Source organism: Populus trichocarpa, chromosome 4, assembly GCF_000002775.5.
Source record: "Populus trichocarpa isolate Nisqually-1 chromosome 4, P.trichocarpa_v4.1, whole genome shotgun sequence".
NCBI classification, from domain to species: domain Eukaryota; kingdom Viridiplantae; phylum Streptophyta; class Magnoliopsida; order Malpighiales; family Salicaceae; genus Populus; species Populus trichocarpa.
This window is the reverse complement of record NC_037288.2, coordinates 17,242,460-17,376,350: the sequence shown is the minus strand read 5'-3', so window position 1 is coordinate 17,376,350 and position 133,891 is coordinate 17,242,460. Positions and strand designations below refer to the sequence as shown.

Below are 133,891 nucleotides of genomic sequence, written 5' to 3'. Positions count from 1 at the left end.
CAGCTTCGATGTGGACTATCAATGATTTACCAGCTTATGGAATGGTTTCTGGTTATAGCATGTATGGAAAAATAACATGTCTATACTGTATGGAAAATAATAAGGCATTCACGCTAATAAATAACGGTAAAATGTCTTTTTTTTTACTGCCACTAGTAGTTCTTGCCAACGGATCACAAGTTCAGAAAGAACAGAAAGGACTTCTTTATTGGTAGAGAAACTTGAACTAATCATAACCTTACCCTTTTTACCAAAGGTAAATACAATTAAAGTGGATATGGTTGATGAATTTACATGGTGGAACTATATATATATCGTGGTTTCTTTTTATTGTTATCTCTTATTTATGCGGTTTTGCAGAGATTGTTAAAGAAAATCACAAATAAAAACAATAAAGTAATCCATCTTGCATCATGAACTATGCTAGTTGAATCGTAAATGTATTTGCACAATATTCCCAAGTTCCAATAATCACGCAAAATATATAATGGACTCTAGATCTTGGGTGCTAAATAACATAGCTGTAAAAGTTATCTAATATTAAATCAAACAACTCAAACTAATCTACTCTTGTAATGGACTTTTGAGTGCTAAATAACATAGCTTATAAGTTATCTAGTATCCTATCAAACAAACAAACTCCGATTAATCTACTCACATCATTAACAAGAGGGAGTAACCTTGTGTAGTCTAATATTTGATATGCATCATGATTGAATAAATTCGAGTTCTATCATTTTCCATTTCTAATCTCGAAAAAAAAAGAGAACTCTAGATACCACATCCACTTCTACAATCCTTAAAGAAAGCACAATCTTAGTCCCGTGTAGTCAGATGATGCTCTACGATTTATCTATCACAACAGAGATTTATATGTTTATCATTATACCGGGTGCCTATAAACTTCTCATAAACTTCATCAACCTTGTATAAAAAAAGATGGTATGAAACACAAACAAATCTCAACAAAGTCCATCTAGCCTCAAATTATGATGTATATTATGTCATGATCTTGTAATTTGTAACAACTCTAAATAGATCCAAGCCAGTGATTGCCAACAAGAAGAGGAAGATTAATTTGTTGTTTTTGCTTCTGGGGCAAATGTTAGGATGCTGTACTCTTGATCAGTTGAAGTATTTTTGTAAGCACACAAAGAATCATCGAACTGGGGCTAAGGATCGTGTTCTTTTTCTTGCTTATCTTGGATTGTGTAAACAACTTGATCCCAATGGCCCTTTTGATCGTTGAAAGTGGAAAGGGGATCATTGATTCTTATCAAATTGAGGTGATATCTATAAATCAGGACTATAACACTATGCATATATAGGTCAACTAGTTTAGGTGGTTCATGGATTTTCTTTTAATTTTTCAGCGTTTAATAATATTATCTAGCTAGGAAAGATCATTTGCCATATTGCGAAGCCTTATACCACCATACCATATATGGGTCTTGACTTTAAGATTTGTTCAACTGTTTGATTGTTGCTATATATTATGATATGGTATTAACATCAATTTACTTCATGTTCAATGAATCGATATGGTATTAACTTCACGAGCCAACGATCCTAATTCCAATTATGTCCTCTTCTTTAGATCAAAGCCTAAACCCCAACCTTAACACACAACCCTTTTTAGATTCTGATAAGCCTCTCATTGCCCTAAAAATTATTGTCCAAGTCAATGAAAAACTAACTTCATCCACCTTTCCTCAATGGCGTGCTCAGTTAAAAACCTTTTCATTAGTTATGATTTACTTGATTATTTTAATGGTGATATCCTATGTTCCTCACTTGATGGTACCTCCATTTTCAATCTGAACAAAACCTACTGGCTTTGATAGGACAAACTCATCCTCAGTGCAATCCTAGCCTCTAAATCACCCATAATCACTCCCCAAATAGCCATAACAAAAACCTCTCATTAGGTTTGGAAAAAACTCAACAACGAATATACTAGTCGTTCCAGAACTCAAGTCATACAATTAAAAAAAAAACTTACCTTAGCTGCCATGGGACAATATTGGGGCTACACATCTCAGTTTCAATCTAGTTAATCACTCTCGTATGAAACATATTCAAATTAATCTTCATTTTGTACGAGTCTTAGTTGGTCAAAATTGCATACATGTTTGTCATGTTCATACCCAAGATAAACTAGCTGATTTGCTAAACAAGCTTATATCTAGACAACATACAAAACTTCTGTGCAACAAGATTGGTCTTGTTGATGGTGTAAATTATGATGTATACTTTGTTATGATCTTGTAATTTGTAATAGTTCTATAGTGTAGATTTAGCCTAAAGAAATATATCCTAGATTTAACTTAAACAAATGATTCCTACCTAAACTAGAATTCTAAAAGTTGTGTGTGTGTCTCTATATATATGTGTGTGTGTAAGTGTGACTTCATATTAATAACATATAATGGTGAGATATTCATTGAAACTTAGCAGTATCAATTATCTTATACCTTGTTGGGTCATGACTATAACAATTATTAGGTCGTCTCCTAGATAGAAATCTATGTTTTTTTTTGTTGGACTTCAATCTTTATCCAATGACGGAGAGGAATTGCTAGACTTTTCTTTTTTCCAAAATACATCATTTTGTTATTAGCATTTTTTTCTTTTCTAAGCTCTAACTTTTTTTTTGTTATAATTAACTTCTTCAAAATATATTATATTGATGTAAAAGTGTTTACTTAAAATATAAATTTGATTAACAAGTTTTCCTGACAATATTAATTCAAGAAATAAATAAATATATTCAGGTATAAATTATCTTCTCTATAATTTGATGCATAATATTTTTATTCTTATATATATGAAAGCTGCTTGAAAAAAAAATATACCACAACCAAAGAATTTTATTTTTCTTAAAAAGGGTAAAAAGTATCTAAAGTTTGGATAATTTGTAAAATTAGCACATTTATTTTTAAAATTTGGTAGAATAACACACTTTGAATTTTTTTGGGTAAAATAGCACTTTTTTGCAAGTCGATGTTGAAAACCAGAACATTTAAATGATGTCGTATTTCACAACCGTGATATTTAAACTGATATCGTTATTAAGAACCACGATAAAATTTTAATTGATGTCCCAGTTTACAACCATGACATCAATTATATCTATGTGCTCAAGATGGTGCTGATTAGACCAAGAAGGGAATCCAGGGGATGATCGTGAGCTGACTTAAAGTACGAATCTTCAGCTAGTTTTTTGTTTTTCTTAATTTTTTCTACAAGATGCACTTCCTCTTCAATGTTTAGTACTATGATTTTCTCACCATGTGGACTCCTAGACTTTAGTATGCTTATCGAACTCTAAGATCTCAATTTTCTAAACTATTTTCTTCTTCTTCTTCTTCTTAATAAAGCAGTAGAGATCCAGTGGGAGGAATGCAAGAAAGAATAGATCATCAAGTGTGACAAAACACAACAATTATAACAATCGAATGATGTCCTGGTATTGGCGGTGGAGGTGGAATAACATGAAGGGATGGAGGATGCCATGGAGGATGACATGGATGGTTAGGTGGTGCTGCTAGAATTATGAATGGGATGGTGATGATGGTGTCATTGGATAATGTGGTGGAGGAGATTGAAGGATTATTTACATATAAGGTTTAATCGGCCTACCAATTGTATATCACAAAATATAATTAATATTGTAGTTACTGACTGTAATATCAATTAAAATTTATTATGTTTCATAATTATAGTATTAATTTAAATATCGTGATTATAAAACATAATATTATTTAAATATCACGATTCTTACATGTAAAAATATACTATTTCATTAAAAAAAAATTGTCACTGTATTAATTCTCTGTTTATTTTAATTTTATGTGTTAATTGTGAAATTCCCCCCTAAAGTTTGCTGACCCCCGAGTCAAAAAGTTTGGCCACTCGTGCAAATATAGCACGAGGAACATGATTAGTTTAAAGAGAACGATGTAGTTTCGAAAGCCAGTGTTTATGAAATGATTATCAAATTAAATTAATATAAAAAGGTGATATATTGCAACTTGTTATCATTGGTTTTTCTTGGCTGTGTCCGGGTGGGTAGTTGTCGGTTAGTGAATGCCTTCCATTTCAATACACAACGATTTTCATTCATAACCATAACCTTTCATGTTTTTTTAATTTATTAAAACTCTCCAGCACACGCAACTCCAAAACGCCAGGTTTTATTCGAGTTTGTCCGGTTATAGATCAATTCATCGGGTCAATTGAGTTTTATTGGGTTATTGTACTGGCTGGTTTTTTGACAAATCAGGACCAGTCTTGCCACCAGATCAGCCGGTTTTCGGATCGATTAGAACGATTAAAAATAAAAAAAAATTAATTTAAAAAAAATTCAAAAATATACGAGACTCCTGTGGGCCCAAACACCCCTAAATATAAATTATTTTGCTTTTTCTTTTTTCTCACAAAAAAGGTTGACATGTTGCAGTTTTCTTGTTGTTATCGTAAAAAAAAACTGGTTTTGCTTTCGTGTCTCTGTAAAGGGGAATTAACAAAAGGAAAGTTATTCAAGCCAGACGGACTGCTTGACGGGAAAAAGGAGAGGGTGGAAGTCGAAAATAGGATCCAAAGACGCCTCGCAACTATATATAAAAAAAGCCTGAAACAGAAACAGCGAGAAAAAGGAAAATCTATATTCGGACTCTACAGCTATCAAATATATTTCAGTTCCGTCCCTCGTTTATCACGATTGATTCAATATCATCCCTTCATTTAACAGTCATCTATTTTCGCACCAAACTCTTCATTATAGTCACATGCATAACATTTTCCCTCCACTTCGAGGCTTATATGCCGTTTCGAATTCAGTTCTAAATGGTGTTTCAAGAAAATTTTAAAAAAATTTATTTAAATTTTTTTTATGTTTTTAAATTATTTTAATGTGCTTATATTAAAAATAATTTTTTTAAAAATTTAAAAATATTATTTTGATATATTTCCAAACGAAAAATACTTTAAAAAACAACCGCTATAATATTCTTAAATATTTTCTTAAACTCCATAAAAATCAATAAATTCTTGTTTTGTGAGATATGCACAACATGTAAGTGTACTTGACAAATACTTGCAAACATAAGTCCATTTAATTTATAGGAAAAACAAATCATTTCAAAAATAAATTATTACATGATGTTTGGTTATTTCATCACAAATAAAGTTATTCATGTTTGGTGTAAAATAAAATTGGCTTTATTTTCTATTATTTTTTCTTATAATATAATTCATATGATTTCGTATAAATGTTTTGCCGGTGAAGTGAATTTTAGAGTCCAACCAAGGTAAAATGTAGAATGTCTTATGCAAAAGCAAGATAAAATAAAACTAGACCAAAACAATCTCCTTTGTAAAATAGTCTAAACGTTTATATCATATAACTTGCTTAAATAAATAAATTAAATATGATATAAATCTTATAAAATAATTTAGATATTTATAGTGCAAGACGTAACTTTTATATCTTAAAGATTTATATTATTTGATCAAAATCGCTTCCACAAATTTAGATTTTAATAAATGAAAAATAATTCTAAAAAAAATATTTTTGTACAAATAAACAAGGCTGAATAACCTATTTTTCCTACAATTTTAACAATAAAAATATTATATATTGATTTTTTGCATATAAAAATCAGATTTCTTAGTCGAGTTTCGGTGTCCAAAGTGGTGCATTCGTTGAATAATTTCTTATACCCTCTTTTGCATAATTAGAAGACGTAGAAAATAAACTCATTTACCACGTGCACAACAAAGCTAACATCAACTATATGAAAAGCTAATACATTTTCCATCAGAATAAACGAGGAGCAGGAATGAAAGATCTTGTAGATCGAGACTAAATGGAAACCTTTGGGATACTTAGAGGATATGAAAGTAAGTTTATCTTAAAAAAAACGGACATCCACACTCCGAGGGAGCGAAGATCAAAGAGAAAACAATGGCAGAAGCAACAATAAGAGAAACAAAACCAACAGCAGCCTTACCTCTCCATCACTTCCCTTCTCTTTCACCTATCACCCCGCCACCTTCCTCCCAATAAACCCTAAAGACAAGATCATGCCTTAAAAGCACGCGCATTCCCTCTATCTGGCATAATCACATCAAGTATGTTTCTGTAAATCATACAAAAATCAATCAATTTAATTCTCCGTTTCTCTCACAATGGAGTCGTTGATCGAGCTATGCGACCTAATTTCACAGAACCCTGCACAATTCGCTGACAAATTGACTTGGCTATGCAATCGCTGTCCTCAACCGGAGGCTCTCTTAGCCGGATCGCCTAGGGTTTCTCACTCACAGATCAATGCAATCCTTGCGATTTCTCGATTCCTCTCCAAAACCCTCGACCACACCGATAACCGTCCAAAATCACTAATCCTCACCTTCTTTCGCTCAATTCCGACCTCGTTTCACCCTTCCTTCTGGCCACAATCATTCCCCAACGACTCGATCGCGTCCTTTTTTACCGATTTCCTGGCGTACGTCTCAAAGTCGGCCGAATTGGATCCGGATTTCGCTGTCGATGTTGCCGGACTTGTTGGAGAAGTTGTCGTGGCTGCGATCGGGAACAATGCCGGTGAGAATTGGGAGAGTTCGGCGATTTCTAGGGTTTTCTTGATTGCGTTAACGAAGAATTTTGTTCCAATTTTGCCGGAGGATGGAGAGAAGTTGATTACGTGTCTTTTAGATCAGTTTAACCTGCCCGTACAGGTGCCGTCGTCACCTAGTGAGCGAATTGGGATGAATTCTGGAACATCTTCGTCACAGAGTTCGCCATTGAGCAATAATGTGAATAGTCATAATAGTAGTTACAGTGCCCATAATGAGATTTCGAGTATGGTGAATGATTTGAGTCAAATGTCAGTATCTTCGTCGAGTGCATCGACGACAGTTGTGGTGAATGGGAGTGGAGTCACGTGGAAGAGTGGATTGGAGACAATGGGGGTGGGACTTGATGGAGGTGGGGTATTGAGTAGGCAACAAGTGGCTTCATTCGAGGAAGAGAGTGTGGAGGGATTGGAGAAGCAGGAGATCGCATACAAGTTGATTGGACTTGTTTTGGATTGTGCTAGGATAGACAACAAGCTTTTGGATCAAGTTAGGTTAATTGCTAAGAAGCAGCTTCAATCTCTCTCTGCATTTTTGAAGGTAAATACTGCCGCTATCATTATCATATTATTGTTGTTTTTGTGTGTGTGGGAATGGTTCTTAAAGTGTATGAAGGTGCTTTTAGTGCATTCCACTGGAAAAATTTAATCATTGATATTTTTGGGTATTTATTGGCTGCGTTTGAAGCTAAGCATGCTTATATGATGAATTGATTTTGGATTCACTGTTACATTTTAACATAAGAGGTTTCTCTCAGGAGAAACCATGGATTGGGAACTTGTCACAGTAAAAGCTTGAAATAGGAAATCGGTTATGGGCTCTCTCTATTCATATATGCATGTATTTGGGGATATAAATGTCCGGGCTAGTTTTACTTGCGTGTATGCATGCGTGTAAGCACATGTGTGTGTGTGTGTGTGTGTGATAAATGAGTGTGCTTGTGACCTCGTACTGTTGCAGGGCATATAAATAGCAAAACTGTTGAATTTAAGGGTTGATATGGGAAAATTGGTTATGTTGGCAGATACGGAAACGGGACTGGAATGAACAGGGACAACTTTTAAAAGCAAGAGTCAGTGCAAAACTTTCTGTCTATCAAGCTGCAGCCAGGATGAAAGTTCAGAGTCTTGCATCTCTTGATGTGGATGGCAAGACATCCAAGAGGTTGGTGCTTGAGACTCTGGCATTGTTGATGGATGCTGCAGAAGCCTGTTTGTTCTCAGTGTGGCGGAAGCTGAGAGTTTGTGAAGAGCTGTTCAGCTCATTGCTTGGTGGGATTGCACAAATTGCGGTAACCAGGGGAGGTCAGCCAATGCGAGTCCTGCTTATTCGCCTTAAGCCGCTTGTGCTGGCTGCATGTGCACAGGTATTTGTTATGGATAGTTTCCAATTTTGCTTGTACAAGCATGCAACATGGTCTGTAATGTTGTTCATTCCAATTGTAACAGGCTGATACCTGGGGTGGCAGTCAGGGAGTAATGTTTGAGATTGTCATGAAGACAAGTTGTCAGATAATTGAATCTGGCTGGACAAAGGACCGGGCTCCTGTAGACACTTTCATCTCTGGTTTGGCCTCCAGCATACGTGAACGAAATGATTATGATGAACAGGTTGGTTAATATTACAAGCAACAGGCTCCAATGCATCCATAACTTTGATATACAGATCACGGACACTTTCTCTCTTGGTGTGCCTGTCTGCTTGTCCAAGTTAATTTGGGAGGGCACATCTTGTTTCTTTTTCTTAATTATTCTTATATTCACTATGAATGAGAACATCAAAATGTTCTCATCCTTTTTTTTGGGGGTGAGATTATAATGACAGTAACAGAAGTTGTTTGCTCGCTAGGATTATAACCTTTTAATCATGGAAACCTTCACGCCCTAGTTCATAGTTTCCAATTTTTTAGCGATCCCTTTTTCAAATTCATTCTCTGTTTACTAGTTGTGCTGATTTTCAGGTTGAGAAGAAGCAGGGAGTTCCTGCTGTGCAGCTTAATGTTATTCGCTTGCTTGCTGATTTGACTGTTTCCGTTAACAAGTCTGAAGTGGTAGACATGATTTTGCCACTTTTTATTGAAAGCTTGGAAGAGGGCGAAGCTTCAACTCCTGGTTTATTGCGACTTCGAGTATGGAATCTGTCTTCGGAGCAATTTATTATCTGATATAGATTTGATTTGCTTGTATCTACTCGTTCATTTTTATTGGTGGCCATTTCAATTGGTAATTTACTATTTTGCATCTTAATTTGGAGGCATGTTATCTAACTTCTTTCTCTCCTGAACTTCTTGCAGCTTCTTGATGCTGTTTCTCGAATTGCAAGTTTAGGTTTTGAGAAGTCATATCGTGAGACAGTTGTTCTTATGACAAGAAGTTACTTAAGTAAACTATCAAGTGTAGGGTCTGCTGAAAGCAAAATATTGGCAGCAGAAGCCACCACAGAACGTGTTGAGGTATGCATTGTTTATAATGATCAGTCATGTATAATGTCTTTAAGATGGTTGATGGTTTATCTTATCATACGGCGGCTCACTTGTTCCATCACATTCTAGACTCTTCCTGCAGGATTTCTTCTGATTGCTAGCAGGCTTGAAAATAAGAAATTGCGTTCAGACTATCGTCATCGATTGCTATCTCTGTGTTCAGATGTAGGCCTGGCTGCTGAATCTAAAAGTGGAAGGTAGATATCTTTATCTTTATGTGGAATCTCTTGTTTTATTTGCTTACCACACAAATTATTTTCCCTCATTGCATTGTGTTTCTGGTGTTGTTCTGCCTGGTACTCCAATTGTTGCAGGAGTGGAGCAGATTTTCTAGGACCTCTGCTTCTTGCTGTTGCTGAAATATGCTCTGATTTCAATCCCGCTGTGGATGTGGAACCATCACTCTTGAAATTGTTCCGCAACCTGTGGTTCTATGTTGCTCTTTTTGGTCTAGCACCTCCAATTCAGAAAATTCAACAACCAACAAAGTCAGTTTCAACTACACTGAACAGTGTGGGAAGCATGGGCACAATTGCTCTTCAAGCAGTGGGTGGACCATACATGTGGAATGCACAGTGGTCGTCTGCTGTTCAGCGAATTGCTCAAGGGACTCCTCCCCTAGTAAGTTGATTGCAAAAGGTTACTAAATGATTTCTTATTTACTAATAATATTTTTCCTGTTTGCTTTGAAATCGTGCCAAATGCCATCAACTTGTTTTTTCTTAGTTTAATTTTATAAGTTGCTGCAACAAATTGCTGTTCTGAAATGCATATGTTACACGCTCTACTAATCAGTTTTATTTTTTAATTTTTGCCCCTGACATGACTTTAACTGAACCTATGAAAAGTTAACACAAGATTGCATGTAAAGTAACGTTGCTAGAACATGGCTCTACATCACCCCTGGTGGAACAATTAAATAGGGAAAAAAAATACGTTATTTTTGCAATTTTATAATGGGGCCACTTACAGTGACCTCAGTTTGCAAATGAATTGATCGTTTTCTGAATAAATTGTAAATTATAGTGAAATGTATCTGAATTGGAACAACATTGTCTGATATTGGTAGATACACAACTCTAATGTCTTCTGAAAAGAATTTTAATGATTGCAATGTGTTTAAGTTCTGCTTATATTGGTTTTCCATTTATTCATATATTTATGTTTCTGTTTTTTCCTTTTTTCTTTTTTTTCTTCCTTTTTTTCTTTTCTCTCTCTCTCTCTCTCTTTTTTTTTTTTTTTTTTTTTGGGGGGGGGGGTATCAGGAGAGCCCCTGATGAATGGGTTTACTATTTGTTCAAATTAGGGAGGTTGTTAGTCTGTCAGTATTTCTCTCTTCTTTCATGCATATGTTTCTTCTTTATCACCATGCCAGCTTTAATAATAGGACTTTTGTCCTGCAGGATGACCCATGTTTAATATTAACTGTACAAGAAGATCAATTTTTTGTTTGTCTTGTAGATTGTAGTAATCTGAGACTCGTAAGAAATTGGGTTAAGATCATCATTTTGATGGTAAGGTGTTTAGTGTGTCAATTACTATATACTGGGCATTTATGGATTAAATATAAAACCGATAACTTGAAGTGGTTTCCTTTTCACTATCAAACTAGAATCTTTTTGCTATATATGCTTTTGCACTCTAAAGTATTGCCTTCCTTAATATCTTAATTGATTTTGGATTACTTAAGAAGTTCTGCCTTTTGAATTGGCCTGCTTTACATTCGTTCTTAATTATATCACTCCAACTCTAACTATTTTAGAGAGCATTTCTATGGATTTTACACTTACTTGAGTTTGACATAATTGTGTATCTCTCCAGGTTGTTAGCTCAGTAAAATGGCTTGAAGATGAATTGGAACTCAATGCCCTTCACAATCCTGGAAGTCGTCGGGCCAGTGGCAATGAGAAAGCAGCTTCAACCCAAAGATCTGCTCTTTCAGCTGCTCTAGGTGGCAGAGTTGATATTGCAGCTATGAGCACAATTTCAGGTTCTATAGATTTCTTAGCATGTTGTTGCACTTTAAAATTGTGATTCTGGTGGTGTTTAATTGTTTTCATCTTTATGCATCTTTCTTTAGTCACTTTGAAAATTTGGTTGTTTAAGGACCTTATTTGGTGGAATCTTCCTTGTTAATGTTAATGAAATATAAATTTTCAAGTCAGCTTTAATTTTGGTGTCCCAATCATGTGTGTTGTTTGCACATTGGTTTTACAGGTGTGAAGGCAACCTATCTTCTTGCTGTAGCATTTTTGGAGATAATACGCTTCAGCAGCAATGGCGGCATCCTTAATGGTGTTGCTAGTTTGAGTGCTTCTAGAAGTTCCTTCAGCTGTGTCTTTGAGTATCTAAAAACTCCAAACCTCATACCGGCTGTGTTCCAATGTTTAACAGCTATTGTTCATAGGGCGTTTGAAGCAGCAGTATTCTGGCTGGTATTTTTCAATTCATTCCATTTAAAGCCTTTCTCTGGCAATGCCCTTCCATTTGTATTTCTACTCATGCAGGGAAAGTTGATTCTTCCCTATAGTGCTTATTTCTTGCATGGAAGGTGTAAATTTTGTAATAATGCACCCGTGTATCTTCTCTGTAAAGTGCCAATTATAATCCCTATAATTCTTCCTCCCAGGACTTCACTTCAGTGAGACAACTAGTGATATCATATTTGTTCTCATACTTTGTTTAAAATGAAACAAATTTGCTACTATAGCCGTGGATGATTTTCACGTGTGACACTAAGTGACTTTTGATTTCTTGTTTCACTGAGACTGTTCTTTGTAGTAGATATAGAAATGGTACCTTTACCTTGTAATATGATTTTTGCTTACTGCTTTCTTCCCCTCTTATCACATTGTGAACATCATTAATGCTTTGATATGGTTTCAGGAAGATCGAATAACTGAAACAGGCAATGAAGCCAATGTTAGAGAATCAACTCTTTTCTCCCATGCCTGTTTTCTTATAAAAAGCATGTCTCAGAGGGAGGAACACATTCGAGATATTTCTGTAAGCTTGCTGACTCAGCTTAGAGATAAGTTTCCTCAGGTATGTTGTTCAGTAATGCTGTTTGCATTAGATTGTCTTTTTTTCCTTTTTTCCTGTGATCCACAACTTCCCTCATCTTATATGGAAGAAATGGAACTACATATATGCAGGTTTTGTGGAATTCATCTTGTTTAGACTCCCTGCTATTTTCAGTTCACAACGACTCACCTTCTACAGTTATTAATGATCCTGCTTTGATAGCGTCTATTCGTTCTTTGTACCAAAGGATTGTGAGGGAATGGATCAGCATATCACTTTCATATGCTCCATGCACTAGCCAAGGTCTGCTTCAGGTTGGTTTTACAATATTTCCACAATCAGATGAAGTTGATTTTGATTTCTTTAATTGCTATGTGAATGTCTGTGACATAGCTGTTGTGCTCGAGTTTTTTCTGATATTTCTTGCAATTTAGTCAGAATCATGCATGCTCTCTTGTATGCTTGTGTCATGCTTCATTTAAACAAGGTCTTATACTAGTCAAATGGTTATGCGGTTATGCGAAACAGAAGTTTCCCTTCTATAGTATTGACAGTTGGCAATGATCAATTATTAATCTGTTTTCTCAATGGTTATATATTTTGATGATAAACATTTGGTATCTCAATAATTATCAAAGATTTGCTTGGAGTAAAGTGTGAATTTCAGATGTAGTCACAATTTTTTTTAAGATGCACTCAGTTTGGATGGTCCCCTCCCTATTTTGGGTGACCTACTGGTTTTTTATATAAGCTGCCTATGAATTACAAGTACATCTTTCTTTGACTTACTGGAATTTTGTTTAGTTCTGCATTTCATTGTAAATCCTTTTGAATATTTTTATGGAAATTAAGCTTCTTGATGTTGGACCAGGATGATCTTGTTTATTTTATAGAGTTTCCACTTTTCATTAAAATTACTTGTGTTTATTTCGTTTTCTGATGGGTTTTTGTTCCTTTGTTTGTGGTTCCAAACACTAGGAAAAGCTTTGCAAGGCAAATACGTGGCAGAGAACGCAACATACAACTGATGTTGTTTCTCTTTTAACTGAGATACAGATTGGGAATGGTAAAAATGATTGGACTGGCATACGAACAGCTAACATTCCTGCAGTCATGGCTGCTGCAGCAGCTGCTTCAGGAGCAAACTTCAAATCGACGGAAGCTTTCAACTTGGAGGTGCTCAGTATTGGTATCGTCAGTGCAACAGTTAAGTGCAACCATACTGGAGAAATTGCAGGCATGAGAAGGTTGTATAATAGCATTGGTGGATTTCAATCTGGTGGCACACCAACAGGTTTTGGTGGTGGTCTTCAAAGGTTGATATCTGGAGCATTTTCTCAACAACCACCAGCCGAGGATGATGCATTTAATGAGATGCTACTTAATAAGTTTGTGCATCTTCTTCAGCAATTTGTCAGTATTGCAGAAAAAGGTGGGGAAGTGGACAAGTCACAGTTTCGTGATACATGTTCTCAGGCCACTGCATTTCTTCTCTCAAATCTGGTAAAATGATGCTCCCCATCTTGTCATTGATTTCCTTGCTGTTAAGCTCAACTACTTTTGGGTCTTACCTTTTCTTTTTCATCTGTTTGATTTATTCCTTGGTGCTAGGCTTCTGAGTCAAAATCAAACGTAGAAGGCTTTGCTCAACTTCTACGTCTTCTTTGCTGGTGTCCAGCGTATATTTCTACACCTGATTCGATGGAAACTGGTGTTTTCATTTGGACTTGGTTGGTTTCTGCAGCTCCGCAACTCGGTTCTCTTGTGCTTGCAGAGCTAGTGGATGCCTGGTTATGGACAATTGATACGAAACGAGGAGTTTTTGCTCATGAAGTGAAGTATTCTGGACCAGCTGCAAAACTGAGACCTCAGCTAGCCCCCGGGGAACCTGAATCGCAGCCTGAAATTGATCCTGTCGAACAAATAATGGCGCATAGAATATGGGTTGGATTCTTCATTGACCGTTTTGAGGTTAGGAATTATTTATAATTGGCAGTTACATATTCTGCTATCAGTTTTCATTCTTTTGTATTTATTGGAATGCATTCTAGGTGGGATAATGTGTTTTTTAGTGGTATTCAGTATTCACATGCAGGAGTTTGCACATTAGAGTTAGATACTAACATTAAATTTAGATATTAGTTGTATTTGTTTTGCAGCAATAAGCAAATAGTTTTCTTATTCCATTAAAATATTGTGTGGTTTGGTGTTGTACAGGTAGTTCGACACAATAGTGTTGAGCAACTCTTGCTTCTTGGCCGGTTGTTGCAGGGGACAACCAAGTCTCCCTGGAACTTTTCATGCCATCCCGCAGCTACTGGCACTTTTTTCACCATCATGCTTCTTGGTCTCAAGTTCTGTTCATGTCATTCCCAAGGCAATTTGCAGAATTTCAAAACAGGGCTTCAACTGCTGGAAGATCGTATTTATAGGTCACTTCCATTGACTACACTTCAAATTTGCTGCATATTCTCTTTATGCTTCAATGACTGTTTACTCAGCCCCCAAGTAACTGAAAGAAGAAAGTTGTATCATATATTTGAAATAATCTGCTAATAAAAAAATTAAAAAAAGGAAAAAAGAAAAAGTACTGAAAAGTGAAAAGAATGAAATAATCTGAAAATGGAATCTTTTGGTGACTGAGGATTGGGGTCTCTATGATTGTTTTATTTTTTTGTGTGCCTGTGTGTTGGTCGGGGTAGGGGATTTGGAAAACTATTGAAGTAGGTCAATGTGCTGGTTATTTTCCTGCAAAAGGAAATGTCGATGAGGATGGTATTCTCAGTTACTTTGTTAGTGGCCTTATCTGTTGCATTGCTGCTTAGCCAATATTTTTGTGGTTCTGCTAGACACCTCCAATGCCTGAGTTAACTAGGTGGCTTGGGAGCACTATTGGTTTGGTTTCAAAGTTCTTTATTGATGATGATTAAATGCTTTAAGTGTTGCGTCATTTGAGGATTGAAAATCATGTTTGGTGCATGTTTCAGGGCCTGTTTGGGTTGGTTTGCTTTTGAGCCTGAATGGTTTGATGCAAACAATGTGAATTTTGCCCATAGTGAGGCTCAATCTGTCTCCCTATTTGTTCACTATATTTCTAATGATGGTCAGTCTGATGCAAGAGGAAGGGGGCATGAGAATGGGACTTATTCGGTTGATATGGTAAGATTATTGCATTTGTTGCATGTGGAATCAATCGCCATGCATAGATCTAAGACATACTTCTTCCACATTTTAATACTTGTATAGATCCTCATCCAATTTTTTTATCACTATCCTATGGTCCTAAATGTATGTGCTTTTTTCACATCCATCTACTGAAGTGGAAGTTCCAGGCACTTCAAAAACACTTTATTCCATTTTTCAAATAATCTAGTAAACTCATGTAATCCTAAATGTAAACCATTTTGGATAACCTTTTGTGGATTTCCTAATACAGAAAGGTGGAGATACAATATATGACCTTTTTTTTGTGTGTTGGGGGCAGCTTCAATAGTTGTTTGAATCTCGGAGCTTGCCTTTGTATTGTATTAGTGGATTAATAAAAAGAAGTGATTACAGAATGATCAGTATCACCCTGTATGGGGCCAGATGGAGAACTATGCTGCAGGTAGAGAAAAACGGAGGCAGCTTCTTTTAATGCTATGCCAGAATGAAGCTGATAGGCTTGAAGTTTGGGCACAACCTACTAACTCTAAGTAAACCTTCACAATTCTATGCAATAAATTCATATTCTGTTGCCTAGTTTTTGAAGATGTTCTTATACTGACTTTCATGGAGTTTTTTTCATCATAAGGCATGCCATTAGTTTCTTAAGATCTTGACTCCTTTTGTGTTTCCATTTAAGGGAAAATACATCTTGGCCAAAAATCAGCTCAGAGAAATGGATTGAATATGCTAGGACTGCCTTCTCTGTGGATCCAAGGATTGCCTTATGCTTGGTCTCGAGGTTCCCAACAAATACTAATCTGAAAGCTGAAGTAACTCAACTAGTTCAGGTATGTATTGCCATATCTTTATTAGCAGGGGTGTAAAATTGCAAGGAACTGATGATATGAAACACCTGAATAAGAATTAACATTTGTAATTTAATTGTTGGTTAGAAGATTATATCATTTAGGAAAATCATCTTTTGAATGGTTGTTATGGAGTGTGGAAGTATAAAAGCTTATTGGGAACTAGTTAAAAATCAATTTGAACCATTGGAAAGCGGAAAGTAAGAGACTTCATGTTTAATTCTGTGCCACTAAATGATCTGCTATCATTTTCATAGACTATGAAGTGGAGATATTATATAAATACCGGAAACAAGAATATTTAAATTTTTTAAGCTGTGCTTGCAGAAGGGGATTTCTGTTCTGCTGCACTTGCTTTATTTACATTTTTGCTAAAGTGATCTTCGGTATTTTTATGGTATCTTGTTTTTAGTTTTACATTTTTCCTAATGTTCTAGTTATTGTTGAATTTCTTTCATTTTGAAGTATCATTGATGTTTTTTAGATCCTTTTTTTTTTTTTATAGCATCTTGTTTTTGTCTTGTTTGGCCATAATTTGTTTGTTCTTTCTTATTCTTTTGTTCTTTTTTCTTCTTGTTCATTTTTGGTTAGAACCTGATTCATTTTTTCCCTCCTGAATCTCTTCTATTCTTCTACTGTCCATGGGTATTTGATTTTCTTTAGGATTTTTGCCCATAAAAACATCATGATTTCCTTTGATATATAAATTTGAAGTCTAGATCCTAAAACATGACTCAAACAACAATGTTTTTTTTTTGCTTAAAGTATCCTTTAATTATCAGTGATGAGTTGAACCTTTTATCATTTAATAACCATACAAATTTAACAAACCCAAGACCAGGGGCAAGTTCAGCAATTGATAGTAGAATTAGTTTGCATCTCTTGTTTATTAGGTGCTCTAGTGTAAGGTTGATATCATCGCATTCATTTTTTTGTAGCATTTCATTGTCATGCATCCTTTTTGATACCTTGGTGTAAAAGTGTTTTGCCTCTTTGGATTGGAGCATGCTAAGCTTGTATCAGCTAAGTTGGGTTGAAATGGTCCAGTGTTGTCAAAGGCAAAAGGAGTGAAAAGGCGCCAGGCCTGTAAAATGCTCGAGGCACTAGGCGCACGCCTAAGCGCTTGCCTGAATGAACCAAGGCGATATGCTATAGATTAAAAAATATAATATGTATAATATTATATTATATAAATCTAAAATATATATCTTCCCAATTAAGATTAGATCATTAGAAAATCAAAAGGAAATATAAAATAGCTTAACATAGTCATATAAAGTTATATTTTTCACCCTTAAAACAAAATAAGATAATTTAAAGTAGTCAAATAAATTAAAAAGCAAACTTTTATATCATCATCGTTATTCATTAATCTTTAAAAACATCTTCATCCATGCTTTCTTGTTCTGTACTTGTGTTGTTGTTCTTTGACTCTGTTCAACATAAAGTGTGGTTGGTGTTTCTCTTCAAGTGTCCTTATCTCCCACATTAATGATTTTTTATTATTTTTTTACCCTAATCTTTGTTTTTTATAAAAATACCCCTAATTTGTTTCTTGTGGTAAATTAAAAAATGGACAAATAGGTCAAAACATAAATCAATTAAAAAGAAAAAAGAAAAAAAGAAAAATCCAACAGAAAAAGAAGTATTTCAACTAGGCACTCTCTTTAATGCCTAACGCCCACTCACGAGGCGCTCGCTTAGGCAATGCTTCATTGAAATTCATCGTTCAAGGCTAATAAAGGTGTTGTGGCCTTGCTGGAGCGCCTAGGCAAGCGCCTCAACACCTCTTGACACCACTGAAATGGCCTTATTTGTTGTTTTAATTTGAAGTTAAAACTCAGTGCCCCTGGCTAATTCAAAACCATTGATTTGATAAAGAGTGATGAAGAAATGTGATCTTTTATCTTTTTTTTGATAAAAAAAATTTGGCGATTATCCTTGCCTAACTCTAAATTACTCTAATAATTTTGTTTGTAAATATCATCTATAAGCAAGGATATTCTTCTTTAGTTTTGTGGAAAGTTGGAATGGGAATGATTTATGTTGCCCTTTGGTGATGCCAGCCGTCTTTAATTTTTCTGGTGTTTCCATTGCAGTCACATATTTTGGACCTCCGCTGCATACCTGAAGCATTGCCATATTTTGTCACCCCAAAGGCTGTTGATGAAGATTCAGTGCTTTTGCAACAACTGCCTCACTGGGCTGCTTGTTCAATCACACAAGCACTCGAGTTCCTGACTCCTGCATACAAGGGTCATCCACGTGTGATGGCATATGTTCTTAGAGTTTTGGAGTCTTATCCTCCAGAACGAGTGACCTTCTTTATGCCTCAGCTAGTGCAGTCTTTGCGATATGATGACGGGGTGGGTTATCTGATGAATCTTGCCATTTGGGTTTATTTTAATTTTTCAGTTCAGGCTTGATTGGGGAAGCCCTAACCTTATACTAAAAGAGGGGTTCTGGTGAGGTGGAGGATGGCATATCAAATCAATTCGAACCTGTATAGTTCTTATCGATTTATGTTGCATGAGACAAGCAAACCAAGGGAAAATTTTATTTTTATTTTTTTAAAAGGGGAAAAACTTCTTTTGTAAACATCTTTTATCCACACCGACCTTTAGCCTCTTACTCATTGTAACCTCTCATCTATACTAGTGGAATTGTGGACAATCAGGTTGATGGGGAGTTGGATCAGTAGGGTCTAGTTTGTCTATTTAACCTTATAAAGCTCCAGAATTGAGACAGGGATTACATACTAGTCCTTTCTTGAGAATGAGATTTTAATACTGCCACCGCAAATCTGCAAGCATCTTCATATTCACTGGATCTGTGCTTATATTATTTTTGCAGAGGTTAGTAGAAGGATATTTACTCAGAGCAGCTCATAGAAGTGATGTATTTGCCCATATTCTGATATGGAATTTGCAGGTGTGGAAAGATTCATAGATTTGTGTGGCTAAAATGTCTGCTAGTTACTAACATATAATAGTCTTATATTCTCTTCTCTGGGTTTCTATAAGTCGTGAGTTTCTTATGCATGGCAGGGTGAAACGTTTACATCAGAATCAAAGGAAGCTTCTTCTGGAAAGGTATATATAGGTTTTACTTTTAGTCAACCAGAACTCTTCCCTTTAGACATAATCTAAGCATTACTCTTGACACCACAGAAACTGTGAATAGTAATGGCCCCTTTATGCATGGATACTTTATATGGAAGGTTAGGCATGTGTCCCAAGTGGGATATAAGTTTATTAGTTCGCATTTTGTTCATTTGACCCAGTAGAATACAAGAGTTCCACAATATATGAAAGGGATCAGAGGAAAGGCTTGAGAGATACCACCTTACACCGCTCCCTTACTGTATGTGTGTATTTGTCATATTTGGTTTATGAGGAGCCTGGTCTTAATGGTGCAGTGTGTCAAGAGGTTTTTGGCATTAGGAAAATGTATATACATATGCTAAAACACAGTACACTACAGGTGGTTGGTGAATATTAATAGCAAGTTTTGCAATCACAACCTGCTATGTAAACAATTCCATGTCACATTGGATTACTTGAGATAAGTGTCACCTTTTGTGGATGTATGTACAATCTAGGGTGTTTTCATATCTAGGATATATGGGCTGTTCCTGAGATGCTACATGTGCATGTGCATCATGCTTAACTACTAGATTTATATATGCTTTTATTTCAGAATGTTTCCTTTCAAGCAATGTTGCCAGTTGTTCGTCAGCATATTATTGATGGTTTCACTCCCAAGGCCCTGGACTTGTTTCGAAGGGAATTTGATTTCTTTGATAAAGTTACATCTATATCTGGTGTTCTTTATCCACTTCCTAAAGAAGAACGCCGGGCTGGTATTCAGAGGTATACCCCTAATCTCTTAGGTAGCATTTGGATGCTGTCTCGAGACGTTAGAGATGAAGATAGTGGGGACATAGGGGACATGTCTCCCTTTGTTGAAAGTAAAAACCAAAATTGTTCCAGAGACCAATTTATTTTGTCTCTATCTGTGTCTTTATCCAAACAAGTTTTTGTCCCCATTGTCTCCGTCTTTTTTGTCTTGTGACAGTAATCCAAAGCTACCTTAATGCCTAAGCTCACTCTGTTTATGGCTTGTATCTTGCTGTTGATGTTGCCCTTTGGCTTGCAACAATAGGGAGTTGGAGAAAATTGAATTGGAGGGGGAAGACCTTTACCTACCAACTGCTCCTAACAAGCTTGTGAGGGGTATCCGGGTGGATAGTGGAATACCTTTACAATCTGCAGCAAAAGTTCCCATCATGGTGACATTTAATGTGGTTGATAGGTGTGGGGACCGGAATGATGTAAAACCCCAAGCTTGCATTTTCAAGGTATGATTGTGAATAGATCACTGCAACTAAAATTCTTATTGGACCCAAAAAAACTCTAGTTATAAAATCCCCTATAGAATGTACCACCAATGACACTGATATTAATAAATTCATATACATGATGAACCATATGCACATGTATTATTTATCTAAAGGGGTTTCCCATTTTCAGGCCATGTTATGTTTCTGATCACATAATTTAATGAGGCTTGCAGAAATTCTTTTGGATTTGAATGGAATAAATGGCATGGATGATAGTAAAATGCGTCTTCCTTTGTGAACTAAATTTTGTCAGTTTTATGTTTTGGTTCTCATTCAAGCTGCGTGATATTAGATGGCTTAATTGACACTTTCCATTTTTCAAGGTAGGAGATGATTGTCGACAGGATGTTCTTGCCCTTCAAGTGATAGCACTCCTTAGAGATATATTTGAAGCAGTTGGAGTTAATCTCTACTTGTTTCCTTATGATGTCCTCCCAACTGGCCCGGAGAGAGGTATAGTTGAGGTGAGTGTTTGTCTGTAGCCTTTATTTTAGCTGTGCTTGTCTGGTGCAATGTTACCTGGAAAACAACTCAATACAATATGCAGAATGAGAGCAAGAGTACAGTTTGCCATTTAGAGTGGAATGCGGTCCCAACAAGACATGTTCATATAGAGTTAGGAATGCCATTCCAGAAATGGTAATTTTGTAATTCAAGACTAATAGCCAATCTCTAAACATCAGACTTCCCAAAATATTAGTCCTCCTTCCATTCCCTTTTGATGTGGCAAGGCTCAACCTACCATCCTAAATTATCTACGCTGTTTTAAAAGAATCTTCTGTAATGTTGTATGTGTATTGCTTATATGTTACTAACCATGTTTAATCACACAGGTTGTGCCTAAAACACGAAGCAGAAGTCAGATGGGTGAAACAACAGATGGCGGTTTGTATGAGATCTTTCAACAGGATTATGGGCCCGTCGGCTCTCCTAGTTTTGAAGCTGCACGCAAGAATTTTATCATTAGCAGTGCTGGTTATGCAGTTGCCAGTCTTCTACTTCAGCCGAAGGATAGACACAATGGGAATCTTCTTTTTGACAAGTACACATCTTTTTATTCTTCTATTTTTATGGAAAGTAATTGTTGATTGTAATGGGTGGGGAGTCATGTTAGTTCATTCATGCATAAACATGCAATCCTAGTCAATATGGAAAGGAAAGGGGGGGAAGTGAAAAAAATAAACATAATTCCAAACACAAATCAACGAAGTCATTAATTTTATTTTATCTCGTCTATTCATTTATTATCTCGACTGATAGCTCATTTTACCTTGTAGTTTGAGCTAGTACAACCAGTTCTTGAAAACCTAGGATTTAATATTAGGTTTAGGATTTTGAGAGAAGATTGACAACTTAACACTGCCATTCATGTCAATGCAGCGTGGGGAGGCTTGTCCACATTGATTTTGGTTTTATCTTGGAAACATCACCTGGTGGAAACATGCGCTTTGAGAGTGCGCACTTCAAGCTGAGCCATGAGATGACTCAATTACTAGATCCCTCTGGTGTTATGAAGAGCGAAACTTGGTTGCAATTTGTAAGGTAAGATTGGTGCTTGTTTTTGGATATTCTCTCTTGTTATCTGCTTTCATGGACAAGGATTCTGAGAGGGTGACTGTTTGGTTTCCCACCATTTGTCAACAGCTTGTGTGTGAAGGGGTACCTGGCGGCCCGCCGCTACATGGATGGGATAATCAACACTGTGATGTTGATGCTTGACAGTGGATTACCTTGCTTCAGTAGGGGTGACCCAATTGGAAATCTTCGCAGGAGATTTCACCCTGAGATGAGCGAGCGTGAAGCTGCCAATTTCATGATCCGTGTGTGCACAGATGCCTACAATAAGTGGACCACTGCTGGCTATGACTTGATACAATATATTCAACAGGGCATTGAGAAGTAAATAGAAACGTAAAGAGTTAATTGTAAATGTACATGATTGCTTGTAGTTTTGTAATTGTTGTGTAGGTTTACAGCTGTGATTTTTTCAAGGGGTTTGCACTTCAGAGAGATGAGGTAAATATTGGGAAAACGGCAAAATTCTAAAAATTGAGTCCTTGTAACCTGGTGGTGGATTACTTGTGCGGTTTGTAAGAATACTGTTTGTGGATCCTATACATAATGAAATTCATGGTTCTCTCGTTGCCAGTACAAGAAACAAGCCATGAAACCCCGCACCTCTCGCTCTTGAAACAATTCCTTTCCTTTCAAGTAATCTTCAATATTTTTCTTATCCTTGCCAGCTTTGTGTTGTTGACTGTTTAATTGGCATGCTATAGAGTACGGGCAGTTTTTGCTTCCTTTTATATATATATATAATGCGGCTGGACACATGAAGAAATTGTTATACGGGGCTATCCTTTCTACATTATGAAGGAGGGGATTAGATAAACTCACCTCTATCTCTCTCATTCCAAGTATAAGCAGCTGCTTAGTTTACCCTATTCTTTACGCGCAACATCCACGGTGATCCATGACATGCAGCCCAATAAAGCCCACGTGCTTCTAGCTCATAGCACCACCTTAATCGTGTATTTTCTTTTATCTCATTTCGTTTTGATAATTGCGTTAGCAAGTCTTTCTGATTTTTATATTATAGTGTGTTGTATTTTTTAAAAGTTTTTTTATTTAAAAATATATTAAAATGATTTATTATTATTATTTTTTATATTACAACATCAAAATTATTAAAAATACTAAAAACAAATATTAATTTGATGCTTGTATAATTAAAATGCATTCAAAAACAGTAACTACCACACTTTCTTACATTCAAAAAATTCTTTGTAGTCCATATAATAGAAATTGTCCACACTCTCATGCATTTAGAAAATTCTTGGTAGTCCATATAATAGAAATACAATTTGCTAAACAGAATTATATTAAGAATTATATTATGCAGTTCCAAATCCTATTATTTTATTATTATTATTTTTGATATTCCAAATCCTATTTTTTGGAAAGTGATTTTTTTAAGTGATTTCAATGAAAAGCTGATTCTTGCAAAATTGATTATTTTTCTATGTTTTGCTGTGTGACATCCTAATTTAGAATTATTACAAATGGAGAAATTGAAATTATCCTGATTTAATAATAAAAAAAATTAGGTTACATAAATCATCATCGCTGATAAGTTGACTTTTTAGTTGATATTTTTATAAATAAAAATAATTTTAAATAAAATGAATCTGGTAAGCATGTCAAATCCAAATTAGTTGGGTCTGGTTGTGAACTAAGTTTAAGATAACATGAGTTTAATGAATATGTCAAATCTAAAAAATTTGGACATTACTAAATTTTAAGGCTATATGTTTGATCGTGGACGACTCTCTACAATAAAAGTATTAAAGACATGATAAACTATAATGTCTAACTTATAGGTGTATACAAGGTCTTTTAAGAGATCTATCATATTTACTATCTCAATAATGATATGTAAGATATATTTGTCTTTCATTAATGTCGTTGAAAGCATAAGACTTTTTAGTCCTTCTCTTCTCCGAAAACGACAAGGTTTAGGGGGTATAAATACCCTGTGAACCATTCAAGTAAAATATTAGAACTTTTTATCTCTTAAGATAAATATATATAGATTTCAGAGTATTAACCAACTTAAAACTCAATAACAAATATATTTACAATGCTCTATTAAATAATTTATTAATTTAAGTTATTTAATACATTTCTTATAAATATACTGATTTTATCATCGGAGAGTCAAGTCCTCCCGATTAGGACTGTTTTTACAGGTATTCAAGCTTATATTCATAAGTCTAAAGTTCCTTAAATTAAAAAGAAGAAATCCAAGCACTTGAACGTATTGATTAACCACCATCTCAAATACTAAATAACATTTTATTTATATATTTTAGATTTTAGTTAATTATCATTTACAGCTGGACCACCTCTTCTAAGTCTTCGTTTTCGCTGCATTTCAGCCTAAATAAAAAAGATTATGTAATCAATAAAATCAAAACAGCAGGAAAAAAGGAGAATAAAGAAAAGGAAAGATCCCTTTAGCCATGGTTGCAAGTAATTCAAGTTCATGCAATCCATCCAAGAGAAGGAACCACTTATTCAAATACGTGAGCCGACCACTCAAATATCCAGTTTTCTTCGTCATGTTGGAAAGGGAAATGTGTAGAAAAGTAAAACAGAAGAAGACAGCGCGTACCAATGAATAAAAGGGAACCCAATTATATGGCAGGAATCAACCAATCCAAGGCTACTACACGAAGCTCATTTCTTACATGTTCATTTCAATCTCCGATAATTGACAGGTATCCATCTTTTTACACACAAGCCGGTGAATTCTGTTTTCCGAACACATTACTGTTCCCATAATTAGCTAATTGCGAGAAGTATTTAAGATAAAAAGAAGAAGGGATATTCACTATATTATCTTTTTGATTCATTAGATATCTGATTTTTGTTCTTCTTCTTTTCCATGAACGTCCACAAGCTTCTCATCTTCACACCATCTCAAGCGTTATTTTGCTCCAGTCTCCCATCCTTGCTAAAAAAAGAAGGAAAGAAAAAACTAATCTAACATCTTGAGAAAAGAAGAAGAAGAAGAAGAAGAAGAGATACATTTATCACACTATTCTTAAGCTTTAGTTCCCATCTGGATTTGACCATCATTTCCACCGTGAACTTCCTCCTCCTTTTTCCCATCCTTTAAAACAGACCTCCAGCTGATAAAATTACCAAAAAGCACTTCCATGTCCTCCAAGGTTCTTCCTCGTGTCTCAGGAAAACATGCAAAAAAGAATACCCAAGCCACTGTTGCAAAACCTGCGAACAGGAAAAAGGCCCCACCAATAGATATAGCCTTGTATAGCATAATAAAAGTTGTAGATATTACCCCACTTGTCACTCTATTCATGGCCACCCCCATACCTGTCCCCTGAGCGCGTAATCTCAACGGGAAAATCTCTGAACTATAAACCCAAGGTATCGGTCCCATTCCTATGGAGAAGAATGCAACAAAAGCTAACACCATAGCGATTGATAATGCAACTGCCCATGGTAGTTTCTCAGGTGAATGATCAATTATTGTCAGCCCGAATCCGAGGGTTGCTAGGGATAGTACCATACCACCAACACTACTTAAGAGCAGCGGCCGTCGCCCGATCCTATCTAGTAGGAATGTGGCCACTAAGATAAAAACGGTCTTGGTGAATCCAACCGCTACAGTTGCCAGTAATTTATCATTGGATGATGTGATTCCGGCCTTTTCGAAGATGTTGGTACTGTACAAAACGACCGCGTCTATTCCTGAAGCTTGTTGGAAGAAATGAATACCGATCCCACAAAGCAGGATGTGACGAACAGGACGTGTGGGATGAACGAATAATTCTTTCCAAACACCTTCGCCGTGACTCTTTTTCTGCACACGGACAACGTCATCGTTGCAATCTTGAGGGATTCCGGCGGCTTCTTTTATGTCTGACAATCTCTGTTGAGATTCTTCTTTAGTGTCGGAGGTTTTGTCAAGAACTTTCCTAGCATCACCGAGTCGACCTTGCATGACTAGCCAACGTGGAGACTCGGGCATGCCTATAACAACCAAAGCTAAGAAAACTGAAGGAATTGCTCCAACTCCAAGCATGATTCGCCAACCTAAGTTAGTTGGGAGCTTAGAGAAAGCATAATTGGATACATATCCTAGTAAGATCCCAACATTGATGAATACCTACACCAGAAACAGAGTCACAGAAGTTATGTTAATATCAATTATTCCCCATATATTTTTAAAGGGTTTTTTGACATTAAAATTGCTAGAAGTGGGATTCTTGTGAGTGTATTGAGATTTAATTAGTATTTCAAACTAAACATTTTAGGGATATTATCGAGTCTTACATCCATTTTTGGTATATAACTACGAATTAAATACTCTTAAGAAACTGGAAATTAAATTAGTAAAAATAGCATTCTATTTGCACTTCTTCTTTAGTCTCTCTCTTGCCTAGTGAAGAAATTGCAAAGCAATGGCCTTAAAAAACAACAATTTCTTTTGCAAAATTAAAGAAAACGTATATGAATACTTACTTCTGGGAATGAGGTGAGAAATCCACGAGAAGAAGCTGGCGAAACTTCAGTGGTGTAAACAGGGGCAATCATGAGGGCAAAACCGACACCAATACCAGCAACAAAGCGAGCAACCATGAGAAATGCATAATTTGTGGAAAATCCCATGAGCAGAGCTCCAGCAAAGAAAACGGCTCCTGCCACCACAATAGTGTATCGACGACCAATCCAGTCAGAGGTCACCCCAGCAGCGGCTGAGCCAACAAGAGAGTACCAGTTGAGAGTTCCCACAAGTAATCCTACTTGCACGTCACTGAGTTTAAGGTCAGTTTGGATGTAGTCCTTGGCTCCACTCATTACTCCGATATCTATCACCAAATATACATGTTGTGAAACAAGTTGTTAGGATAATGTAAAAAATGAAGGCAAGATCAAAGTTCTATGTAAAGAAGTATTTTCTTGGAAAAAAAGAAAATCTTTTTTGCTGCAAGTCTCACTCTTCGTTGAGGGTTAACAGAGCTAGTTTTTTGGAATCTTCACTAGCAGTATTCCAAGTGATGAAAAGAATGGTTTGAGAGAAAATTGAGTCCTCACCATAACCAAGTAAGATTGAAGCCACGGAAGCTGTGATTGCGCAAGCAAAAGCAAATTTGTTTCTTTTTGGTTTCTTTACAGGATCAAAATCTGCTAGTGTTTTCTCTGTTGTGGGTTGGCTAGGATTGACATCCCTTTCTGAGTTTAGACCTGCAGACATGATCTATTCGCCTAAACAAAGAGAGGGAGAGACAAAGAGTTGGTTTAAGCTAAGCAGTGCTAGTGTTGTACCCTTATTTTGGATAAACTCATGCAGCCATGCGAACTTGAAGTTGGGGATGCAGCCATAAGTGGGAGGCTGGAGTCGCTTAAATAGAGACCAGCAGGTTGACATCATCATTTTGGTAACCTGGTGACCAGTCTAGCTGGTTATAAAGCAAACAACACTAATCTTGATTGTACCTTGAATGGTTGGTCTTAGTGGTGGTGAGTAAAAAAACCGAAAAATCGATTAAATCGAGAAAACTAGAAAAAAAACGAACCGTGAAAAAAAACCGATTAGAATTTTTAAAAAACCGACCGGTTCGGTTTTATAAGCCTGAAACCAAAAAAACTGAACCGAGCCAAACCGGAAAAAACCGAGCCAAACCAGAACCGGTCAGTTTGAACATGTTTCATTCTGGTTTTTTTTTTTAAAAAAAACCGATTTGATTATTTTTTTTTATAAAAACCAAATCGAATCGAAAACGATCACTCTTAATTAGTCTAATAGCTAAACACTAATTAGGGTTGTATGTTGAAGTGGGTGGTCTAATAGGCATTTTTAGTTAATTAAAAAAAATACAATGTTAAAATCCTATTTCTAAACAATTTGGTTTTTGGCTTTTTTTTTAAATTATTTATTTTTATCTAACTAGGTTTTTTATTGGATCAATCAGGTTTAATTGAATCGATAAATATGCTAGTCAATTCAATTATAAATAAATCAACTTGTTGAATTGGTTAGGTTATACAACTAGGCATGCTCTTTAAAGAAAGAAAGTAATTAACAAGAGGGGAAAAGGGAAAGAAGTTGAAAGGTGCTCGCTCTCCACTTTAAAACTTTTTGAGTTATAAGTTAAAATCCCTTCAGAGCTTGCTTTTATGTTAATATATTTATTTTTTAATCAATAATATCTTGATATCCATTAAAAAAAAATAAACATACATTAGATCCATCTTGCCACGTATATAGATTGAAAAAAATTAAAATATTGATACAACATTAAAAAAAAACTTTAAAAAATTAAAACAACACTATTTCGAATAAATAAAAAAATTATTAGAGTTTACACGTCAGGTCATGAGTTAACTCTCGGTCACCCGAGTTTAAATAGTAAATTGCCAACACAGTTCAAAGCAAAACTAGCTTGGACTAACCATCTAGGTGGTGGCCCAGTAGTAAGAATTTGAGATCAAGAGGTTTGCTCCCTCTGTGGTCTCAGGTTCGAGCCCTGTGGTTGCTCATATGATGGCCACTAGAGGCTTATATGGTCGTTAACTTCAGGGTCCGTGGGCTTAGTCGAGGTGCACGTAAACTGGCTCAAACACCCATATTAAACAAAAAAAAAAAAAAAAACTAGCTTGGACTAGTATCATGATCGAATCACCTGGCTCTTTGAAGCGACCTTCAAAAAAATATGAAATCATTAACTGGAACATGCACAGTACAGATGCATGGCAAGATCTTGGGTTTATACCTGGGACTCTAGTTGATGACTAGATTATGCTTATATTATGCTGCTAGTCATATTAATTTTTTTAATATAAAGAAAATATTTAGTTGTTGTTTTTTCTAGTAAAAAAAATTAAGTTGTGTGGGGATTGATCCAATGTGACTCGGTCTTTCTGACAGGTTCGGTCTTTTTGACAGGTTTAAAGATGACCCGAATAACCGGTAAAAATATAGTTTGACTCAAAATAAATATCTAAATGAAACTTTTTATAAATATTGAGACGACAACATATTAAATTAATTTTGCTCAACACGAGTTAACTTGTCAATTCACATGCCGAATCATGAAATCATACAAATTATAAAGCTCACTTTCTAATAAATTCAATGTTAAAAGATGAAATTGAAAAAAAATCAATTAAAAAAAAATAACCCGAGTCATCTATGGTTAACATGTTAAACCCGTGACCTGGATTATGAGACCAATATAACCCAATAGAAAGCAAATTGGAATAAATTATGAACCTTAATTCTAATCAACTCAATAATGAAAGATGAGATTGAAAAAGAAATCAATTAAAAAAAAAGATAAAAAATAATTCGAGTGAACCTGGATTAAACCACCAAACTTATGACCCAAGTCATGAGATGAAGATAATGTCATAGAAAACAAATCGAAACAAATCAAAAAGTTTAATTCTAAATTAACCCAATATTAAAGAATTAAACTGGAGAAAAAATTCAATAAAAAAAAATAAAAAGATTTGAATCAATCAAGTTAACCTGTTAAAACTACAGTTTGAGTTATAAAAATAAGATAATTTTATAAAAGATAAATAAATAAAAAATTTAAAGTACAATTTCTAGTTTTTATTTTTTTATTTCTATTATTAATGTTTATAATTACAATTATATAATAACGTTGACGGGAAAAAGTGCTTGCCCAAAGTCTCTGCCGTCTTCGCATCATTCATCTCTACTCTGTTTAAGATAACGACTTGGTCTATAAACAAAACTTTAGGACCAATTCGGCAGGAAATTAATGTTAACAAGTTCTGGCATTCATGCCTCCTGTAGAAAGGTATTCGCCGTTAAACTAATTCGTGCCTAGATTTTCCATTTTCCGACGAGATGCACACTTCTTTTCGTTTCCATTCTCCCTTCTTTATATTTTGCCTAAAGCAGGAGGTGATCAGTACCAATCTTCCAGAGGAAATTGGGTTCTCCTTTTTTTTTTTTTTTTTTTTAATGAGGATATATGTATTCATTTCCAATTTTGCATTTTGTTCGTAGAATCCTGTGTCCGATTATATTAATACGTACGGCAAAGCAGAGATAAGATGGGATTTTAATAATAAAACACTATCCAGAAATAAAAAGAATTTATCACACCATTGATTTAAAGATGCTCTAGTCATTTCACCCAGAAATAAAAAGAAATTGAGGCTAAATATCTCGGGTCGAGCTTAAGCCTTAAGGATGGTAGTAAAATTGGGTCAGTGACCTGTTTTCTCTCCAGATTAGCTCAATGGTCATAAAAGGAGATTCGAGGAGATCCCTCCATCTGATATTATTCGGAAAAGCCAATACCTCAAACACAGTTGCTCCCGAAAAAAAGAAATTGTGAAGAGTTTTCTCTCCAGATTAGCACGATCCCTTTTCAATTAATAATAATAATAATAATAATAAACTTTGTTCAGCCTTGTCAAAGAATTATCTCCACCTAATAAGAAGGTCTCAAGATATGATTTATATTATTCTCTAACACACCCCCTCAAGTAAAAGCCTTTTAAACTTGAAACTTGCACATGTCCACATTACGTTGTGCTTAATTTTTATCAAATAAATGAGGATGGTGAGATTCGAACTCGTGACCGCTTGGCCATAAATACTCCGATACCATGTCAAAGAACCATCTCAACCCAATAGATTAAACTGTTAAGTAAAATTTCAAAATATAATTTATATTATTCTCTAACAAGTCTGGCATGAACGGAAAAGCATAGAGAAGACAAGACAAGGGTCATTTTAAGAAGAGAAACTTAATAAATCTTGCAATAAAAATTTCAAGTGATATATATTTTTCCTGCACTCTGTTCATGTTTCGCATTCAACGGATGCATGCACCTTTTATTTTGTTAACTCTGTGTTTAAACTTTCAACGTCTTACTTATGCCATCGCACCTCTGCAATTCTATTTCGAATCGACACTAGCAGATGTCACTGTTGTACTGAAAGTGAACTTGGACAAATAATTGAACAGAGAGACCTTCGGCTCTAGAGATGGGTCCCCGTCTGCCTTTGGAAACACTAAACAGCTCGATATACGTCACTTCGAATTTTCTCATTGGCCTCGTGACAGAACAGAACACTACTACCATTCCTCTGCTGATTTCTCTGAACCACTACCAATCTGTGACAACAGCGAGCAGCTACCACAAAAAATATATTAAATCTGACAGAAGTAATGGTAATTAGTGATAGTTTAACTAAAGATTCAAGCATTCAGGCAACTCATTAATTTTCGTGCATTTTCCCCCCTTGATTAATTAGCATAATTCGAATATTGCACTGCCGATTTTGGCAGCATGAGAGTCACAGTTGGATTCAAAGTTCTGGTAAATCTGGACTCAGTCGAGTTCATTAATGACGAAATTTATTTTTCCTTTTATTTTTTTTCTACTAAACACAAATATCATATTTTTGCATTACTATATTTTTATACTCGAAAATATATTAAAATAATATTTTATTATTATTTTTAAAAAATTATTTTTAACATTAACACATCAAAACGATCCAAAAAACATAAAAATAATTAATTCTAAACAGTGTTTTAGCAATTCAGAACTGCATCTTAGATTTATCTCACATGAACCTCACTTTTCAAAGAGTTGCAAATGCATTTCCACCCCATCCACAAAATCCACAGCATCAATCCAAGCTTCTTTGACAATAAGTAGTTTTAAGGAAAAATTGTTTCATTTCTTGGAATTACTCTGCTTCTTTGACAATAAAGTGCATTCTCGCTTTATAATTTCAAGTTTGATACTGTAACATGCATCATCTCCATGTGCCGTGGTGTAGGACTTGGAATTTGGAGAGGGATGTCTCTCGATAGAAAACTTTACCACAAGAAAGAAGGCTATATGATTTTAGTCACTTTCTGTCTTCCATAAACCCAAGGATTTTTCTAGAAATGAAACACAAAATCCCACAACCTCACAATGCTCCATCATCACTTTCCTTCTCCAATCCGATACAGATCTCTGCCCTGCTAAATTCCAAAAGAGGAGGGGGCTCTGCTGTAATCATCTCTATCCAATCACTCCAAAAAAGAGCTTCGTCATGGTTAGAAACTGAGCTTGGACTGTCCTCGGAGGGGACCATGAATCATCAAAAGACACACGTGATGTAGAAATTGACTTCAAAGTAAACACACTGACTGCTTGGTCTTGGTTTTCTTTTAAATAATAATTAAGGTGTTAAAATGTCCAAAGGCGAAAGCTGGTAGTCCTACAAGGCAACTAGTGCTGGTTTCATGGAAAGAACGGGTTGTTGTTCAACTTCAATCCTATAATTTGAGCAAGGGGCGGTGTTATTTCTCAATCAATCTTATCACTTCATAGAACCAAAGTCACACCACCCGTTTCTTGCATCAACTTGGCTGTGTTTGATTTCTTTTGAATATTTTTGAAATTAAATATCTTCTTAATTGTGTCTAATTAAGACTCCTTTTCAATTCCGAATCTCATTCTGCTTTCTAATCTTGCACTCTATCATTAACTAGTTAAAATCTCTAAAAGGTGGCCGTTGAACAGCTGGTGGGGGAGTTGAATCCGTGGACAATTTATCAGCCAGCCAACCTTTACCAGTTTACGTTAACTTATTCATATCCAAGTGAAGGTTTTGTGGATAAACATAATCGCATTGCTAAATCCTATATATAAAATATCAAAAACAAAGATTTTGTAGAGAATATCTCTAATTATTTTTATTGATATTACAAGTAAGTGTGTGTGTGTATCTTTCTATTTCCACTTGCTTTGTTCAATCATGTTGAATGGCTTATTGTCACAAAATAGATTCATTGCCTCTTTTGGTTTAAATCCCAAGTGATTCCACAGATTTCTCAACCACAATAGCTCATATATCCTAAAAGCCATACCTCTATATTGTGTTTTTACTCCTCCAGGTTACGAGATTCCCACCGATAAAGGTGAAATATCTTGAATTAGATCATCTCTTATTAGTTGAGTCTGTCCAATCAGCATCATATACCCTTCTATCTTTGAATGACCATGTTTTGTGATCAATACTATTTTATTAGGAGCACTCTTTAATATCTCAATATATGTTTTACAACATCTATATGAGGCTTTCGTGGATCATGCATGAAGTGACTCACTGTATATATAATGTCTAGCCTAGTATAAGATAGATAAATTAGTTTTTCCACAAGTTATTGATATCTCCTTTTATTTGCTGAGTTTGAGCTTGAACACTGAAACAACTTATGATTCTACTCAATACAAGTTTCAACCGGCCGGTTTACATCGAAGCATTATTGTCTCAGATAATTAATAAATCAAGGATGTTTTTTCATTGTGACAAGAAAACACCATGATTTGATCAAGCTACCTCAATCCCAATGAAATATTTAAGGTCTCCAAATTGTTTCATCTCAAACTCGGAAGCTAAATACTGATGTTGCTTAGAAATCCCATCATAATCATCATCTGTCACCACCATATTATCAATATAGATAATTAAAATAATAATTTTACCATGTCTATGTTTCAAAAAGTGTGATCTAAATTACTTTATAAACTTGGTAAATCTACCAAACCAAGCTCCTAGAGATTGCTTTAATCCATATAGTGTCTTTTTCAGTTTACATATTATTGTTGAACCTGAATATGTTGACAAACAGAAGGAGGATCCATATATACATTTTCAGTTAAGTCACAATATAAAAAAGTATTTTTTACATCAAACTAAAGAAGTGGCCAATCTTGGTTGGCTTCTAATGATAAAAGTACTCTTACAATATTGAATTTAGCAATTGAAACAAAAGTTTCTTGATAATCTACACCATATGATTGTTTATAACCTTTCATGTTCAGCTAATCCTTATATCTCTCTACAATTCTATATGCTGTGTTTAATAGTAAACATCCATCTACACCCCCACAGTTTTATTCCTTGTATGCAAAGAAACAAGTTCCCAAGTGCCATTTTTCTCTAGTATATCCATCTCTTTTGTCATAGCATGAATCCACATAGAATCCTTTAAAGTATATTGTGTTTTACTAGGAATGGAGATAGAGGATAATTGGAATGTACATGATGTATATAACTTGGACAATTTTGCAGTTGACACATGATTACTTGTAGGATATTTCACTTTAGCTTTAGGGTCGGGTTCATATTTAGCTGGTGGTTAACCATGGTTAGATTGAGGCAGAAGATGGTATTAGAGTACTAAATTAGAATTACGATCATTATCATGAATATTAGAACCAACAAGAATGAGATTAGAAGGAATGGAATCAGAAAATGAAAATTCCTCTAGTGAGTTTCCCATAGAGGATTGGGTTAGAAAATAGCTAGGAGTATTGTACTATAATGGACTTGTTCTTGCTCTTCACATCTTTCATTTGCACTTGACTTTCGTTCTTCACATCTTTCATCTACACATTAAACTGAGGTTGATTCAACTTCTCGAGCTAAGTTCTTATCATGAGTTAGTATATCAAAAGAACATATATACTCATGAATGTGATTTTGAACTTCATATGTACTCCTCCCCTCAAGTGATAAATCAATGACCACTGTGGCGTAGAAGAGCTCGTGTTCAATTTTATTATCATCAGAATAAAAAATAGTATGATGATTGTTTTGCCATTACATAAGTCTCACACACAAATTAGAAAGATGATAACCATTACATAAGTCTTTTAAATAAGCCAAATGGAGGGTGATTCAATCATCGATGCCAAATCCAAATCTTCATCTGTTTTGATGTCAGCATAGTTTCACTCATAACATTTGCTGGTGCTTTTTTAGTAGGCTGCTGAAATCCGCTATCCAAATAGTACAAGTCTCCTCTTGTTTTACCACTGTCAATCCTCTTCTTGGTATGGATGTTCTATAAAATACAATGAGTAGGGAAAAACAAAACAAAACAATTATGAGACTTCGATATTTTGCTAACAGAGAGAAGGTTACAGTTCAGCGATGAAATAAATAGAACTTCAGAGATCTATGAAAAAGGTAGAAAAAGAACAGTGCCACTACTAATAATGGGAGATGACATACAGTTGGCATTAGTAACGATTATTTTGGAATAAATATAAGATAAACTACTAAATTTATGGTCATCACAAGTCATAATTATCCAATAATTATTTCTAGTACAAGAAAGAGATTTATGGGTAGAGTTTGTTAGACCTATCTTGGCAACAAAGGCTTCAGCAGTGACTAAATGGCCCTTTGAAATCGAATTCTCTGCCTCAGGATTAAAGGACTTGAAAGAACTAGTCTTACCCTTAGGATGCCAATCTGGACCATGGAGTTTTGAAGCATGTATCAATTACATAATTTTCTCCATTACAGTGAGTACACTTACGAGCTCCTTTCTTTGGATTCTGGCGAGAAAATGACCTTTTTGCGACCATATATTACCTCACAATATAATTGATAAGCCTTTGATGCATCTTGACTAACTGAGTAGGTTTGTTTGATAGTGTTCCAAATCTCCTTGATGGTAGGTGAACGAATGAAAAGTGACCTGATTTCTCTGGTCATAGCATCAAGAAGCCAAGATTTAACCATATAGTTCTAATCCTCCCAAGCTTCATATTCCTCTGAATTCTTATTCTTTGGAGCAACCTTAGTTCCGTAAATAAATCCCCAACTCTTCCTGCCTCTTATTTTATTTTTCTCATTCAAGGACCACTTGATGTAGTTGGTACCATCAAGTCTTTCTGGAGTAATAAGTGAAGACACATCTTGCATGTAAAGAGAAGGCAGAGTACTAGAACTAGACTTATTTATTTCTGCAGCAGATCCTATTTTATTTGTAATTGAATATGCCATTAAGATGAACAAAGAGCAAGATCAAGAGAGGGGACAAAAAAAGAAAGAAAGGGATATTAGTCACAACAATATGCAGGTGGTAAAATATTATGTGATCAAAAAAGACATAACCCAGCTCTAATTTCCTATGAAAGTAGAGATGTTCAGAGTTGACTCTGTACATGTCAAAAACAAAGGTTTTGTAGTGGATATCTCTACACACACATGCACAACAAGAACCCTTATAATTTATAGGGATTCACAGAAGATCTCCTTGATTTTAGAAGATTTACGATGACTAGAAGATTTTCCTTAAGATGTTATTAAGATGTACTATTCATATACAAAAGATACTGTAAGGTTCGTTGGCTTGTTTCAACATAAAAAAATTCGTTTTCTGCTAACTCAGGATTCTCATAATGGTTTAACTCGTACATATTCTTGCTGGGAATTCTTTCTTACCGGGGACTAACTTTCTTAAATAAATTATCCAGTCAGTGAAAGGTTTTACGAAATCTCTCCTTGGCCAAGTCGAACTGAATAAAGTTAAACAGAACAGCCAACTTGAAAGATCACTGTCAAAATGTTTGCTTCTAAGTTATACATAGACGCAACGATCGTAAATTATTATTTATTATTTATTATTAATTCTTCATGTTTGGTATATGGATAGCTTGTTTTTTAATGGATCGAAAAGAAGAACTTAATTTCGGTACACGTAATTTTCAGACATCAAATTGGTTCGTAGAAATTTCTTTGATCAATAATAATCTGACAGACTACATACACATCAACGATGTTTTTCCTTACATGAACACTACAAGTAACTTGAACCAACCGAACTTGCAATCCTAATGATATGCCGGAGTTCTTCTTGATATATACCAACGTGAACCAGCCAAACTTTCAGACACCAAATTTTAGTGCTAGTCATTATCATTATATGACTTTCTCGTCATAATCATTGTTCAACACAATCATTTTATATGATCACATAATCCCCTCCACATCATCCCAAGCAAAGGAGATGGCTACTAATGGGAGTCTCTATTTCGACAAAATGTGCCAACATAAGTTTAAAAACAGAGAATAATTTTTTGTCTAAAAGTGCCAGAGGTTGCAGAGAGCGTTGAAGGTGGGTCATTGGACAGGTTTTGTACACTTTCTTGCTCTCGATTAAAAGTTTATTATTCTCCAAATTAGCAGCAGATTAATGTGCATCTTGAATATATGCTTGAGTGCTAATGATTTACCTTGGTCATCGTGGGTCGTGTAAGATATTACTTGTGCATGTCCATTAAAGAAGTTGAGGTAGTTTTTGACTTGTCATTTTTATAGCCAGCTCTACCAGAGACGCAAAGGCCATTGTTGCGTTGTTGATGGTGAATTGTGATTGTAACATTGCTATAATCCGTACCAATAGAATGTGATGAGGCTTGCTAACCCAGTTGTGACTAGATGGCTAGATGCCATGCCATGTTTATTTATTTACTTATTAATATCACTCCTAGGTTTTGTGGGGGACTTAACTTAGCATCAGTTTTCAGTTTCCAAGTGGACAGAAAAAAAAACAAATCACTACCATACAACAACACTACTATGATCTTTTTCGAAGGCTCCAAACAGTACACATAAGCCAGCATTGTTGAGGAGGCACTCGTTCTGACGACCTTCTCTTCTTTCGTGATTTACACTTGTTCTGTCTTTCCCTTTGACTTTTTGCTGGACCACTTCGTTTAGTCAATGCTCATACTCAAGACCTGCAAATGGGGATGCGCCTGCAGTTTTCTATTTCGTTCGTCTAAACCACTGAAAACATCATTTGTCAAGATCTTTTCCCTCTGCATCACCGACATCACAAGCCGAGTCAGTCATCATCTTCATTCACAACTTGTTCCAAATCATCACGGTAATATCTGGTTCCCGCTTCAAGAGACAGATCGGCAGAGTCTAAAGGATTATCAATCTCTTCACTATCGCTCTCAGCATCACACTCTTCAGCTGCCTTCTTTTTCTTCTTCTTTGGCTTTGAGGTATTCATTTCATTCACATAAAAAATGCGGAAGACGAGATATTCTGGAGGCACATCAGTTCATGAAAGAATTTTGAGCCAAATCAAAAGGATTTATCTACAAAATTCTCAAAAAACAAGGTGGTGTTGCTGAAGCATAAAAAGCTCAAAAACCAAGTTAGTGTTGCTGAAGCTTTACGAAACCATGCTAAAACTGTGGCATAACTCCTTGACGAAGCATGTTACCACACCTTCAGCTTATAAAATGAGCATAGTATGTGGGAAGGATAGCCTAAATGTGCTGTTCAAAATCCATGGGAGACTTGACCTTGGGCTTGGAAGAATTCCGAGTCCTAGAAACAGAAACAGAAATAGATATATATTATAAATTGTTTAAATAAAATAAAAGAAGAAAAATATTATACAAGGCTATGTATATTAAAAAATTATTTGAATTTATTTTTTATTTTAAAAAATAAAATTCATTTATATAAAAGATTAAAAAAATTGCTTCAAAAATTAAACATACACAAAATAATTTTAAAAAAATCTCTATCCAAAAAATGTTAAATAAAAAAGTTAAAAACATATTAAGTGATATTAATTAATCAAAACCCGATTGTAACCCATTGACTATTTATTTTTTTAACCAAAATGATATCATTTTGATTTATAAAAAAAATTAGGGTTGACCCGGGCAAAACCTGTGACCCTTGAGGTGGGTCGACCACCCAGTCGGGTTTAAAAACTTTAGTTACGGCTTTATTTGTCAAACTTGTGATTTAGGTTATAAACTCAAATGGGTTAAATAATGTTTTTTTCTCTTAAATTTATACTTAACACACACACACACACACACACACATATAAAAGAATAACTATCATTAAAAAGAGGCTCTATAAAAAAAATAAAAGAGAGAAAATGTATTAATCTAAATATAAATAAATAAAATTAGAAAAAAATAATTTATATATAAAAATAAAAAAAAAATTTAGAAAAAAAAAAGTCAAGCGTTGTTAGTCCTGGCAGCCCGCCTAGCCCATTCGTTAGGGCTTGCATGTATGGGCCCCTTTTTTTTATCTTGCAATCTAGGGCGGATGACCGTCTTTCTTTTTTTTTGAAAAAAAAAATCAGACGACACATCCTCTAAGTTTTCCAGAATTCGACCATTATAATAGCTGGAAAATCAGACCATACAGTTCTTTAACTCAAAAACCCATTTTAAATTATTTTTTAACCCAAAACACCTAGAAAAAAAATCATAGGAGTCGTGATAAACCCATCCATGACCTCTAAAAATTAAAGATCTTCTCGAGCTCAAATATGTTGTTTTAGACAATTTGAAGGTAAAAAAAATCACATAATATGAATTCTCCTTGTCAAATGAAACCATATGACACAAAGATCGATTCTTTTGGTGGCCTAAGTCAACGTCAACAACATTTTCTCTCTCACCGCTGAAATTCAATGACCTTTCTCTCCTCTCTCAAATGAGATACTAAAAAATAACCAAAATAAACTTTTATATCAAAATAAAATTGATAAAATATTAAGGTACTGAGTATTTATAATTTCTAAAACATGATGACCAAATTAAACCTTTTGTAGTAACTTTAAAACCATCACCCATTTATAGCGTCTTTTCTATTTTAATCCTTAATTTTTCAATTTCATCCTTAGCCAACAATTTTTTTTTAATTGCCCTTGAATTTGGCTCATAGAAGATGCAATTGCATAACAAAAAAAATTGAGGACCAAATTAAAAAACAAAAAAATTGAACAATCCATTCATAGTAATGTTTGAAATGATGAATAGTGCAATCTTTCACATAGAAAAACACACTCATTTTAGTTTTCTACTTAATTAAGTATAACTCTAAAAGGCATAGGTTTTTCGCTATGTAAGGCTTCATTGTTCATCCTCTTACACATTACTGTAGATGGGCTGTTCAAAAATTTTTGTTTTTTCAATTTGATCGTCAAACCCCCCCTCCCCCCGATAATTTCAAAATAATAAAGGTGTTGAACATGAGTGACGTGACATAAGTTTCGTAAAAGATGCACTTTGATTCGTAAACTTTAAAAATCACACAAATTATATAATTTCAGTCCCTCAATATTTTTCCAATTCAACTTTGATACAAAAGTTCATTTTTTTTTTTATCTTTTATTCCTTAGTTGAGAGATAAGAGAGAGAGGCTTCTGGATTCTAGTGGTAGAGAAAAAAAAGTGTTGTTGACACCGATTTAGGCTACCAAAACATACGATATTTATGATAAATGGTTCCATTTGATGAGTGGAGTTCATATCAGATGTTTTTTTTACCTTCAAAGTTCATGAAAAATCCAATTTGAGCTCTGGTTGATATTTTGTTTTTGAGGTGGTTTTTTATGTCATAGATAGGTTAATCACGGTTTTTACAGTGTTTTATAAGTGTTTTGAAGTCAAATATAGGTTGGAAAATGGATTTTTGGGTTAAAAAAACATAAGCCTTGATTTTTCAGCCACCATAGTGTCTAGAATTTAGGCACATTAGATGACCCATCGTCTGAAGTTTTTTTTTAAAAAAACATTTAGAGTGAACAACAGTTGTAGACAAAAAAAGTTTAAGTACCTGGTCGCGTAGGCTTGCTAGGGTAGGCCTACATGTGGGCCCTAAGAAAATGGGTTAGGCGGGCTGGCCTGGCTGACCACGCCCAACAACGCCTGACCTTTGCTTCTTTTTTTTTCTAATTATTTTTTAAATTAATGATTTTTTTATGGTTGTTTCTCTATTTTTTAATTTATATTTAAATTAGTATTCATTATCTCTTTTATTTTGTTTGGAGAGCTTCTTTTAAATGACAATTATTTTTTTAGTTATGCTTTTAAATTTGAAGAGTTTTTTTTTATGATTTATCTATATTTGTTTTTATCTTTTTTATGAATAAAATTTATTTTTGAAAATAAAAAAAATATTATTTTTAAACAATATTTCTAATGTGCAGTATTGTAAGGTGTTATTTTCCCCTTTTATTTTATTAGATCAATATAATTTGTGTTTCTATTTCTATTATTGTTTACTTGAATAAAAAGATTATTTTAACAAATAAATTTAACAAATACAACTAGTTAAAGTTCTATTTTCGAGATTAAATATTTTAATCTACTTTTGTTTCTCGATATTTCATATTTTATTTTTAGATATCGTTAATGATTTTTAATTTATTTATTAACGCATATGGTTCTGAATTTATTTGATTACATGTATATATAATTTTTTTATTTAAATTTAAATTTTTTAAGCTATAAAAATACATTAAAAAAATCTACACACCAATTGCCTAAGCCCTATTGGACTCTGCCCGTCCAATCTCTTTTTATATATTCATGGATGGGATGAATGAGTAATAAATTACTAATTTATATATATATAAAAAAATTAAGATTAGGATCAGGAAAGTTGAATTTTTGGCGAGGGTTGTGGATTGCCGCACAAAAAAGCTCACCTGCCTTCGAGTCGAATAAAGAATGTCTTCTCTACTTCTTTTAGGCAGGTTGTTGGCCTGACATTATAATGCCATGATTAATGATAATTGTATTAAACATTTTTTCTCAAAAAATATCATATGTTAAATAAGTGAATTAATATATTTTGGTAACTTGATGATTGGAATTCTTCAACAATTGGTTTGGGGAAGAATTTTGGGGTAGGAAATCATGATTAGATTACTTAATCGGTGTTCTTAGCACTAATGATCATTTGTTTTTGTATTTTAAAAGTGTTTTTAAAAAAAAAATTAATTTTTTTTATTTTTTTCTTTGTTTTAAATTAATTTTTTTAGTGTTTTCAAATCATTTTAATGTATTGGTATTAAAAATAATTTTTTAAAAATAAAAATAATATTTTAATATATTTCTGAACAAAAAAATACTTTAAAAAACAACCGCTATTACATTCTCAAATACCTCTAACATTGATTGCTAGTTTGTTTCATATAAAATATTTTATTTTTATTTTTTATGCTTGATTTATTGAATATAAAATACTTTACAATCAAATAAAAATATAAGCTTAAAATAATATATAACTTACTATTCTTTAATATTTTAGAATACTAGCTTTGTTGATAAATCATGGACTCTATCATTGCTTTTTTAAGCACATATACACTAATTATTTTCCACGGATTGAAGTCAGGGAAGGTCACATGTCTGACCCATGCTTTGTGGGTTGCTGAATACCAACAGAAAGATTGGATCTTTTCTTCTATCCCAACCAAACAGCTTCCTCAACCAGGCCGGAACTACTGGGCTGAAAAAACATCGCTAGCTTCCACATGACCGGAAAAATGGAACACGCCTACAAAGTACAATCATAATTACAGTGCGAAGACAGCACTCGGTAGTTTGTTCCGAAGGGTAAAAGACCTTACTCTTGCTAGCGGAACAAAATCCAATACCCATCCGAGGAAACGACAGAGACTAAATGGAAAACAGTGCACAGAGGAGATTGGAACGTGTTTCTGGGCACCTGTTGTCTCCGATTGAAGTCAATAATGGTCTTTCCCAGGTTAGATTATTTCATTGCCTTTGTTTTCTTACTCGTGTTTTAGTGTTTTTCTGTCTCTGCTTGCATGTTCTGGTAGACTAACATGTCTGCTACTTTTGGTTATTACTGTTGTTTCTGTTTTGAAGGTTTTAATAAAAGGTGCGCATGGAAAACATGAGGAAGAAGGAGACCCAGTAGTTATAGGAGGCATGGTATTGGATATACATGCAACCCCTTCACTCCCTCTAAATCCTAGAACCACCACTCCTGGGAAGGTTTGTATTTATCTTCTCAAAACCCTTTTCTTCTTTTCTACTTATGTTGATAATAATCTTTATTTTTGGTAGAGGTTGTGATGCTAGAAAAATGTTGTCACATGAAGGGCCTAATTGTTTTCAGGTCCATTATGTACTAGGGGGTGTAGCAAGGAATATTGCTGAGTGTATGTCAAAGCTAGGAACTAAGCCTTATATGATTAGTGCCCTGGGAAATGACATGGCAGGTAATTATACCACCTCTGTTTTTTTATTCCTTGTGATGCATGGCTAGAGCTTTATAACCATTTCTTTGGAAGAGGTTTTGTGGTTTCAATGGTCAAAAAAACTTGTCAAAGTGAATAAAAATCTTCTTTTTGATAGGCAAGCTGCTGTTGGAGCATTGGAATTCTGCGAGCCTATCTACAGAAGGTTAAACCTTAATATTTACCACCAAAATCATCTGTAATGACTAAAGCTTTGCTAGCACTGTTGGTTTTATTTCATGTTCCTAATCTTTTATATAGTAGCTGGTTATGAGATGCTGTTTGCCACCAAAATCATCTGTAATGACAATGGCACATTATATACTGCTGTTTGTTAATATTTACTACCAAAATCATCTGTAATGACAACGGCACATCATGAGATACTGTTTGCCTGAGGAAACGACATGGATTTCAAAAAATAAATCAGTTGGCACGTTATGCATCCGTTGAAAAAACTTTTAAAAGTCATTTTTGAGAGCTATGAATTAAAATGCAATAAAAAGAGAAACAGAGACCGCAGGAGCTAATATAAAGGAAAACTATGGTAAAGCGCCTTCAGTGTCATTCAACAAATGTGTGTGTCTGAGAGATTTTCATTAGTGAGACCTGTTCCATTTTCTATGAATGTACTAGCTCTCTCCGCTGTACTTAAGAATTGAATAACAGTAATCAGAGAAGTGTTTATTTCTTTTTAAACTTTCTTCTCGGAAATCAATTGGCACAGTAATGAAAAGTTAGGTATGATTTAATTTAAGATATATGCTCCATTTTTTCATAATATCATCTGTGGAGTAGGCATTATGAAGCACCAAGATATCAAGACTCCTGTCATATGCAACATATTTGACACTGAAGGAGAGTTGGCAGCTGCTGTTGCTAGTGTGGAAGCAGTTGTGAGTTGATTTTTCGATGCGGATTGTGTTGAAATAGGAATTTTTTTTCCTTTTCTTTTGCTGGAAACTTGTATATGCTCAAGAACAGAATACCTTCAGAAACTTACTGCTTGTATGATAACTCTGTCCAGGAAAAGTTCCTAACTTCTTCGTGGATTCAGCAATCAAAGCAAAATATATTTTGTGCTCCTGTCATGATGGTTGATGCAAATCTAAGTCTCCCAGCTTTAGAAGCTTCTTGCCAATGTACTTGTAGCATATCACTGTAGACCCCCCCCCCCCCCCCTCTTTTCTCTTACGCACATTCTATCCTTGGCATTGGTGAATGATCAACTCTATGCTAATCATAAATCTCCCTGTTTCTACTTTCTTGTTTTTTAACTTTTTTTTTTTTCCACTCAGTGGCAGCAGAATCCAACACCCCAGTTTGGTTTGAGCCTGTTTCAGTGGCTAAATCTAGAAGAATTGTCTCAGTTGCTAAGTATGTGAGTGCTTCGATGTTTTCAATTACCTATGTCCTATCATCAATTAATATCAACAGTGCTTTCTAGGTCAGCCCCTTTGTTTTCTTTGTGAATCAAACTTCGTAATATTTTGTTGTGCATCAGAAATTAGCCAGATCAGTGTTACTGGCTGCTTTCTATTTTGCAATCAGTATCCTTTTCGGATACCTGAGGAAGGCTCTACTTTCTAGAATGAGTAGGTCATAGATGGAGTCATTCTGATCAGTAGGTTGGGTAGGATACATTGTAAGTTCTGCTCCACTTCCATCTTGATATATTGCTCATGTTTAATTTACCTTTCAACGGAAGCTAATCTCAACTTATGTGTCAGCAAGCTTTTAAAATAATACCAGTTTATTGTCTCATTTCAATTAAAGGGTGATCATACTTGATGAGTGAAACAGTAATTTAATACCTTAGAGCAGAAAGAATTGTTAGAGAAACTTCTTGAATTTGCAATACCTCTATTATTCATCACACATTGAACCCCAAACTGATTTGGAAACTTTTACAGGTAACTTTTGCTTCACCTAATGAAGATGAGCTTATCGCCATGGCGAATGCTTTATCTCATGAAAATATGTTTCGTCACATTGAAAGGGATTCCAACAGTAGGTGTTCAGTCGAATCTTTGTTCCAATTTTTGAAACCGGCAATCCTGGTTTTGCTAGAGAAGGGTATCAAGATAGTTGCCGTGACCCTTGGTGCAGATGGCGTGTTCTTATGTTCTAGAGGACCAAACGTAGTGAGATTTAGTTTGGATAGAACCAAAAAATATGGAGTCAGTGGACAGTTATATGATAAAGTGGTGTCCAGCTGTCCTTCAAGTAGATTTTCTGGTGCTCTGCAGATTGAGAGAAGCTCTCATCTTTTTTCTGTACATTTTCCTGCACTTCCTGCATCAGTTGTGAGGCTTACGGGGGCTGGTGACTGCTTGGTTGGTGGTACACTTGCTTCTCTCTGTTCAGGTTTAGATATTATGCAGAGCATTGCAGTCGGTATAGCAGCAGCCAAATCTGCTGTGGAGGGAGAGGCGAATGTGCCTTCAGAATTTAGTTTGGCCACTATTACAGGTATGCTTTTTAAGCTGAATCATTTTTGTCATGATAAATTTTGTTCGTAAAAGGAATCAAACAAATATTTATTATCATCTTATGACTTTCTAATAGCAATCATTATCAAAATTATTCTGAAGATAGGTGGTATTGCCACTTATGTTATCCAAGGCATAATTTTCACACATTTAGAAATTAGAACAGTCACATTCCAAATGCCAAGGAACTATCCAAGTATATTTCATCGGTGAAAGGTTGAAGACTATCCTGTGACCATTACCAAGGGGCATCCACTTGCTTGCCAGTGCAAGCCCAGTCCAGATGGTCAATCTGACCAATAACCTCGACTCCCTTTTGGTTTTACAAATAATATCTTGAATCAGATCATCTCATTAAGACTGCAAGTAGTGATTTTTTTGAGTTTCTTTTTGTGCAGACGATGCAAGGTCCATATATTCTGCTGCCAAAATTCCGTTTCATCAATCAATGCTTTAATCCATGTGATAGATATTGTTGTATGTTGAAAAACCACAAGTCGAAGCAGTGAACCACTCAGATTTTAGTAAATCAAACTGGAATTGAAGCTTCAGCATGCCCTACACAGTAAGGGCACCTTTCTAGGAATGATGTCAATCTCTCTTCTGACAATTGTATTCATGTTTTGAGTTGTTGTCAGTTCTTGCTTGATTTGTATGAAGGGAACCACATTGTTTGTCCAACCTTGCATGGACATCAACTCTTTGTAATGCCAAAGGGAAACGTTTCTGTTTTCTTTTCATGCTGGTTATGAAGTTGGAAATCTAATGAAAAAACCACCCTTTCCTGCTCGGATCCATGCTATCTAACTATTTAGACCATGAAAGGACCAAGCCCATCAACTATCAGTAATGTCAATTTTACTGAAATCACTTTCAGAAGAATCTCAAGCACTGAATAAGTGGATTCTACTGGTGGATTTTATAAATTCAAAGATTGAAATCCTTAGTTGTCAGACAATGTTGTTCCTAGAATTGTGCAGTCAGTTTCAGTCCACTCTAAAACAATGTTGTTCCTAGAATTATTATTTTTTTGATGTTTTAGTTTATTTTTAAATAAAAATAAAATAAAAATGATATTATTTTAAGATTAGCATTACTCAACCATATCAGTGAAAATCTGGCCAATATGTTTATGCCCAAAACCTCACAATTTAAACATACAAGATCTCCCTGGCCAGACCCGTTGGAGCCCAGAGAACCCTCCATTGTTACCCTCTTGCTTATAATGAACAACACCTAGTTCGCAATTGGACAACGTGTAGCAGAAGTCATCGTTTTCCCCTTCTTACCGTTTGGGAACGGGCGTGGAACGCATTTCTAAAAAAATTTTGTGTTACAAATTATATTTTTTATATATTTTGAATTATTTTAATTAAATTAAAAATTATTTTTTTATATATTTTTTGAATTATTTTAATTAAATTAAAAATTATTATTTTTTATATATTTTGAATTATTTTAATAGAGTAATTCCAAAAATAATTTTTAAAAACTAAAAATATATTATTTTAATATATTTCAATACAAAAAACACTATAAACCTCACTCTCTAAACTGTTCAAAATCGCTTCTGCAATTCTGTTCATGCATTGTTTTCTTCGATGTATCTCAGTAAATGAGGTCCTTAAAAGATGGACTGATGCGACATGTCCGATCCATAAAGTCTGGTTTCACACTACCAATCTTAACCTCAAATCAACTCGTTCATTTATACTCCAAGCATTGCCTTATAAATGAAGCCCAGAAACTGTTCGATGAAATGCCTCAAAGAAACACTTACTCCTGGAACACTATAATATCTGCCCACATAAAATCCCAAAACTTAGCACAGGCAAAATCCATTTTTGATTCTGCTTCTGTTAGGGATTTGGTCACTTATAATTCTATGTTATCGGGTTATGTTAGTGTGGATGGATATGAAAGAAATGCCCTTGAATTGTTTGTTGAAATGCAAAGTATAAGAAATGAGATTGAGATTGATGATCTTACTATTACAAGCATGGTTAACTTGTTTTCGAAGTTATGTAATTCGTGTTATGGGAGGCAATTGCATTCATATATGGTGAAAACCGGTAATGATAGAAGTGGGTTTGTTGTGAGTTCTTTGATTGACATGTATTCTAAATGTGGGTGTTTTAAAGAGGCTTGTCAGGTATTTAAAGGTTGTGAAAGAGAAGGAGGTTTTGATTTGGTCTCAAAGAATGCGATGGTGGCAGCGTATTGTAGAGAAGGGGATATGGAAATGGCTTTGAGGTTGTTTTGGAGGGAAAGTGAGTTGAATGATTCGGTGTCATGGAATACATTGATTTCGGGTTATGTTCAAAATGGTTATCCAGTGGAGGCACTGAAGTTGTTTGTGTGTATGGGGGAGAATGGTGTTAAATGGAATGAACATACTTTTGGTAGTGTTTTAAGTGCTTGTGCTGATTTAAGGAACTTGAAGATTGGCAAGGAAATGCATGCTTGGATTTTGAAGAATGGACTGGGTTCGAGTGCTTTTGTAGAAAGTGGCATTGTTGATGTTTACTGCAAGTGTGGGAATATGAAGTATGCAGAGTCATTGCTTTTGACAAGGGGGGTCAGAAGTTCCTTTTCCATCACTTCAATGATTGTGGGGTTTTCGTCACTAGGAAACATGGTGGAAGCTTGTAGGCTTTTTGATTCTTTGGAAGAGAAGAATTCTATTGTTTGGGCTGCATTATTTAGTGGTTATGTCAAATTGAAGCAATGTGAAGCTTTTTTTGAGCTTCTACGAGAGTATATAGCCAAGGAAGCTGCGATTCCTGATGCTTTGATCCTTATCAGTGCATTTAACGTGTGTGCATTCCAAGCTGCCCTTGGTCCTGGGAAGCAAATCCATGGTTATGTATTCAGAATGGGGATTGAAATGGACATGAAGACGACTACAGCTATGATTGATATGTACTCAAAATGTGGAAGTATACCATACGCAGAAAAACTGTTCCTGAAAGTTATTGAAAGAGATTTAGTCCTTTACAATGTTATGCTTGCTGGATATGCTCATCACGGGCATGAGATTAAAGCTATAAATTTGTTTCAGGAAATGTTGGAGAGAGGAGTTGGACCAGATGCCGTTACTTTTGTTGCACTTCTGTCAGCTTGCCGTCACCGTGGATTGGTTGATTTGGGTGAAAAAACATTTTATTCCATGACAGAAGATTATCACATACTGCCTGAAACTGATCACTATGCATGCATGATTGATCTTTATGGAAGGGCTAGCCAACTAGAAAAGATGGTCCTGTTCATGCAAAGAATTCCTATGGAGCATCAGGATGCTGCTGTCGTTGGGGCATTTTTTAATGCATGCAGGCTAAATAATAACACAGAATTAGCAAAAGAGGCAGAGGAGAAACTGTTAAATATTGAAGGTGATAGTGGAGCTCGTTATGTGCAGTTGGCTAATGTTTATGCTGCAGAAGGGAACTGGGCTGAGATGGGGAGGATTAGGAGGGAGATGAGAGGAAAGGAGGCCAAGAAGTTTGCTGGTTGCAGTTGGGTATACTTGGATAATGAAGTCCATTCATTTACCTCTGGTGATAGAACCCATACAAAAGCAGAGTCTATCTATTCGATGCTGGAGTTCTTGATGGCAGAATTATATGAAATCGCTGGGGCATTCCGTTAGATAATGTTTTGCATATTGGCATGCCAACATGGTTCAAAAGCTTGCACAACCTGCAATGAGGATGAAGAGTTGGAGACTTCGAGTAGCCGCAGATGTTTAGCAGGTATATTGAAATATTCAAAAGCTAGTCTATCGTGAGAGCACTTCATGATTGTCTTTATTGGGAAAGATGAGAAGATCATGTTCTAATTCCAATGGCCCTTTCTGGTATGTGCATGCGGCAGTGTCAGATTCCTCACGTGATGCTTTATCCCTGCATGCTAAGAAACAAACTCCGTAGTGCATTGGTCAATGATGTCTTTCCACCAGAGTCATATCAATCTTAATAGTCATGCAAGATTGTTTTGTGCTTCAAATAACCTTTTTTTTTCCAGATACAATAACATGTAGGAGTTTAATTAATTTTGGTGGTTCTGAAACAGGATAAATAACTGAAGCTTTTGAGGAGAACTGTTACTGAAGCCAAAGCAAACATCCAGACGAAGAAATGCTGGAGAGCAAGATGTTTAGTGTAGAAGCAACCATCGCAACTGTTCTGTTTCTAGGACTCGAAATTCTTCCAAGCCCAAGGTCAAGTCTCCCAAGGATTTTGAACAGCACATTTAGGCTATCCTTCCCACATACTATGTGCATTTCGTCAAGGAGTTATGCCCCAGTTTTAGCATGGTTTCGTAATGCTTCAGCAACACTACCTTGGTTTTTGAGGTTTTTATGCTTCAGTAACACCACCTTGGTTTTTGAGGTTTTTATAGATAAACCCTTTGATCTGGCCCAAAATTCTTTCATTAACTGATGTGCGTCCAGAATATCTCGTCTTCCGCATTTTTTTATGTGAATGAAATGAATACCTCAAAGCCAAAGAAGAAGAAAAGGAAGGCAGCTGAAGAATGTGTGATGCTGAGAGCGATAATGAAGAGATTGATAATCCTTTAGACTCTGCCGATCTATCTCTTGAAGCGGGACCAGTTTTACCGTGATGATTTGGAACAAGTTGTGAATGAAGATGATGACTGACTTGGCTTGTGATGGTTTCTTCTTATTGGTGCAGGCCTGCAATAAAGATTGCTGAAATTGGGTGTAAGCGATCTTTTGGTCGCTCCGAGGTAGCTTGAATTTGCTAGTTAAAGTCCATTAATGGACCCTCTTAGATCATCAAAATAAACTCATGGAGTTAATTTCATAAAGAAGACCCAGAGTAGCTTGCTTTTTGACTGCTTTCCACTTCGACTTTTATAAATCTCGCAGACTATGAATTCATCATTCACTATCCATGCCTCAGTAGATAGAATAAAAACTGTATGGATGACAACAAGCATGTTCCTATGGTACATAATTTAGGATACTGACCAGCTACGTGACCTGCGTTACATCTAGGTTTAAATATTTTTATTTTTTTATAAAAATATATATATACAAAAAAAATTTAATGTATTTTTATAGTTAAAAAATTATAACAAATCAAAAAGTTTATGTATACATGTAATTAAATAAATTAAGAGTTATGTGCGCTAATAAAAAAATTATTAATGATATTTAAAAACAAAACTTGAAAAGCCGAGAGATAGATGTAGATTAAAATATTTAATCTTGAAAATTGGATATTAAATTGATTGAATAAAATAAAGAAAAATAACATGTAAGGCTACACATGTTAAAAATATCATCTGAAAATAAATATTTTTTATTTTCAAAAATATAATTTATCTATATAAAAGATAAAAACAAAACCATAGATGAACTAGAAAAACCTCTCTGAAAATTAAACGCATAACAAAAAAAAATCAATATTATTTAAAAGAGGTCATCTAAACAAATAAAGGAGAGGATGTTTTGTCTATCTTTTGACCCAAATAAAAAATCAGGGCCTATGCTCTTTTGACCCAAAAACCCCTTTTGCAACCCGTTTTTGACCCAAAACACCCTAAAAACCATGACAAACTCATTCATGGCCTCAAAAAAACACCCCAAAAACCGAACTCAACTCGAAACATAAAACCAACCTGAGCTTAGATTTATTTTTTCATAAATTTTTAAGGTCTAAAAACACCTAATATGAACTTCCCGCATCAAATGGAACAATTTAACACCAAAATATTTTATTTTGGTGGCCTAAATGGATGTCAATGACAAGTTTCTCTCTCTACCGCCGGAATCCAGCGATTCCTCTCTCTCTCCTCTCTCAACTAGGAACCAAAAAATAATAAAAATAAACATATGTACCAAAATAGATTTGGAACAATTTAAAGGAACTGCAATTATATAATTTACGTGATTGTTTAAGTTGGAGGACTAGAGTGAATGTTTTCCAAACTTATGATACGTCATCAATGTTTGCTGCATTTTTCATTTCGATCCTCCCTCTTCCAATCTCATCCTTTAATAAAAATTTGAAATCAATTGCTCTTTAAATAAAACTTGATCGCCTAAAAACAAAGTTTGAGGATCAGATTAAAAAAAGATTTGCATAATTACAAATATCCAATGACAAATATACAGTGAAAATCTCACGCATTTTAGTATATAAGTAATAAAAACCATAACCTTATATCCAATCCCATCCTCAAATCTTCTGGAGACAAGCTTCAGTACATGTTGTATCTATTCTTACAACCATATAACCCACCAAATAGTAAATTAAAAGCAAATTGAGTGGATTAAGTTTCAAATCTACAGAATTTATTCTGAATGCTTGAATCTTCAGCAAAAATGTGATTTGCCTCACAGAAACAATTATCTCCTGACTTCAAGTAACATACGAGAGTCAGCAGTTTGGTTCTGTTCACTTAGAGTGGTTTCCTCGTCATTGTCGCTTTCAGTTTCAGCATCGGATTCCATGACTATAAGATCTGGGATTGCGTCTCGCCCATATATCTTGGTTAGCTCCTCCTGTTTCATTGATCAATCATATTCTTTCAGCAGCAACTTATTTAATTTTGATGTTGAGGGGGAAAGGGGGAAAGCGAACAAATGGATTAACTTCAAGTCCCATTAGTAGTGAGTATTAGACTTCATTTGAAAAAGAAAAAACAGACAGATTAAGAATATGAAAGAAGCTGGGTTAGGGGGTGAACCATAATGGATTTATTTTCATCTTTAACTCTTTCACATTTCTTAAGAAGATTGTCCATCTCAGCTTTAAGTTTAGACCACTCAGTTCTCAATCCCACAGCCATTGCTTGTAAATTTTCACATTCTCGCTGCATCATACAAAACACAAAATTCGAAATATTAATTCTAACAAATGACAGTATTCAAATATAGAATCCAAAAGTTGTGATCTAAAGTTTTTTTTTTAAAAAAAACAATTCACAACAATTTGTCTTTTATTTTCTTCTCTCTTTTTAGTGACATTCTAAGAAATGGTGATGAGACTAGTGGCGTGCTAGCAAGTTGCTCGCCTACCAAAAAAGAGGTTGTTTAATGACCTTGCACTAAGATTTGTTGAATACATTAAGCTATCATCATTAAAACTAATGACTGAGTTTTGCAGACTTACATTATTGGTTTCACATAATTTCATGTTTACTACCCGTCTTAGGCCATATTGTATATAAGAAGCGGGAAGTACCGGTGAAATGTAAAACCTGTACTGAACATTGTAAGCAGATAACGTAAGAAGCCAACATAAAAAGCCACCTCCCCCTTGGGTCTGGAATTTTTTCATGTGCCTGACATCCACATGATGTGACATATGAAAGAAGAAAGTTTAGATCCTAATTGAAATAAGCGAGGCAAGAGATTTTGACTGATAACAAGGTCAATAATCTGCCAGTGGGTGCATGGATTTTATACAGCAGGCCTGCAACTCTTGCAGGGACAGGGCTCTGGGACCCATATCCACCCCACCCTGCTTGAAGCTGAGAACAAGATGAGACGAGGAGCTAATAGTTTTACAAGATGGGTGCATAGAAGATGACATCCACCCTAAGCCTATATTGCCTGATTGTGGATATGATTCTCTGCAATAAAAGTATCATGGACATGATAAATTATCATGCGTATACTCATAGGTGTAACATATCCTATGCAAATGGTTCGTGCCTGTTTGGAATTTGAAGTTGAACTCACTTTTGTTAAAATTTGATTTTTTTTGTTTTAAAATAATTATTTTAGTATTTTCTAGATCATTTTATTGTGCTAGTGTATTTTTAAAAATAAAAAAAATATTATTTTAATATATTTTTAAATAAAAAATAATTTGAAAAACAACATCTATCACACTCTCAAACCTCTCCTGATCTGGCAGATCTCAAGGTAGCTTCTTTAACTCTAATTCATTTCCCCTAGTCTTGCAGATCTCAAGGTAGCTTCTTTAACTCTAATTCATTTCAGTTTTGGGTGGTGTGGGCATCTTTTTTTTTATTATTTTATTAACGTGGATGTCTGGACCAGTTTGTGCGCACTTCGACTAATCTCACGGGTCTTGAAGTTAACGATCATATAAGCCTCCAATGATCTTGAGGTTTGCAAAATTCAAACTAATAACTTTTAGAAAATAAATTTAGAATTTGACCAGTTAAACTGTAGACGAGTCGAGCTATTCCCTTTATGATTTTTGGGCATCTTTTTTGTGGTGATGCTTCTAGGATGCTCATAGTTTGAAATTCATTACCACATGTACGCGATTCCATTTTTAGACGTGCACGACCAATTCCATCCATAAATGGTGGTGTGTTTTTAAAATCATTTCATCAAGATTTTTTCAATGATGTGGGTGATATCAAAATCAAAGCATTATGATCCATTCTTTCTTACTTTCCATTTTCTTTTCTTATTTTTCTCTCCTGACATGTAAGGCTTGAATTAAATGTGCAGGGAAGAAAATATGCATGGGTTGAGAGAAAACAATTGCATGAAACAACCCATTTCCTAGCAGCCTGCCCAAACAACTAGAACTTTTCTAGACTCTTGCTGTTTGGACCCGGCCCATATAACTAGATTATTTTTTAAGAAAAAAGAATTGGGCACTGTCAACTATAACACATTAATGCGAATATAGACATCAGATTAAAAAAAAAGAGAGAGAGTCTAGCTAGCTCAATTGAACAAAACCGGAGGACAGTGGACATGCAATCCCCCCAAGGTAAAGCGTAAAGGAAAAATCCATAACACGATCGTCCCGTTAAACATACAAGCCGAATCCTTAAAAGTGCAAACTTGCCAAAACAAAAACTTATGGCTCTAATTTCACTATCAATTTTGTTATTCCTAATTAATTTTTTAATATGATTAATGTGACCTTATATTAATTTTTATTTATTAACAATTTAGAAGTGTTTTATGTCAAATATCCAAAAAAGAAGAAGAAGAGAAGATTGCATCAATCATTTTAAAAGTTCAGGTAGTTAGAATAAAGAATAACAGAGTTGATGTATCCCTTGCATTTGTTATTGGATAATCTATATTTGATATTCCTCTTTTCTGCCTTCATTCTGTCTTCTTCTTCTTCTTCTTTTTTCTTCCCGAGACCATGATGTAATACCCATTCTCGAGCACTAGCAATGGAGCTCTAACAAGCCCCCCTCCCTTTACTTTAGTCCACCTGAAAACTTAGCCATCCAAGTTATAACATAAGTATCTCGTGCCATTCTTGCGATATGTTTTTATTATACATCTCCTCGCCTAATTTAAACACTGCAATATGGAGATCACACCTAGATTTGCTTCCGATTCCTGATGGTCATTTTAAATTTTACTCCATTTACCAAAGTTAACGATATTAAGTATATTTTCAATTAATGAATCCCGCATGGCTATATATACGTGCATCAGGCCATGCTAGGTGTCACGAACCGATTCTCAGATCCATGACCGGCACATAAACAAGATTCCTCTCCAAGATTCCATACGTATGCGAACTCAAACTTATATATAAACTTATCCTTCAAATAAATCAATCAGAGTTCAACGCAGTAGCAACAACAAACTAACTTCATAATATAATTTAATTGTCTTAATACAAGAGTTAATATAAATTTAGAGTTTTGAAGCACTAACTAGACATAAAGGAAAATGTACAAGGTACAACCAAAAAACAAGTTCTGAAGGTCCAACAAAAATAACCTGCTATCAAGCTATAAGCTTGAAAAGGGTAAATAATGAGAGGGTGAGTTCAACAACTCAGTGAATAGATAACGTTCAATACACACACATGAGGTAATACAGCAATGAGAAATATATATACAAGTATGGCTCTAGGTTCTTATAGAAATGTTTCTCAAATTGGCCATAACAAGAATATCATATGGTAAAACTCGTCAGAAAATCAAAATGCAATAAGCATGAGGTTCTGTACTGTGGGATGATCAATCCACACAGGTTGGTGACTCCCCCGACCAACTAGGATTCAGATATGATGTGCACAAAGACTAACACTACCCTGTTAGCATGAGTATTCTGAATGACATACCATAGGTTCATAATCATAATCAAACAGACATATTCATATCTTAAAGCTCAACTCATGACACCAATCAAATGAGGAGCTATCAATTCAGAAGTCAATTCAAAATACATACTGGTTCATATCAAGAATTCATATTCAATAAATGATCATGCTTATCATAACAAGGATAATAGTTAACATATATATTATCAAGAAGCATGATCCAATTCATATTACACAAATCAAATATTTATAATATTTCTCATGCATATGGAAAATTATCCACTCACCTGACTCAAAAGCAACAAAACTCAAAAGCAGATACCGAAGGAAATCCTACTGATGACCCGCTGGTAGAATATCAGGATTATCTGAATACAAAGAAGATATATTCAAGAATGACTCAAAAGAATATATATAACCTATTTAATACACTTATCTAAGGGTATATTCCGTAACCCTATATGTTTTTGAACTAACTAGTTAATTTTTCAAAAACCCAAAATTTAACGGTTTTCCCGAAATCTAATCCATAATAAGACAAATAATAAAATTGGTAATAATTCAATAAATAACCCTCAATTATTCATCAAACCAATATGCAAAGGCAAATATTACAGCTAGGAACTAATTTGTAATTTATCATATTTTAAGGGTCAAATTGTAACTTTTGTTCATTTGGAGGACCAAACTAAAATTGTCATAAATCCATTACTATACTGAAATTCTGACCATAATTAATCCTCAATTCTGTCCAGAAAATCTCATTATGCTCCAGGGACCATTCTGGAATTTTACCAAAATTTTAGGTCAAATTGTAATTTTTGTCAAATTGGACTAAATTGAAAGTGTTAAAATTTCATAACCATACAGGAATTCTGCCCATAATTCATCCTTTATTCTGTTCAGAATCTCGGAATATGCTCCAAGGACCAATCTGTAATTTTCCAAAGTTTGGGGACTAAACTGTAATTTTTACAAATTGAGGGACCAAACCGAAATTTTGTCATCTTCAACCTCCAACCCAGAATTTCAACAGAAAACCTACTGTTCTTTCCATATTTCTAACTCAAAATTCATCATTTACATAATTCATAACTCAAAATCATCACAATCTTCCATAATCAACTAAATAATCAATTACCCACAACAATCAACCTCATAACATTCAATTTAATTCATCAATTAAACCCAAAACATAAATTTTCAAAACCCTAACATTCATCAAAACTGAAATTAAAGTTCAATTAACATACACTTATACATTTAACAACCTAAATCTTACTTTTAAACTTATTTCTTCAATTCCTTTCTATTTCCCTTCTAATTTTCCTCTTTTCTCTTCTTCTACTTCCCCTCTTCTTCTCTTCTCCCATCAGTTTTTCACTCTTAATTTCAGACCTCTCTATTTTTTTCTATTTCCTATTTATATTTATCATCTTTTTATTCAATTACTACTATACCCCTCATTTAATTATACTTACTCTTTAAGTCTCCAAGGGCTTTGTTGCCATTTCCTATATTTTTATATTCAAAACATTACACTAGGATAAATTAAGTTTTGTAAGAATCTGTGTGTTTCTATATATATCCTGACAACAAACTACCTTGCATCCCGTTCAAAAAATAAAATAAAATAACTTCCATCACCATGGATTGAAGGCAAGATGGTCTTTATATATGTCTGGATTCATGAAAACTGCAGATGAGAAGAGAAAAACTGACCAGTCTTTTGGAATCGTGTATCCTGTAAAAATTGAATCTGTGGTGTTCAGAACTATAATAAAACTGAAGGGCTAAAGGTTAATGCAGGAAAACAGAACTTGCTATGTACCGTTTACTTGAATGTCTTGTTTTGTTCTTCTTAGGATCCCAACTCCACCACTAATCCGTAGGGCTTCATTGATAACCTGTATTTCCATTAAACCAACCAACCAAATAAATAAAAAGCAAAGAAAAAAAAAAGAATCCAAATGTTATTTCTACTTGCATGCATTGTAAAGGTCATGGATTTATATTCTTTCCATGTTAACCCAGTTTCTTTATCTTCCCTGCTAGAAATAATTTCCTCGTTTTCTTTCTGATAACAACATCCATCCACAGGAGTCTTAGTGAAAAACTAAACAGCATTCGAAGAGACAGAAAAAAGATGAATTGAACACAACGACTTTAGGAAAAGATGAAACAGAAGTAGAGAGCGAGGTCAAGGTTAAGATGATCGATGTGGTGGTTGCTTTAGTTACCACTAATTCTTGCATAACAAGAGCATGCTCTGCCAGTAACTTGATGGCCACACTTGAAGTTGCGGTGATCGTCCAGTGGGACAAGTGATTTTTCCTTCTATCCTCGCCTTTTTCTTTTCTTTTTTTCATTTTGTTGTAGGGGGAGAGGTGATTTGTTTCTGTTTTTTTATTGACTTGGTATTGTGAAGATCGTATGTTACTGGGGCCTTGGGGTGTGTACAGAACTGGGTAAGCTATTCAAATATTGTTTGATGAAACCCTACTTTTCTACTGCCTCCCTCTCCTTGCTGGTCCAAAATTTGCACCATGGAACCTCTCTGTCAAACCAGCTAGTTTTGCCTTTGCATTCAACGGGACTCATAAAAAATTCAAGCACTTGAACATATTGATTAACCACCATCTCAAACACTAAATAACCTCTTATTTACGCATCTTAGATTTTAATACATTATCAATTACAGCTGGACCACCTCTTTTAACCCGTTGTTTTCGCTGCATTTCAGCCTAAATAAAATCAATAAAATCAAAACAGCAGGAAAAAAGGATAATAAAGAAAAGGAAAGATCCCTTTAGCCATGGTTGCAAGTAATTCAAGTTCATGCATTCCATCCAAGAAAAGGAACCACTTATTCTAAGACGTGAACCGACCACTCAAATTCCAGTTTCCTTTGTCATGTAGGAAAGGGAAATGTGTAGAAAAGTAAAACAGAAGAAGACAACGCGTACCAATGAATAAAAGGGAACCCAATTATATGGCAGGTATCAACCAATCCAAGGCTACTACACGAAGCTCATTTCTTACATGTTCATTTCAATCTCCGATAATTGACAGGTATCCATCTTTTTACACACAAGCCGGTGAATTCTGTTTTCCGAACACATTACTGTTCCCATAATTAGCTAATTGCGAGAAGTATTTAAGATAAAAAGAAGAAGGGATATTCACTATATTATCTTTTTGATTCATTAGATATCTGATTTTTGTTCTTCTTCTTTTCCATGAACGTCCACAAGCTTCTCATCTTCACACCATCTCAAGCGTTATTTGCTCCAGTCTCCCATCCTTGCTAAAAAAAGAAGGAAAGAAAAAACTAATCTAACATCTTGAGAAAAGAAGAAGAAGAAGAAGAAGAAGAAGAGATAAACTAATCTAACATCTTGAGAAAAGAAGAAGAAGAAGAAGAAGAAGAGATACATTTATCACACTATTCTTAAGCTTTAGTTCCCATCTGGATCCTCCTTTTGCTCATCCTTTAAAGCAGACCCTCACTTGATAAAATTACCAAAAAGCACTTCCATGTCCTCTAAAGTTCTACCTCGTGTCTCAGGATAACATGCAAAAAAGAATACCCAAGCCACTGTTGCAATTCCTGCGAACAGGAAAAAGGCCCCACCAATAGATATAGCCTTGTAGAGCATAATAAAAGTTGTAGTTATTACCCCACTTGTCACTCTATTCACGGCCACTCCCATACCTATCCCCTGAGCGCGTAATCTCAACGGGAAAATCTCTGAACTATAAACCCCAGCTATCGGTCCCATTCCTATGGAGAAGAATGCAACAAAAGCTAACACCATAGCGATTGATAAGGCAACTGCCCATGGTAGTTTCTCATGTGAATGATCAATTATTGTCAGCCCGAATCCGAGGGTTGCTAGGGATAGTACCATACCCCCAACACTACTTAAGAGCAACGGCCGTCGCCCGATCCTATCTAGAAAGAATGTGGCCACTAAGATAAAAAGGGTCTTGGTGAATCCAACCGCTACAGTTGCCAGTAATTTATCATTGGATGATGTGATTCCGGCCTTTTCGAAGATGTTGGTGCTGTACAAAACGACCGCGTCTATTCCTGAAGCTTGTTGGAAGAAATGAATACCGATCACACAAAGCAGGATGTGACGAACAGGACGTGTGGGATGAATGAATAATTCTTTCCAAACACCTTCGCCGTGACTCTTTTTTTGCACACGGACAGCGTCATCGTTGCAATCTTGAGGGATTCCGGCGGCTTCTTTTATGTCTGACAATCTCTGTTGAGATTCTTCTTTAGTGTCGGAGGTTTTGTCAAGAACTTTCCTAGCATCACCGAGTCGACCTTGCATGACTAGCCAACGTGGAGACTCGGGCATGCCTATAACCACCAAAGCTAAGAAAACTGAAGGAATTGCTCCAACTCCAAGCATGATTCGCCAACCTAAGTTAGTTGGGAGCTTAGAGAAAGCATAATTGGATACATATCCTATTAAGATCCCAGCATTGATGAATACCTACACAAGAAACAGTCACAGAAGTTATGTTAGTATCAATTAATCCCCATATATTCTTAAAAGGTTTTTTGACATTAAAATTGCTAGAAGTGGGATTCTTGTGCGTTTATTAAGATTTAATTAGTATTTCAAACTGAACATTTTAGGGGTATTATCGAATCTTACATCCATTTTTGGTACATAAGTACAAATTAAATACTCTTAAGAAACTGGAAATTAAATTAGTAAAAATAGCATTCTATTTGCACTTCTTCTTTAGTCTCTCTCTTGTCTAGTAAAGAAATTGCAAAGCATTAATGGTCTTACAAAACAACAATTTCTTTTGGAAAATTAAAGAAAACGTATATGAATACTTACTTCTGGGAATGAGGTGAGAAATCCACGAGAAGAAGCTGGCGAAACTTCAGCGGTGTAAACAGGGGCAATCATGAGGGCAAAACCGACACCAATACCAGTAACAAAGCGAGCAACCATGAGAAATGCATAATTTGTGGAAAATCCCATGAGTAGAGCTCCAGCAAAGAAAACGGCTCCTGCCACCACAATAGTGTATCGACGACCAATCCAGTCAGAGGTCACGCCAGCAGCGGCTGAGCCAACAAGAGAGTACCAGTTGAGAGTTCCCACAAGTAATCCTACTTGCGTGTCACTGAGTTTAAGGTCAATTTTGATGTAGTCCTTGGCTCCACTCATTACTCCGATATCTATCACCAAATATACATGTTGTGAAACAAGTTGTTAGGATAATGTAAAAAATGAAGGCAAGATCATAGTTCTATGTAAAGAAGTATTTTCTTGGAAAAAAAGAAAATCTTTTTTGCTGCAAGTCTCACTCTTCGTTGAGGGTTAACAGAGCTAGTTTTTTGGAATCTTCACAGTATTCCAAGTGATGAAAAGAATGGTTTGAGAGAAAATTAATTGAGTCCTCACCATAACCAAGTAAGATTGAAGCCATGGAAGCTAGGATTGCGCAAGCAAAAGCAAATTTGTTTCCTTTTGGTTTCTTTACAGGATCAAAATCTGCTAGTGTTTTCTCTGTTGTGGGTTGGCTAGGATTGACATCCCTTTCTGAGTTTAGACCTGCAGACATGATCTAAACGCCTAAACAAAGAGAGGGCTAGACAAAGAGTTGGTTTAAGCTAAGCTAGCCTTATTTTGGATAAACTCATGCAGCCACGCGAACTTGAAGTTGGGGATGCAGCCATTAGTGGGAGGCTGGAGTTGCTTAAATTGAGACCAGCAGGCTGACATCATCATTTTGGTAACCTGGTGACCAGTCTAGCTGGTTCCAAAGCAAACAACATTAATCTCGATTGTACCTTGACGGGTTGGTCTTAGGGGTGTTCAAAAAAACCGAAAAACCGAGTAAACCGATAAAACCGACAAAAAATTAACCGAAAAAACCGAACCGAAAAATAAAACCGATTAAACCGATTAGATAATGTAGGAAAAACCCCGGTTCGGTTCGGTTTTCGGTTTTGTAGTGCAAAAACCGGGTTAACTGGACCGGTTCAAAAATTTCGGTCCCTAGTATAAATACAAAATTTTATCGAGCCGCGCCGCACCCCTCTCTTCTCTCCAGACTCCAGTTCTCCACTGCGCGCAACAAACCCTAAACCTAAACATTTCAATCTCTCCTCTCACTACTCAGAGCCACCCGTCGGCCCACCCCCTCGCCCCCCACCCTCTCCGGCCTCCGCTAAGGCCGTCCCCGTACCAGAGCACCCACAACCCGTCCACTCTCGCCTCTTCGCCTCTCCCTCTCCACTGTCCACTCTCCTTAGACTAAGAAAAGTAGAAAACATAAACACAGATCGACGATCGACGTTTCCTGAGTCTCAACTGGACCAAAATAGTCTGTGTTTCCATCAGACCGACGGTTCCTCAACCTCTCAAAACCAGTAAGTTTTAATTTTTTTTCTCCTTTCTAATTAATTAATTCGGTTAAGGTTATTGTTATTTTAAATACAGTTAAACTTATTTTTTTAACGTTTCTTCCTCAGTCTCCACTGGATCAACACAGTCGGTGACTCAGTGTTTACATCAGACCGAGCCTCTCAAAACCGGTGAGTTTTAATTTTTTTTCTCCTTTCTAATTAATTCATACAGTTAAGCTTATTGTTATTTTTAATCAATTTTGTTGGGTGATGAATTTTGGTTTAGTTTGAAACCACTGGATAACGAATTTTTTTTTCCTATATGGGTTGAACTTGTTTCTGAGTTTGAAACCTGTGTCGTTTATATAAATTACTATTGTTACATGTACAGTTAAGCTTATTGTTATTTTTAATCAATTTTGTTGGGTGATGAATTTTGGTTTAGTTTGAAACCACTGGATAACGAATTTCTGTTTATTTATCACTTCCAGTTCCTTATGTGCCAGACTATTCTTCTTCTCCTTTTTAGAATTTATCTGTAATATTATCTGTAATATTATTAGGTGTTGTTCTGTTTCTGTCTATAAAATTTACCAATTGATGCCTTCACATTCTTGGTTATTATTTTATTTTCTGTTTGGTTCCTGTGAAGATTGATTTCTTAGGTATTTGTTTTGTTGAGCTAATGTGACAGTTAAGTTTGTGTCTTTTTTAGGATTAAAGTATGATTTTAATGTGTGATTTCTTTGGTATTCGTTTCATCTTTACCTTATTTTAGCTCATTGATAATTTCACCTTATCAAAGTAGAGTTATGTTATTGATGTTATTTTGATCATTCTTTTAGAACTGATATCCGTCAAACCTATTCATTCCTTGAGAATAATAGTTTTCCAGCATGACTAAATTTGGATTGAATGTCATCTTTGACAATCTCCTTCTTTGCAGCTCTTAAAGATAGTTTTGTTTTTCATTTTGGTCTGTTGTATGAAGTTTTTTTTTTTAAAATATGGAGATTGTATTTTAATTCCCTTAGTCATTGATTTGGTTGTTTGTCTTTCATTGCAAACTAGTTTTGTTTTGATGGGTTTTTTTATTCGGTTTTGTTTTGTCATTCTGTAAAATGTATTCATTATTCTGTTTTGGATGATCTTGATTGGCATTTTGTAGTCATTAAAATCATGTTATTCTTGTATTCATTGTTCTGTTACTTCTGTAATTATTTTTCCTCCATTGATAGATTTTCTAAGCTTGTTTTGACACATTTTCTAAGCTTGTTTTGACATGTTACATGACTTCTGTAATATTTGTTTCATTTCAATTTTTAAACTGATTTTAATCTTTATGTTTATTAAGTGCTGAAAAGAATTGTGCAAGTGATAATGAACATGTTTGCATTTGGTAATTTACAGATGGAAAACCTTCAAAATCAAAATGCTTCATCCACTGGCACTACCCCAACATCAACCAATGCCCCATCTTCAAACACTAACCCAGCGCCAGCATCAGCTACTGCAGGATCCACCACGGATAGTAAAGGTAAACAACTTCAAGTCCCTGCATCTAGGAAAAGAAATGTTGATGATAAAAAAAAGTCACAAATTTGGGATCATTTTACAAAACTTGATGGTGATCCTACAACCCCTAGAGCTGAATGTAATTATTGTGGAAAGGATTATGCATGTCATACTATTATTAATGGGACAAGTAATATGTGGAGTCATTTGAAAGTATGCAAAAAGTTTCCTTTTGTGGTTGATAAGAAGCAAAAAATTTTGGTATTAGAACCTAATAAAGTAGGGGGTGAATTAGGAGATCGAAGTGTGGGAACTCTTAAGGCAATAGGTTATGATTATGATGAATGCAGAAAGGCACTAGTGAAAATGGTTATAATTGATGAGTTGCCTTTTAATTTTGTGGAGGGTAAGGGACTTAGATTATTTTCTAGGACCTTGCAGCCTAGATTTGACGTTCCTTCTCGTTTCACTGTTATGAGAGATTGTTTGAAACTTTATGTTGAAGAGAAGGAAAGATTAAAGAGAGCTCTTAAGGGTCAACGATTATGCTTAACAACAGATACATGGACATCAATCCAAAACATTAACTATATGTCCTTAACGGCTTATTGGATTGATAATGAATGGAATTTGCATAAAAGAATTCTGAATTTTTGTCAAGTTTCCAATCATATGGGTGAGACAATTGGTCAAGTTATTGAGAATTGTTTGTTAGATTGGGGGATTGATAAACTTTTAACTGTTACAGTAGACAATGCAAGCTCTAATAGTGTTACTCTTTCATATTTAAAGAATGTGATGAAAGATTGGCCAACTAATATATTGTCAAATGAACATTTGCATGTTAGATGTTGTGCACACATTGTAAACCTGATTGTATGTGATGGTTTGAAAGAGATGAATGTTTCTGTTGTTAAGATTCGAAATGCAATTAGGTTTGTGAGATCTTCACCCTCTAGGCTACTTGCATTTAAGAAGTGTGCAGAAAAGTTGCATATAGAGTGTAAGAAATCATTGTGTTTGGATGTTGCAACTCGATGGAATTCAACTTATCTTATGTTAGAAGCTGCTGAAAAGTTTGAAAAGGTGTTTGTGAGGTTAGGTCAAAGTGAACCTAGGTATGTGAGTTACTTTTTGGAGGTTGATTCAAAGGGGAATAAAAAAAACATAGGGCCACCTAGTTTGGAGGATTGGGAAAATGCTAGAACTTTGCTGAAGTTTTTAAAGATCTTTTACATGGTTACATTGAAATTTTCTGGCTCATTGCATGTTACATCAAATTCTTTCTTCAATGAATTGATTTACATGCATACAAACTTGATGCAATTGTGTAAAAGTAGAGATAATCTTTTGAGTGGAATGACGATGAACATGATGAGTAAGTTTGAGAAGTATTGGGGTTATGGAGCAAATCAGAATTATTTATTGTATGTTGCTAATGTTTTGGATCCACGTCTTAAATTGAAATATGTGAAATTTTGTTTTGGTGAGTTGTATGATCATGACAAAGCACAATTGCTAACAAAAAAAGTGAGAGATAATTTGGTGAGTTTGTATGAGTTTTATTTGAAAACCGATGAAATGGTGGATGATAATAGGCATAAACAAGATGTTAATGATGCTATTGATGACATGGAGATAGATGTTAACACTTTAGCTCGGTTCAAAAGGCACTTGCTAGAGGAAGATAGTGTGGAAAATAGAAATGAGGTTGAGAGGTATTTGGTCGATGGTTGTGAGGATCCTAATGATGATAAATTAGATATTTTGGGTTGGTGGAAGATTAATGCTTCAAAATATAAGATACTTTCGAAAGTTGCACAACATGTTCTGGCTATTCCTATATCCACAGTGGCTTCCGAATCAGCCTTTAGCACAGGTGGTCGTATACTCGACCAATTTCGAAGTTCTCTATCTCCAGCAACAGTTCAAGCACTTATTTGTTGTCAAAATTGGTTGCATCATGGTCCAATTACAGTTGATAATACAACCTTGATGAATGATTTTGAAACCTACGAAAACCTTGAATCAGGTAATGTTTCTTAAAAACTAACATCTTTTATTTTATGATTTATTAATTAACATATTTTTATTCTAACATGTTTAATATTTTATTTTGTAGAATTTGATGGAAAGTTGCATTTAGCAACGGATGATAATTAGTTCACAAATTGTGATGCATATGGTATAAATATCTTTTTTTATTTTTATATCTTCTGATTTAATTTATCATGTTATAATTCTAGATTATGAATTTCAGGAATCAAAGTGCAATGCTCTTGAAGTGCTTTTTTATTGAGACGATGTGCACATGAAGATTTATTTTTTGTGGCTTGGAGTGTTTTACGATAATGTAATGTTATTTGTTGTTTTTTTGTTAAGCCCTTTGAAGGCAATGGTTTGTAATTTGGATTTAAACTTATTGTTGTGTGATTGTGAGTGCGTGTTATTTATTTAAACTTTTCGGAAATAGAAAAATATTAGTAAGTTAAAAAATATATTGAACAGATTGACATTAATAATTTCATATAAATGAATATTTAGGGGTAAAAAAATTAAATATATTTGGAATCTTCAAAGAAAATGAGACAATATCAATATTAATTGTAAGCCTAATAGAAATCCATTAGAAACCCATTACAAAGCCCATAAAAAAGCTCAAAATAAGCCCAAAATAAGCCTATAGGTTTGTCCGGTTTTTTGGATAAAAAACCGGACCGAAACCGGCCGGTTTGGGCCGGTTCCGGTTCGGTTTCGGGTCTCTTTTTTTTTTTTTTTTTTTTTTTCGGTTTGGGTGTTTTTTTCGGGTCAAAACCGAACCGAACCGGATTTGCTCACCCCTAGTTGGTCTAATAGCTAAACACTAATTTGGGTTGTACGTTGAAGTGGGTGGTCTAATAGGCATTTTTAGTTAATAAAAAAAAATACAACGTTAAAATCCTATTTTTAAGCAATTTGGTTTTTACCGAGTTTGAATACTAAATTGCCAACACAGTTCAAAGCAAAACTAGCTTGGACTCGGATCCTGATCGAATCACCTGGCTCTTTGAAACGACGTTAAAAAAAATATGAAATCATTAACCGGAACATGCACAATACAGATGCATGGCAACATCTTGGGTTTATACTGGGACTATAGTTTATAACTAGATTATTGGTTTACATTATGCTGCGAGCATATTAATTTTTTTTAATATAAAAAAGTATTTAGATATTATTTTTTCTAGGAAAAAAAATTAAGTTGTGGGGGGATTGATCTAATGTAACCTGATTTTTTTGACAGCTTTAAAAGTGACTCGAATGACCAGTAAAAACATAATTTGATTCAAAATAAATATTTTAGATAAAACTTTTTATAAATATTAAGACGACAACATATTGAATTGATTTTGGTCAACATGGGTTAACTTGTTAATTCACATGCTGAATCATGAAATCATACAAATTATAAAGCCCATTTTCTAATAAATTCAATATTGAAGGATTAAATTTTAAAAAAATTAATTAATAAAAAGAAGAATGACCCAGGTCATCCATGGTTAAAATGTTAAAACCACGACCTGGATCATGAAATCAAGATAACTCAATAGAAAGCAAATTGAAACAAATTATAAACCTTGATTGTCAGTCAATCCAATATTGAAAGATGAGATTGAAAAAAAATCAAATAAAAAAAGATAAAAAAACAACTCGAGTGAACTTGGATTAAACAGCCAAACTCGTGATCTAAGTCATGAGACGAAGATAATATCATAGAAAATAAACCGAAACAAATCACAAAACTTAATTTCAAATCAATCCAATATTAAAGGATCAAACTGAGAAAAAAATTCAATAAGAAAAAGATGAAAAGATTTGTCAATCGAGTTAACATGTTAAAACCATGATCCGGGTCAGAAGACTGAAATAATTTTATAAAAAATAAATTATAAATAAAAAATAAATTACAATTTCTAAATAAACCTAATGTCCAAGATGAAATCCAAATTAAGTTTTGAGAGGAGAATCCTCTCCCCCTTCTAGTTTTTATTATTATTATTATTATTAATGTTTATAATTACCATTAGAGCAACATGATAATAACCGTTGAAGGGGAAAGTGCTTGCCCCAGTCTCTGCCGTCTTCACATCATCCATCTCGACTCTGTATACTATGATAAAGACTTGGTCTATAAACAAAACTTTAGGACCAATTCGGCAGGAAATTAATGTTAACAAGTTCTGGCATTCATGCCTACTCTAGAAAGGTTTTCGCCGTTAAACTAATTCGTGCCTAGATTTTCCATTTTCCGACGAGATGCACACTTCTTTTCGTTTCCATTCTCCCTTCTTTATATTTTGCCTAAAGCAGGAGGTGATCAGTACCAATCTTCCAGAGGAAATTGGGTTCTCCTTTTTTTTTTTTTTTTTTAATGAGGATATATGTATTCATTTCCAATTTTGCATTTTGTTCGTAGAATCCTGTGTCCGATTATATTAATACGTACGGCAAAGCAGAGATAAGATGGGATTTTAATAATAAAACACTATCCAGAAATAAAAAGAATTTATCACACCATTGATTTAAAGATGCTCTAGTCATTTCACCCAGAAATAAAAAGAAATTGAGGCTAAATATCTCGGGTCGAGCTTAAGCCTTAAGGATGGTAGTAAAATTGGGTCAGTGACCTGTTTTCTCTCCAGATTAGCTCAATGGTCATAAAAGGAGATTCGAGGAGATCCCTCCATCTGATATTATTCGGAAAAGCCAATACCTCAAACACAGTTGCTCCCACAAAAAGAAATTGTGAAGAGTTTTCTCTCCAGATTAGCTCATGATCCCATGCTTTCTGAAACGATCCCTTTTCAATTAATAATAATAATAAAAAAACCTTTTCAGCCTGGCATGAGCTGAAGAGTAGAGAGAAGACAAGACACGGGTCGTTTTAAGAAGAAAAACTTAATAAATCTTGCAATAACAATTTCAGGTGATATATATATATATATCACTTGAAATTGTTATTGCAAGATTTATATATATATATCCTGCACTCTGTTCATGTTTCGCATTCGACGGATGCATGCACCTTTTATTTTGTTAACTCTGTGTTTAAACTTTCAACGTCTTACTTATGCCATAGCACCTCTGCAATTCTATTTCGAATCGACACTAGCAGATGTCACTGTTGTACTGAGAGTGAACTTCGACAAATAATTTAACAGAGAGACCTTCGGCTCTGGAGATGGGTCCCGTTTGCCTTTGGAAACAGCTCGAGATACGTCACTTCGAATTTTCTCATTGGCCTCGTGACAGAACAGAACACTACTACCATACCTCTGCTGATTTCTCTGAACCACTACCAATCTGTGACAACAGCGAGCAACTACCACAAAATATATTAAATCTGACAGAAGTCATGGTAATTAGTGATAGTTTAACTAAAGATTCAAGCATTCAGGCAACTCATTGATTTTCGTGCATTTTTTCTTCTTGATCAATTAGCATCATTCGAGTATTGCACTGCCGATTTTGGCAGCATGAGAGTCACAGTTAGATTCAAAGTTTTGGTAAATCTGGACTCAGTCGAGTTCATTAAAGACGAACTTTATTTTTCCTCTTTATTTTTTTTTCTACTAACCACAAATATCATATTCTCATTTTCAGCAATGTATTTTTTATTCGAAAATATAATAAAATAATATTTTTTATTTTTATAAAATTATTTTAATATCAATATATTAAAACAATTCAAAAATATAAAAAAAAATTATTTTTAAATTATTTTTTTTTATAAAACTCCATTTAGAACACAATTCCGAATTGCGTCTTAGATTTATCTTATATGAACCTCACTTTTCAAAGAGTTGCAATTGCATTTCCACCCCATCCACAAAATCCACAGCATCAATCCAATCCAAGCTTCTTTGACAATAAGTAGTTTTAAGGTAAAATTGTTTCATTTCTTGGAATTACTCTGCTTCTTTGACAATAAAGTGCACTCTCGCTTTATAATTTCAAGTTTGGTTCTGTAACATGCACCATCTCCATGTGCCGTGGTGTAGGACTTGGAATTTGGAGAGGGATGTCTCTCGTAGAAAACTTTACCACAAGAAAGAAGGCTATACGATTTTAGTCACTTTCTGTCTTCCATAAACCCAAGGATTTTTCTAGAAATGAAACACAAAATCCCACAACCTCACAATGCTCCATCATCACTTTCCTTCTCCAATCCGATACAGATCTCTGCCCTGCTAAATTCCAAAAGAGGAGGGGGCTCTGCTGTAATCATCTCTATCCAAACACTCCAAAAAAGAGCTTCGTCATGGTTAGAAACTGAGCTTGGACTGTCCTCGGAGGGGACCATGAATCATCAAAGGACACACGTGATGTAGAATTTGACTTCAAAGTAAACACACTGACTGCTTGGTCTTGGTTTTCTTCTAAATAATAATTAAGGTGTTAAAATGTCCAAAGGCGAAAGCTGGTAGTCCTACAAGGCAACTAGTGCTGGTTTCATGGGAAGAACGGGTTGTTCAACTTCAATCCTATAATTTGAGCAAGGGGCGGTGTTATTTCTCAATCAGTCTTATCACTTCATAGAACCAAAGTCACACCACCCGTTTCTTGCATCAACTTGGCTATGTTTAATTTCTTTTGAATATTTTTGAAATTAAATATCTTCTTAATTGTGTCTAATTAAGACTGCTTTTCAATTCCGAATCTCATTCTGCTTTCTAATCTTGCACTCTATCATTAACTAGTTAAAAGGTGGCCATTGAACAACTGGTGGGGGAGTTGAATCCGTGGACAATTTATCAGCCAGCCAACCTTTACCAGTTTACGTTAACTTATTCATATCCAAGTGAAGGTTTTGTGGATAAACATAATCGCATTGCTAAATCCTATATATAAAATATCAAAAACAAAGATTTTGTAGAGAATATCGCATTGTATGTATCTTTCTATTTTCACATGCTTTGTTCAATCATATTAAACAGGATCATGAACAATTTCCATAGCTGACTTATTGTCACAAAATAGATTCATTGCCTCTTTTGGTTTAAATCCCAAGTCATTCAACAGATTTCTCATCCACAGTAGCTCATATATCCTAAAAACCATACCTCTATACTCTACTTTAGCACTTGATCTTATTACTACTAGTTGTTTTTGGCTCCTCTAGGTTACAAGATTCTCACCTATAAAGGTGAAATATCCTGAATTAAATTATATGTTATTAGCTGAGCCTACTCAATCAACATCAGTATACCCTTCTACCTTTGAATAAACATGTTTTGTGAACAATAATCCTTTATCAGTTGCAATGTCTGGTCTAGTATGAGATTGATAAATTAGCTTTCAGCTTGAACACTGAAACAACTTGCTATTCTACTTAATAGAAATTTCAATTGGTTTACATCCAAGCATTCTTGTCTCAGATAATAAATCAAGGATGTATTTTTATTGTGATAAGAAAACACTATGATTTGATCAAGCTAGCTCAATCCCAAATTACTTTATTTGTTGCCAAAATTCTTTATAGACTTGTTAAATCTACCAGACCAAGCTGCTCGAGATTGCTTTAATCCATATAACATATATATTATTGTACCTGAATACGCTGACACACACGAAGGAGGTTCCATATATACCTTTTCAGTTAAGTCACAATATAATAGAGCATTTGTTACATCAAACTAAAGAAGTGGCCAATCTTGGCTGGCTTCTAATGATAAAAGTACTCTTACAATTGGTGAAAAAGTTTCTTAATAATCTACACTATATGATTGTTTATTATTAGTAATTCTTCATGTTTGGTATATGGATAGCTTGTTTTTTTATGGAACGAAAAGAAGAACTTCATTTCGGTACATGTAATTTTCAGACATCAAATTAGTTTGTAATAATCTGACAGACTATGAAACCGTTTGGGAATCCGTATAAATTATGTTTCTAAAAAATTCAAAATTTTTTTTTGCTAAAATTTAATATGGCTTGTATGTTTTGAATTGTTTTGATGTGATGATGTCAAAAAAAATTTTAAAAAAATAAAAAAACATTATTTGCATGCATTTCAGCACAAAAAATTATTTGAAAAACAACTGTTAAAAAACATCATTTGCATATATTTCAGTACGAAAAATTATTTGAAAAACAACTGAAACAACACTGTCAAATATAGTCAATGATACGCCTGAGTTCTTCTTGATATATACAACGTTAACCGGCCAAACTTTCAGACACCAAATTTTCGTGCTAGTCATCATCATTATACGACTTTCTCGTCATAATCATTGTTCAACACAATCATTTTATATGATCACATAATCCCCTCCACATCATCCCAAGCAAAGGAGATGGCTACTAATGGGAGTCTTTATTTCGACAAAATGTGCCAACATAAGTTTAAAAACAGAGAATAATTTTTTGTCTAAAAGTGCCAGAGGTTGCAGAGAGCGTTGAAGGTGGGTCATTCGACAAGTTTTGTACACTTTTTTGCTCTCGATTAAAAGTTTATTATTCTCCAAATTAGCAGCAGATTAATGTGCATCTTGAATAGTTTTTGACTTGTCATTTTTATAGCCAGCTCTACGAGAGACGCAAAGGCCATTGTTGCGTTGTTGATGGTGAATTGTGATTGTAACATTGCTATAATCCGTACCAATAGAATGTGATGAGGCTTGCTAACCCAGTTGTGACTAGATGGCTAGATGCCATGCCATGTTTATTTATTTACTTATTAATATCACTCCTAGGTTTTGTGGGGGACTTAACTTAGCATCAGTTTTCAGTTTCCAAGTGGACAGAAAAAAAAAACAAATCACTACCATACAACAACACTACTATGATCTTTTTCGAAGGCTCCAAACAGTACACATAAGCCAGCATTGTTGAGGAGGCACTCGTTCTGACGACCTTCCCTTCTTTCGTGATTTACACTTGTTCTGTCTTTCCCTTTGACTTTTTGCTGGACCACTTCGTTTAGTCAATGCTCATACTCAAGACCTGCAAATGGGGATGCGCCTGCAGTTTTCTATTTCGTTCGTCAAAACCACTGAAAACATCATTTGTCAAGATCTTTTCCCTCTGCATCACCGATATCACAAGCCGAGTCCGTCATCATCTTCATTCACAGCTTGTTCCAAATCATCACGGTAATATCTGGTTCCCGCTTCAAGAGACAGATCGGCAGAGTCTAAAGGATTATCAATCTCTTCACTATCGCTCTCTGCATCACACTCTTCAGCTGCCTTCTTTTTCTTCTTCTTTGGCTTTGAGGTATTCATTTCATTCACATAAAAAATGCGGAAGACGAGATATTCTGGAGGCACATCAGTTCATGAAAGAATTTTGAGCCAAATCAAAAGGATTTATCTATAAAATTCTCAAAAAACAAGGTGGTGTTGCTGAAGCATAAAGAGCTCAAAAACCAAGTGTTGCTGAAGCTTTACGAAACCATGCTAAAACTGTGGCATAACTCCTTGACGAAGCATGTTACCGCACCTTCAGCTTATAAAATGAGCACAGTATGTGGGAAGGATAGCCTAAATGTGCTGTTCAAAATCCCTGGGAGACTTGACCTTGGGCTTGGAAGAATTCCGAGTCCCAGAAACAGAAATAAAAATAGATATATATTATAAATTGTTTAAATAAAATAAAAGAAGAAAAATATTATACCAGGCTCGTATATTAAAAAAATTATTTGATTTTATTTTTTATTTTAAAAAATAAAATTTATTTATATAAAAGATTAAAAAAATTGCTTCAAAAATTAAACATACACAAGATAATTTTAAAAAAATCTCTATCCAAAAAATGTTAAATTAAAAAATTAAAAACAAATCAAGTTATATTAATTAATCAAAACCCGAATGGAGTCCATTGATTATTTATTTTTTTTAACCAAAATAACGTCATTTTGATTTATAAAAAAAGTTGGGGTTGACCCGGGCAAAATCCGTTACCCTTGAGGCGGGTCGACCACCAAATCGGGTTTAAAAACTTTGGTTATGGCTTTACTTGTCAAACCTGTAATCCAGGTTATAAACTCAAACGGGTTAAATAATGTTTTTTCTCTTAAATTTATACTTAACACACACACACACATATAAAGAGGGCAAAAAAAAAACAAAGAATAACTATCATTCAAAAGAGGCTCTATAAAAAAAAAAAATTGAGAGAAGATGTATTAATCTAAATATAAATAAATAAAATTAGAAAAAAATAATTTATTTTAAAAAATAAGAAACAAATAATTTAGAAAAAAAAGTCAAGCATTGTTAGGCTTTACAGCCCACATAGCCCATTCGTCAGAGCTTGCATGTATGGGCCCCTTTTTTTTATCTTGCAATCTAGGGCGGATGACCGTCTTTCCTTTTTTTTAAAAAAAAAAAACAGACAGCATATCCTCTAATTCTTCTTGAATTCGGCCACTATGATAGTTGGAAAATCAGACCATATAGTTCTTTAACTCAAAAACCCATTTTAAATCCTTTTTAAACCCAAAATAACTAGAAAACAAATCCTAGGAGTCGTGATAAACTCATCCATGGCCTCTAAAAATCAAAGATCTTCTCAAGCTCAAATATGTTTTTTTAGGCAATTTCAAGGTAAAAGAATCATATAATATGAATTCTTCTCATCAAATGAAACCATATGACACAAAGATCGATTCTTTTGGTGGCCTAAGTCAACGTGAACAACATTTTCTCGCAACAAAATTATTTTTAAACAATATTTCTAATGTGCAGTATTGCAAGGTGTTATTTTTCCTTTTTATTTTATTGGATCAATATAATTTATGTCTCTATTTCTATTATTATTTACTTGAATAAAAAGATAATTTTAACAAATACAACTGGTTAAAGTTCTATTTTTCAAGATTAAATATTTTAATTTATTTCTGTTTCTTGATATTTCATGTTTTATTTTTAAGTATTGTTAATGACTTTTTATTTATTTATTCATGCATGTACTTCTGAATCTATTTGATTAAATGTATATATAACTTTTTTATTTAAACATTGGACTCTGCCCGTCGAATCTCTTTTTATATATTCATGTAATAAATTACTAATTTATAAAATAAAAAAAATTAAGATTAGGATGAGGCAAGTTGAGTTTTTGGCGAGGGTTGTGGATTGCCGCACAAAAAAGCTCACCTACCTTCGAGTCGAATAAAGAATGTCTTCTCTTCTTCTTTTAGGCAGGTTGTTGGTCTGACATTATAATGCCATGATTCATGATAATTGTATCATATGTTAAATAAGTGAATTAATATATTTTGGTAACTTGATGACTGGAAATCATGATTAGATTACTTAATCGGCATTCTTAGCACTAATGACCATTTGTTTTTGTATTTTAAAAGAATTTTTTGAAAAAAATAATTTTTTTTATTTTTTTTGTTTTAAATAAATTTTTTTAATGTTTTTAAATTATTTAAATATATTGATATAAAAATTAATTTATAAAAGTTAAAAAATTATTTTAATATATTTCTGAACGAAGAAATGCTTTAAAAAACAAGTGTCTAATATCTGTAATATTGAGTCTAATATTTGAGTGCTAGTTTGTTTCATATAAAATATATATTTTTTATTTTTTATGCTTGAATTATTGAATTTAAAATACTTTACAATCAAATAAAATAAACTTAAAATAATAATAATAAAAAATATAACTTACTATTCTTAATATTTTAGAATACTAGTTTTGTTGATAAATCATGGACTCTATCATTGCTTTTTTAAGCACATATACACTGATTATTTTCCACGGATTGAAGTCAGGGAAGGTCACATGTCTGACCCATGCTTTGTGGGTTGCTGAATACCAACACAAAGATTAGATCTTTTCTTCTATCCCAACCAAACAGCTTCCTCAACCAGGCCGGAAACTACTGGGCTGAAAAAACATCGCTGACCGGAAAAATGGAACACGCCTACAAAGTACAATCATAATTACAGTGCGAAGACAGCACTCGGTAGTTTGTTCCGAAGGGTAAAAGACCTTACTCTTGCTAGCGGAACAAAATCCAATACCCATCCGAGGAAACGACAGAGACTAAATGGAAAACAGTGCACAGAGGAGATTGGAACGTGTTTCTAGGCACCTGTTGTCTCCGATTGAAGTCAATAATGGTCTTTCCCAGGTTAGATTATTTCATTGCCTTTGTTTTCTTTCTCGTGTTTTAGTGTTTTTCTGTCTCTGCTTGCATGTTCTGGTAGACTAACATGTCTGCTACTTTTGGTTATTACTGTTGTTTCTGTTTTGAAGGTTTTAATAAAAGGTGGGCATGGAAAACATGAGGAGGAAGGAGACCCAGTAGTTATAGGAGGCATGGTATTGGATATACATGCCACCCCTTCACTCCCTTTAAATCCTAGAACCACCACTCCTGGGAAGGTTTGTATTTATCTTCTCAAAACCCTTTTTCTTCTTTTCTACTTATGTTGATAATAATCTTTATTTTTGGTAGAGGTTGTGATGCTAGAAAAAGGTTGTCACATGAAGGGCCTAATTGTTTTCAGGTCCATTATGTACTAGGGGGTGTAGCAAGGAATATTGCTGAGTGTATGTCAAAGCTAGGAACTAAGCCTTATATGATTAGTGCCCTGGGAAATGACATGGCAGGTAATTATACCACCTCTGTTTTTTTATTCCTTGTGATGCATGGCTAGAGCTTTATAACCATTTCTTTGGAAGAGGTTTTGTGGTTTCAATGGTCAAAAAAACTTGTCAAAGTGAAAAAAAATCTTCTTTTTGATAGGCAAGCTGCTGTTGGAGCCTTGGAATTCTGCGAGCCTATCTACAGAAGGTTAAACCTTAATATTTACCACCAAAATCATCTGTAATGACTAAAGCTTTGCTAGCACTGTTGGTTTTATTTCAAGCTCCTAATCTTTTATATAGTTGCTGGTTATGAGATACTGTTTGCCACCAAAATCATCTGTAATGACTATGGCACATTATATACTGCTGTTTGTTAATATTTACTGCCAAAATCATCTGTAATGACAACGGCACATCATGAGATACTGTTTGCCTGAGGAAACGACATAGATTTCAAAAAATAAATCAGTTGGCACGTTATGCATCCGTTGAAAAAACTTTAAAAAGTCATTTAAGCTTCAGAAATCTTTTGTCTTTGAGAGCTATGAATTAAAATGCAATAAAAAGAGAAACAGAGACCACAGGAGCTAATATAAAGGAAAACTATGGTAAAGCGCCTTCAGTGTCATTCAACAAATGTGTGTGTCTGAGAGATTTTCATTAGTGAGACCTGTTCTATTTTCTATGAATGTACTAGCTCTCTCCGCTTTACATAAGAATTGAATAACAGTAATCAGAGAAGTGTTTATTTCCTTTTAAACTTTCTTCTCGGAAATCAATTGGCACAGTAATGAAAAGTTAGGTATGATTTAATTTAAGATATATGCTCCATTTTTTCATAATATCATCTGTGGAGTAGGCATTATGAAGCACCAAGATATCAAGACTCCTGTCATATGCAACATATTTGACACTGAAGGAGAGTTGGCAGCTGCTGTTGCTAGTGTGGAAGCAGTTGTGAGTTGATTTTTCTATGCGGATTGTGTTGAAATAGGAATTTTTTTTCCTTTTCTTTTGCTGGAAACTTGTATATGCTCAAGAACAGAATACCTTCAGAAACTTACTGCTTGTATGATAACTCTGTCCAGGAAAAATTCCTAACTTCTTCGTGGATTCAGCAATCAAAGAAAAATATATTTTCTGCTCCTGTCATGATGGTTGATGCAAATCTAAGTCTACCAGCTTTAGAAGCTTCTTGCCAATGTACTTGTAGCATATCACTGTAGACTCCCCCCCCCCCCCCCCCAACCCCTTTTTTTTACACATTCTATCCTTGGCATTGGTGAATGATCAACTCTATGCTAATCATAAATCTCCCTGTTTCTACTTTCTTGTTTTTTAACTTCTTTTTTTTTCCACTCAGTGGCAGCAGAATCCAACACCCCAGTTTGGTTTGAGCCTGTTTCAGTGGCTAAATCTAGAAGAATTGTCTCAGTTGCTAAGTATGTGAGTGCTTCGATGTTTTCAATTACCTATGTCCTATCATCAACAGTGCTTTCTAGGTCAGCCCCTTTGTTTTCTTTGTGAATCAAACTTCGTAATATTTTGTTGTGCATCAGAAATTAGCCAGATCAGTGTTACTGGCTGCTTTCTATTTTGCAATCAGTATCCTTTTCAGATACCTGAGGAAGGCTCTACTTTCTAGAATGAGTAGGACATAGATGGAGTCATTCTGATCAGTAGGTTGGGTAGGATACATTGTAAGTTCTGCTCCACTTCCACCTTGATATATTGCTCATGTTTAATTTACCTTTCAACGGAAGCTAATCTCAACTTATGTTTCAGCAAGCTTTTAAAATAATACCAGTTTATTATCTCATTTCAATTAAAGGGTTGATCATACTTGATGAGTGAAACAGTAATTTAATACCTTAGAGCAGAAAGAATTGTTAGAGAAACTTCTTGAATTTGCAATACCTCTATTATTCATCACACATTGAACCCCAAACTGATTTGGAAACTTTTACAGGTAACTTTTGCTTCACCTAATGAAGATGAGCTTATCGCCATGGCGAATGCTTTATCTCATGAAAATATGTTTCGTCACATTGAAAGGGATTCCAACAGTAGGTGTTCAGTCGAGTCTTTGTTCCAATTTTTGAAACCGGCAATCCTGGTTTTGCTAGAGAAGGGTATCAAGATAGTTGCCGTGACCCTTGGTGCAGATGGCGTGTTCTTATGTTCTAGAGGACCAAACGTAGTGAGATTTAGTTTGGATAGAACCAAAAAATATGGATTCAGTGGACAGTTATATGATAAAGTGGTGTCCAGCTGTCCTTCAAGTAGATTTTCTGGTGCTCTGCAGATTGAGATAAGCTCTCATCTTTTTTCTGTACATTTTCCTGCACTTCCTGCATCAGTTGTGAGGCTTACGGGGGCTGGTGACTGCTTGGTTGGTGGTACACTTGCTTCTCTCTGTTCAGGTTTAGATATTATGCAGAGCATTGCAGTCGGTATAGCAGCAGCCAAATCTGCTGTGGAGGGAGAGGCGAATGTGCCTTCAGAATTTAGTTTGGCCACTATTACAGGTATGCTTTTTAAGCTGAATCATTTTTGTCATGATAAATTTTGTTCGTAAAAGGAATCAAACAAATATTTATTATCATCTTATGACTTTCTAATAGCAATCATTATCAAAATTATTCTGAAGATAGGTGGTATTGCCACTTATGTTATCCAAGGCATAATTTTCACACATTTAGAAGTTAGAACAGTCACATTCCAAATGCCAAGGAAACTATCCAAGTATATTTCATCGGTGAAAGGTTGAAGACTATCCTGTGACCATTACCAAGGGGCATCCACTTGCTTGCCAGTGCAAGCCCAGTGCAGATAGTCAATCTGACCAATAACCTCGACTCCCTTTTGGTTTTACAAATAATATCTTGAATCAGATCATCTCATTAAGACTGCAAGTAGTGATTTTTTTGAGTTTCTTTTTGTGCAGACGATGCAAGGTCCATATATTCTGCTGCCAAAATTCCGTTTCATCAATCAATGCTTTAATCCATGTCCTATGTCTTTCGTGAGAAGAAGGCTCATCAAGATGTCATCGGATCACATTACTTTGCCTCCTTTTCTGCGGTGCTTATCTTGGCAGGGTTGGAATGGCCTTTAAAGCTAGCGATTTCGATTCCAAAAGCAGTGAACCACTCAGATTTTTGTAAATCAAACTGGAATTGAAGCTTCAGCATGCCCTACACAGTAAGGGCACCTTTCTAAGAATGATGTCAATCTCTCTTCTGCCAATTGTATTCATGTTTTGAGTTGTTGTCAGTTCTTGCTTGATTTGTATGAAGGGAACCACATTGTTTGTCCAACCTTGCATGGACATCAACTCTTTGTAATGCCAAAGGGAAACGTTTCTGTTTTCTTTTCATGCTGGTTATGAAGTTGGAAATCTAATGAAAAAACCACCCTTTCCTGCTCGGATCCATGCTATCTAACTATTTAGACCATGAAAGATTACTCAACCATATCAGTGAAAATCTGGCCACTATGTTTATGCCCAAAACATCACATTAAACATACAAGCCGAACAAGATCTCCCTGGCCAGAACCATTGGAGCCAGAGAACCCTACATTGTTACCCTCTTGCTTATAATGAACAACGTGTCATTTTTCATACACGACACCTAGTTCGCAACTGGACAACGTGTAGCAGAAGCTATCGTTTTCCCATTCTTAAGCCTCACTCTCTAAACTGTTCAAAATCGCTTCTGCAATTCTGTTCATGCGTTGTTTTCTTCGATGTATCTCAGTAAATGAGGTCCTTAAAAGATGGACTGATGCGACATGTCCGATCCATAAAGTCTGGTTTCACACTACCAATCTTAACCTCAAATCAACTCGTTCATTTATACTCCAAGCATTGCCTTATAAATGAAGCCCAGAAACTGTTCGATGAAATGCCTCAAAGAAACACTTACTCCTGGAACACTATAATATCTGCCCACATAAAATCCCAAAACTTAGCACAGGCAAAATCCATTTTTGATTCTGCTTCTGTTAGGGATTTGGTCACTTATAATTCTATGTTATCGGGTTATGTTAGTGTGGATGGATATGAAAGAAATGCCCTTGAATTGTTTGTTGAAATGCAAAGTAAAAGAAATGAGATTGAGATTGATGATCTTACTATTACAAGCATGGTTAACTTGTTTTCTAAGTTATGTAATTCGTGTTATGGGAGGCAATTGCATTCATATATGGTGAAAACCGGTAATGATAGAAGTGGGTTTGTTGTGAGTTCTTTGATTGACATGTATTCTAAATGTGGGTGTTTTAAAGAGGCTTGTCAGGTATTTAAAGGTTGTGAAAGAGAAGGAGGTTTTGATTTGGTCTCAAAGAATGCGATGGTGGCAGCGTATTGTAGAGAAGGGGATATGGAAATGGCTTTGAGGTTGTTTTGGAGGGAAAGTGAGTTGAATGATTCGGTGTCATGGAATACATTGATTTCGGGTTATGTTCAAAATGGTTATCCAGTGGAGGCACTGAAGTTGTTTGTGTGTATGGGGGAGAATGGTGTTAAATGGAATGAACATACTTTGGGTAGTGTTTTAAGTGCTTGTGCTGATTTAAGGAACTTGAAGATTGGCAAGGAAATGCATGCTTGGATTTTGAAGAATGGACTGGGTTCGAGTGCTTTTGTAGAAAGTGGCATTGTTGATGTTTACTGCAAGTGTGGGAATATGAAGTATGCAGAGTCATTGCATTTGACAAGGGGGGTCAGAAGTTCCTTCTCCATCACTTCAATGATTGTGGGGTATTCGTCACAAGGAAACATGGTGGAAGCTTGTAGGCTTTTTGATTCTTTGGAAGAGAAGAATTCTATTGTTTGGGCTGCATTATTTAGTGGTTATGTCAAATTGAAGCAATGTGAAGCTTTTTTTGAGCTTCTACGAGAGTATATAGCCAAGGAAGCTGCGATTCCTGATGCTTTGATCCTTATCAATGCATTTAACGTGTGTGCATTCCAAGCTGCCCTTGGTCCTGGGAAGCAAATCCATGGTTATGTATTCAGAATGGGGATTGAAATGGACATGAAGACGACTACAGCTATGATTGATATGTACTCAAAATGTGGAAGTATACCATACGCAGAAAAACTGTTCCTGAAAGTTATTGAAAGAGATTTAGTCCTTTACAATGTTATGCTTGCTGGTTATGCTCATCACGGGCATGAGATTAAAGCTATAAATTTGTTTCAGGAAATGTTGGAGAGAGGAGTTGGACCAGATGCCGTTACTTTTGTTGCACTTCTGTCAGCTTGCCGTCACCGTGGATTGGTTGATTTGGGTGAAAAAACATTTTATTCCATGACAGAAGATTATCACATACTGCCTGAAACTGATCACTATGCATGCATGATTGATCTTTATGGAAGGGCTAGCCAACTAGAAAAGATGGTCCTGTTCATGCAAAGAATTCCTGTGGAGCATCAGGATGCCGCTGTCGTTGGGGCATTTTTTAATGCATGCAGGCTAAATAATAACACAGAATTAGCAAAAGAGGCAGAGGAGAAACTGTTAAATATTGAAGGTGATAGTGGAGCTCGTTATGTGCAGTTGGCTAATGTTTATGCTGCAGAAGGGAACTGGGCTGAGATGGGGAGGATTAGTAGGGAGATGAGAGGAAAGGAGGCCAAGAAGTTTGCTGGTTGCAGTTGGGTATACTTGGATAATGAGGTCCATTCATTTACCTCTGGTGATAGAACCCATACAAAAGCAGAGTCTATCTATTCGAAGCTGGAGTTCTTGAAGGCAAAACTATATGAAATCGCTGGGGCATTCCGTTAGATAATGTTTTGAATGTTGGCATGCCAACATGGTTCAAAAGCTTGCACAACCTGCAATGAGGATGAAGAGTTGGAGACTTCGAGTAGCCGCAGATGTTTAGCAGGTCTATTGAAATATTCAAAAGCTAGTCTATCGTGAGAGCACTTCATGATTGTCTTTATTGGGAAAGATGAGAAGATCATGTTCTAATTCCAATGGCCCTTTCTGGTATGTGCATACGGCAGTGTCAGATTCCTCACGTGATGCTTTATCCCTGCATGCTAAGAAACAAACTCCGTAGTGCATTGGTCAATGATGTCTTACCACCAGAGTCATATCAATCTTAATAGTCATGCAAGATTGTTTTGTGCTTCAAATAACCTTTTTTTTTCCAGATACAATAACATGTAGGAGTTTAATTAATTTTGGTGGTTCTGAAACAGGATAAATAAATGAAGCTTTTGAGGAGAACTGTTACTGAAGCCAAAGCAAACTTCCAGACGAAGAAATGCTGCAGAGCAAGATGTTCAGTGCAGAAGCAACCATCGCAATTGTTCTGTTTCTAGGACTCGAAATTCTTCCAAGCCCAAGGTCAAGTCTCCCAAGGATTTTGAACAGCACATTTAGGCTATCCTTCCCACATACTATGTGCATTTTGTAAACTGAAAGTGTGGTAAAATGCTTCGTCAAGGAGTTATGCCCCAGTTTTAGCATGGTTTCGTAATGCTTCAGCAACACTACCTTGGTTTTTGAGCTTTTTATGCTTCAGCAACACCACCTTGTTTTTTGAGAATTTTATAGATAAATCCTTTTGATTTGGCTCAAAATTCTTTCATGAACTGATGTGCGTCCAGAATATCTCGTCTTCCGCATTTTTTTATGTGAATGAAATGAATACCTCAAAGCCAAAGAAGAAGAAAAAGAAGGTAGCTGAAGAGTGTGTGATGCTGAGAGCGATAATGAAGAGATTGATAATCCTTTAGACTCTGCCGATCTGTCTCTTGAAGCGGGAACCAGTATTACCGTGATGATTTGGAACAAGTTGTGAATGAAGATGATGACTGACTTGGCTTGTGATGTCGGTGATGCAGATGGGAAAGATCTTGACACCATTGATAACGGAGACGATGAAAGTGGGGATGCAAATGATGGTTTCAGTGGTTTTGACGAACGAAATAGATGACTGTAGGCGCATCCCCATTTGCAGGTCTTGAGTATGAGTATTGACTAAACGAAAGAAGGGAAAGTCGTCTGAACGAGTACCTCCTTAACAATGCTGGCTTATGTGCTGTTTGGAGCCTTCGAAAAGATCATAGTAGTGTTGTTGTATGGTCGTGATTTTTCTTTTGTCCACTTGGAAACTGAAAACTGATGCAAAGTTATAGGCAAGGTCATGCTTAATTAGGCAAGTTTGGTCGGTAGAGCAAGATATGACAGAATTGGTCACAGCTTATCATTGAGAAGATGTATGTATACAGTATACTATTACTCGCCTTGCCTTTTCTTTTCTTCCTGAATAATATTCCTTCAATCTCGCGAATCAATTGCCTGGTAGGGAAACTGATAAATAGTTGCTCTTCTGGGTTCTCAGAAACGCCATCTCCGTAGTGCCCCGCAGAACCTGAAAATTTTAAGCCTTTTTTTCAGTTGTGCTATAGATTTCAAGCTTGAATGCTTTTCCGGGAAGTGAAATAGAAAGAGCTTGGATTAGAGAGTATTTAAGAGTTTGTTTTGTCGTTGTTTTTTTTTTTTTTTTTTAGTAAATACATTAAAATAAAATTTATTATTTTTAACATTAATAAATCAATATAATCTAAAAATATATATAAAAAAGTTAATTTCAAATAAAAAATTAATTTTTTATAAAATACCATTTAAAACGGCCATTAGAGGGATAATGAATCGAAGGGGGTAAAACAAGATATTTACGTGAATTAAAATAATTGGCGTCGCCCGGACTCGAACCGGAGACCTTCAGTGTGTTAGACTGACGTGATAACCAACTACACCACGACACCTCTCGCTGTTAAAATTTACTGTAACTTAATTAGTTTAATTTATTTTCCTCTTCTGCGTTGAATTTCATTCGCGTATAAACTGCATCCCCTGTAGTGTATTTAACACGCACCCTGTCTCTGCAAATCGAATTCCATGGCGTTTCCAGGAGAGGTAAGAATCCACACTTCTAAACACTTTTCTGCTCTCTACTACTTTCACAGTCACTGGCTTGTATTTATTTGCATCCGCTACTCTCTGTCCCGTTTCAACACTTGATTTTCTCTTAAAGTAGGCTCAAATGAGTTACAAATCATGATTAAAATTCATTGTGTCTTTCTATTCTTGTTTGAATGTATAAACCTAATTTTATTTACCATAAAAACATGAATTCTCTTGTCTTGTTAGAGAAACACATGCCAGAAAAAAAAACAAAAAGAATTATTAAAGGAGGCGCTGCTGCTGCTGCTGCTTTTTGTTGCTGTCTTTCTTCTAGGTGGGCTTGAGACTGCTTCTTTCACCACTTAATTCCAACATTGTTGTCCGTACAGCATGGTTCTCAATGATAAGCTGTCGAGCGTTTTGTCATTTGCAGCTTGAGACAAAACGCTCGACAGCTTATCATTGAGAATCATCTGAAGAATTTATTTTGAGGTAAATTTTAATATAAAATAATAATCAATAAAAAGAGAATAGTGGGTTAAGCTAAGTAAAAAGAAAACCCTGCTCTCTTGCGCGCGAGTCAATGCCAATATTTTCTAAACCTTGCTCTCCATGACTTTTATAGACTTCGATTGCCCAGGTGAATCTCTGGTGGTTTCTTCTTATTGGTGCAGGCCTGCAATAAAGATTGTTGAAATAGGGTGTCGGCGATCTTTTGGTCGATCGGAGGTAGCTTGAATTTGCTAGTTAAAGTCCATTAATGGACCCTCTTAGATCATCAAAATAATCACATGGAGTTAATTTCATAAAGAAGATCCAGAGTAGCTTGCTTTTTGACTGCTTTCCACTTCGACTTTAATAATTCTCTAGGTTTAAATATATATATATATATATATATATATACACACACACACACAACATATAATTAAGAGCAACATATAATTAAATAAATTAAAAGTTATGTGCGTTAATAAATAAATAAAAAATCATTAATGATATTTAAAAATAAAAGTGACTTCTTTCTCTACCGTCAAAATCCAGCGACTCCTCTCTCTCCTCTCTCAACTAGAGACCAAAAAATAACAAAAATAAGCTTATGTACCAAAATAGAATTGAAACAATTTAAAGAGACCGCAATTGTATAGTTTACGTGATTGTTTAAGTTGGAGGACCAAAGTAAATGTTTTCGAAACTTATGATACGTCACTAATGTTTGCTGCATTTTTCATTTCGATCCTCCCTCTTCCAATCTCATCTTTTAATAAGAATTTAAAATCAACTGCTCCCTAAATAGGACTTGATCACCTAAAAACAAAGTTAAAGAATCAAACTGAAAAAAATTTCATAATAACAAATATACAGTGAAAATCCCACACATTTTAGTATATAAGTAATAAAAACCATAACCTTATATCCAATCCCATCCTCAAATCTTCTTGAGACAAGCTTCAGTACATGTTGTATCTATTCTTACAGCCATATAACCCACAAAATAGTAAATTTAAAGCAAATTGAGTGGATTAAGTTTCAAATCTACAGAATTTATTCTGAATGCCTGAATCTTCAGCAAAGATCTGATTTGCCTCAACAGAAACAATTATCTCCTGACTTCAAGTAACATACGAGAGTCAGCAGTTTGGTTCTGTTCACTTAAAGTGGTTTCCTCGTCATCGCTTTCAGTTTCAGCATCGGATTCCATGGCTATAAGATCTGAGATTGCGTCTCGCCCATATATCTTGGTTAGCGCCTCCTGTTTCATTGATCAATCATATTCTTTGAGTAGCAACTTATTTAATTTTGATGTTGAGGGTGAAAGGGGGAAAGCGAACAAATGAATTAACTCCAAGTCCCATTAGTAGTGAGTAATAGACTTCTTTTGAAGAAGAAAAAACAGACAAATTAAGAATATGAAAGAAGCTGGGTTAGGGGGTGAACCATAATGGATTTGTTTTCATCTTTAACTCTTTCACATTTCTTAAGAAGATTTTCCATCTCAGCTTTAAGTTTAGACCACTCAGTTCTCAATCTCACAGCCATTACTTGTAAATTTTCACATTCTCGCTGCATCATACAAAACATAAAATCAAAATATTAATTCTAACAAATGACAGTATTCGAATATAGAATCTAAAAGTTGTGATCTAAAGTTTTTTTTAAAAAAAAAACAATTCACAACAATTTGTCTTTTATTTTCTTCTCTCTGTTTTAGTGACATTCTAAGAAATGGTGATGAGACTAGTGGCTTGCTAGCAAGTTGCTCGCCTACCAAAAAAGAGGTTGTTTAATCACCTTGCACTAAGATTTGTTGAATACATTAAGCTATCATCATTAAAACTAATGACTGAGTTTTGCAGACTTACATTATTGGTTTCACATAATTTCATGTTTACTACCCGTCTTAGGCCATATTGTATATAAGAAGCGGGAAGTACCGGTGAAATGTAAAACCTGTACTGAACATTGTTAGCAGATAACGTAAGAAGCCAACATAAAAAGCCACCTCCCCCTTGGGTCTGGAATTTTTTCATGTGCCTGACATCCACATGATGTGACATATGAAAGAAGAAAGTTTAGATACTAATTGAAATAAGCGAGGCAAGAGATTTTGACTGATAACGAGGTCAATAATCTGCCAGTGGTGCATGGATTTTATACAGCAGGCCTGCAACTCTTGCAGGGACAGGGCTCTGGGACCCAAATCCACTCCACCCTGCTTGAAGCTGAGAACAAGATGAGACGAGGAGCCAATAGTTTTACAAGATAGCATAGAAGATGACATCCACCCTAAGCCCATCCATGATAAAACATACAGAACAGCCATGTGACCAGTAGTGTTCCTATAAACAAAAGGAATGTGTAGATGATGATAGGGATATGAAACGAAGTCCCCTGTATATTAAGTGAAGTTCCAACGCGGTTGACTCGAACACCATCAAGAGAAAGCAATTTAATCGTTTCTCCTTTGTCATAGACTGACGCAACTAAACCACCACAAAAAGATCACTTAAATTCGAAGAGAAGTCTAAAGAAGATCAAGCATTTTATGCTGAAAACATGGGTGGAAGCATCTCCAGCTACAAGACACGCCTATTCATTCGTCGACAACCACCACGTTCAGACCATTTAGGCCGTTAACGGTGCACCGCATTAACAAACACACACTTAAACATGGTCCTTAACGGAAACCCCTAAATGGTTGAACCATATGAATCTACACGTTCATGAGTGTGTATTATGTATACATGTTAGAAATTATTCATGGATAAATCATCTCATTGTTAGACTATTTCATTCAAAATTAAACTAAGAATGGTTTCATGAACACGAACCTGAGATAAAGAAGTTGATTTGGAACACTTAGCAGGTTTCTTGATACCCTTAGAATCCATTGATTTAAAGGCTTAGCAATAACAATATTATTTAGCTTGTTCCTTTCCTCAATCGCATAAGAGCCCAATTTACTTCCTGGAAACAGAAACAGGAAAAAAAAAACTATTTAGACCAAGAATAGCTGCTAGATAAACTAGTATTGCCAATAATGAACAGAAACTACATAGATTATTATACTACCTTAATCAATTCCTTAATATGAACCCATAAACCTAAATCTATCCTATGTGAAGAAAAAAATCAGAATCTCCCAAACTACCATTAAATAGTATTAATATATTTATCAAGATTTGTATAATTTAGAATGTCATAAACAGATCTCAAACAATTAAAAAATAAATAAATAATGTAGGTTTTTAGCAAAACAATTTGGTTACCTTCACAGCGTGGTTGCAAAACAAGCTAAAGAAAAATAAAATTAATTAACAGAAGCAAGCTCGCATTAGCATATTAAAATAAACTGAAGCGACCAAGAAAACAGTGTGAAAGAGTGGATTAAGGAGAATAAAATTAATTGAAATACAAAAAAACTGAGGTTATTATCAGAGTTAAATAGAGAGGGAGAGAGAGACGTGACTCGTGAGAGAGTGAGAGCGCGCGAAAGAGGACGGTGAGGGGGGTAGAACGGGTATTTACGATTGTTCCTTTCCAATCTAGAGTTCGGATGCTCTCTAAAACTGTTGACGGTTGCGATTGGTATAATTATAATATCTACGATGGGGAACATCCCAAATTACTCCCCGCATCTAGGTTCCTAAGTCACATTAATTAATTAATTAAGATTAAGAAAAAAAACTAAAGTGCGTAGAGAAATACTGTTAATCCACATCTATAACACTCTGGATTTTATTTCGTTTTGATCTTTTATTTCTTTTCAAATTAGTCCATAATTTATATGCTTATTAGGATTTACATTTTATAATTTATTTTAATTTATTTTTTATATGTTTATCTTGATATTGAAAAAATATTCTAGCATTGGGTTGATCCTTGATTTTACAAAAAAAAAAAAAAAACATTTATTATTGGGATGAAATTTAAAATTAAGGGACCAAAATTTAAAAAAAAGACAAAACAACAATCCTTTTGTTTTTGTTTTTTTCAAAAAAAGTGTTTCCAAGTCTAGTTCTCCATTTTTTATTAGTCGCCGAGGAAAATCCTAATCAAAATTGAAATAAAAAAACTCGATGACTAATAAACAATTATTTAATTTTTTGATGTTATATTGATTATGACTTTTTATATATAATTTGTTTTGATCTGTTTTTTATATGCTCATCACTATATTAAATAATTGTCTTGGTATCGAGATAGTGATTGATTTTGCAAGATATTGTTTTTTGGGTTCTTTATTTTTCTAAAGATAAAGAGTAAATGGACTAAAATTAAAGAATGGAAAAACATTGAAGTGCACAGGGAAGAATAGCATAAGCTAGTCATGAAACCCGAGGCAATGAGAAAGGTCAAAAAAAAAAAAGAGAAAGAGAAAAGAAAGAAGAATGGGTTGTTGGAGTCATACCAAACCTCCTCTTCCAACATGCACCACCTTATAAAAAAGAAGATGTTGTGATGATTCTTAGACAAAATCGATTGGAGCTCAAAGTAATTCTCATGCACCGCACAGAGACTGTAGGCCTTCTTCACACCAAGGGGCATGTTTCCTTCATGCAGGGCACTTCCTTCTTCTTTCAATTTAGTTCCTTAATTTTTAAAATCTCTTTGATTTAGCCATATATTTTTTTTAATGAATTTTTTACTTTTTTTCAATCTCATCCTTCAATATTGAATTGATTAAGAATTTAATTTCATAATTTGTTTCATTTTATTTTGCTTTTTACATGGTTTTTACATTTTAAAAAAACAACAACTTGACATAAAGTTGATGCTTGATTTTGTGATCGTTTATTTTTTTAACATATAGTTAAATGAAAAATGGTTCAAAAATCAATTTATTTAACTTTGTGGAATCCATGACTTAGTTTGTAGGTTTGATGAGGTAACCTGGGTTGCCTTAGTTCATGTTTGGAAGGATATGTTTTTTTTATTTAATTGAACTTGATTTTATGATCATGTTTTTTTTTTATAATATAGTTAAAAAAATAGTTTTGGAAAAAACCATGTTATTAAACTTCAGAGAGTTCATGAATCAGTTCATGAGTTTGACGGATTAACTAGAGTTGATCCGGTTTGCAAGTTTGGTATGTTAATTTCTTTTTTTATTTTATTTTTCAATATTAATTTGGTTGGGGATCTGACTTTATAATTTATTTTATTTTTTTATATATGGGGTTATCGTGGTCTCAAATAAACATCTAGGCATTGTGCTGGTTCTTGATTTTGCGAGTATTTATTTTTATATTATGTAATTAAATAAAATTAATTTTTTTAAAATAAAGTTATTAAACCTAGTCGAGTCCAAAACTCAGGACGCAGGTTGACATCCAATATGTCATCGTCTCAAAATTTTCTAAAGAAGTTATCATCTTGAATTTTTTTTTTTTTAAAGCTAACCATGTTTTTATAAATCATTAGAATTGTCTTCGGACACATGTGAAGTCAATCGATTCATGTCGAGACAACTTCCATACAGTTTAATTTGAAACTCGAGCTATGCAAGGAGTTAAGACATGAGATTTCAAAATTTGCATGCTTGACCGGGTTTAATAACATAACCAAAAAAAAATCCCACATGATCTTGACATTTATTTTTTACTTTTAAAAAACTTTCAGCTTGACTAGCGCTAGAGCGCAGACTAATAGACTTGTTAAATATTTAAATAATGTATTTTTTGTTACAAAAGTATTTAAAAATATAATTATGATTTTAAAATTTTTATACTTTAAATAAGTATTTATTTGAATTTTTTTATTTTATAGTTTGTTTTTCATAGTTTTTAAAATTAGAAAAAATATATATTTATTGTGAACTCCTAAAATCACCCCCTTCTATTTTGTAAATTTTTAGATATAATGAAAAAAAAAATCTATGTATATTCGTACATGTTAAATACATTATATATTATTTAAAATTTGTTCAGAAATTTTATTTATATTTGATAACAATATATTATTTAAATTTTATATTCTTTCATTATAATTTAAAGTATCTTTCAATCATATTTTTAAATTAATTATTTTTATAAATTATACATCTTCGCATTTTGATGTTTCATACGAACAATCATGTTTCTTATATAAAAAAAAGTTATACATTTTTCATTAGAATTACAATTTTAAAGAATGCAAATATTGCAAAAAAAATATGAATTTACTCCATCACTAGTCATTTATTTGGACATATGTGAAAATTGTGTGTTTTAGCTACACATTTTAAATTAATAATGTTTATATATTATACATCGTTATAATAAACAAGTTAAATTCAAATTTTATCTTAAAATATTTATTGTTCACTTTTACAAGATCAGTATATTTTTTAAATTATACATCATATCGTATTGAAATGTTACAAAGAGATACTAGACACATGTAAATATTTTTTTGTAAAATATCAGGTCAATCAAAGTTCAGAAACATATTATTTAAATTGGTTGAAGTTGTTGTTACTGTTTTGACAAATTTGCCAACAAAATGTTCTTTCTTGGGTATTTTTAGCCCAATCAATCTAGACCTGTAATGGGTTAATTTTGGACAGCAAATAAAGATTAAATAAGACTTATTTAGGGTCTAAACTTATGCATGAGCTTAGACTACAAGGATTTTTAATGTGATTTGAATTCATTAAAGAATTGAAATTCATATTTTCCTATGATACGTGTGGTGACTATATGAATATTTTAGTTTCCATTATATTTTATATATTTTGTCTATCTTTAAGTTCTAGCAACTTAGAGAGATCTGATCATGTAGTTTTTTGCTTTTAATTTATGCCTTTGAGTCTATATTTTCAGGTATATTAGTATAGGATTTTGGTCAGTTTTGTAAGTAAATCAATTTTACCCACAATGATAGTTCCATTAGGATTTTTATTTTCAAGAGTATAAATATTTTTTGTAAGGATAAAATATTCAGATTGGATAATACTATTGCTACCGAATTTATTCAGCTTGTGTAAGAGAGATTCTCGTATTCGTTGGTTCCCTAACAAAGTAAATTGTCTTATTAAAGATTAACTGGTTTCGTAGCATATTCCTTATACTTTCAATTTACGAATTGATATTTATAGAGTGGAGGGTTCTTATTCCAACAATGATGGTGTATTAGAACATGTTTTTATTGTGTTATACTCCTATTAAACATGTTTTGGTTTTTTAAAAATTATTGTTATTTTTATTATGAGTTTGTGTGACCACATTACTACAATATATATAAAGGTATTAAACGTATAAATCATGTTCCGATGAACAAGCTTATCTCTTATATCACAAGCAATGTATTCTTTTTTTTTTTTTAAATAATAATAAAAAATTAACAATTGTAAAAAATCACAACTTTTCCTCACAAACAATGACCATTATGACTTTTCATTGCATATTCAATAAAATATTATAACTTTTAGTTGCATATTTTAAATTAATATTGTTTATAAATCATACACCTCCACCTCCTCCTCCTCTTGTTTTTGTTTTTTTTAATGAAGAATCACATAACATCTTATCATATGATGGCTGCTGGAGACTTACATTATTGTTAATTTCAGGGACGTGAGATTAGTTAAGGTGCATATAAGTTGACCTAGACACCCACATTAATAAATAAATAAAAATTACAAATAACACATCCTCACATTCTCATGCTCTTTTATAAATTATTATATCTCTTGCATCAAGAGCACTGTATTTTTTTTTAATTGGAGTTACGAATTTAAAATATTGCTGTTAAATATTACAACTCTATCTCATTAATAGTCGCTATGACTTTTCATTGTACATTTATATATTATTATGTTTTTTAGTTGCATCTTTTAAATTAATTTTTTTTTATAAATCATAGATTTGTTTTTCAAACCAACCCAAACATCACGATTAACATAAAAAATATTGTTGATGTATCATTTAAATAGAGAAAAACTGATAATGATAAATTTAATGAGGAACTAGGAAACGCATCATTAATATTAAGGAAATTGTGTATTGATCATTAATATTATCTGATAGTTATACAATCATTCATTTATGAGATCAAAATTGTTACAAGAAAATTGTGTATGCTGCAGTAGAGGTAATCTTAACAGCAATATCAGGAGAACGGTAATTAGTTTGAAGAAGATTAAGGAAGGAGTTCCTTCCATTGTTGTTGGGGGCTTGCCACCCCTTTCTTCTGATAATATTCCAGGCCCTCACATCCTTCTGCCATGCCTGCACACATGAGGAATGCCTCATCAAACTCCTGATGTCAGGAATAACCTGGTATCTTTATTTTGGAGGGCCAAGGAAAAAAGAAGAAGAAGGGTGACATTACAGAAAATAATCAAGTTTAATGCCATTTTCCTACCTGCAATCCTTTATCATTTGTTGAAATCTTTGTGCTCGCCTTCCTGCAAGCTTGAATTCGTTTATGTCATGTCTTCTCGAGTGCAATCTTGACATGCAGGCCTGCTGCTCTTCTTGATCTCTGAAATTTCCTGTCTCTCTCTCTGCATAATTTAAGCAATCTTCCGAAGATAATGAATTTACCAAGGAAAGAACCATTATAAGGAGGTTGAGCTCAAGTAGAAAATTCGGGTTTGCCTCTGCTAAATCGGCAAAGGCGCCACCGTCATCCCTCGTTTCTTCATGGCTTGTTTCTTCGACAAGTTCTGCCATTATGGCTAGCTATTTGATTATCTGCACCAAGAATAAGATTATTGCTTCAAGATTGTGATGACGATGTTCTTGGCCGATATAACAGTAGCAAACATCACATAAACTATAAAAAAGTACGAAAAGCAAATTCCATTACAGAACATGAAAACAAACCTGACCTCGGTTGATTTCGAACAGACACCGGTTAACCAAAGCAAATTAATAGATAATTTTGAAAAAATGAAAAAATGAAAAAAATGTCAGGTAGAGGACCAGTTCTTGGCCATGAATGGTTTCCTGGGAAGAGTAGCTATGAATTAGTCACCCACTGTTAATTTTTAGCTAATTGCGGTTCACCCCTAGTTTACTTGTGGTTGTGTCTATTCAAAGAAAAATGGATTCTACTAAGAAACCCATGATATATATATTTTTTTCTGTTTTTATTTTTTTTATTATTAATATGAATATCCAGGTTAGCTTGCGTATATCTAATTAATTTCACGAATTTTAAAAATAACAATAATATAAGCTTCTAATAATTATAAAAGAGATTCAAATCCGTAAACTCTGCTTATTCTTCATCTGCCTATATATAATTTTACGGGTTTAAAATTTTCATCGAAGAATTTCTAATTTTTTAGGCTACTTGAACAATTGATCTGAGTTATGATGAGGACAAGTCGCCTTTAATAAATTTTACCCTTTTTGTATGAGTTTTAAGATAGTAATATAACTCATGATAAAAAAAGATAATACTATAGGTTTATAATTAATAATGTGATTATATTATACAATTTTTTCTTTTGGTTTCATCCGTTTTTTTTCCTAGAATTTGGTCTCCTAACTCTCTCTCTCTCTCTCTTTTAAGACATCGACTCGTGATTTATTGGTGTTTTACATTATACACAATATTTTATTTTGGCTGTTTTTTTTTTAATTTATAATAATAAACCTAAATTTAATAAGCTTAAATACACTTTGAATATTAAAAAAATCCGATGAAAATGAATTCAACTCTAGACCGAGTCTAAAAAAAATTGGGTGCAGGCGCTACTAGTACCACATACCCAAAAGCTAGAATTACAAGCACAGAAGCTTTTGACTACAATTCTCACAATATTAAATTTTTGTTTGTTTTTATTTTTACGTTTTAAAAATATTTTAAAAAAATAAAAAAATTATTTTATTTATTTATTTTAAATTAATATATTTTATTTTTTAGATTATTTTGATATATTAATATTAAAAATAATTTTTTAAAAATAAAAAATATTATTTTAATATATTTTTGAGTGAAAAGTAATTTAAAAAACAACCGTAACCATATTTATATAATATAATTTATGCATAATTATATTTTTTAATAAGTTTTGTCAAGTTGCTATTGCAATATGCTATTCAAGTCATCACATATCACATAAAAAAATAATTTACATCTAATATATTTAAAACCATAGAGTAAAATAACTTTCAATTAAAGTTTATAATGAAATTCTAACATTAATGCTTTTTTTTAATAAAAAAATCCATATATTTGTAAATGTGCTATCAAACAAATGAATAATACTCATCTAAAGTGGTCCACGAAAGAAAGAAAAAAATAATAAAAATATTTGGTCTTCTGGTAGGCATTGAAACATAGGAGTTTTAGTGAAAGTTGGCAGGCATTTGTGAATTTAACCCTCATGGCAAGAACGCAATAAACTCAATTAAAATTTTGTTTTCATTTTTTATCGATTACTTTTTGTGGTGATTTATTTTTATTGAGTTTTATAGTTTAATCTAAATTATTATATAATTTAGATCATGTAATTTTTAAAAATATAAAAAATAAATGTGAAAGTAAAAAAATATAAATAGTACTAAATTATAAAATAAATAACAGTAAAAAAAAAACGTTATGAATTTTTTAAACTAAGGAGAATTCAGCGTGGCGTTACGTTATTAAGAATTTAAGAAATAAAATAATAAAGAACCTCAAGTAAGTAATATTGAGAATTTTTCAGGTACTAATAAATACAAAAAAAAAATGCTACCACCATAATACTTATTTTCCAGTAATTAATTACTTTTAACTAATAAATCAGACATCTAGCGCTGGAGAAAATAGAGAAGTCTCGTCTGATTTCCAAAAGCAACGCAGTCAACCCTCATGTCCCATCCCATCTGCTTTTACCTTTGCCTTTATCAGTAAATTTGAATCAATTATCATTGTTTTCTTCTTCTTTTCTTTATTGACTCTTCTCTCTTTCCTCACTGGACTTGCAAGAAAGGACAGCAGTTTCTGTGCTGACTCCAGCTTTCATTTCTGTCAGTTCCAGGACAAGAACAAAAGGGGAACAAATGTATGGGTCTCTGACACACACTGCTTCACCACCGCTGCATTCCCAGTAAATTTTGTTCAATTTCTGACCCTTAAAATAAAACAAATGGCAGTTTTCTTATGGCATTCCCTTGTCAACAGATGCTATGGTTCTTGAATGGATAACCTCTAAAGTCAGGTAAAGTGGGTCTCTTTGTTTTTCAGTTTTCTATCACGGGTTTGCTTTGTTCTTGCAATGTGCCTACGATTCCCAACTTTTCTCTGATGGGTTTGCATTATTTTCGTGGAATTCTGAGAAGTTTGTGTTTGCTTTTCTTTTGCGGATTGTGAGTTCTTGTTTTGTTTTTCTTTAGTAAGGAAAGTTAGTGTCTTTGATTCATAATTCTTCACTATGATTTTGATTTCTTGGATTTCCATTTTATTCCTTTAATGAGTCTGGTGTGTTCTTTCCAGTTCTGAATTTCGTGATTTGTTTTGTAGTGTTCACGGTCAATGTTTTCTTCTTTTGTTAACAATGGTGGTTTGTGTACCTGGCTTTTCCTTTTTGAGTTTGTTGACCTGATCTGTCTCCTTGAAAGAGCCATTTTCTTTGAGAATTATGTGTAGCAGATCCACTTAGTTGATTTTTCAGTACTGCAATCTTTTTGTTGGGAAGCATCCTATTGCCCATTTGTCCTTTCTTTTTGTCACAATTCGGGAATGATAAATGTCTACTACTCTATGAGTGATTTTTGACTTGTGTCATTGCTAATGAATCGCAGCACTTTAGGTTTACTCATAGGATCTGGGATCCTCTGGTGTAGGGAATCTATTGTTCATATCTGACTCGCAGGTTAATGCCATAACTTAGGATGAAGAACCAAATAAAATTGTATTGATCAATGCAGTTATCCAATACTCGTGTATCCCGATTAGTCAAGTTCTGTCTATCTAAATAGATACTCATTTCCGACCCTAATTTTGTCTGAGAGAGGATATAGCCAATTAGTTATTTATTGGTAAATTACAGCAGTTTTCTTTTCTGCTCCGTCAATACCATGAGGTTTCATCATTCACCCCCTATCCAAAAGATTAATTGCACTGTGTTTGGTTACTGTATTCTTTTCAGTTCTTTCCATCTTTTCCTTAATATGGAATGGTTAATGTCTGTGAGTGCACATTTGCAGATCAGAAATAGGCAGACTTCCTGGTTTCATTCTTAAAACATGATATCACGACCAAAGAATGGGTGGCACTCTCTTATGCCCCTTTGTTTCAGGGGCAAAGCAGTCACAGGATTTTGCATCTTCCCAAAAGTTAAATCATCAGGTTATAGCCCAGGAAACACGCCTGTCTACCTGAATGTGTATGACTTGACAGACATTAATGGCTATGCCTACTGGGCAGGCTTTGGTATCTATCACTCTGGGGTGGAAGGTTAGCAGGACTTACTACACATTGCTGTTGATGCCTTCTCTTCGAATAGATCACATATTTAATAAAATGCAATGAATCATTGGTGTCTTTATGCATGCTTACAGTCCATGGTGTTGAATATGCCTTCGGAGCCCATGACTACCCATCAAGCGGTGTCTTTGAGGTTGAACCCCGACAGTGCCCTGGTTTCAAGTTTAGGAAATCAATATTCATGGGGACAACAATCTTAGATCCCAAACAAGTTAGAGAGTTCATGGAGCTCCAATCTGCAAATTACAATGGTGATACATACCATTTGATTGTTAAGAACTGCAACCACTTCTGTGAGGATACATGTTACAAATTGACTGGGAACCGAATACCAAAATGGGTGAATCGACTAGCAAGAATAGGTATTGGATGAGTACCTTTCCTTTATGATACCCCTTGTGCCTTTTTTTGCATGAGGTTTAAATACTTCTCATCAGTTGATTGTTGTGGATAATTGAACCCACCCAAACACTCATGCTGCATTTTTATCATTTTATGTACGTTCCCTTCTCATCTCCTTGCCCTATCTTCAGTATTAAATGAAGGTAATCTCATGTAGCTTTTGACAGCAACAAGAAACAAAAGTTTAATCATATTTATCAGAGATTATTTACGCGAGCTGGGTGGTCATACACCGTGCTTCCTTCCTCGTGACTGTTTCTCCATATAATCTATTGCATACACTGAACCTATTTTCACTCGTTAACTTCTTTCTCTAGGTTCACTCTGCAACTGTATACTCCCAGAGGCCCTTAAAGCCACTAAAGTACAACATGACCCCAATTATCAAGAACGTGAAAGCGAAAAGAAGAGGCTAAGAAGTTCCTTCAGTTGCTTTTCATCAATATCAATGCCCCAAAGGGAAGTGTCCATGTCTTCATTGTTTCTACACTCCCACTACAAAGGCTGCCTACCACCATGGGAGCTGAAGAGGTCCAGAAAGGGTTCGATTAAGGAAGGATAAAAGGGAGTCTGCTCCACAGAAAGATAACCAGTTGTGGCTTTGCAATTGTGGGCATTTGGGGATATCAACATCTCTCTATTACCCACAACTCTCTCGGAAAGTAAATACGTGCTAGTTTGTTGTTTTTGAACGCTACAATAGATGACTTTACACCTCTTATCCTATTTCTGCGGGGCTGCCTCCCAGGACTTTTCTCGTTCTCTTCTAAGATTGTATTCCGATGTTATGCAAAGCCTGTTTGCATTGGCGGAGAACTGATGTGGATTTTTCAGTTGTCCACGAATTACATTGAGCTCTTCATTTTCAGGCTCTTGGCCTCTTGCTGACTTTGGCTACATGTGCTATTTTTGTGGCTAAAAGTTTCCTCTTGTATTCTCGATTGGTGCTGATTGCCCTTAAATTTCATTCTCATTATTTTACAACTTAAGTTGCTTTCTGTTCAACCGAGAAAAATCCCAACTAGAAAGACTCGAAAATAGCAAGATTTCCAGAGAGATTAATAATTAATAAAGTAAGTTAAAGATGAACCATACTTATTACTCTATGGCCTCCAGGTCTACGGGGCGTGTAACCTAACCAATTAAAATGGGGCCCTTGACTGGAAAACGAAGTAATTCAAGTAGACCAAACAGAACTAAACATGGGATCTAACCCATTTCAAAGAAAGGCGAAGGGTTATCATCTCAAGACATCCTAAAATAAAGTAATATAAACTATGCGTCAAGGACAGAGGAATGAGAAAATTGAAAGAAAACGAAAGAAGGGTGGAGCGAGCCGAGAGGAAAAAAAACTGTGCTCTTTGCTGTTACTTTCAGAATCCTACGACAACGTTTTATGAAGCACATATTATATTGACAGAAATGAAAATGCCAGCAAGATCAGCTAAGAAAAGAATAAAGTCAAAGACCAAGACCCAGACATACAAATTCATCATCTTTGTCGTTTATATTCCTGTTTATGCTGTACATTAATCAGGGCGATACAAAAAGTTAATTATTCTCTTTAACTTTAGCAACTATCCAATCTTTTGACCAGTTTAAGATTTCAAGAAACACACAAAGAAACAAAGAAATCAAGAATTCTAAATTCTTGATCAGAAATTCAGGTTCTTTATTGAATTTTATGATATGGGTAAAGGTGGTGGGTGTGTACCAAGCAAGAGAAGACCTCCTATTGAGGTACCTGATCAAGAACCTTCTCTCCAAGAAACAAACTCTGCTATTTCCTCACAAAACCAAATCACATCCACAAACACAACGATCCCAGTTCAATATAATCCCACACTAGCAGTTAAAAAGTGCAAGATTTTTATTATTTTTTACTCAATGTATGCTCATGTGGAGTTAATGGCAAGAAGAATAAAGAAAGGCGTGGATTCCATTGAAGGGGTTGAAGGGGTTTTGTATAGGGTCCCAGAGACGTTGCTACAGGGTACTTTAGAGCAAATGAAGGTACCCCAGAAAGGAAATGATGTGCCTTTGATAAAAGTTGATGAGTTGGTTAATGCTGATGGCTTCTTGTTTGGATTTCCTACAAGATTTGGGTCCATGGCAGCTCAAATGAAGGCTTTTTTTGACTCGACTCATGAGTTATGGATGAAGCAGAAGCTTGCAGGTGTGCCTGCCGGGTTCTTTGTGAGCACCGGCACACAGGGTGGTGGGCAGGAGACCACTGCGTAAGTAAATGCTTGATTTGATTGTGTTATCTTGGCTAATGCTAGATTTTTGGGTTATTTAATGAGAGATAATGGCTTTTGTTTTGTATAATTTGATGCGATCAAGTTGGTGTATTAGTTTGGAAAGATTACAATCAATATTCTTTACAAAACGTTCATTATGGTGTGGAGAAATGGGATATATTTAGGAGTGGATAAGGTTTTTATGGATGGCACATTAGACATAAATCTTATATATATAAATAAGAAAATATGGGATTTTATTGAAAGTTTCTGCTTAGAGTAATCTATAATTGAGTATGGCCTACAAATACTTGTGATGGTATAGGATCATGAACATATGCATGGGTCAGTAAATTGATCCTGAAATTATTATCTGCAAATTATCAGAAAGAAGTCATTTGGAATCAGGGGACTTTCAATTCCAGGAACTGATTGGGAAAGTATTGCTAATAGCTCAAAGAAAGTTGTATGGTAGAAGTGATTTTGAGAAAAAAAAGGGTGTTTGTAGGAAGATTTACTCTTGCAGGCCTTAAAATGTTCTGGATAATTCAGGAGTGATTTTATGAGAAATTTTGGTGATGCAGCTTATATATGGACTTTATTCCCTAATTGACTAGTGATTTTCAATAAATTCTTTATTGATTTATAGCTCGTTTGGTGGGGAGACGGATAGTTAAAGTTTGATTAGCTTTCCCAAACATCATTCTGTCAAATATTTTTATACCGGCAATGAAGGGATTTCTCATAGGTCTTAGATTGTTAGCTTGCCAAATATAGCAGAAACCAGGTGCCACAAGAATGTCTCGCTAAGGAACTGCATTTGCATTTATAGGTGCTTAGGAAGTACCCTTGATCCAATTCCATAGAAATGTCCTCCTGATGACTTGATATCAGGTCCCTAAATGGGATTTTGCACTTCCCAGTTTCCTACTTCACTTTCAATTACATTCAAAAAGGACATGCAGTCAGAATAAATAGTATGCACTTATTTTAGGGAAACTTACCTTTTTGAAATGTGAAAATTTATAATTCTCGTCAAATTGATTTCTTTTGTTCATTTTGCAGCTGGACAGCAATCACTCAGTTAGTCCATCATGGGATGGTCTTTGTCCCTATCGGTTACACCTTTGGAGCTGGAATGTTCAGAATGGATTCCATTAGAGGAGGATCTCCCTATGGTGCAGGAGTCCTTTCTGGAGATGGCACAAGAGAGCCAAGTGCAACAGAACTAGCTCTTGCAGAGCACCAGGGAAAATACATGGCTACAGTAGTTAAAAGATTTGCAAGGCCCTTTTCACTGGCCCCTGGTGAAAAACACAACTAGTGCTGCTAAAACCAATATTCATTTGCATCTCTATTGTCCACCTTTTTTATATGTTGATCTCGTGCATGCTCTCTCTCGTGTTTGAATAGTATCACGTGTGTATAGATTTTAGACAGCTTAGGACTTAAGAGCTTATTCTGTAGTAGCTTAACATTACTCCGTGCCCATTCTTCACTGGTTCCCAGCTTCTGGCTCCCCGTTTCTTCGGAGTGTTAGATCCTTCTACATGGTTTGGAGTTTCCATTTGATTGCATCGTTTTTTCTTCAGATGAACCATTTGATTGTCCAACCAAATTGATCGTTGATCAATAACAATTGTGAGGTTGTGTTTCTTAGCCCACCTTTTGCTTATGACTTGCCTGTGTTTTCTATCTTAAGCATTTTGCTGAGTCTTGCAATGTGAACGACTTGCTATTTACCCTATATATGAACCGTTGATCAAATTTGATTCCCTTAATCATTAGCCACCCTGAGCAGATAGAAAGAGTACTTTTAAATGAGTCACCATCACTGGGCTGCGTTCTAATAAAATAGTAGAATTTTGAACAGTTTCGTGCCCTGATCAAAACTCTGCTCTGTTTTTTTTTTACGAAATCGACAAGGGTTCCTTGTATCTTAATTCAAAATGCAAAAGTCTAAAGAGATCTCCTAGTAGTAAGATCAGCAGCACTGCTTTGTTTATTGACACTGCCATGTATTTAAAGCAAGAACTCAAAATTGTTGCAGCTGTGGTATTTCAGATTTTGTCTGGCAAACACAAGACAGTACTTAAAAGATACGAACACATTACTTGTTTCTCAAGACTGAATTACAAAGAAAGTATCATTCCTTGCCAACATCAAGAAAAATTTATACATGACTAGTCTATGAAGATCAATGCTGCAGGATCGATTCACATCATGGAATAGGGTAGTAAAACCCCAGGGATTATCACAGACACGTCACAACGATACTGCAATATTTTGAGAACTAGGATCAACACCCATCAGGAGAGATATATGACCAAAGTTACAATCTCCTGAACCTTCATGCACTGAAGTTGACACTTTCCATCGACAGGCAGCAACTAGATACAGCGATTGAGTGAGGGAAGAAGGCTTGTCCCACATACCCACCAGCCATTGCCTTTCTCACATTGGATTCAAACAATTTGGGGTTATCTCTTAAGACAGCCGCAGCATCTTGATTGAGGGGATCCTCATGGTTGGGTTCCTGCACACAAAAGCACTAGCATCAACTAAATTGGAACTGGGTACCATATGTGCCAGATGATGTTCAAGGGCAGTTTTACATGATGAGCCCATATTTTTTGAGAACATTGTCAACGGATAAGAAAGTATGTTATTTGACTATGATGAATATGCATGTAAATTCTGGTTTCCTCCATTTTTTAAGTTTTCAGTTCATAACTATATGTGTTGAAGGGACTCTATTCGACATCTTTCAAGGTTCTAGATTTTTGCGGGGTTTTCCAGTTCAAGACGAGTACCAAAGACTTGGTTATACAAGCTTATCCCCATCAAAGCAGGTAACTAATTTTCTTCTCTTACTTCATGGTCAGCATTTTTTATGACACCTTTTGTTTGGAACCCCTTCTTAACCATTATTGTGAACTTTTCAATTTAATTCCCTTGGAAATTCAGAGGGAAAAGAATAATTCTAATGCTTTTAGGAAGGTGCAAAATCCACCTACAAAGATTTAACTGAGCAAACATTGAAGATTTTTGGATGGTGCCAAAAGTTCATTTGATAATTTACAAGTGTATATCTATCATGTTATAGAAGTGTCCAAAATAATTATTAGTTTTTGAAGTTAAAATTTTGAATTACATATATCCTTAATTTGTGAATTTCCAATTGATTAGACTGCAGGCTTCTGCAGTGACCTGTCACGCCTGTCTTCATAATCTTATGTTCCTGTTCTTGTGAAACCTGCATACCTTCTTTGATCTCTGCTGTATTTTTTTGCCTTTCGTTGCCTAATAGGTGGTTGCTTGGGATCTTGTTAACTTACAATTAGTTGAGGCAAACAATGTAACATGTACTCCGTACATCTTTTCATATGTTGCCCATGCTACTAGATGAAGTTATAGTCAAACAGGGGAAAATAAATGGCAAAATAGCTTGAATCTAGCCAACTTTAATCAAATTGATCTACAAACATGCTAAGCTCAGCAATACTGACAGTAGTATAATTTGTTGAGACTTGAATAGGTATGGTGTCTTTTTGTGCCATAGCTGCTAATGTTAATCCGTGGGTTTTTGAAAATTGAATTGCAGATTCAAAAGTCCGGCCCTATAGACAATGGATATAAGAGATTTATACCAGCAGCTTACTCCTTCTATGGTGCTGCGTTTTCTATGGCATTGCTCCTCTCTAAACCACTCTTCACTGTTTTCATTTTTTAAATCCTTCCATCAAAGTCACTTATCTATTACATCATTGGATGTCAGGTTACAGAACCATTCAGGTCGTCTGCCATTACTCATCTTTCTAGAATCTGAAATATTAGTCTCTGAAGTTCTCGTTAACCATTCTGCTGTATCCTCGAACCACCTATAGCTCTTGGTTCGGCAATGGACAAGCTGATATGAGCTTTTAGGTATTCACACTTGGCTTGGTTTAACTTGAACTGGGCCAAAGACGGACCTTCATTAGATAATTCTTATTCAAACTTGTTTATTGGTTTGGTCAGTAATAGCTCTTTATCAAACCTAGTTAAGCTCGTTCTTAGTAGAATCAACAATTTTCTCCACGCAAAGATCTGTTGTTGTTGTGCCGCTGTTCTGGTAGCAATAAAATAGTAGAATTTTGAACAGTTTTGTGGCCTAATCACGTTAGCTACTTGTGGTTTGAACAAGTTGAACGAAGTCAATGAACTAGTTTACAAGCCAAACTTTTTGAGTTTTTAGTATATAGGCTATTTGCTTATTAGACTCGTTCTCTTCTTGTCTTGAGAATGTTATATGGCTCTCTGGGAATTGGAGTGTCTTATCGACGGGTTTTTCACCTAGCAATAATAACCTAGGGTTGTAGATTACTGAAACCTGCTTTTGTCAACTGTACAGCTATGCTAAATCCTGGCCCGAACCAGAAGAAACATTAGTTGTGTTTTTCGGGGTTGAATTACTTCTTAGGATTGCTGTTTTCCACGTCCAGGTATATCAATCAGAGAATTCGCTGTTGGATATGTACCGAACACGGGCTTCTTTTTCTTGTGTGGAAGGTTATATGGAAATACTTTTTCAGCATTGTGGTTCCAGTTTACAGTCCTTTTTATGCCTCTTTTATATATATATATATATATATATATATATATATATATATATATTTATGCTATGCAGATGGCAAGTTTATTCATTTTCACCATGGACCACTTGTACAGCAAGTAGGCTCCAGAGGCGGAGCAAGAAGAAAAAAGTAAAGGGGACCAAATTAAAAGAAATATTTTAAAAAAATTAAAATTTTAAATATTTTACGAAGGAAGAGCCTGGGAAAAATTTCCTTGCAGGGGCCCGGGCCCCTGCCAGCCTCCCCCTGCCTCCGCCACAGCAAGTAGCTACAACATATTCGATGTTGAATAAACTTACTGCAGGTCTTTCTGAAAACAATAGAGTTTCTGTAGATTACTTCGCTGCTATTATTCTTCTCCAACAGGAGGCAATATATAGGCACAATTACTCCTAAACATCAGGAGACAAAATAGAAAAATAAAAAAAAGGATAAAAATGAAAGTAGTTTGTTCTTATATATATACAAATACCAGATTCATCAACTAATTATATTAATTAGAAAATCAATCTAATATTTAATACAGCTCATGCGCACACTTTCAGAATTCCTTCTTTTCCATCTCAACATATTCCTTTAAATAAATAAAGGGCTTTTGATTCCATTATGGAAACTGGTACATAGTTCAAAGTTCAAACTATTTTTCTTCTGGGATACTGTGAAGCACACCACCATATCCACCATTAGAGGACACAACAGTAACACGATTAACAGGAAGTTGGACAAGTTCATGTGCGACATCTTTGAATTCAAGAAGCCCCCCTTCTTTGCACTTGGCCATTAATCTAGCTGCTTCTTCTTTTGTCATCCTAACTTTCACTCTGATCACATCTTTTTCTTGCACACTGCTGGCATACCCTCTTTTCTCAAAATTCTTCCTCTCATCTTCTTCTTTACTTGCCAAGCAATTACCACCTTTCTTTATCTTCTTTGGTGATATCTTCTTGCTCAACTCATCTCTATATATCAAATTTGTTCCCTCGCTTCCCCTAGTGCCTTTTGTGGTGCCATATAGCATGCCATTTAAATAGGAGATTGAAGAGGTAAACATTTGGAGACAGAAAAAAGTAGCTAGTAATAGTGGAAAATAGAGATGTTTTGTGGCATTTGAAACCAAGGGTGGAGTGTATTTATACCGAGGGGGTGATATTGGGCTAGGCAAATAGAGGATGGAGTGTTTTATGGGGCACAAATGTGATTTGCTGCAAAAGAAGTACTGTACACATAATTAAAGACTGGAACGTAGGAAAGATAAAGTGGATGAGTGGACCGTCAAGTATACGATACGGAAATGTATTTGCAATGCCCTCCAGTCAAAGCATTGAAGTGATGATCTATCAAATTAATTAGCATATAGTGGAGCCCTTAAGAGAAGAAAAATTTTAAGCATCTTTGAAGAGGTCAATACCTTTTATTTAATTGGAGATCATAAGGTCACAGTTACCTTGTGATGAGGTAATTAAATTACAGCTCTGCAAGACAGTCGATACGAGAAAACTTAAGAATGTCTCTTTCGAGTTCGAGTTTGTTAATTTAGAGCTGGCGTCTCTCGTGCAATGGCATAGTCACGGTTCTTGCTTCATTTGCTGTAGAAATGGCTGTGGAAACTAGTAGCCTAGCTCATACTGTATAGGTACGGGAATTCATCAACAAGCATTCGATCAAGTGGCTAGGATAGAGATTGGAACTAACTAAAGTAATGAGATTACAACTGTTTGGTGTTGTGGTATAGACATTCCTTTTTCCCATTCAATATCTCGATTTGAGTCTTCCAATGGATGAGGGTTAGTGCTAATCAAACCTTTAATTAATATTGATCCCACATAATGATGGGAGACTCTACGTTATATAGTGTTTAGGAGCAAGCCAGTGGTAAATAGCCTTTTCACACCATTTGTTTTGTTTTTTCTATAACAAAAGGTAAAATCAAAGCAAATATCGTGCCCCAAGCTACAAGTTAATTTGTGACTTGAAAAAGAAGAAGAAAAAGAGTCTTCCTTTTGTACCTTTTTAGCTATTCTTTTGACAGGAAACATGTCATGCCACCAGTTATATTGAAGTTATCATGTTCCTTGCCATGATTAAAATGAGACCTGACTTGCTCTTGAAAGTGGCGTGTGGTCCAATAAAGCCCTAATACGCGTTTTGGCTAATTAAGGGCTAATCCTTGAGGGCAACTCGGTGAAATCAATCAGCATCCTAATGGTCAAAGAATCTGCTGAGTTGGGATTTTTGGTGGCAATAATTTTGAGAGGTAATTGCAATTTTGATGCATGATTGGTTGAATGGTCGAAGAATCTCTCGGTCTCTCATCTTATGGCTCGAAAACACAGATAAATTAACCAATACCCCCTCAGAGTGAGACAAATTTTCTAGCTCTCTGTTTTTGTTTGAAAAGATTCTATGGTCACAGGTTTCCTTTCAGAGACTTGCACTCAGAAAGGACGATTTCTTTGGAACAGATAAGAGTAACTAAACATATAAAACGACAGCTTAATCCTTTCAAGAGAAGGGTGTCGATAGCTGTTGCCTTCTTCTGCTGCACTGCTATTTGTTACGAGTTATAGTATCGATTATATCGCTAATCGTACGGGAAAGAAATTATTAAATTCCCTTTTTCCGGACATTTATATCGAGGATTCATGTGTGGCTTAATTGTAAAGATTTAAAATTAAGCTGAAGGGAAAGCTTTTTTTTTTTTTTTAATTGTGAATTGGAGACGTGGAAGGGGAAGGAATTCGGGCAAACATTCTCCTAGTCATGATGGTGTTGATGTTATGTGTCATGCAATGAAGAATAGGAATGGCTGCGTATGATGTTAGTTTTTGTATTTTAAAAGTATTTTTAAAAGTTTTTAATTTTTTAATTTCAAATTAATATATTTTTGGTATTTTAGATTATTTTGATGTTTTAATATTAAAAATAATTTTAAAAAATAAAAATATTATTTTGATGTATTTTCGAGTGAAAAATACTTTGTAAAAGAATCGCTACCAGATTTCTAAACACCCCAATATCTGACAAGACTGAGAAAAATCTTCTTCTGTAAACACCCCAATATTTTTAAGTTTTAGTTTTATGTGTTAATTTGCATTTTGATGAGCCAAAGTTCTCAAGGTATGAACCTAACTTAGCGATGTTATCATATTACATTATACATATACAGCAAATGCTGTTTTTATGTAGAAAGGATATAATTGTAAATTTTACCAATTATTTTATTTTTACTGCAGGGGTGGTAAAATTGTAAGTTTTGTTGTTTTTTAGAACGCAAGTTTTTTCTATATTTTTTCTCTTTCATATTTGAGATTTTTATTATTTTATACTTGATTTGTGTATCATTATTTTTTTTCCTTATCTTTATTTTTTTATAATATTTTTAATTTAAGTCTTTTTTCTTTACACTTTTCTTTGAAAAATAAATATTATTTTCTATTTTTTACACTTTAAATATTTATCACTCTACACGTATTGTTATCTTTATTCTTTTGTAATTTATTTTTTATTTTTTTTTCTTTACATTTTTTTTTTAAGATTACTATATAAAGACTAAGAAAATAGTGTTTCATTATAGCAATTACAACATTGTTCATTTCTTATGCTAGTTAAAAATTAGCTTGAAATCTTACATATTCTTATTAACACATATGATCTATATTATATTTTATTGTATGTAAGCATCAACATTTTGATTCACGGTTATATTTTTTACTCGATGTAAAAAAATACATTAATAACATCTACGCATTAATTCTTTTATGTTATAAAAAAAATTATTTGACCTGCAGCGAGACGAGTTGAATAGAGGTGTTAACACTTAATTTTTTGCATTTATTGGCACATATGATTCTCGATATATTTAATTAAATGCATGCATAGACTTTTTTTTTTTATATAATTAGAATCTTAAAAGAAAAACACATTTGAAAAGCTTGCATATTTATTTTTTTTGCCAAAAGAAATTTTCCGACCCGCGACAAGGTGTAGGTCAAATAACTAGTAAACATCTAAATCAACACACACACACACACAGAGAAAATCTGGCTTTTTATATTCATTTTCTATAAATCAGGATCAGATCGGATTCAAATCTGTTTTGATTTCTTCAGAATCTTCAACAGATATGTATCGAGTAGTAACAGAATTTGTATCTGACTACCAAAAAAAAAAAAACACCCTTTATATCGAAGATGGATGGGAATATTACAATGAAAAATCTTACTAAGGCATTTTGTTAATCACTTACATGGTAAGTACATCAATGATATGTATATGTTTTTTTATTTTTATATATTTTATCATTATACAAATAAGGAAACGAAATAATACTCAATTGAAAATATTAAAATTGCGATTATTCAATGTATTTAATTATCCTTTGGCCTATATATATAACGAAATAATACTCAATTGAAAATATTAAAAGTGCAAGTGTCTCAAGGTGGTGAGAAATTCGACAATGGAGGCAAAAGGTGTTCGGACAAGGAGCTTTTTCATGCTGGTGGTAGTGATGATGATACTCACGTCAGGCGAAGTTAAGGCAGATATCAAAAGTTGCCGCGAAAATTGCCTGAAGAAATGCAAATCTTCTAGTAAGGAAGAATGCTTCGCCAGTTGCTGGCTCATCTGCCATCCCCCGGGCCCGGGTCCCATCAACGTGGAAGACAAAAAGAATTCCTTCAATAAGATCAACTCATGGAAGGGTAATTGAGTTGTATGCTTTTTATTAAAATGATATTTAAAAAAATAATCCGATCGATTGTGACATGATTTTCAAATAAGATTCAAGTTTGTTTGTGATATTAGCCATTACTCTATGAATAATTATATGCAAAACTTTAATTATTTATTCTTTTATTTTTAGGCAATCATCTAAAAATAATCAAGACATTATTTTTCTATTATTTGGTTGAAACTTGCTTTACAAATCATCATAATTTTTTTTATATGAGATCAAGTTTCTGATTAAAAAAAACATTGTTCACCAAAATAAAAAAAAATATTAGTGAATGTCTATTTCAAATAAAATAAATAAATACATAAAATGTCAATGTCAAATAAAAAAATAAAAAGATAAAATTCTGACTAAATAAATACATTTTTACTTTAGAATTTATATTATTAAAATTTCTTTGAGTATTCATTTCAATAAATGTAAAATTAAATAAAAATAGATTTTAAAAATAATTCTGCGACAACAAAAGGTAAAAAAAAAACTAATTTTTTCTATATAATCTCCATATAAAAGTGGGTATTCTTAATTTCTGACCATTTTCCCATTAAAAAGGATAATAGATCAAGACACAATCTAAATCATGATATTGTGGTTGGTATTGGTACTTTCCATTTAAAAAAAATATTATTTGACTTGTGCTTTGTTGTGGATTGAATTTTTTTTTTCATATATAAAAATAAATATGACATCATTTTCTATGTGTTTTTTTATATTAAAAAATCTCAATCATAAAATGAATAGTTTATGCATTTATTTTATTAAATAAATCAAGAATTATTTATGCAAATAAAATAAATTATAAAGTTGATTTCTAAACAATCGAAGTTAACTAGTCAAATCAATAACTCAAGTCGTTGATTCAGTCGAGTTAAAAAAAAATTATATAATTGTTTTATTTAAAATAGACGCTCACAAAATTAAAAACCAACTAAGTATCAGAGTATTTGTTTAAGATAGCAATAAACCTACAAATATCAAACCAAAACAAATTTCATTGCACAATTTAAAATCAACAAAAAATTAAAGGATGGATTTGAGAAAAAAATAAGTAAGAGAAATCAATAAAGATCCATTTTTGAAGGACATGATCAATTCTTAAAAAAAAGACATAAATAAAAAGAGGAAGAAAAAGGCTTGACGGGCTTAGGCCTGAAAAAAGGTCCATGTGCTCGAGCTTGGAGTAGCCCACGTGCCCGAGTCTGTTTATTTTTTCTTTTTTCATGAGTTGGACGACCCACCCCAGGGGTGGATCAAATAAAGATTTATTTTTTAAGGATAGGATCAAATCTAAAAAAAAACATAAATAAAAGGATAAAACAAATATAAAAAAAAAAGGCTTGATGGGCTTAGGCCTAAAAAAGGTCCATGTGCTCAAGTTTGGAGTAGCCCATGTGTCTGGGTCTATTTCTTTTCTTTTCTTTCTTCATGAGTTGGACAACCCACCCTTGAGTTTTCTAAAAACACAATAGTAGACAATACGTCGCGTGCTCTATCAAGATTATAACAGCTAGAAGTCGCTGAAAAGTCAGGTCATAGGTGTTTTACACCCAAATAATTCATTTTAAATAGTCTTTTTAAATCTAAAAACACCTTATATACCTTGAGAAACTTATCAATGACCTCAAACAACCCAAAAATTATCCTGAAAACCCAAAATATTTTCCAAGCTCAGATCTACCATTTCAGACAAAGTTAAGGATAAAGAACACCTAGGATAAATACAACCCATTGACACCAAAATCTCTCTTTCTTGTAGTCAAAATCAGTGTCAACTAAGATTTTCTCTCTACCTTTGAGATTCAACAACTTTATCTCCTCTCATTCTAGGGACAAGAAAATAAGGAACATATAGTTTTGGACCCAAATTAAAATTCCAAAATATCAAGGGACTAAAAGTTTATGATTTGAAAAGTTTGAAAATCAAAGTGAATGTTTTACCCCAAGTTTGAAACAACCACCATCTGTGAATCTTACCCTTCCTTAATAGGGATGAAAAAAACAAACCATTGTAGCAATCCACATTCATTTGTTTCTGCGTGAACAATGTTGGAATTTATTTTAATAAAACATGATTAATGGATACATTTGAGGCTAAATTCAAAGCGAGTTCTACTTACTTTTAGGGTTAAAACTTTATTCTAAACTATTTTTCTACATAAGTTTTTTAACATGGAACATTTAAAATAAATTATAGGTGAATGAAAAATTAGTTTAAAAAACTCTATGTTCGCATGTTTGTTGTAAAACTCAAAACCTTCTATCCTAAATAGAAAAAAAAAACATAACATTGACTTCTAGTTTATAAAGTGGGAAGTTGAGGGTCACAAATAAGCATTGGAAAATAGTATGGGTTTAACCCACACACACTCACTCATCTCGAGCACGGGCTCAAGCCTCAGAGTTTGGGTTTAAGTTTGATTTTTGCTAACTTATTTTGGTCTTGAATTTATATTTATTATAAAAGAATTATTTGGCCTCTAAAAATTTTTTTTGCTTGCAGTCCAACCCATGAATCTATTCAATTTTCTTCTAGAAGAGTTCTTTAAACTTGATTTTTTTTCAACTAAGAAATATCATTTTTTAAATCAAAATATTCAGGTTTAACTCTAATTTTATGACGGGTAATCAAAGCTAGTAATGGTAAAAAAAATTAATTTTAATAATTACCAGAATTAATTGTTTATTAGTTTCAGATCCAAAATCAAGTAATAGTGAGGGAAGAGTTCAACATATTATTTTTCAGATTTTATATGCTCTTCTTCACCTCTATTTTCAGTTTACTCTTTCTTTTTAAACTAAGTTTCTTCTTTGTTTTCCTTTTAATCTAGAACCAAGATTAGTATTTGTACACGGATACTTAAGTTTTTGTTGGTTCATTGATATTATTTAAAAATATATCTAAATACAGTGATATTGTTGATGAAATCTCGATTCCTAAGATAAGATATCTTTAAACTTATTTCCCACAACAATAAGGTTTTTTATGCAATGTAAGGCATTATTTTCCATGTTATTTTTTGCAAATTAATTAACATTAAAGAAATTAATCCTTTTGTTTATTAGTTAAGGGATAGAAAGATGCACTAAAATCTCATGCAAGAAGCAAGAGCAACAACTTCAGTTTAATCTCTTTCAATTATCAACAAACATTAAGAAAAATACTTTATTGTTATGTTTATTAATTCTTACCACTAAAAATATTAATGTATATGAACACAATAAAGTGATCATGTAGCTATTTTTTAAATCTTTTACATCTTTTGTTCCATATTTTTTTAATTTTCAGTGCAGAAAAGCATGCAACTTGGTTTCTCTCTTATTCTTGCTTGTGCGTTATGGGCCATGGTTTCTTAGATGGGATCTTAAGAATTTTCTCTTTTTAATTCTTGGTTTGATGTAATCAAGTTCCCTTTTAGTATTTCTATTTTAGGATTATATAAAGTGCTAGTGCTTTGATCTTTGAAACATTTAAAGTTTAAGCAATTCAATTTAATTTCTTCCAGTGTTTTAAAATTAAAAATATTTTATTTTTCATAATTTGATTATGTTAATGCAAAACTAATTGACAATAATTGTTTGTTGCATGGTATGAATGAAAAATATGTAAAAAAAATAATAATTTGATGATGGAGCCTATGATTTATTAAGAAAAATAGTGTTCATATATACAATGTTTTGTAAGCGATTTTCTATTTGGTTATTAAATATTCTACTTTGATAAAAAAAAATTGTTAAATAAACCAAACATGAGAAATTAGGAGTGTTTTAAAAAATTGATGTCCATAATATTTGTATTATCTAATTCAACTTAAACCATCAAAATTAAATAATATAGATATTACATATCACGGATCAAGTAGCGGATCAAGATTTTTTAAAACCAGATCAACCCAAGCCAACTTGTATATCCTGTATTCATTTTGTCTTTATATTTTATAGTTTATGGATTAAATATTTGTTTTTATTTTTTTTTAAATGTTTTAATTTCAACGTTTTTTTAGTGAGCTTCCTATTAAATTTCTTTGAAATAACAAAAAAAAAAGCTTGTCTTTTTGTTGAAGAGGAAAAAGAGTTAACTAGAATTTAATGGTATTGTAAAATATAAAAATCAGACCTAATATTAGGGTGCTATGACACCTACAAACTGATGGTCCATCTCTAAATATAGACCTATAGAAATTAGCAGTGTAAGCTTAGCTCATCATGGATATCTCCAATATCCACAAAAGATTTAGTTGAACTTGATATATCCAACTTGCTCAAGTTCAAATTAAATGGGTCAGGTTTACAATTTGTTAAATATCAGAAATATCAGAAGTTGGGTTGAATACAATTATAGATATAAACCCAATCTAACTATATCCATGACCACATTATAAGAAATGATGAAAATATTTTATAAAATCATAATTTATGGGAAGCGAACATGATATTAGTTTGGTAAAAAGAACTCATTACAAAATAAAAAAACTTAAAATGCATAGTGAATTCACAATGCACCTAGACACATATTTATTCACCACAATAGTGAAATTATCTTATTGCCCTTTCAAAAAAAATCAATAGCCTTGATGTTAGGGGTAGAAGGTCTTTTCCTACTGGTCCATTGATTATTACGAGATTGATTGGGAACAATTCGGTCTTTTTACCTTTTGAAATACATAATATAATGACTATTATGCCCTAACAAATTTAAAAGGTCGAAAAGACATTTCAACCATTTTATATTTTAAAGGTATAATGTAAAGATTATATTATTCTTAAAAGCAAATATTGTTAAGCTTACATTTAGGGGATTTTTCATTTTTTTATGTTGTTTTTTTGTAATAAACAAGTAGACAGTTACAATTTAGTATTTTGATTAATACAAACATTATTAAGAAAAATTTATTGGCGCGTGCGCGACACAAGCTAGCAAGTGGGCGATTCTCATGCCCTTCAGGCACCAAGTGCGGCGTTGTCCCACCTCCAAACACTACCTTTTAAGGCGGCATTGGAAGCATCCTGCTGTCCTCTTTCTATTGGTGCCGCACATGTGCGCGACGACGCGATAATTAGGCTCTAGTGCACTTCTTTCCTCCCCTCCCTCTTTTCTCTCTCTCCCATTTGCTAAAATATAAATATGTCATTTAATTTATTTTTTGTTTTTTTATCGATTGTGTTCTTCAAACTCCCCCCCTCATCATTTGGTTTCATTTAGTTTTTATATTAAATTTGATTTTCTTATTTTTATTGCTGTTTTTTTTCTAAAAAATTTTCTAATTGAATTTTTTTTAATTTGATCACTCAAATTACTTTTATATCAAATTTAATCTCAATTCTTTTAATTGTTATTTTTTTTTATCATTTTTTATTGCATTTTTTTTTAAATTTAATCCCTTACCATTTTGATGATTTGGGATTTTTCTTCGTTATTTTTTAGGATTTGTCTTTTATGGGCTTAGTCTCAGGCTTATGAACATAGTCACAAGTTTTGAAGGTTAACATAACTTGACTTTGGTTCTTTTATATGTTCTTTTTTAAATTTAATTTTTTTTTCAATTACATCCTTCAACATTTGATTTATTAGAAATTTGTCTTTGTGCTTTTCTTTTTATGGGGTTATCTTAATCTTATTTTCATGATTGCGAGGTTAGCAAAGTTAACTCGAGTTGACTCGAATCTTTTTTTCTTCGTTGCTTTTTTAATTGATTTTTTTAGTTCTGCCCTTTAATATTGAGCTATTTGATAATTAAACTTTATATTTTTATTTTAACAGGGTTATCCCGATACCACGATTGGGTCACAAATTTAGCACACTAACCTGAATGGGTTAAAGTTGTTTTTTTTTTTTTTGTTTTATCTTTTTTACATTGTCAAATATTTTTTTGTCAGTTTCAGTGGAGTTTTTTTATCCATATTGTATGAGTTAGTTGAGTATATTATTTGAGTTCCTCGTATTATTTAGTTGAGTTAATGACATACTTTTTCAGAAATGCGTACGTCGTTTCAATATTTTTTTACATTGAAAGAAATTTGGGTCAACATATAGTGTGTGGGTGTGCATGCCCCTATTTAGTCATATATAATCCATAGATAGTCATATATAATCCATAGATAGCCTAAATAGAAGGAGAATTATTGTAGATCTTTTCTTCGATCTTTTCTTCTTCTTTTGGTACAGGCATCACATGTTAATTTCCTTATAAATCAATTCAAAGAAATTCTCAAATCATTAATAACAATTCTGATTTATAATTTCTCTTGGTCTTGGAAGTCAAAACCTATTTATGAGTGTTTTAAATACTATGAGATTCATTCATGAAATCCTCTTATATAATGCATATCTCCTACCTTAAAATCTGAATTGATTTTTTTCTTCTGTTTGCGGACAAATATTGAGGCTTTATATATATCCTTGATAATCTCTTGTACTGTCTAGTGCCTGTTCTTCAACCCTTTACACCATTCTCAAATAATTACACGAATTATGGAAATGATTCCTCTACAACCAAAGCTTGCCTCAAGTATGAGAACTATGCCAATGGCTGCCTCTCTCCCCTTAAGAATGGAGCGGGAAATCAGGTTCCAGTTTCAATGTTATTGGACTAGGTAATTAAGTAATGTATATTTTGCTATTTTTTTATAAACATGATTGGTGATTTAATCTTTGTTTGATAATGCGGTTTAATCTGTTTTTAAATTGTTTTTTTTTTTTACATTATATTAGTGTTTTAAGTGTTTTTTTTTATTTTTTTGATATATTAATGTCAAAATAAAATAATATATAAAAAACCATTATTTTTATATATTTTTAATTGAAAAATCCCATGTACCAAACGTCCGAAATTACATAATCAGTTCAATAAACCTCAAAAAAGTTAATTTCTTCTTATGTTTTTATAAACACTGATATTCTAAGCTTATGGTTTAATTTTCTTTTGATGAAAAAAAATGAATTGGAACATACTTTTGATTTTTGATTAATTTTAATTTGATTTTTTGTTTTTTGTTTTTAGGCACCGCAACAACCTCCAACAGATCACTAGTTCACTTTATTCCATTGACGACAAGAAGAAGCAAAAAGCTTTGTTCGTAATGGGAACAACTGCCACTGGAAAATCAAAACTCTCCATTGATTTAGCCACTCATTTTCAAGGTGAAATCATCAATTCAGACAAAATTCAGGTTTACAAGGGCCTTGACATGTTGACCAACAAAATTTCGGAAATTGAACGCCGAGGTGTGCCTCACCATTTGCTAGGATTTGTGGAACCTGGAGAAGAGTTTACCACACAAGATTTTTGCAATCATGTACACAAGGCCATGAAACATATTACAGGGGATGGAAGCATCCCCATTATCGCCGGCGGCTCGAATAGATACATCGAAGCACTCGTCGAGGATCCGCTTTTCAACTTCAAGGATAGTTATGATACTTGTTTTCTATGGGTGGATGTTGCCTTGCCAATCTTATTTGATCGCGCAGCAAAAAGGGTTGATGAGATGCTTGATGCTGGTCTTGTTGAAGAGGTTCGAGGTATGTTTATTCCAGGGATAGATCACAATAGCGGGATTTGGCGGGCTATTGGGATTGCAGAGATGGAACCATATTTTCAAGCTGAAATGGAAATGGCTGATGAGGTCACCATGAAAATATTGCTTGAAACTGGTATTAAAGAAATGAAAGAAAATACCAAGAAGCTAATCAATAAACAACTAACGAAAATCAAATATTTGGCTAACAAGAAAGGATGGAAATTCCATCGGATTGATGCTACTTGTGTGTATGAGAGAAGTGCAAAAGTTGATGAAGATGTTTGGGACAAGAAGGTTTTGAGACCTAGCTTGGAGATAGTTACTAATTTTCTCCGGGAAGACGAGAAAGCAGAAGAAGTGGCAGACAGTTTTCTAGTTACAAGCTAGCAGCTGCATCTAATCAATTGAGATATACCGATTAGTTCAATTTTCTATCGCATCTTTACTTCTCAGCACACATCAAAATAAATATATGAATAGATCAATATCTTGCTTGAATTTTGCAAGGACCGACCAGTGGCTAGCTTTAGAGAATTCCCCAGTCTTGTCTTGGTTATCAGCGTTCACAGGGACACTGATGAGAGAAAAACCATGCTCATTGTCTTCGTAGTATTTAGTCCCTTTAGTAATTTGGTCTAATTTTCTCAGAAAAGAAAAATTCAATACCAGATCTCTTTAATTTTTTGTTTACAACACTTGCCTCGTGATCTTGTCTTTTTTACTATACATATTTTGCCTATTTTATAAGAAAGTATAAATACTTCATTACTAAAACTTAATTCAAGGCAGTAATCCTTGGCTATTAATAAGATAAAATGTTTCTCGCACAATGATCCAATTAATAAAGAAAAGTCTGTTTGGGCTTTGAGTATTTTATACTTTGTGAATGATTTGTTGGGAATTTGGAATTTGGATTAATCTTAGTTTGTTTGTTTTGATATTTTATAAAAAAATATTTTTTAAATTTTTTTGTGATTGTTTTTTAAAAATAAAAAATATTCTCAAGCATTTATTTTCTATAAAATATTTTACAACTAACCTTTAAACTTAGTTTATTCGCTGAAAAAAACTTTTTGCTCATGAAATTCCGTAAAATACTTTATGAATAGTAATTTGTTTACAATATCATCTAATTATTTCAACTACCAGCAGCAGCAGCACCACCCCCTCCTCCATCACCACCTTTTTTTTCACCACCACCACCATGACCATGACCATGACCATGACCATCATCATCACCATCACTTCCTTCTCCTCCACCACCACACCCAAGGGCAAAGCCATAAATTTTTTCCACCCTGGGCTACCAAGCAAATACATAGAAAGTTTTTTCCAAGATCAATTATTAACTCATATACATAAATTTGCCAAGTTAACAATAAAGTTTTAATCCAAATACACAACACAAAACATGAAAAAACAAACTTCAAAGTACATAAAATTGAAAAAAAATAAAAATAAAAATAAATCACACTATCGAAGTTGTACCCTTCGATGTTTTGTGGGAAAAAAATTCATAGCTAAAAATGTTTGCTCTATGGTGGCAGTGAAAACATTCAAAATAAAAAAAAGACGAATCAACCTATCAATCGAATGATAGTGCTACGACTTATTTGTTTCAATTAATCCTTGATGTAATTAAAAAATGGTAGATATATTCTTAAAGCTCTTGTGATGAATCACATCAATTTGATAATGTTCTATCTAAGATCTCAAATAATGCATCTCTTGTTCATTGAAATCTTCAAGATAAAATTTCTCAATAAGCTTGCAAATAACATCAACTTCAAATGATTTAAAGTTGTCATTGAGCTCTAAAGCATAGCTAAATACAAGGAGTTTTATTTCCCATCAATGAATCTAGAATTTAAGTCTTTGAACGACTTATAGCCTTTTTATACAAAGTATTTATATGTGGTATGTCAATCTCATATTGTGTACAAATATATTGCAAATGTGCTAAGAGAAGATCGAATCCAACATCTCTCAAAGTTCGAAGCAATGCTTAGTAATTGAGACAAGAACTAGGGGTGAGCAAAAAAACCGAGAAACTGATTAAACCGAGAAAACCGAGAAACAAATAAACAAAAAAATCGAACCGTAAAAAAAAACCGATTAAACCGATTAGAATTTTTGAAAAAAATTCGGTTCGGTTCGGTTTCGGTTTCAGAAACCTGAAACCGGAAAAACCCCAACCGAACCGAACCGGTTCGGTTTAAAGGGGTACTATAAATACAAAAAAAAACACGTTATTTTTCTTAACCCTAGTGTCCAAACTCCAGCCGTCCTTCTCCTTGCTCCTAAGCCGCTCCCCCAACCCTCACAATTCACACTTTCACTCACAGATCATCCACTTTCACTCAAATCAAGTTAATCCATCTTCATCCACAGCCAGCCACATCACTCTCCCACACCATCTTCATCTTCAAAGTTCAAACTAGCCAGTCAGAGCCGCGAAGTTATCTCTTCTCTCTTTGCAGATCGCAGTCGCTACCAGCAAGCCAAATAAATAAATCTCTCAATCTATCCTCATTCTTTCTCGTCAGAGCTTTCTATCATATCTATTTTGCTGTTAATCGTTTTGTTTAAGAAATTATGTAATCACTTCTGTTGGATTCTGTAATTTTTCTCATTTTGCTAAAACAAACCTCAAGAATCTACATTTTTACTGTCATTTTAAAAGGGTTTATTTGCCTTTGATTTTGTAATAATGGGTTGTTGTCTGTTGATACTACTGTTGAACATTTGTCTTAGTTAATCAATTTTGAAGCTATTCTGTTGGGTTTACAAGCTTAAAAAGCTAGAAAATTGTCTTCTTTTCTTGCTGTAATTTTAGGTGGTCTGCTCAATTTTAGATTTAGATCGATGTAACGGGTATTTGTAAAAACATATACAGGTTTTTCGGTTTTTCTGTTGAAAAAACTGAACCGAACCGAACCGAACCGAAACCGGTCGGTTTGACCCGGTTCCGGTTCGGGTCCGGTTTGAATTTTTTAGTTTTGATTTTTTTAGTTTTTCAAAATTTTATTTTGGTTATTTTTTTAGATAAAAACCGAACCGAACCGAAAATGCTCACCCCTAACAAGAACCATTGCATTTAAGATGTCAAGAGATTTTTGTTGCAAGGCTCAATAAAGTAAATCAGTAATCCCTATTATTTTATGCATCAAATATAAAGATGAATATAAATTCAAAAGATCTCATCATAATCAAACAACCACCAGCTTCTTCATGCTAGAAGATCTTTCTTGAACCATACTTTCAAGCACGATAATAGTTTCACCATATATATCTATTAAGTCGCAAATAGAATCAAAATGAGAGCTCCACCAAGTAGTTTCACTTTGATGTAAATTACCAATTTGATTAGCCTCCCTACCAGTCTCATATTCTCTAGTAGCTACTGTATGTGCTATTTTTATAGCTTTAATAGAATGTAACTCGGTATGACGTTTAAAAGAAGCACTAATAAGATTGATAATGTTTGTTAGTTTTGGAAAAAAAATAACCAAATAAAAATCTCATTTCCAGCTGCTACAACTAATACCAATTGTAATTAGTGGGTAAAGTAATGTACATAAGATGCATAAGGGCAATCTCTGAGAATAAAGCTTGTAGTCCATTCCATGAGCCATGCATATTGCTAGCACCATTATACCCTTAACCTTGTATATTGAGGATATGCAAGTTATATCAAGCGCACACATCAATAACTTCTTTTTTAAGTGTTGAAGCAATAGTATCTGAAACATGCACAATCTTAAAAAAACACTACAAGATTTCACAGTTTTACCGACGGAACAATTCCGTCGGTGTGTGATTAGAAGTTCGTCGGTGATTTTTTTACCGACGTCATCACCGACGGATTACGTCCGTCAGCTTTACCTTCGTCGGTGATTCCCCATTCCGTCGCTATATCGGTCGGAAAAACAAAAAAACCATTTGCCGATGGTTTTACAGACGGAATTTGCGCGCCAAAAAAAAAGATTCCCGCTTGAAATATACCGACGGATTTTTATTCCGTCGGTATATTATGATTGACCGACGGACAATAACCGTCGGTAAATCTGTCGGTGAGTGTATGAAATACCGACAACATATGTCTGTCTGTAAATTCATCGGTAATTGTGGAAGCTACTGTTACATGCCGACAGATTAATTCCGTCGGTAAGTCTGTCGGTGAGTGTTTAAAATACCGACCGAATTCATCCGTCGGTAAAATCCTTGGTAATAGTTTTTTTCTTAATTTGTTTTTAAAAAATTATTTAGGATATATAATATAAAACTATATAAATTAATTGTAATACAAACCAATTATGCAAATAAAATTTATATTAAACATAAAAAAAACAAAGTTAAATAATATTCATTACAAACTGAATATGTTTCAAGAAAAATATTAAATGAAGTTTTAAAGGTAAATAATGTTGATTACAAATTAATATAAAGATGATGGAGCTGGAGGAGGAGGAGGAGATCCTGGCGGAGGCTGGTGGTTGTACGGCCAAAAAAGATTAGGCGCACATGTTCCGCTATTTGACAATTTCATAATCATTTCGTGGAGCTGTTCATAAGCCGCTTTTTGCTGTTCATGAGCCGCTTCATACTCCGTTTTTTGTTGTGCTTGAGACGCTTTGAGTTGCTTAGACTCTGCTCTTTGTTCCGCTTTGAGTTGTGTGTACTCCGCTTTTAGGTTATCGTATTTCTCGGTGAGTTGCTGCAAAGCCACGAACTCCTTAGATTGGGAGCTCGATATTGATTGGGAGCTCCCAACGGTTGAAACACTACGGGTCGACCGCAAGTTGTCGGTCGTAGTGTTGGAGAGCCCGTAAACCCAATTTTTATCGGGTCCACCTGACGAGCCAACCTCCATCCACAAATCCGGATCGAATTCCGGATGGGTCAAAGTATCGTCCCCGTATCTCTCCCTCAACCGATTATTATAGGTCTCCTGAAAATAAAAATAAAAAGTAATCATCATATTCAATACAATAAACATAATAACTTACAAAATAAAATGGTTGAACAAACATACCACGAAATGCTGAGCACGGTTATCAACGAACTGTTGCGCCCCCTTCTGGCGGTCTTGACTCCGCACGTGCGTCTCCACAAACAGCTCCATCGGGCTCGGCTCACGTCCAAGAGACGCAGCCTATAATGAAAAAAGATATATTAACAACAACTGAATTTAACGATATATTTCATTTAAATTAATCTTACTATCCGTTTCGCATGTGCAGCAAACGGAACGGAGCCGCCAGTGTGCGTTGTCACCCCGCCATGAATTGGCCGATTCCGGTTGCCAGAACCGGACTGTGAGCGTCGTGTGAACCGCTCAGACGTCACGTGCTCAAGATAGTGCGGCCATATATCTTCCGGGATGTATATCGGTTTGAAATCCCTCCAAACCGCAACATCGTTCCAGCCTTGGAAACCCCTATCCCTCGCGGTTTTTTTTGCCTTTTTCTGTGCTTCATACCAGAAATCACGCAACCTACTTCACGCAACCAAAAATTACATTTCGAAACATAAATTTTTGTCTAAAAAAAAACATGTATTGTTTTCGATCTTACCTAGTTGCCGCGTGATTTTCCCACACCCTCCTCACAACAGTGTTATGCTCAATGTCCCAGCAGAATTTGTGCTGTGTATAAATAAACAAGTTTAAATAAAAATAATACAACTATATTAATAAGCTGAAAATTATAAATTAATATCAACCTCAAACCTGTTAAACCATGCATTGATTTGAGGCATCCATTCAGGATGCTTGGATATCTGACTCCATTGAAACAATGGAATCTCCATCGACGATTTAAACGCCGATGATATTACTCGGGCGGCTTCAATGTTTGTGAACCTGAAAATAAATGAAATAAATTCAATAGTGATTACTTCATAAATTATGTTGTAATTTTTTTAAAAAAAACTAAAACCTTAACAAACTTACATTGAAAGGTCGTCCTTCCACTGTGCCTCGTACTTGCAGGTAAATTGATTTCGCTGCGAAGGCACGCCGCCTCTGCGTTGTGAAGTACCGCTGGAAGAGGCAGCATCGGTTGACGGCGCAGGTGGTATAGGTGCCTCTTCTTGAGAGGCACCTAAGGAAATATCATCCTCGCTGCTAGACGAACTAGCTGCGACCGCACCTGAGCGACCAGCTCTGGTTTTCGTTCTACGCATCTACACAATTTGATACAAATAATTATATAATTAAATTCAAATGTAAAAAAAAAAATTCGACAGCACCTCCCCTATACCGGATACTACCCAAATCCACAAACCTGCACATATTAACAATAGCCACAACCAATTTACCCAATCTATACTAATTATTCCAACATATTCAATTACTAATCCTAAGGTAAATTCAACATGAAGAATTACAATTCAAGTAATTATTCAATAATTATGTCAATACAACAAAACAATAAAAAAAAAAACTGTAAAATAACAATCAAAATAAATGGAAAAAATTAAACACAAAGCATGCAATAATAGAGTAAAACTAATAATTATTCCAACATATTCAATTACTAATTCTACGGTAAATTCAACATTAACAATTACAATTCAAGTAATTATTCAATAATTATGCCAATACAACAAAACAATAAATTAAAAAAAAACTCTAGAATAACAATCAAAATAAATGGAAAAAATTAAACACAAATCATGCAATAATAAAGTAAAATTAATAATTATTCCAACATATTCAATTACTAATTCTATGGTAAATTCAACATTAACAATAAATATTCAACAAATTAACTAATAATAATTATGCCAATACAACAATAAAAAATATTCAATAAATTCAAAAAACAAACTATAGACTTTAGCAATGAATTATGCAAAAAAAACTATAGACTTTATCTACATTACAAAAAATACACCAAAACAAAAAAAATAACCAAAAAAAATAGAAAAAAAAAACTATTAAAGTAAAATGAAATAGAGGAAACACTAACCTTTTAAACTGATGAAGATGATGAAGAAAACTTGCTAGAGATTGGAGGTGAAAGCTTTGAAGAATGGAGAGGAAAAAAATCAAATTCTTAAGGTGAGAAACGAAGGAGAAGAAAAAATGAACTGAACGGGCGGTCACTTGAACTTATATGGCAGTTTTACCGACGGCTTACAGACGGCTTCACCGACGGATATAAAATTAATTATTATTTTAATTTATTCCATCGGTGATTTGTTAAAAATCCGTCGGTAAATTTTGAATTTCACACCAAAATTTTTAATGACCCTCTATATTTTTCGTGGTCCGTCGGTAATTCCGTCGGCAAGATGACGCGGTCAGAGGCGCATTTAATGCACAACCCTTTAAAATTCGCGCGGTCCGTCGGTAATTTTGTCGGTAAAATTGACTCGCCGACAACCTACCGACGGATTTAAATGCGTCGGTGTGGCCGTCGGTGATAGGGTGGCATTTCAAGTAATTATTTTCGAACTCTCTGTGAAATGCCGATGGACTTAAAGCCGTCGGTGTGGCCGTCGGTGATTGGGTGGCATTTCAAGTAATTATTTTCGAACTCTTTGTGAAATGCCGACGGACTTAAGTCCGTCGGTGTATCCGTCGGTGATCGGGTGGCATTTCAAGTAATTATTTCATGTCACAAAATATATCATCCATGATCAATAATTATTTCAAGTAATTATCTCATAATTGTGGCATTTCAACTAATTATTTCAAGTAATAAATATTTTTTGTTTCAAAATATATATATCATTCATAATCTAAATTACATAAAAAAAGGGTTTTACATAGGGCTTCATTTTGGTTGTTATTCAAAATTTTCTTCTTCTTCGTCATCAATTGAATTGTCATCACCTTCATCGCAATTTGCAATATGAATATCATCTTCTTCATCGATATTTGGTTGTCCGCTAGAGCTCAAAACAAAATTTAACTCCTCTGCGTCAACATCAACAAGACTATCATCGAAAACACGAAAATTTGAATTTTCTTCCAATTCAATTGAAGGAGCAACTCGATATGGTTCAACCACCTCACTAACTTGAAAGACTTCATCTCGCACACTTGTGTCTTCGTTCTCATCCTGAACAACCTCGACACGACCCCGGGGTTTCGTTTTTAAAACGGACAACCAATCCACTCTTGATCGATCCTTTCTAAATGAAGGGGTGTATGTGTAATAAACTTGTTGACATTGCTTTGCGAAAACAAAGACATCGTTTATGTTGCGGAGTCTAGCTTTTGAGTTGATTTCGACCAGACCATAGTGCGGATCAACTCTAATTCCTCTGTTAGTCGTGTCATACCAATAGCATTTGAATAAAAACATTATATTCTGCTCGTTATGATATTGCAGTTCGACAACCTCTTCTAACTCACTACTAGTGGATCCCTTAACACAAACACCGTTGTTGTATGTCTTTCTTCCTTGCCCGTATTCTTCAGTATGGAAAACATATCCATTGACAAAATACCCGTTGTAGCACTTACATTTTCTTTCAGGCCCCAGGCTTAGTGAAGACAATGACTTAGGTGCACTCCTTCCCATTTGATAAACCTTGTATGTAATGTACATCAATAAACAGTAAATGAACGAGAATCTCGTAATGACATGCATACGTACAGTAATTTTGCAAGTTAGAATAAGTTTGTGATAGTGCTTACATGTGTTCTGAACCATGTGGCAAACTGCTCATCTTGTAATTGAAAGATCTGGGATTCGGTCAGCTGTGAGTTATTGGATAGCAAATATTGACGATGTTGCCTGCAAGTGATAATGAGTGTATGATATTACAATATATAATTAACAGTATATTACTAACAAAGTTTAATTAGTATAAACTTACTGAATAAAAGGTCTCAGCTCATCACAGTTAAATAGAACATAGTTGTGTGCTTGTTTGAACTCTATTTCCGACAAATATCTTCCTCTTACGGCATTTTTAGGTGTGGGTCGTCCAGTATTGGATAATATTGACAAGTTCCAACTGGAAGGCACTTCACCGCCATCATCATGCCGTGGAACGCGATTGATTCTCGTTCTCAGATGAGGTTTGAAATAGTACGAGATAAATGTTGAGATCTCCTCAACAATATAGGCCTCACATATCGAAGCCTCAACATGCGCCTTGTTCTTAACCTTTTTCTTGAGATTAAACAAGTACCTGCATTGAAATATTAATCAAGTATTTTCAATTAAGAAAAACATATAAAATACTTTTATATATGAATTACATTGCAACTGTAATATCTAACCGTTCGAATGGGTACATCCATCTATATTGGACCGGTCCTCCAGCTTTTGCCTCGAACGGTAGATGTATAGGGAGATGCTCCATTGAGTCAAAAAATGATGGAGGGAATATCATCTCAAGTTTGCATAGTGTCTCGACGATATTCATTTGAAGCCTCTCAATGTGATCAACATTCAACTTGCTGGAGCATATATCTCTGAAGAAATGACTGATCTCCGTGAGTGCATCCCATATTCCCTTTGGCAACAAATCACGAAAAGCTAATGGGATGAGTGTTTGCATAAACACGTGGCAGTCATGACTCTTCATTCCATACAATCTGCAGTCCTCTATATTAACCAGTCTTGATATGTTCGATACATGTCCATCCGGAAAACGCAGACTCTTAAGCCATTTGTAGAATAGCAGTTGTGCGTTTTTCTCTAACACGAAGCTTGCTCTTGGTTTTGCGACCCGTGACTCATCATAAACCAACTCCATATTTTTACGGTTACAGTATAAAGCTATATCCAATCTAGCCTTGTTGTTGTCCTTTGTCTTCCCCTTCACATCCATGACGGTGTTGAAAATGTTCTCAAACATGTTCTTTTCGATGTGCATGACGTCAAGGTTATGGCGGAGCAGATTGGTCTTCCAATAAGGAAGCTCAAAAAAGATACTTCGCTTTACCCAATTATGGGTCAAACCAAAATCAGGAAACTTTTGCTTACCTGATTGAAGGCCAAACACAATGTCACCGTACTCTGAGACAACATCATGCAATTCTTCACCAGAAAGACGCGGGGATGCAACATCTTTTTCAACTCTGCCAATCAAGAAATCTTTTATGTTCTTTCTGTACCTGTGATGAAGTGGCAAGAAGCGACGGTGACAGAAAAAAAAAGAAGCTTTACCTCCGTTTGCTAGCGTGAATGCCTTGTTGTTTTCCATGCAGTATGGACATGCGAGTTTCCCATGTGTGCTCCAACCAGAAAGCATTCCATAAGCTGGAAAATCATTGATAGTCCACATCAATGCCGCCCTCATAAGGAAATTTTGTTTCCTTGATATATCATAAGTCAGAGCTCCGGAGGACCACAACTGCGCCAACTCATCAATCAACGGTCGAAGACAAACATCTATATTCCGCCCCGGGCTTCTTGGACCGGGTATGACAGTAGATAAAAACATGAACTCTGGCCTCATACACATTCCCGGTGGCAAGTTATAAACTGTGAGTATGACCGGCCAACAAGAATAAGGAGCAGCAAATGACCCAAATGGGTTGAATCCGTCTGTACACAACCCAAGACGCACATTCCTTGATTCAGCTGAAAAGTGAGGATGAACACTGTTAAAGCGTTTCCACGCTTCACCGTCAGAAGGATGAACCATCACTCCATCAACTGCATGGTGTGCTTGGTGCCATGTCATGTGCTCAGCAGTCCTTGGTGACATGAATAACCTCTGCAGTCTAGGTGTGATCGGGAAGTATCTAAGTTTTTTATATGCCACTAGAGTCTTTCCCCTGCCAGTTCTAGGTTTGTAACGGGAATGCCCGCATGTCATGCACTCGGTCATCTCAGCATTTTCAAGGTAGTATAACATGCAGAAGTTAGGGCACATGTCAATTTTTTGGTATCCTAAACCGAGGAGTTTCATCATGGACTTCGCAGCATAGAAGTTCTCTTTCAGCCTGTTCCCTTCAGGTAAAATGCTTCTTGCCCATTCAATAATCTTGTCATACCCGGCCTCACTCAACCCGTGATCTGACTTGATGGTGAACACCTGTGCTACGGCCGATAATTTACTGTGGTTCGTGCAGCCATCCCATAATGGTTCGTCAGAATCTTTCAACAAATCAAAAAACCTAGCTGCATCTGCATTAGGTTCTTCTTCTACAATTGGACATTGACTGCCATTACCTTGATTCATTCTCATTGCATCCATAACCATATTTCTGTAAGGATTAGTGTTGTCATTTGCCGCTTCATGCACGTTGCTAGCACTAGAAGTAGACCCAACCACCGTTTCTTCCATTCTCCTCTCACTCTCGCTAACAAATACTTCTCCATGTGCATACCAACACTAGTAATTCTCCATAAACCCTTTGTGTAGAAGATGCATCATTACAACATCTGGATGCAGATACTTTTTATTTTCACACTTCCTGCATGGACACCTAATACCGCCTCCAGTAAAATTTCTAAGAATAGATGTTGCGAAATTAATAAAACCCTGAACCCCGTTACAATAATCCATCCTCCGCAATCCTTGGGGTGAATCTCGATACATCCATGAACGATCATCCATGACTTATATCGAACCTCTATAAAATTATGATGACATCATGTATTAATTAACTAAGTTAGGTAAATAAACTTGCAAAAATATTACTTTACCTCGAGATTATCCAACAAACCAATCACAACTTTTCATAAATATTAAATATTCATTATTATTTATCAACGTCCATACGAATTAAAATATATAAATTTACAGAAATTACCACTCCGCAATACCATTGATAAAACTTTAAACGGACCCATTAAGCAAGCTATTAATTATTTCAAAATAGCACATGTACTTCGGTAGTTCCATAAAGTTTTAACAATTTACAAACAAATACAATCTTATAAAATCTAACAAACCATAACAGGTATAGAATTATACATTCATATACTACAAGTTTGTTTGAGAAATAACAATAAAACATGTACATCTACTACCAAAATACATATACTAAAAAAACAATAAAATTGACATTTAATTAAATGTTAAAATTTAAAAAGATAGAATTACTTACAAAAATTGATAAAATCCGTCGGTAAATCAGAACACGGATGTTGTGACCACAAAACTTCAAGAAATATAACTTGTTGTGCTGATATGAGGAAGATTTATTTTGGGGGGGGGAGGGGGGGCTGGTTGTTTGCAGATGGGGAGAGTTGGGATTAGGAAGAAGAAGGAGAAATAGGGGAGGAGTGGGTCGCCAGAGCTGTCATATATTAACTTTATCCGACATTTTCACCGACGAAAATTCCGTCGGTGATTCTGACGGAAACATAGACACGTCACCGTACGGATCTGCCATTTCAAATCCCTCGGTGAGTCCGTCGGCAATTTAAACGGCGAACCGGTCACGTCACTGTACGGACTGTCGTTTTGAATCCGTCGGTGATTCTGTCGGAAAACAAATAACCCGCCAAAACCTCCACATCAGCGACCCGCCTTTTTTTTTAATTCGGAAACTTTCCGTCGGTAGTTGCCGACTGAATTACAGACGGAAAATATTCCGTCGGTAGTTACCGACTGAATTACGGACGGAAAAGTGTCCGTCGGTAATTTCGACCTTAAATTACCAACAGAAATATTCCGTTGGTAAATCCATTGGTATTTAGCGAATTTCTGGTAGTGAAAACACTCTCATAAGAAACCCTGAATGTCTACAAATCTCAAAATAATAGCAATTTGTTCTTTATTTGATGCACTTTGGCTTCATCAACCATAATACAAAACTTTGTATCTCCAACTTCTTCACAAATTTTTTCCTTACTTTGTTCGCGAGAAAATGTAGAATCTCTTTTTGAGACAACATCACCAATGTTAACATTCATTCTCCCTATAAGTCTTATCATCTCCATAAAATTGCCTCGATTATTAGAAGATGAAAATTCTTCATGACCTCTAAATGCATATACTTGTAAGCTAAGCCATCAAACACTTTCAATTGTTATCTTAAGTCGCAACTAACTCTTATAAACTTCTTCAGCAGTTTGTGCATTCAACATATTATCAAAATGTCTACTTATTTTCATTAAATCTTCAGCAGATTTCATAGCATTATTATGCTATGAAGTGGAACTTCCTAAATGTATTAAAAGTGCACATCTAACCTCATAGTTAACCCTCTTTCAATTAAAGCCTTTAGTAGTTAATGTGGGATGATAAAGCCTAGTATTTTCAAAAAGAAAACATGGAAAACAAAATATTGCATCCTTTGATGGAGAGTACTCTAACCAAGGAAATTGATCAAACCAAGTATACTAAAATCGACGATGTTGTCTCCCTGATTAGGTCTTCGGATACTGTACTAACTTAGGTTAATATGAACCCATTTTGATATAAGATCTTCTAATTTCATATTACTGATTAATAGGATGATGTCATATTGGAATATATCTATATCCCAAGATCTCGTTCAAGAGTATTAACATCAATTTCAACTTTTTGAGATTTGAAAAGGGGTTGGTCATTACGATTTAAGACATTAACATTGGATAAAGAACGTCATTTACTGGTTGATATTTGTTCGCTTGGTTTAAAGAATGAAAACATAGTTTCTCCTCTTTTTCTTCCTTCACTTTCCATTATAATTTATAACATATTCAAGTAATTTATTGATTTATAAGTAATGAGTGGAAATTAGCACATGTGACATATACAACTATACAATACAGTTTAAATCCAAGGCAAATAAAATTGAAATAAAGCATATATAATTCAACTAATTATCCCTCTCACTCATCCCCCACCAATACAATTATAGGTCTATAAGTCGGGATCTATCGATTGCACATGTATTTCTTTTGGATTACATATGGTAGATTAAGATTATAGAAACTAACCTTTAAGCCCTTCCGTATTTCTTTTGGATTATATATGGTAGATTAAGATTATAGAAACTAACCTTTAAGCCCTTCCAATTATACTAGCAACAATTCAAATGCCTAATGATAGCTTTGAAATATGTTAAATCATCATATCAAAATACAACAACACACACTCCTCTTATTTTGCTTTCCACTTAATTTGACTAAATCTAATTACCTGTCAAAAGCAAAAGCAATATTACATTTACAATTCATGGTAGGTTTATATATATATATATAATCCATGAGAAAGACCAAGTTTTCTATAAAATTTACCAATTTCATCATTTAATTTGAGAATACATTGTTGTAATTGATTTAAATAGAATCACAGTAACTTAAATGGAATAACATGTTGCTTTCAAGTTTTGTCTACCTTTGCTTATATTCTTACAGAGATACAAAACAAACAAGAAATTTTGCCAAGTGTGTATATGCTTCCAGTTATGACATGATGTATAAACTAGATACCAATTATTTTAACTTCACTAATCAAATTTATAATTCTTCCTTATCCTTTTGAAATCTTGAATTGCATCTAAAATAACTTTCAAGATTTGTATTTGACATAAAAAGAATATTATATATTAATATTTATCAATTTTATAGATATAACAAGAAAAGAAAAACATAACTATTGAAAGGAAAAAAAATCAGAGAGATTTAGGTGGGTATAAAACGATTTGAGAGTTCAGTGTTACTACCTTTTACACCTTACTTAGATGAGCAAGTAGCAAACAAAAAGATGAACTAGGCTAATCTCCAAAAAATAAAAATGAGCAAGCAACAAGCCAGAAATCTTAGGTTGGGATTAGATAATAGGACAGCGTGTGTTTTTTCTAAGAGCAACATGTATTCTACTAATAATGTTTGTGAGACTAATGATGTGGTCCATATAGAGGCATTAATACTTGGGCTAATTTAATATTATTACAAAAAAGAAATTGACAAGAGTTTGACCTGGTTTACAGTTCACCCAAGCCTTCTATTTCCCTCCGCCCTTGACCACGACGATCTTACCACCACAATTGCTATCTCACCACTACGTTCTCCTTCACCACCATTTAAAAATATTTTACATGTTAAATATTTTACGGGAAAATATTTTTCAAACCAAAGAATGAAAAACATTTTACATGTAAAATATTTTATGCAAAACAAACAGAACCTTAATTGAAGAAAGTGTTTGGATTTGGCGACAAAATATGGAAATAAGGAATAATCAAATTGATTATGAGGGGGAGAAAAAGAAGGGGATATTTTTGTTTGGATGGAGGGATAAATGGTTTTTTATTTATATACTTTCATAATAAAAAAAAATCATTTTAAAAAGACAAAATAGGTTGATTCAATATGGTATTGTTGGAAATTTGTTTTAAATAAACAAATTATAGGTAAATGAAAAATTAATCTCAAAGAACCCTTGGTTTTACCACTCAAAAAACTCTTGTTTTTTCTAAATTTAATTATTGATTTGCAATGGTGGGAATTAATTCTTCAATATTTTCACTTCCAAAATTCACTATAAGAAGGGGGTGAAGGAAGAGTTTCTAACTTGAATTTTTTTTATATTTTGTCATACTCTTTCTCACCTTATTTTTAATGTTTTCATTCTCTTTTATATTTTGGTTTTCCTTCCAAATCTAGAGTTTAGATTCATCTGATTGAAAGATATTTGAGTTTCATATTATTTGGTTCAAAGACCTTGTTTTGAAATGCATTTAAACTAACGTGTTATTATTGGAATCTTAATAAACATATTGCAAACATCCTAGTTTCAAAAGTGAGGAGCAATAAAGCCTTAAAAACAAAGGATTCATCCTTGAAAATAACAAAAGATTGCTTCAACAAGTAAGTATCCTCATTTGTTTTAATTTAAGCATATATAATATTATTATTAACATGCATGCTAAGACTTTGAATTAGTATCAATTAGGGGTGTTCACGGTTCGGTTCGGTTCGGTTTTTATCAAAAAAAGTAACCAAACCGAATTTTTTTTTTAAAAAAAAAAACCGAAACCGAACCGAAACCGGTTCAAACCGACCGGTTTCGGTTCGGTTCGGTTCGGTTTTTTAGAGCAAAAACCGGTTTGGCTCGGTTTTTTCAGTTTGGCTCGGTTTTGGCTCGGTTTGGCTCGGTTTTTTCCGGTTTGGCTCGGTTTTTTCGGTTTGGCTCGGTTTTTTTCGGTTCGGTTCGGTTCGGTTTTTCCGGTTCCAGGCTTAATAAACCGAAACCGAACTGAACCGGTCGGTTTTTTCAAAATTTTAATCGGTTTATTCGGTTTTTTTCACGGTTCGGTTTTTTCGATTATTTTTTTTCCGGTTTAATCGGTTTTTCGGTTTTTTTGAACACCCCTAGTATCAATTGATATATGATTAGTACGTATTCTAGTATTATATTTGTGTTAATAACATGTTTGTCATGAGTTATTTTTTTACATATTTATAGATTTAAATTTGTATGTAATCTAGGTTTTTACTGAAAACTTTTTTATATTTAACATGTCTTATTATGATAAATTACACATCATTGCTCACTAGTCTAATATATATATATATATATATATATATATATAAGAGTTCAAGCTTCCATAATTCCTTTTCTTTTTAATTTTGGAGTGGAAAAAAGATGAGATATTTAAATCAGGTTCTAATCTTAAAAATCTATATCTTTAATTTTCAAGAATAAATAAATAATAAATAAATCGTGTCTTCAACCAAAATAAAATGAAATTATTAAATAGGTTAAACAAATGAATATATCTTTGAGTACTCAAGTAACCAAATATAGCCCTAGAATCTACAGTAAGCTGATAAGATCAATCAATCAATCGGATTTTCCGTAACATTTGTTAGTTATATGGTCACGTTGATAGACAGAAAGTAGAAGAAACAAGAGATGACGAAGGATTTAGTTTTTTAATCATAAAAAATATATTATAATGTCATGTGTCTTGTCAGAGACCGCAACAATTGGAGTTCAAGCACGTGACTTCAAGAATACGTGGATTGATTGTATAACAAGATAAAATATTGTTTGTTCACTTTTTTAAAAAATAATATGTTTAAAATTAATTTATTTTTAGTACTTTTAAATTATTTTAATGTATTAATTTTAAAAATAAAAATATATATTTTAATATATTCCAAAATAAAAAGAATTTAAAACACAACATGTTACAGACTCCAATCAGACCCGTAGCACATTTTCAAATTTCATAAAGGCGGCAACCAATAATTTACATACACGTGACACCGAATGACGCGTCACCTCGAGGGCTGTCGACGGTAAACCACTTGCTTTTTATTCGGCTTTTACATACACGTGAATACATTTCCAGAGAAGGGTAAGAAATTTCAAGTTCCTTGGCTTACAAGTCACAAGCTAACATTTGAGGCTCAAGACTCAGTATATAAGTAGTGGAGCTATCAAGCATCGAGCAGCTCTAGAGTTCTAATCTGCAGCATTGATTCTACTAACTTTACGAAGGTGGCTTGTGTTTTCAAGAACAAAAACCAGGTGCGTATTTCTTGTCGATCCTTATTCTGCGATTAGACTATAAGATTTTGATATCTATTTCCAGGAAAAGATTGTGGGGAATCTGTGGTGTGATCAGAGGTATATAAGATTTCATACAATTAAAGACTATATAATATAATTAT

At 34.2% G+C, this 133,891-nt stretch overlaps 12 protein-coding genes, 1 long non-coding RNA gene and 1 other non-coding gene across 29 annotated transcripts in view; 8 read left to right on the top strand and 6 right to left on the bottom strand.

The window, feature by feature from the left end:
* Positions 1-5,938: 5,938 nt before the first annotated feature.
* On the top strand, positions 5,939-22,721 carry LOC7469982 (phosphatidylinositol 4-kinase alpha 1). The gene is made up of 26 exons (XM_002306056.4): positions 5,939-7,179; positions 7,664-8,005; positions 8,088-8,249; positions 8,600-8,767; positions 8,933-9,091; positions 9,191-9,318; positions 9,436-9,742; positions 10,943-11,111; positions 11,339-11,556; positions 12,008-12,166; positions 12,277-12,459; positions 13,124-13,648; positions 13,757-14,116; positions 14,363-14,577; positions 15,133-15,304; positions 15,704-15,840; positions 15,990-16,140; positions 18,258-18,524; positions 19,012-19,089; positions 19,206-19,250; positions 19,858-20,030; positions 20,323-20,518; positions 20,884-21,024; positions 21,394-21,602; positions 21,941-22,102; positions 22,205-22,721. The coding sequence occupies exons 1-26, from the start codon at positions 6,193-6,195 to the stop codon at positions 22,461-22,463; spliced, it is 6,072 nt and encodes a 2,023-aa protein (XP_002306092.2). The 5' UTR covers positions 5,939-6,192; the 3' UTR covers positions 22,464-22,721.
* Positions 22,722-24,737: 2,016 nt separating this feature from the next.
* On the bottom strand, positions 24,738-61,227 carry LOC7461205 (polyol transporter 5). Of its 4 annotated transcripts, none has more exons than XM_052452107.1 (4): positions 60,951-61,227; positions 60,378-60,724; positions 59,066-60,020; positions 24,738-25,300 (listed from the first exon to the last, which is right to left on the bottom strand). In XM_052452107.1, the coding sequence occupies exons 1-4, from the start codon at positions 61,108-61,110 to the stop codon at positions 25,167-25,169; spliced, it is 1,596 nt and encodes a 531-aa protein (XP_052308067.1). In that variant the 5' UTR covers positions 61,111-61,227; the 3' UTR covers positions 24,738-25,166. The 4 variants fall into 4 exon arrangements, with proteins under 4 accessions (XP_052308067.1, XP_052308066.1, XP_052308065.1 ...); XM_052452106.1 differs by having other exon boundaries at positions 24,738-25,513; positions 59,279-60,020; positions 60,951-61,222; XM_052452105.1 differs by lacking the exon at positions 59,066-60,020 and adding an exon at positions 26,612-26,828 and having other exon boundaries at positions 24,738-26,255; positions 60,595-60,724; positions 60,951-61,214.
* On the top strand, positions 42,075-79,438 carry LOC7461203 (pseudouridine kinase). Of its 7 annotated transcripts, XR_008058984.1 has the most exons (10): positions 42,076-42,481; positions 42,607-42,735; positions 42,860-42,962; positions 43,099-43,146; positions 43,779-43,876; positions 44,008-44,122; positions 44,279-44,361; positions 44,894-45,452; positions 45,871-46,047; positions 79,221-79,438. XR_008058984.1 is itself a non-coding variant. In XM_024598463.2 (9 exons), exons 1-9 carry the CDS (start codon positions 42,398-42,400, stop codon positions 45,927-45,929), a joined length of 1,278 nt encoding a protein of 425 aa, XP_024454231.1. In that variant the 5' UTR covers positions 42,077-42,397; the 3' UTR covers positions 45,930-46,263. The 7 variants fall into 7 exon arrangements, 6 of the variants coding, with proteins under 6 accessions (XP_024454232.1, XP_024454233.1, XP_024454231.1 ...); XM_024598463.2 differs by lacking the exon at positions 79,221-79,438 and having other exon boundaries at positions 42,077-42,481; positions 45,871-46,263; XM_052452108.1 differs by lacking the exons at positions 42,607-42,735; positions 42,860-42,962; positions 43,099-43,146; ... (3 more) ...; positions 44,894-45,452; positions 45,871-46,047 and adding exons at positions 75,671-75,799; positions 75,925-76,027; positions 76,164-76,211; ... (2 more) ...; positions 77,370-77,452; positions 77,976-78,534 and having other exon boundaries at positions 42,079-42,481; positions 78,954-79,438.
* Positions 46,989-50,332, top strand: LOC7469981 (putative pentatricopeptide repeat-containing protein At3g18840). 2 transcript variants are annotated; one of them, XM_002306053.4, is made up of 2 exons: positions 46,989-49,224; positions 49,544-50,332. In XM_002306053.4, exon 1 carries the CDS (start codon positions 47,088-47,090, stop codon positions 49,119-49,121), a length of 2,034 nt encoding a protein of 677 aa, XP_002306089.2. In that variant the 5' UTR covers positions 46,989-47,087; the 3' UTR covers positions 49,122-49,224; positions 49,544-50,332. The 2 variants fall into 2 exon arrangements, with proteins under 2 accessions (XP_002306089.2, XP_024454228.1); XM_024598460.2 differs by having other exon boundaries at positions 46,989-49,328.
* Positions 54,438-59,059, bottom strand: LOC127905199 (uncharacterized). The gene is made up of 4 exons (XM_052452111.1): positions 57,750-59,059; positions 57,341-57,416; positions 57,232-57,253; positions 54,438-54,663 (listed from the first exon to the last, which is right to left on the bottom strand). The coding sequence occupies exons 1-4, from the start codon at positions 57,876-57,878 to the stop codon at positions 54,549-54,551; spliced, it is 342 nt and encodes a 113-aa protein (XP_052308071.1). The 5' UTR covers positions 57,879-59,059; the 3' UTR covers positions 54,438-54,548.
* Positions 79,439-79,514: 76 nt separating the features above from the next.
* On the top strand, positions 79,515-83,327 carry LOC7469980 (putative pentatricopeptide repeat-containing protein At3g18840). Its single transcript, XM_002306051.4, has 2 exons — positions 79,515-82,011; positions 82,227-83,327. The coding sequence occupies exon 1, from the start codon at positions 79,771-79,773 to the stop codon at positions 81,802-81,804; it is 2,034 nt and encodes a 677-aa protein (XP_002306087.2). The 5' UTR covers positions 79,515-79,770; the 3' UTR covers positions 81,805-82,011; positions 82,227-83,327.
* Positions 83,328-83,727: 400 nt separating this feature from the next.
* Positions 83,728-83,801, bottom strand: TRNAV-AAC (transfer RNA valine (anticodon AAC)). The gene has a single exon. It is a non-coding gene; the product is annotated as a tRNA-Val (tRNA).
* A 1,496-nt stretch (positions 83,802-85,297) lies between these two features.
* Positions 85,298-87,901, bottom strand: LOC7469979 (G-box-binding factor 1). 3 transcript variants are annotated; one of them, XM_024598524.2, is made up of 4 exons: positions 87,708-87,901; positions 87,270-87,405; positions 85,876-86,001; positions 85,298-85,690 (listed from the first exon to the last, which is right to left on the bottom strand). In XM_024598524.2, the coding sequence occupies exons 2-4, from the start codon at positions 87,327-87,329 to the stop codon at positions 85,538-85,540; spliced, it is 339 nt and encodes a 112-aa protein (XP_024454292.1). In that variant the 5' UTR covers positions 87,330-87,405; positions 87,708-87,901; the 3' UTR covers positions 85,298-85,537. The 3 variants fall into 3 exon arrangements, 2 of the variants coding, with proteins under 2 accessions (XP_024454292.1, XP_052308070.1); XR_002981158.2 differs by lacking the exon at positions 85,876-86,001; XM_052452110.1 differs by lacking the exons at positions 87,270-87,405; positions 87,708-87,901 and adding an exon at positions 86,301-87,257.
* A 4,500-nt stretch (positions 87,902-92,401) lies between these two features.
* Positions 92,402-93,437, bottom strand: LOC7461200 (uncharacterized). Of its 2 annotated transcripts, none has more exons than XR_002981188.2 (3): positions 93,249-93,437; positions 92,785-93,116; positions 92,402-92,648 (listed from the first exon to the last, which is right to left on the bottom strand). It is a non-coding gene; the product is annotated as an uncharacterized LOC7461200 (long non-coding RNA). The 2 variants fall into 2 exon arrangements; XR_002981189.1 differs by having other exon boundaries at positions 93,254-93,437.
* A 1,842-nt stretch (positions 93,438-95,279) lies between these two features.
* LOC7461199 (deSI-like protein At4g17486) lies at positions 95,280-98,229 on the top strand. Of its 2 annotated transcripts, XM_024598944.2 has the most exons (5): positions 95,280-95,419; positions 95,539-95,575; positions 96,564-96,813; positions 96,918-97,205; positions 97,563-98,229. In XM_024598944.2, exons 3-5 carry the CDS (start codon positions 96,603-96,605, stop codon positions 97,805-97,807), a joined length of 744 nt encoding a protein of 247 aa, XP_024454712.1. In that variant the 5' UTR covers positions 95,280-95,419; positions 95,539-95,575; positions 96,564-96,602; the 3' UTR covers positions 97,808-98,229. The 2 variants fall into 2 exon arrangements, with proteins under 2 accessions (XP_024454712.1, XP_024454713.1); XM_024598945.2 differs by lacking the exons at positions 95,280-95,419; positions 95,539-95,575 and adding an exon at positions 95,606-95,723.
* A 496-nt stretch (positions 98,230-98,725) lies between these two features.
* Positions 98,726-101,144, top strand: LOC7469978 (probable NAD(P)H dehydrogenase (quinone) FQR1-like 1). The gene is made up of 2 exons (XM_002306049.4): positions 98,726-99,482; positions 100,551-101,144. The coding sequence occupies exons 1-2, from the start codon at positions 98,935-98,937 to the stop codon at positions 100,807-100,809; spliced, it is 807 nt and encodes a 268-aa protein (XP_002306085.1). The 5' UTR covers positions 98,726-98,934; the 3' UTR covers positions 100,810-101,144.
* Positions 101,145-115,184: 14,040 nt separating this feature from the next.
* Positions 115,185-116,852, top strand: LOC7461197 (adenylate isopentenyltransferase 5, chloroplastic). The gene is made up of 2 exons (XM_024598687.1): positions 115,185-115,427; positions 115,835-116,852. Exons 1-2 carry the CDS (start codon positions 115,306-115,308, stop codon positions 116,739-116,741), a joined length of 1,029 nt encoding a protein of 342 aa, XP_024454455.1. The 5' UTR covers positions 115,185-115,305; the 3' UTR covers positions 116,742-116,852.
* Positions 116,853-117,492: 640 nt separating this feature from the next.
* LOC127905261 (uncharacterized) lies at positions 117,493-121,567 on the bottom strand. Its single transcript, XM_052452583.1, has 3 exons — positions 121,390-121,567; positions 120,986-121,305; positions 117,493-117,652 (listed from the first exon to the last, which is right to left on the bottom strand). The coding sequence occupies exons 1-3, from the start codon at positions 121,477-121,479 to the stop codon at positions 117,493-117,495; spliced, it is 570 nt and encodes a 189-aa protein (XP_052308543.1). The 5' UTR covers positions 121,480-121,567.
* Positions 121,568-133,604: 12,037 nt separating this feature from the next.
* Positions 133,605-133,891, top strand: part of LOC7461196 (UPF0496 protein At4g34320) — a 3,271-nt gene continuing 2,984 nt past the window's right edge. The window contains exon 1 of one of the 2 annotated variants that reach the window (XM_024599037.2): positions 133,605-133,748. The gene's annotated coding sequence lies outside the window, so the exon portion shown is untranslated. The remainder of the gene's footprint in view (positions 133,749-133,891) is intronic. The other variant, XM_024599036.2, reaches the window with a different exon arrangement.

What these genes read in the sequence shown, in the direction of transcription:
- LOC7469982 (XM_002306056.4), top strand. Translation starts at nt 6,193, where the DNA reads ATGGAGTCGTTGATCGAGCTATGCGACCTAATTTCACAGAACCCTGCA. An exon ending in TTCTGATATGGAATTTGCAG is followed by an intron (nt 19,090 to 19,205) that starts GTGTGGAAAGAT and finishes TATGCATGGCAG; the next exon opens with GGTGAAACGTTTACATCAGA. An exon ending in ACTTGGTTGCAATTTGTAAG is followed by an intron (nt 22,103 to 22,204) that starts GTAAGATTGGTG and finishes ATTTGTCAACAG; the next exon opens with CTTGTGTGTGAAGGGGTACC.
- LOC7461203 (XM_052452108.1), top strand. Translation starts at nt 42,398, where the DNA reads ATGGAAAACAGTGCACAGAGGAGATTGGAACGTGTTTCTGGGCACCTG. An exon ending in TGCGAGCCTATCTACAGAAG is followed by an intron (nt 76,212 to 76,865) that starts GTTAAACCTTAA and finishes TCTGTGGAGTAG; the next exon opens with GCATTATGAAGCACCAAGAT. An exon ending in TTTAGAAGCTTCTTGCCAAT is followed by an intron (nt 77,210 to 77,369) that starts GTACTTGTAGCA and finishes TTTTCCACTCAG; the next exon opens with TGGCAGCAGAATCCAACACC.
- LOC7469981 (XM_002306053.4), top strand. Translation starts at nt 47,088, where the DNA reads ATGAGGTCCTTAAAAGATGGACTGATGCGACATGTCCGATCCATAAAG.
- LOC127905199 (XM_052452111.1), bottom strand. Translation starts at nt 57,878, where the DNA reads ATGAAAAAAAGAAAAGAAAAAGGCGAGGATAGAAGGAAAAATCACTTG. An exon ending in TTGTTATGCAAGAATTAGTG is followed by an intron (nt 57,417 to 57,749) that starts GTAACTAAAGCA and finishes ATGGAAATACAG; the next exon opens with GTTATCAATGAAGCCCTACG. An exon ending in ACAAGACATTCAAGTAAACG is followed by an intron (nt 57,254 to 57,340) that starts GTACATAGCAAG and finishes CAATTTTTACAG; the next exon opens with GATACACGATTCCAAAAGAC.
- LOC7461205 (XM_052452107.1), bottom strand. Translation starts at nt 61,110, where the DNA reads ATGTCTGCAGGTCTAAACTCAGAAAGGGATGTCAATCCTAGCCAACCC. An exon ending in TTCTCACCTCATTCCCAGAA is followed by an intron (nt 60,021 to 60,377) that starts GTAAGTATTCAT and finishes TTTCTTGTGTAG; the next exon opens with GTATTCATCAATGCTGGGAT. An exon ending in ATGTTATCCTGAGACACGAG is followed by an intron (nt 25,301 to 59,065) that starts GTAGAACTTTAG and finishes CTGAGACACGAG; the next exon opens with GAAGAACCTTGGAGGACATG.
- LOC7469980 (XM_002306051.4), top strand. Translation starts at nt 79,771, where the DNA reads ATGAGGTCCTTAAAAGATGGACTGATGCGACATGTCCGATCCATAAAG.
- LOC7469979 (XM_052452110.1), bottom strand. Translation starts at nt 86,495, where the DNA reads ATGTCACATCATGTGGATGTCAGGCACATGAAAAAATTCCAGACCCAA. An exon ending in AATTATGTGAAACCAATAAT is followed by an intron (nt 86,002 to 86,300) that starts GTAAGTCTGCAA and finishes TGTATGATGCAG; the next exon opens with CGAGAATGTGAAAATTTACA. An exon ending in ATGAAAACAAATCCATTATG is followed by an intron (nt 85,691 to 85,875) that starts GTTCACCCCCTA and finishes TCAATGAAACAG; the next exon opens with GAGGCGCTAACCAAGATATA.
- LOC7461199 (XM_024598944.2), top strand. Translation starts at nt 96,603, where the DNA reads ATGATATCACGACCAAAGAATGGGTGGCACTCTCTTATGCCCCTTTGT. An exon ending in CTATCACTCTGGGGTGGAAG is followed by an intron (nt 96,814 to 96,917) that starts GTTAGCAGGACT and finishes GCATGCTTACAG; the next exon opens with TCCATGGTGTTGAATATGCC. An exon ending in GAATCGACTAGCAAGAATAG is followed by an intron (nt 97,206 to 97,562) that starts GTATTGGATGAG and finishes TTCTTTCTCTAG; the next exon opens with GTTCACTCTGCAACTGTATA.
- LOC7469978 (XM_002306049.4), top strand. Translation starts at nt 98,935, where the DNA reads ATGGGTAAAGGTGGTGGGTGTGTACCAAGCAAGAGAAGACCTCCTATT. An exon ending in GGTGGGCAGGAGACCACTGC is followed by an intron (nt 99,483 to 100,550) that starts GTAAGTAAATGC and finishes TTCATTTTGCAG; the next exon opens with CTGGACAGCAATCACTCAGT.
- LOC7461197 (XM_024598687.1), top strand. Translation starts at nt 115,306, where the DNA reads ATGGAAATGATTCCTCTACAACCAAAGCTTGCCTCAAGTATGAGAACT. An exon ending in TTTCAATGTTATTGGACTAG is followed by an intron (nt 115,428 to 115,834) that starts GTAATTAAGTAA and finishes TTTTGTTTTTAG; the next exon opens with GCACCGCAACAACCTCCAAC.
- LOC127905261 (XM_052452583.1), bottom strand. Translation starts at nt 121,479, where the DNA reads ATGGAGCTGTTTGTGGAGACGCACGTGCGGAGTCAAGACCGCCAGAAG. An exon ending in ACCGTGCTCAGCATTTCGTG is followed by an intron (nt 121,306 to 121,389) that starts GTATGTTTGTTC and finishes TTTTATTTTCAG; the next exon opens with GAGACCTATAATAATCGGTT. An exon ending in GAGTCTAAGCAACTCAAAGC is followed by an intron (nt 117,653 to 120,985) that starts GTCTCAAGCACA and finishes TTGGTAGCCCAG; the next exon opens with GGTGGAAAAAATTTATGGCT.